The sequence below is a fragment of the Liolophura sinensis genome, chromosome 9 (genome assembly GCF_032854445.1).
Source record: "Liolophura sinensis isolate JHLJ2023 chromosome 9, CUHK_Ljap_v2, whole genome shotgun sequence".
NCBI lineage: Eukaryota > Metazoa > Mollusca > Polyplacophora > Chitonida > Chitonidae > Liolophura > Liolophura sinensis.
Window position 1 is genome coordinate 11,546,462 of NC_088303.1, and position 143,635 is coordinate 11,690,096.

Below are 143,635 nucleotides of genomic sequence, written 5' to 3' on the forward strand. Positions count from 1 at the left end.
CATTTCTTAACATACCATTTAATTGTAGTTGTCTGAAACGCCTTGATTAGAAATTTTATGAGGTTATGTCCTAATGTAAACTATATTTTTCCGTTATCATATTTGTGAACACATCCTGTAGTGTCTTATCTATGCAGAGAAAATGTCGTAATCCATGTGCATATGTACCGGTACGTATATTTTGGTACACTTAAAAACATATATATGTTTTATCTTCATACACACGGAACAAGAACGACAAGTTACATGTTGTAGGCCTATTCTACTCCTATATTTTATTGTAACGGTGAGCCTAGGCATACAGTTCTGTAATTCCTCTAACAATGCTGTTCAGTTCATTTTCTTTTCGGGATCAGTCGATCTTGAATCCGGCTTCTAATTGAGTTCTTGTTACTTTTAGATGAATCTGGAAGATCAGTTTCTTTCCGACATCTGTAGCAGAATTTTAATGAGTTTTTTTCTTGACAAATCTTTGTTTCCGTCCACTCTGTGTATGTACATGCATGTATATAACCCTACCTAAAGTGATATATGTACAGTGTGTTCACTGGTTATGCACCAGAGCCGTCCACGCTGATGAACCCGATATAACGCACAGCAACTTCACTCGATCGGACTGCCTCATTTGCCGCTTGGAAGGAATGTAGAATTAGACTTTTCCTAATAAAATATTTGATTTCTCCTCCCTTCCGGATGCTGAATTCCTGATAAACCCCACACGTGTTGACAATGCGATGATAGTCTTACGAGGGCCGCCCACTCGAGAGGAGACCGTACATCGTATACATAGTCCCGGACACTCTAGAGACTGATGCAGGGCTAAGGCTTAAGGCAAATCCAAAGCATTTCTTCGATTCCAGATTTTCTTTTTCCAATTATTTATTTGCTTGAACACCACGCTGGAAAAAACTCACATTATATTACGTGTTAACCCTCCAGCTCAATTGCTTTTTCGGCATGGAGATCAGGTATGTTCATTTCGTGGTTAATGTCGAATTCAAGAAGATATATCACTTAATTACAGGAGCCCAAGAGTTCGAACTAAATAAAGGCGTTCGGCTTGTAACTGATAGATATGTTACTTGTAGATTTTAAGAGGAAAGTATAGATTATACACAACCTCAAGCAGATTATTATTATTATTATTATTATTATTATTTGTTTAATTGGTGTTTTACGTCGCACTCAAGAATGTTTCACGAAAATATGACGGCATTATGGTGGGAAGATCCAACTAAATCCCTGATTTTCCAGCTCATGTCGACAACTTTAGTATCGTGGGGATTGACTGATATTGAACCAACATGCGATTTCCGAGGTCCAGTATATATTGTGCAAGTATATATAGCCAATTAGACAAAAATTAATTATGGCAATCAGTCAACCAGTACCCATCTCCTATAGGAAACCCACGACGCTCTTGATTAGGGGATGTTTTAAAGGCAAAAGATACCGTGATCATTCGTCACTACACAACACTTTGATAGCTGCTTAATAAGAGGTTTGCAGAGCAATTTTCTTCATAAATATAAGCCTAAATAACCAACGCCATCTGATTAACCACAGATGCTAGTCAGACTCATTACCAAGCCCATGTAATTCACAATAAAGCTAGAATGCGTATACATATCTTAATACTGTTTGGAATATAAAGATATGAGAAACTGTATACGGTATTTTTTTAATGCAATTTTAACCAATTTGACGCCGTATAAGATTTTTCTCCAACTTTAAGTTGTATAGAATCATAAAGCAAAAGCCAAATCGGGTTCACGAAATAGGGTTTTTGTCCACACTGCAGCAATTAACTGATAAACGTGGGAAATCCAAAAAATATTCAGTCTTTGAGATGGACAATTATAGAAACCAAATAAAACTATAGTTATATTAGCTGCAAAGCTATTAAGAACTACGTCAACTACGTTGTAACTTTCGTGAGACAATGTTTAACCTCGTTCAAACGCTGGATAACACAAACCATCACTGCATACGTGAAAACGCCTGCCTGAACTCCAAAATTTACCACCAATTACACGCAATTACACAAACCATTTATTACTTTTAGGTGACCTTACATGAAGTTCGTAGGAAAACACTTACCTCCCACCAATATGATATGTATCCTTGTAGGCCATAAGTGGAAATGTTTGTCAGTTAATTGCCAAACCCTTCTCCACCCATGCAGGGAGCTGATCATCCTCTTAATTATTAGAGAAAACATTTCAAGTATGGTACTAAATCTCAGTCAAATAAATGAAATAAATCATGTCATGCGTTTCTAGATATGGAGTGAAAAATGATGGCAAGGACATCACATTGAGGATTACAGGACAATTTTCCAACCGTTGCGATTTGTTATTTAGCACATCTGACTTAGTTGTTTAATGCAGTTATATATATATATATATATAATTACAATGCATAATTGTTTCGTCTTGTTTGTGTTTAGCGTGTTGAAACGACGCATTCAGTTGGTCTGGCCTCGGCCACCGCCTGTTTACCATCCACGCGGTGTCACATTCCTGTACGTGTATACGTTTGTTAGCTTAGTCTGCGATTTACAGAACGTGACAAACTTCTTAACCACAACACTATAGTCGCTCTTTTAACATTCCCGCGACTGTTATCTTTACCCGCAATGTATCCATCTGTACAGACATTGTTCACTGCATTATATTGTCCTTCCTTATTTTAGGCCTATATATATATATATAGCATCCTTTGCTGAAACAGGAGCAGTATAAGTGCCCGAACATGCACACGTTCATATATACATGCGGGACCCTTTGTGAATCTGTAAGCGTTGAAACAACTAAAGATGTGAAACTCCAAAGCAGAAAACAAAACCCTCTTAATAATAATAATAAGGCCTGCATATGAATTTCTGACCGCTGTAACTTGTAGACGAGGATATCCGAGATAAGCTCATGTACTGATATAAAATTACACAATAATCTGTATTTTCTCTTTGCATTAGGTAAAACTAAATCTGTGAAATTTCCTTATATCGAATGAGTATAGCGTGTATTCGAAAACAGATATGATTACTGGCATCCCGTCTTTTTAATGAAAGTATTGGCATGGCACACCAAATATGGTTCAGCCCTCTCTAAAACATCACTGTAGATGGTTCAATCGTTTATAAGGCATCCAGGTCGATGGTTCAGTCGTCCATAAGACATCACTGGATGGTTCAGTTGTCCATAAGCCATCATGTGGATGGTTCAACCGTTTATAAAGTGTAAATGTGAATGGTTCAGTCATATAAAACGCATCACTGTCGATGGTTCAGTCGCGTAGAAGGCATAAATGTCGACGGTTCAGTCGTCTATAAGGCATCACTGTTGATTGTTCAGTCGTATATAAAGCATCACCCTGGATGTTTCAGTCGTCTATAAGTCGTCACTGTCGATGGTTCAGTCTATAATGCGTCACTCTCGATCCTGCACACATATGTATCATTCTAGATGAATCCGTCATATATAAGGCACCCCTCTCCATGCCACAGTGCATGGGCTAGCTGGCGCGACTGAAAGGATTTGAACGCGCATGGTTTCACTATTATAGATGTTAAAGGGGAAAAAAGGTAAAAATGAACTAAGGCTGATGGACTGGTTAATTGTGTTATTTGCTTATTTGCCTATTTATTTTTATATATGTTTGAATTCTATGACGGGTTTATGAACCAAACAGCCAGTTGTTAGGCATACTCAGTCGTTTTGTAACACAGACTTTAATGATGAAGTAGCTCACAAAGGAGTATACACACAAGTAACAGATTACCGTACTTAAACAATGTTCACAAAAATTTCCCTTGTATAGGTGAATATAAAGTAAAAATGTGATGTTACCACAGATTACCCTTCCACTGGCAGTAAGATCCATACGGTCCGCCTTAGAATTTAGACATTTGAATGCATTTAACTCCATTTTAAAACATCTCAAAAATAATAAGTAAAAATACTCTAAGGTAAAGTTTTCATCAGCCTACATAGTGATTCATACCTCAGTTTTGAGCTGTCTTTTCGTTTGAACGAATTACATCCATCTATACAAATATCCTATGCGTGCAGGTGAACGTTGCGAGAATCAATCGTCACAAGTAGATAGCACGACTTACCTCCTTACCATTCATACGCGCACATTATTCTGATTTCCCTAATCATTTAATACCACTCCATTTTCATATAATTAAGGGTTAATGTCTGTGCTTGCATATATATGTGGGCATCACAAGTTCAATTACGTTAAAGGAAGCACATAATCCTATAGCAGGTTACTGAAACCGGATAATGTATTGGAAAAGAAATTTTTGTGGTGTTGTTACCATGGTAACATATATCCCCAGCATTATCCTGCAACCGACAGTGCATATGGGCTTTATTTATGCATATACATGTATCGGCGTCCAATATTATCAGACTGTGTGAGTTCCTTCACGATGTTAGCTGCTTTATGATGTCTACTGAGTGATACTTAGGAGTAATGACTGACAAAGAACTATACGCACCCAGTAAATTCCTTCTATTTCCTTCATAGAATTGAACAATATAGTTACTTTTAAAACATCTGTTTAAAGAAGACCGTGAATCCCAACGCCTTGATCACGAAGCTTAGGCACAAAAATTCCTTAGAATTCGACAAAGACGCTTGTAGGTGGCTGCCATATTGGCTAGAAAGGCAAATGGTCTGTATTAAGACCTCGAAAAAAAAAATAAATTCGGGGTCTCGATTTCAACCAGATTCGTCACTCTTCATGCTTGCCTGTAGACCCACATATTCCTTTTAATAAAATGTCCTTTTTCATATTTGAGATCAAAAACTCCTTTTAATATAGGCCTATAACAACCGTTTTCACGCTGTGAAATCGACGTTATTTTTTTATGTGAGTGGTGTGCTGAGTAATCGCTAAATTCGTTAGCCGAAACTAAAGTACTGTAGGCTACTGAATCAAAAAGATTTCTTTTCAACATAAAAAATGGTGTACAATACAAGCATAATTAGAGACTCAAACTAGGAACAAATGTTACTAATTTCGTGGAATTCATGCGAAGTATAAGTAAAAATATGCCTAGCTATAGGCCTACACCCACCTGTACTCATGTACATGTAGCCAACGTCAACTTTCCCCTTATATACTGCTTGACTGGTAGTTGTACGTGGAGTCAATAATAATAATAAAGTCAAAGAATCACCAAGTAAATGTAAAAGGTTTCACTATAATCCCGGCATGTTGGTCGAAAGCTTGTGAAACCTTTTACATGTACGTGGTGATGCCTTGACTTCATTATTCGCCACTCACTATTCGCCATCCACTCATACATGTGATGAACAGGTAAATTTTGTCTTTGTTAACTGAGCTAAAACTTTATTCATTGAGAGAAATGTTCCTACATTAAACAGTAAAGTGATGCTTTAAGCTTGGCCTAACCCTAGCGACTGGAGGCGCAAGATCGTCTGGCGTAGGCAACGGGTAACTCGCCAGCTTGACTCACTTTTTGCTTACCTTGGGCTGGGCATGTGGATGTCGTAAACTAAACACTTGCGTGCCGTAAAGTGGACCGTAGTGTTGATGTTTTGAGAAAAGGAATGAGACATTAGTTCAAGGTTTGTAAAATCTGACATTCGTGCATTCAAATGGTGGCATATATCAAGGGGTATTTGTCTCATACATTCTTTCTCACGTGAAATCTGTCATTTTAGCCATAGGCCCTATTGTTCTCAACGGTGTGAGTAGTTATGCCTCGTTTGACTGAGTGCCGTACAACAACAACAACAACACTGTGAAGGAATCACGTATGATTAAGTGGAAATGCATTTTATACGATAGCCAAATTTGTTGTTTATGCTTTCCTTTGCCAAATCCATCAGGACCTCATATTTGACTTCGTATATTAATCAGCTTATTCACCGTTTCGAGGAGGTGATAAATAACATGGAGCTAGTGCTGATTTTTGCCGATTGCTGAAGTTTAAAGTAATACTGTAATAAAGTACAGGAGATTAAAACTACCATATCTGAAGGCTAGAATGCATTCTGATTACTTTTCCAGAAAGAATTTATTACATAAAACTGGTTATATTTGTCACTTTTTAATGCTAAAATTAGTAAATAATGTTGTTACTATGGGTGTCAAGCAGCAGTTTTTTAGTCATTAAGGTGGACCAGGTTATTACTTTTAGGTAGAAGGTGTAGACTGAGGCTTAAATTGTTTTATCGATGTTACACCTGATTCACGTTCATGTTATTTCTTCTTTTCTCATCCTTTTTCATTGTTCAGTCACAGAAATTTTCTGTTGTGGTTACAATGACACTTGGTCAGGGAGAGGAAAGCATGTCCCAGTCAGGCCAACAACAACAACAGGTGCAGCAGCAAGCATCCGGAAATTCATCACAGCCTGCTGAACCCAAGACCGCTGGCGTACCTCTCAGCGACTTTGTGTTACAGCTGGAGGATTATGCACCAACGGTAAGAAAAGAGCAAAGCCTTCGTGGATTAAGACTTATTCTCGAAAACAAGGATATGGAGATTAAAGTATACATGAAACGCTTTGGTTTTATTTGTCAATGTGAAGATTACATGTGTAAAAACATATAACAGTACAAACAAATTTTTCAACTTTGGGGGTGAAAATGGCTTCAAAGTACAGTTTTTTAACGCCCCAGCAGTCAGTCCGGAAATTAAGTAGCTTTCAGCGTTGACGTCAGCGATGATCCCTGTTTAAAAAGAACTCTGTTGGGGACAGACTGAATGGGTCTGGCCAAACGGGAGTGGATGTGTGGGGAACAGACCGAATTGTGTCGGGTGTTGGGGTGCGGAAGGGGTGCTAAGCTGGCCTGAAGGAGCTATGCAGTATCTGTGTACATGTCACCTTACCCACACTGTAGCGAAAACGGTTCACTGGCGCGGCACTTTGTGAGTGTTCACTGAGTTCTGAGCAAGATCAACGATGACATAATTTCTGAAAAAATCTGACGGTACACGGAAAATATGCATAATGTAGAGTGGTAATTAAAAGGTATAAAAATTCCCCCTAGATGGAAGTCATTTATCAAAAATTTCCAGGGCATAATTTTCTTCATTTGGCATAGAAAAATTATCTTTGTTTTTCAGTTCCTTTTCACGAATCCTTTAACATTATGAATTAGGAAGCATATCGATGTGTAGAAGTTTGGTGGTGTTACTTGCCACTAACTAAACAAAATTTGGTAGAGGATGTGAGGAATATCTTCAACTGCTGAATATAGGTGACAAAAGTTAAAAGAAACAAGACCATAGTAGTTTGTATTCAGTGAGGTTTCATGTTGTGATATGCACTTTGGTCGTGATATTGAAAATTTGTCAGTAAAATATCAGCTATTTCATGAAGAATGTTAGGTAGGCATTTTCTGAAATATGTGTTTCTTTTCATTAATTCAAAAATTTTCTTTTCTTTTATTTCTGTCAGATTCCAGATTCTGTAACGGCATTTTATCTGAACAGATCTGGATTTGAAGCAACAGACCCAAGAATGTAAGAATATTATGAATAAATTACTGTGTAGTATTACAAAACTAGAAATAGACATTTATATATTAGCAATTTTTCGTTCATTTTTACATCAAGCAATTCACAGAAGTTCATTGTAAATTTTCAGAGTTGAGCATATATTTATTTGTTTTCCTCATGTGATGGCTACTTGGAAACACTGCGCTACAGTGTTCAACATCATGCAATCAAGAGATAAATTTGTATTTTTCAGCGTCCGCCTTGTGTCACTGGCAGCTCAGAAGTTTGTTTCTGATATTGCTAATGATGCACTCCAGCATTGTAAGATGAAAGCTTCAGGGCAAAGCTCCAAGAAACAAGGAAAGGTAAAGCAATGACTAGGTGTTAACTGATATCATCTTTTGTAATGAAATAATCTTGTGTAAGCATCATACTTATTATTCTTGTACCCCAGCCCTTGGGATACTACAGTGTTTACTCTTGTACCTATATTAGTAGGGAGTGGGCCTTGGCTGAGTGGATATAGGAGCTTTCCTTTCAGTTGCTGGAATTACCCAGGGAATTTGTAGATTGTCTTGCTCTCACTGCTTGTGGAGCCTTGGGGACAGTAGGCGTTGGCCATTTGTGCAGTCTGAAGTTTGTTAAGGACCAATTAGGACCACAGTATGGTGTGCATATCTGTGAGAAAGTTTGTCAGCAGCTTCATGTGAAAAGGTTAACAGTTCCCTCCACCTAAAGTAATTTGGACAAAAACTGTGCAATTTGTTGTTCATTCTTGCCTATGCATTGACAGATGTGTGCATGAACTGGTATCTTTGCACCAGTACACATGTAGTAGTGGTCAATCTGCATGGTTATCTTGAAGGACAGTGGCCTTACAGGATCTATGAAATGCTTGGATTTACTTCTAATTTTGGAGTATAGGATGTGGCCTAGCATAAAAGTAGACAAAACGTTCTCAGGTTTTTCCCTGGAACATAAAATGACTTTAAACTGCAGTTTCCCTGAGGCCCCAGCAGTCATTAAGTAGATTGCTAGGGTGACATCCATGGTGATGTTACGGGAGATCCCGAATTGAGAGAGCTAAGCTTGTCCTGCATCCCAGAATGCTCATTGATGATGTCATTTCTGAATATTCCCGACCAGTGACGGATAAAATATAGGGGTTATTAGGAAATATAACATGAAAAAATAATTCATAGTTTTTTGACATATCTTTCTTTATTTTGCTTAAAACCATACTCTTCATTTTATTGTAACTTTGCATGTAACCTTTGAGAGAAAGTTTTTGAAAGCAATATCTGATGTTATGTTTACAGGACAAGAAGCTCACTCTGACCATGGAGGATCTGTCCCCAGCCTTAGCCGAGTATGGGATTAATGTCAAGAAGCCCTATTACTTCACATAGTCGTCACTCCAGCAAAATTCACTTGTTTCTGTTCCATTCATCTGTGTCTCTATCATCATTATTCATGTAGAATCATATCCCATAGCTCAATATGCCCATAACTTTTTATTAAACGGTGTATATTTACCACTAGTTTCTTTGTCGGTGAAAATGTTTCAAGCTGTTAGTCATGTTCATGCTGGTCATGTGTCTTGTAATAAATTTTGTGAATAAATGAAATGGATAAGGTGGCCTTATGTAATGTCTTTGTATACTCTTTGTTTCTGTTATGCCAATCTTTTCCATTGGTGGTTTAGTTAGGAGCTTTGTTTGATCGCAGTGCTAAGGGGAAATAACTCTGTGTTTTCATGTAAACTATAAGTCTGGCTTGGCTATTCAAGGACATTAAATAAATTTTTGCTGAAGCTTTTGTGTGAAACTTTGAAACAGGTACTTGAAAAAGCTTTTTTCAGTTTTCATCCAGTAATAAACTTGAACTATTCTTGTGTGAACTGTAGAGAGACAACTAAATTCATGGAACCACGGTATGCGTGAAGAAAGAAAATTAATAAATTGATAAATGTACTGACTTCCATGTGTACTGTGATTTTTGTTTGCCAAGGATAGTGGATGATCACATTTATTAGTTATTCCTTATAAATGTTGTAGACATTAGACATACTGGCTTGATGTTATAATTATCATTAAAATGTGGCTGTGGTGCATTAAGTGGGCAAGTGTCAGCACTAAGACTTGGTGTCCTTTCCTTTGTCAAGACATCTGAAGACCTTAAAACAGTAAATCATAGAGGCTATTTCCCTGCCATGATGCCCAGCATGAGAGAATAGGCCAAGCACTGCTCAGTTCAATGTCTGTACACTGTGACTGGGTCTTTGGTGTCTTCAGCAATATGTCACACTGAGGCAGCACTTCAAACATTAGCAGTGGGACTGGCCAGATATAAGGAGATATTGTTCCGTAATCAAAGAAATAATGTTAAAACATGTTAAACCCCTGGCCTGGTGACAAGATCATGTATCTGTAAAGAATATCTCATCCTGCTGTAAGGTTTAAGGATCTCTTGTTTTGGTGTCAGGATTATGTAACTGTTCTGGATATCTTGTGCTGGTGTCAGGATTATCTAACTGTTTTGGATATTTTTTCAGGTGTCAGGATTGTGTAACTACTCTGGTTATCTTGTTCTGGTGGGAGCCTCCCACCAATGTGATTGCTGTGTGTTCAAGTCCAGCTTATGCTGGCTTCATGTCTGGTCTTATGTGGGAAGGTCTGCCAATAACCTGCGGATGGCCCTGCCCGGTTTCCTCCCACCATGATGCCGGTCACCGTCATATAAATGAAATATTCTTGAGTACGGCATAAAACACCAATTAAATAAATAAAGAAATAAATCTTGTTCTAATATCAGGATAATGGAACTGTTCTGGTGGAAGGACTTTGTAGCAATTGTGAATATTTTATGTTGGATATACAAATTTAGCACCATGGTAGGTGTGCTGGGTCTTTGATGCTGGCCTCCTCTGGTCATCACAGTGCCTGGATCACAAAGCAATCAACCAGGTTGGCCTGGTGTCACAACAGCATATTCTGCCTAAGTTCTGTGGCATATGCCTGGTGTCACAACAGTGTACTCTGCCTAGGTTGTGTGGCATATGCCTGGTGTCACAACAGGGTACTCTGCCTAGGTTGTGTGGCATGTGTCTGGTGTCACAACAGCGTGCTCTACTTAGGTTGTGTGGCATGTGCCTGGTGTCACAACAGCATACTCTGCATAGGTTGTTTGGCGTGTGCCTGGTGTCTCAACAGCATGCTCTACTTAGGTTGTGTGGCATGTGCCTGGTGTCTCAACAGCGTGCTCTACTTAGGTTGTGTGGCATGTGCCTGGTGTCACAACAGCATACTCTGCATAGGTTGTTTGGCGTGTGCCTGGTGTCTCAACAGCGTACTCTGCCTAGGTTGTGTGGCGTGTACCTGGTGTCACAACAGCGTACTCTGCCTAGGTTGTGTGGTATGTGCCTGGTGTCACAACAGCATACTCTGCCTAGGTTGTCTGGCATGTGTTTGGTGTCACAACAGTTTACTCTACTTAGGTTGTTTGGCATGTGCCTGGTGTCACAACAGTGTACTCTGCCTTGGTTATGTGGCATGTGCCTGGTGTCACAACAGCATTCTCTGCCTAGGTTGTGTGGCATGTGCCTGGTGTCACAAAAAACATACTCTGCCTAGGTTGTGTGGCATGTGCCTGGTGTCACAACAGCGTACTCTGCCCAGGTTGTGTGCCATGTGTCTGGTGTCAGAACAGCGTACTCTGCCTAGGTTGTGTGGTGTGTGCCTCATGTCACAACAGCGTACTCTGCCTAGGTTGTGTGGCGTGTGCCTGGTGTTACAATAGCATACTCTGCCCAGGTTGTGTGGCATGTGCGTGGTGTCACAACAGCATACTCTGCCTAGGTTGTGTGCCATGTGTCTGGTGTCACAACAGTGTACTCTGCCCAGGTTGTGTGGCGTGTGCCTGGTGTTACAAGAGCGTACTCTGCCTAGGTTGTGTGGTATGTGCCTGGTGTCACAACAGCGTACTCTGCCTAGGTTGTGTGGCATGTGCCTTGTGTTACAAGAGCATGCTCTGCCTAGGTTATGTGGCATGTGCCTGGTGTCACAACAGCATACTCTGCCCAGGTTGTGTGGCCTAGATACCTGGTGTTACAAGAGCGTACTCTGCCTAGGTTGTGTGGTATGTGCCTGGTGTCACAACAGCGTACTCTGCCTAGGTTGTGTGGTATGTGCCTGGTGTCACAACAGTGTACTCTGCCTAGCTTGTGTGGCATGTGCCTTGTGTTACAACAGCGTACTCTGCCTAGGTTGTGTGGTATGTGCCTGGTGTCACAACAGCATACTCTGCCTAGGTTTTGTGACATGTGCCTTGTGTTACAACAGCGTACTCTGCCTAGGTTGTGTGGTATGTGCCTGGTGTCACAACAGCGTGCTCTGCCCAGGTTATGTGGCATGTGCCTGGTGTCATAACAGCGTACTCTGCCCAGGTTGTGTGGCCTAGATACCTGGTGTCAAAGCAGCAAACTCTGCCCAGGTCATGTGGCCTAGATACCTGGTGTCACAACAGTGTACTTTGCCTAGGTTGTGTGGCATAGATACCAGGTGTCACAACAGCATACTCTGCCTAGGTTGTGTGGTATATGCCTGGTGTCACAACATTGTACTCTGCCGAGGTTGTGTGGCGTGTGCCTGGTGTCACAACAGCGTATTCTGCCTAGGTTGTATTTTATGTTTTATGTTATGTAGCACAGTTTGCTGTCAGAAATTCCCACCTATGGGCCGAAGAGGAGCCAGCATGAGATGGACTTGAACTCACAGGGACCACATTGGTGAGAGGTTTCTGCAATGAGTGATTGCGCCGAGTTGGCACGCTAACCACTATGGCCACGGAAGGTCCAAATAGTATCATATATTTTGATCCACTTTTTATAACTTAAAAAAAAAAAAGCATAAAACAAAAACAATCAATTAGGCGTACAATAATTGAAGCAGATTATCTCACTGATCTAGCTCAGAGGCGTAGTTGAAACCCCCAACTTTTGTCCCTTTCTTGACAAAACAATTTTCAGCTCTAATAATGCAATAAGTCAACTACTGATATATAAATGTAAGATAGTCTTGTAGTCTTGTAGTGATAATAATTGAAGGTATTTATAGTCGTGGAGTTTCCGTTGTTTCGTTGCATATTGGTGAAGTATTTTGATAAAACCCACATTCTGGCTCTCCAAGACTCTATTGTGTGATAACATGCCTGTGAGGAGAGTACTGTCAAATGGCGGCAAATGGTGAGAAAGCTGGTAATTCGACGTTCTTACGTGCTTGACAGTCCTCTCTAGCCGATTTCGAAAGAATCGGGAGGCGTGTCTTGACATCTGAATGTCAGTGTGGTAAGACTACTACTTATACTACCCGTAAATCTTTGACATTTCCTCTGCACACGCAGACGCGCCGTTCCTACCAACGCTGTTGTTGTTGTTTGAAAACTATTTATGTGTTCACGTCATGAGTAGAGCAAACCGAACTGGCCCTCGTATCGATCATACAGGCCCGGTCATGTACTAGTATGTGTACTGTATATGTAAAGAAGGACAAGATCGGAAACTATGTTTTACCGATTTTAGAAATAAGGCATTTCTTGGTTAGCTTCACACTGTCTCCTCTCAACCTCGAGGTGTTCAGCGAATTATCCACAGTGTGGAAAGAATCCATCAGCGCGTCAGCATGTAGATTAATGATTTATCTGAACACAGCGCCATTGTCATCTGTCTATTCTATCTATTCTTTCCTATAATAGTACGTGATATTAGCCCCAGGTTGCTACTTCAACTCCTTTCTGTACGTATATTGGACTGGTATCGTAGCCACAGGGGCAGCAAGTATTAAGGCATACACCCATTCATGCCATGTGCAACAAGTCCTTTCTGAACAAGGGCTGTGGTCCATCAGGTATAAAGTTTGGCTCTTACCTTTCAGCTCGCCTACACACGCATCATTCCACACATTTTCCACTTGGTAATGGCACACCAGCCCAGTATTCACGACATGGCAAACCATTTCTAAACAAGGCGTCCATTACAGTTTAATGCACATGCACCATCTAGGAATGATAACTTTTTCAAGACCCATAACTGTGGTGAAGGCAAAATGGCTGCTGCTTTAGCGATTACTGTGAGGTGAATTTGGGTCTCGTGTGTCCTTAACAAATGGAATATGGGATGTTGCGTGTGTGGAAGAGCTGAGAGGCAAGGACCAAAGTCAACACCAGTTTTGAACCGCAGCCGTTATTTAGAAAGGACTCAGCAAACATGGCGTGAATCGATGTATGGTTTACCATAATTGGTTATGGCTATAATACCCCCAGCAGGCTATAAAGAGCGGAGTTGAAGTAGCCAGGGCCTAAACCAGCCCTTCTCAGCGTTCGATTACCGAACGCTGCTGTTCCCTTGAAACAGCCCGAATTCATTATGAGACTCGGAGTGTCTACTTAATCCCTAGGCTTCGGCCAGCCATGCTAGCCATTCCAAATTAGTTTTGGTGAATATAATTTCTATGTGGCGAAAGCTAATTGGCGTCCCTTCGCCACAGTGGCGAAAGCAACGGATGCCTTTCAACTTCAGTTCGGTAGAAAGTTCGTAAATTTACTCAAATTTAATGTTGGATCCAGAATCAAGAAGGAATATTTGACTTCAGTGTGAAAGAACTTGGTTATGAAAAGAACAAAGTTTATAAAGAGCAATTAAAATCGACGATGAATGCCCTGAAGCAGTTGACGAAAATTGGGCCTGCGATAATTCAGTTAGCATTCAGATTATGGGGGCGGGGAATTACTTTCAATTTAATTTCACAAAAAAGAAAAAAAAAATGCCAACCGACAGACCCGACTTCAAAAACAAGGTTTGCTACCTGCAACAAACAACTTTTTAATGATGGCCTGAGGTATTTATGATACAGTGTGATGATCAGATGCACATGTCATCCGGGATGGCAGAGTTCTCCACATACCAGTAAATACAAGCCATCCTTAGACTGAATTTTCAGGGTAGGTGTGCAAGTGGGGTGGAGGTCAACAGTAGGAACTGAGGCCCTTAAAAATATATGAAAATTGAAATATTCAACAATGAGGTGCCCTTGACAGGTGGTTCCACCCCCTGCCCTTCTGAGGCCAGATTAGGCCCTGGTAGCCACCTGGGGCTAATGTGATATATGGGATAGAGTAGAGGGAACAGAATGACCCTGTGTTCAGATAAATCACTAATCTACTGCTGATGCTTTGATGGCTTCTGTCCACATTGTGGATAGTTTCAACAAACTTTGGCTGCATGACAGTCACATGTACATGAGTCTAAAACTAACCCATATATATGAGGAATACTTTATTTCTAAAATCGATAAAAACTTGTTTTCCAACCTTGTCCTTTATATATACAGCACATGCACATAGTCATGACAGTACTAGTATGACTGGGCCTGTGTGCAGACTTCACCTATTACCTTATTGATGCACAACCAAACACTGAATATACACCTAGATTTGACACCTGATCTGAAGTAACTCTCATTTCTTGCAATGCAATTCCTAGGGTTACAGTTAGTCCCAAGATTTCTCTGAGGTTAGATTTGGCAATTTTTGTTTGGCTACGGATGGCCCCAAACCATCGTCAGAGCGCCCTCCACTTGAAAACCTGATGCAGGTACCTGCCTTTGTCAAATATGTCAAGGCTGTCAGTACACCTGTTCGCTTAGGGCATCCTGATGGAATCTCGGACCCACGTGGCCTAGGAAATAACTGATCGACATGGTGCTTGTGATACATTGACAGACAAGAAGATAAGGAACACAAGTGTCTGCAAACTTCAGGTGGTGGATATATATTTAATTTGTAATTGTTTGTCTCAAACACCGTGACAAACTGCAATGGCAACTGCAAATGGAGGGTGCTCTGACGTTGGTTTGGGGTATCCTTGGCCAGACAAAATTTTGCCAAACCTAATGTCAAAGCAGTCTTAGACTAGGTGACAGTGTGAAACAGCCCCAAAAAGCAGAATTATGGTAACATTTCCTGTTTGTTCACACACACATTAAATAGTCTCTAGCATTAATCCACATGTTCTAACCACATGGTTCTATAAATGAACTAACCTGGCCTGATCAGAAATAGTCTTTGGTAATTACACAGGTAATTAGTCTGCTGCAATGTCGATCTGGTTGTCTTACTCAAATGGTCGATGTTGCCACTCAAAATATCATTCAAGGGGGATAATCCCCGGACTTGATCATTCATCTGCCAGCAGTTAGGATGATAAAGGTCATGACCACAAGGTCATCCTCGTAAAAGCCCACCATTGAGCTCATTAAGTGTCTTATTAACTGCCAGGCTAGAAACTTGGAAAATGTTTTCATGAACAAATATGTCATGGACCCTTTTGGTTTCTCTTGGCAACTGTTACAACTGCGTTATTCGAATGAATGTTATCCCACTGCGCAACTTTACGGATTCTCTGCATCCAATAAAATACAGTTTGTGTATTAAGCCTTCCACATAGAATGTCTGTCATACCTTTGAGATTCTCAAAACATTTTTTTTTTTCCCTGCTGCTTGCAGTACTTCTCGGTGGAATAAATATAAAAATGAAATATAAATGGTTAAATATTGCAGTAGATTTTGTTGGGGTTACATTTGAAAACATCTTGCTACTTCTCTAGGTGTTTAAGGTTACACGTTGAGGACGTAGATTTTTGTTACTATCAATGTACATGTACTAAATTTATCAACATCATCCTAAAAATATATATATCCCATAACTTGGACATGGTACAATGCCATACCACCACATGCAGCTTGCACTTTTGTCTACATCATATCAAAAAATTAGTGTAGCATGACGATCATTTTTGAGCTGTGGATACCGGAAGTGAAGTAATAGGGTTCTGTTACCTTGGTTACCTCCACAGGGATAGGAAATAACACTGGCAAAAAAAAATTTCAGTTCTATGCAAAACAGAAAAAAAACTTTTGATATATTTTAATTAGGTGCAAATTAACAGTGCACTAACATAATTAAGTATGCCTCTGATTTTGTTTTAGCATCAACCGTTACAAAAGATGACCAAGCGTGAGCCACTGCGTGGATACAGGAGGAGAATGAAGAATGAGGAGGAGGAGGAGGAGAAATCCTCTTATGAAACCCCTGCGAGAGGAAGAATGAAAGACATTGAGGATCAGGTCAGTTCTACCTATCGGACATGTGCATTATACTTGTTCAGCCTGTTAGAAAGTCAGATCTGTCATTATAAAACAGTTTCAAATTTCTCATTAGGGAACAGTTTTATTATTGGTAATTTAAATCAAGCTGATGACAGAGCAAATTGAATCCTCACAACCTGCCACATGTAATATGGAACAGTATTTAACAGCTGCTTCTTGTAGAAGTTCTGTTTTTGTTATTGAAAATGTATTTTCTGTGGGTAAAATAGAAAGAAATATGATAGGATATTACAGAAGCAGGAGCTGAGGAGCACATCCATGTATGGCTTTGATGAATAAGAAACATAAAACCTGAAAAGTTTATGTGGACTATATGTTGATGGACTGGTAGGTAGTGGCCAAATGAGTGTCACATTGGCCACAGGAGAATACCAGTGGCTTTGTTTCCACATTAGTATGTAACCCACGTGCAGTGTTCTTGTGTCAGCTGATATGAATGTGAAAGTGCAGCAAAAGCACAGAGGGCACTCTATTTCAGTATCACTCTTGTTGCACTTGTTCCAATCCGGAGAAATGGGGAGTAAAAATCTCATTCACAAACGGTGATTTCGTGTTGATTTTTTTTTTTTTTTTTTTTTTTTTTCATTTGAAACTGCGTTCTCATCTTTCATCAACTTGAGAACAGCAATTTAAATACGCCCATTCGTACCACTGCCTTCACAGAGTCTTATGCCAGTGGAGTTGACGGCCTGGGATGTAGATAGCTTTTCAACATGTACACCTCTACTATAAATGTCAGCCACATTTAATCTTCTCTCTTTCAGAAATCAACTGGCTCAAGTCGTTCAGATCGTTTCCGTCGACGCCAGGATGTCAAAGAACAGGATGACAACTACGAACTGGTGTTGAAAGGTGAGTGAAGCATGGCGGCTTGAAATGAAGAGTCATGAAAGAAAAGTGGATTGTGCGAAGAAAGCAACACCAAGCTGCCTTGGTATCATAGATCTCTTGAATAGTTTCACAAATAATTTATGCCTAAGCCATAAGGTATGATATGTGAAATGATGGATTGACAAAGTTTCCATTCAGTGGTTGACATCTTCCTCTTCTGTATGGTACGTGTATTTCTTACCATTATGTTTTGGATACCCTTGTGTAAAATCTTCCAAGCACAAATCACAGGTACATCTATGCTCATCTCTTAAACATCCACTTAACTGTCATGTTGGAAGGGAGACTAATCAGTCATACAGGTAGGATTTAAATAGAAATTAATTGTGTTTCTACGTGTTTGCAGCTAGTGGTATTGATACAGTTGGGATGGATGAAGAGGAGAAAATTGAACTGGCTGTGAGTATCAGGGACTTTCCTGTTGTAACCATGTTTGATGGTGGGGATCCGTGCGAGGATCAATCCTGGTTAATGTGTAGGCATACTCCTCATGAAATGAACACATGTACTTGTAACAACATTATTGGGGCTAAAGTTCAAATTCTTTAAAGGCAGTGTTGAAGAATTGTGATACTTACAGTGAATTTAGTATAAACTTTTACAAAGTAGTTATTTTTTATCATAAATTTAAACTTTGCAGAAAATTCTTGTGCTGTCGAAGTCAGAAGTGGAGCAGACAGGTGACGATATGTGTGTAGAGTGCCCTCTGGCCGGTAGGACCTCCTCTCCAGGAATAGTACTGGAAGTCGCAGGCACCAGCAAAGGGACGCTCAGGAGAAGTCCCACTGGCACCAGGACCCTGAGGAGAAGTCCTGCAATGCCAGCCTCTGACAACTCCAGTGATAGCTCCGTGGTCTGTTTAGATATGCTTGAACAGAAGCCTACAAAGACACCTGACCTGAGACAGATATCTACACAGGACCTGAAAGAACTTGAGGAGGAGGTATTATGATCTGTGTGGATAAGGGCTGGACAATGATGTCATCTTTTTAGGAAATGTATTATTGTTTAAGCTTCTCCATTTTTTTTTTTCAGTCTGTTATGTAAACCATATCATTGAAGTTTTAGGTTTTGAAATGGTATGAAACAAATTGATTTTTAGCTGCATTTCAAATGAAATCTAACTGGATGATTGGTGTCAGTAGTCCAGGTACAGGTGTCAAGATACTTCTGTGTCGGACTTTGAGGATGAAGATGTCAGGAGTCAATCCACCAAGTGCGAAAAACACTGCTGGTAATCAGCAAGTTAAATTTAATCTGTTTCAAATCAAGAGAAATAAACATTAATGCTGGTACACACATGTATGTGCATGTAGCTAATGCGTTATTGATTTGGAAGCCTACACATTCATTACCCCAGTGAATGTAGCAGTGTTAACTTTGTTCTCTTTACCAGTATGATGGAGGAACACAGGCAAGCCCATTGAATGCTTCACTGAGTCAGATATTCTCTCATGATGAGGAAACCCAACCTCCATCCCAAGACCTCTTCAGTAAAGCGGAGGACAGCCGTCAAGGTCACGGCAGCCTGGGCTCAGATCAAGGTCATGGAAGCCAGGCTTCTAGTCATGTTCACTCTAGTCAAGACTCGAGTCAAGGTCAAGTGAGTCAAGGATCCGTTCAAGGTCAAAGATCAGTTCAGGAGTCAAGTCAGGCCCTTAAAGAGGTACACATGCATGTGTGTGTCAAAAATTACATATAATTATGACAAGAAAAATGTGGACGTTACAGCTATATCTAGTTTAGAAGAAAATATATGGATCTGACGTTATCATGTTAACTAATGTTTGTATTTTTTTTACATCTGTGTTCCGTAGATTATTAATTTTGTTATGCTTTTTGGAATGGAGTGATACTCTAGTATGGTAGTTGTTCAAAAGCAACAGTATGAAAGTGGGAAACCTGGGATCAAGCCTGGGTCTGGTCTCACAGAAGATTTCAAAATGGTTTATGTTGGGGCCTGACTTGGCCCTAAACAGTGAAAGGTTAGAGCAAGGAAACAGGATTGATTGGGTGGGTGTCAGTATTATGTGATTGGGTAGGGTGTCATGTCTTGTGTTTTTGGCTAACTTCCGTGGTGGTAGCACTTTGGCGGCATAACTCGCCTTGCCACTAGAAGACACAGTATTTGTACACACACCTAATGACTCCTTGTCGTCATAAAAACTGAAAAATAGAAAAATTCTGAAGTATGATTGTAAAACGCAAGCATACATACATACTAAAGTGACAATATCTGATGACCTGGCTTTGTACAAGCTTTAATATATGTGATCTTTAATATGATTGTTGATGACTGGAATATAGTAAAGCAAAAATTATAATAAATAAAGGAACAAATATAATGATGGAGGGTAGGATTCAAAATAACTGGGCTAATGGTACTGTAAATTTGCGGTGTACATGTAAGAAACTTTTCAGCGTTCTGTATTTCTTAAATTTGAACCCTACAGGGAAAGTTTGCCTATTTTCAGATCCCTGAAGAAATAGAAATAGCAGATTGTCCTACTTTAGCAGAAGACCTGGTAGATGGAGATTTTCCTGTCACATATCATGGAGACGAGAAAAGGACTCGGCAAGTTTTCTGCGAATCACTGAAAGACACAAAATCACATGGGTCCACCTACATTGAGGTAAAAGTTCAAAGCCTGGAAGATGAGGAGTCACCAAGAAGGTTTGTTTGAATTTCTTTCACCTGTCTTACCAGCAATGTAAAAAGTTGGTTTGATGCTCAGAGAAGTTTGTACATCTAGCTTTTGTAATTATTTTATAATTTTTTGTGCAGTTCCCCAAAATGTTACTCGAAATGTGGTGGATACCTTTTGGGAAAGTGTTTTATCTTTACATGTGATATAATTAAGTATTAATGGTTTTTCAAATATTTGAGAACGTGCCTGTGATAGGATTGTAGAGTTAGAATAGTCCAAATTCTGACCAAACAGTATATTGAGGATTATCATTCAACAAATACACTTTTCAGCTTTTCGCCTGTTGAGGAGAGCAGACCCCTGCATGGTGCAGGGCGAAAACGAAAGGCCACACATGTGGTTGATCCAGAACCTAAACAAGGACGTCTGGAGGTGGATACTGAGGAGGTTAGTCAATGTGTCGGTTCCTTTATCTGTTTGTCTTGTCTGTTATAAATATCTGCTTGACACCATGCTAATGATTGTTACGTTTTTGTCACACTTTTCTTTTCAGCCCATCAGTTTCAGTATGGGGACATATCTACTGGATACTGACAAATCCCATCCTCAAGTCTCTAAACCACTGAAGAGGCATTACAGGTATCTTGATAACCAACAAGAAATACAACTTGAATCAGAATATATAATCTGGATTAGAGGTCAAAATTGTTGTAAGTTGGTGGGGGGATGGGGGTAACTGTAACCATGTAGACAGGCTATCTAGTGTCAAGTGCAGCCATACATTGTTGTTAGTTGGTGGGGGGAGGGGGGTAACTGTAACCATGTAGACAGGCTATCTAGTGTCAAGTGCAGCCATACATTGTTGTTAGTTGGTGGGGAGGTAACTGTAACCATGTAGACAGGCTATCTAGTGTCAAGTGCAGCCATACATTGGAAGATCTGCCAGCAATGTGCGAATGGTCTTGGATTCCCCCAGGCTCTAACCGGTTTTCATCCACCATAATGCTGGCCGCCGTCGTATAAGTGAAATATTCTTGATTATGGCATAAAACACCAATCAAATAAATAAATAAATAGTGTCGAGAGAGGACTTAGTGCAGCACATGGTCTGCAGGGAAAATGAGAGTAAATAGCATGTCAGTCTTTAAAAGGTCAGCCAAGATAGAAGCACACTCAAGAAGTCATGATGAGACAATATTGGAGTGGTGGAACAGTTATTTATTTATTTATTTGAGTTTGTGTTTTTTACGCCGTGCTCAAGAATATTTCACCTGTATGATGGCGGACAGCATTATGGTGGAAGGAAACCAGACAGAGCCTGATGGAAACCCACGACCATCCACAGGTTGCTGATAGACCTTCTCGCATGTGAACATTTATTTGTTTTGCTGAGTTTAATCAGTTTAATAATGATTATAGGTGTACTTTATGATCAGTTGTCTAGGAAATCGCTACAATAATTTTTTGTTTTTATTATTTGTTATTTTTATTGTTTATTATTTGTATTTATTTGTTTGATCGGTGTTTCACACCGTACTTAAGAATATTTCAGTTATACAACTGCAGCAAGCATTATAGTGGGAGAAAATCCGGCAGAGCCCATGGGAAACCCACTATCATCTGTAGGTTGCTGGCTTACCAGCTTATTAGTGAACAAGTTAAATTGAATGCTAAATACTTGACTACATTTTTGCACACATGTTGATGTTTTGTTTCTGCTAAATCCACTGCGTTTCCTCCGTGTATAACATTGACTGATTACAATGCACAAACAGTTGAATGAAAAGTAAAAGTAACTAAATACTAATGCATATGTTTCAGGAGACAGCGCCGTACAGTAAGTATATGACATATATTTGTTATATTATCTTTGCAGTTATATGTGAAAAGATAAAGTAGCTGATAGGTGAAAAGACTACTGAGATTCGTGCCGTGGGCTGTATTCAAATTAATAATTCATTAACTGTGTCCACACCGACAAACGATATTGGCCAGATGAGCAATGTTTGACATTATTTCTTAACACATTTAGGGAACATTCCTGATTGCGGGACATGAATGATAACAAAACTGTTAAAAAAACAAATGAACGTTATAAAAACGTCTAATGCTTTTGTCTGCTGTGCCAAGATACTGTAATTTGCTTGAATCATCATATTGTTACCACCCTGAAGTAACAGAGATGTTTGGCCACTAAGATTTAGGATTTTCAGGCTGTGGGCGAGGCCGCATGGCCTAGAGGTTAGCATGCTAGCCCAGCGGGATGATCTCACCAGTACAAATGGTCGTCAGTTTCCTCCCACCATAATGTTGGCCATCGTTCAAGTGGAATATTCTTGATTAAGGCATAAAACTCCAGTCAAATAAATAAATGAATAAAGTTATTGGTGCTCAGTCTTAAGAGGCTGGGCAAAGCAAGGGTTGCATGTTGCCAGCATGTCGTGACTGCAAAAGGTGTCTTGTCATGTCTTGGAAATGTACACACATTGGGACAGGCTTGCCACAAGGACATGATGTTGTGTTGAAATGATGTGCAAAGTGACATACTCCAAGCAAACAAACATACATCATAACTGTTAGTAGAAAAAAATATAACAGACTGTTGTTGGAACAGTTTCAAAGTGCTTTTTCAGCTAATACATACTTTTCTCATAAGTGATTGTTTACCTTGTATGGTGAGGTCTTTTGATGTTGATATTACTAAGCTGATAATTAGCAAAGTTTGATGCTGTATTAACAAATAGGTAAACTGTATTATATATTCTGTATTCTGTCTTTCGTCATTGCAGTTGAAGGAGAAGAAGTACTTCAGCACCTCCAGTGCCAGTGTTGACTGCAACCATTACACAGACGTGATATTCCAATTGTTCGAGGCATACAGGATGAAGTTACGAGATGCTCAATTTGGGAGACTAACACGTGTACCCTGGGGAGAACCAGTTAGAGTTGGGCGACACATGTCCAGAACTATTGATCTAAAAAAGAGAGGTCGAGACTCTTGCTATTTTGAAAGGCTTGATCCTGAAGAGGATGCTTTAGAAGAATTTGCAGCAAGAAAAGCCAGAGAGCTTGCTGAATCTCCAACCGACACTCCAACAATGGGCTCAAAAGTAAGTGTGTTTGAGGATGGGGCCGACAAAGATCCAGATTTCACTCCTATGTTAGACTTGGAAAATGATGATGATGATTTTGTCAGCATTAAGAAGGTGTCCCGCACCAAGAAAAGGAAAAGCCCTGATTCAAGCCCTGAGGTTGAAGAGTTACCAGATGTTGAAGATTGGTTGTGTTCTAGGGGAGGTAACTCTGGAAGATATAGGTCATTGGGTACCAGGGGTAAAGTTAGAGGCAAAGCAGTCAAAAGGCCACAACTTGACTTTGTGCAGGACAAATCTGTTGAAAATCAGTTTGATCGGGAATTGGCCGGAAAAAGAACGAGTCTGTCAGTTAAAGCACCTAGTAAGACATACAGTAAGAGGTCAAAAGCTTACATTAGGCTTGTACGTAGTGACTCGCCAGTGTTCATGGTTGGTGATGATGAAGTGTCGAGCTCAGATGGGGAAGATGAGAGTTCTACTAAAGGTGCTTGTCCTACCCAAAGTGCGGAGAAACGTTCAGTCCGCAAAACTTTCACGTTCAAGTCTAGTGCTTCCGGCAAGGTGGAAGTGTCAACAGAAATTGATGTTTTATCAGGAGATGGAGATGTTGAAGAAGTCAAAGGTCATGAATGGTCAAGTCATAAACCAAAATTGCTGTCTCAAGAAAGATCGCCAACATTTTCACGTTCGAGAACTGGGAATAGACCTAGCCTTGCCATGATGCAGGAGAAAAGTGTGGAATGCTCTGAACTCCAGTCAAAGAAAGATGAGATTTGTTGTATAGAGGAAATTCCCAGTACGTTACCTGAACGGGATGAGGATACTTCAAGAGCTGGAGATAAGACGAGAACTGGTACAGATAGTGACACAGAGATTTGGGACTGTGGGCGTTTCTCTAGCAGAGATAACAAGGGAAGAGGCAGTCAGATGGAGAGTAAAACTAATACTAAGGATGATAACATTGATAATAAGAAATTTGGAACTGGAAAAAAATCAACTGCGGCAAGATGTTTGAAACTAGCAAGTGGTAATAAGAATACCCAACAAAGTAAACAGGATTTGACCATTTTGGATTTGGCAAAGGCAACATCCATATTAGGACCATCCACATTGGAAACAGAGATTGGAAAATTAGATGAGGACAATTTCAATATTCCATCATCTGCTGTTTTCCAATCTCGGAAGAAAAGGCACTCTTCAAATTTGTTCTCTGAAAGTGACGAGAGTTTCAACCTGGGTGTGAGTCCTGTGAAAGCTTTCCCAGTAATATTTGAGGGCACCTCTTCAGACAATTCTCCATCAAGCAGTGGACATGATGCATTGACTCCATCACCTACGTTTGGATCTAAATCAACACTTTTGGCTGCAGAAGATCAGCAAAGTGTAAAAATAATCAACCCAATCTTCCCTGATGATAATGATGATGATGACGATGTGTACAATGCCACTACAGAAGAGGACATCTCTACTGACAAGGAAACCCGACCAATTTCAGATGTGCAGGATGTGCCACAAAAACATGATGAACACCAGTGTTCAGCCGTGGTAGAACAAGATGGGGGTCAAGGTGATGGAAAGCCAGCAGCAGAGGTTGACAACATCAACCAGGACAAACCTGTAAGTGCTCTGTCTCATTGCCCTGTAGCAGCTTTAGCTCAGAGATCAGATTAGATCAACAGTGAGGAAATGTTCAAATAATATACATGTATACTCATTTACTGTACTGTTGTCTGGTTGATGGCATCCTAATGTGGCTAGGCTGCGATGGTGGTCTGGAGGTAACAGGGACTATCAAGCATACAGAATGTCAGGGGTTCAATTCTAAATAAGTTCATAACAAAAGAGTCTGCTGGGAAATGTCACTTCACACAGTGTGTGACCCTCTCGCTACTATTCTACTTGTAGGTATAGGCAAGGTGTCTGGTTTGATGTGAGTCTGGTCTGGTCTAGTCTGATGTATTAGTAGGAATGGTGTCTGGTCTGATGTATGAGTCTGGTTTGATGTATGTCTGATCTGATGTATGAGCCTGGTCTGATGTATGAGTCTGGTCTGATGTATGAGTCTGATCTGATGTATGAGTCTGGTCTGGTCTGATGTATGAGTAGTAATGGTGCTTGGTCTGATGTATGAGTAGCTAGAATGTCTGGTCTGATGTATGAGTCTGGTCTGATGTATGAGTCCAATCTAATGTATGAGTCTGGTGTGGTCTGATGTATGAGTAGTAATGGTGCCTGGTCTGATGTATGAGTAGCTAGAATGTCTGGTCTGATGTATGAGTCTGATCTGATGTATGAGTCTGGTATGGTCTGATGTATGAGTAGTAATGGTGCTTGGTCTGATGTATGAGTAGCTAGAATGTCTGGTCTGATGTATGAGTCTGGTCTGATGTATGAGTCCAATCTAATGTATGAGTCTGGTGTGGTCTGATGTATGAGTAGTAATGGTGCCTGGTCTGATGTATGAGTAGCTAGAATGTCTGGTCTGATGTATGAGTCTGATCTGATGTATGAGTCTGGTCTGGTCTGATGTATGAGTAGTAATGGTGCTTGGTCTGATGTATGAGTAGCTAGAATGTCTGGTCTGATGTATGAGTCTGGTCTGATGTATGAGTCCAATCTAATGTATGAGTCTGGTCTGGTCTGATGTATGAGTAGTAATGGTGCCTGGTCTGATGTATGAGTAGCTAGAATGTCTGGTCTGATGTATGAGCCTGGTCTGATGTATGAGTCTGATCTGATGTATGAGTCTGGTATGGTCTGATGTATGAGTAGTAATGGTGCTTGGTCTGATGTATGAGTAGCTAGAATGTCTGGTCTGATATATGAGTCTGGTCTGATGTATGAGTCCAATCTAATGAATGAGTCTGGTTTGGTCTGATGTATGAGTAGTAATGGTGCCTGGTCTGATGTATGAGTAGCTAGAATGTCTGGTCTGATGTTTGAGTATGATGTGGTCTGATATATGAGTAGCTCGGGTGTCTGGTCTGGTAAATGAGTCTGGTCTGGTCTGATATATGAGTAGCTAGTGGGTCTGGTCTGATGTATGAATCTGGTATAGTTTGGTGTATGAGTCTGGTGTGGTCTGATGTATGAGTAGACCTGGTGCCTGGTCAGATGTATGAGTGTGGTGTGGTCTGATGTGCGAGTAGCTAGTGGGTCTGGTCTGATGTATGAGTCTGGTGTGGTTTGATGTATGAGTCTGGTGTGGTCTGATGTACGAGTAGACATAGTGCTTGGTCTGATGTATGAGTAGCTAGTGGGTCTGATCTGATGTATGAGTCTGGTGTGGTCTGATGTATGAGTAGGTAAAGTGTCTGGTTTGATGTATGATTCTGGTCTGGTCTGATCTGATGTATGAGTAGACATGGTGTCTGGTCTGATGTATGAGTAACTAGAATGTCTGATCTGATGTATGAGTAGACATGGTGTCTGGTCTGATGTACATGAGTCGCTGGGGTGTCTGGTCTGATGAATGAGTATGGTGTGGTCTGATCTGATGTATGAGTAGGCGTGGTGTCTGGTCTGATGTACATGAGTAGCTAGAATGTCTGATCTGATGTATGAGTAGACATGGTGTCTGGTCTGATGTACATGAGTAGCTAGAGTGTTTGGTCTGATGTACAATAGTCGCTGGGGTGTCTGGTCTGATGAATGAGTATGGTGTGGCCTGATCTGATGTATGAGTAGGCGTGGTGTCTGGTCTGATGTACATGAGTAGCTAGAGTGTTTGGTCTGAAGAATGAGCCTGGTCTGGTCAGGTCTGATCTGGTGTATGGGAAGGGCGTGGTGTCTGATCTGATGTATGAGTAGGCATGGTGTCTAGTCTGATGTATGAGTCTGGTCTGGTCTGGTCTGATCTGTTCTGATGTATGAGTAGGCATGGTGTCTGGCTGATCTATGAGTGTGTAGAGGGTCTGGTCTGAGGTATGAGTAGGCATGGTCTCTGGTCTAATGTATGTTAAGCTAGAGTGTCTGGTTTGATATATGAGTGGAAAGGGGTCTGGTCTGATGTAGGAGTAGACAGGGTGTCTGGTTTGATGTATGAGTAGGTATAGTGTCTGGTCTGATGTATATAGCAGCTAGAGTGTCTGGCCTGATGAATGAGTCTGGTCTGGTCTGATCTGGTCTGATGTTTGAGTAGGTATGATGTCTGGTCTAATGTATGTGAAGCTAGAGTGCCTGGTCTGATGTATGAGTAGACCAGGTGTCTGGTCAGAAGTATGAGTAGGCATAGTGTCTGGTTTGATGTATGAGTAGGCATAGTGTCTGGTCTGATGTATATAGCAGCTAGAGTGTCTGGCCTGATGAATGAGTCTGGTCTGGTCTGATCTGGTCTGATGTTTGAGTAGGTATGATGTCTGGTCTGGTGTATGAGAAGCTAGAGTGCCTGGTTAGATATACGAGTAGGAATGGTGCCTGGTCTGATGTATGAGTAGACCAGGTGTCTGGTCAGAAGTATGAGTAGGCATAGTGTCTGGTTTGATGTATGAATAGGCATAGTGTCTGGTCTGATGTATATAGCAGCTAGAGTGTCTGGCCTGATGAATGAGTCTGGTCTGGTCTGATCTGGTCTGATGTTTGAGTAGGTATGATGTCTGGTCTGGTGTATGAGAAGCTAGAGTGCCTGGTTAGATATACGAGTAGGAATGGTGCCTGGTCTGATGTATGAGTGGTCTGATGTATGAGTAGACCAGGTGTCTGGTCAGAAGTATGAGTAGGCATAGTGTCTGGTCTGATGTATGAGAAGCTAGAGTGTCTAGTCTGATGTATGAGTAGCTAGAGTGTCTGATCTGAGGTGTGATTATTCAGGGTGTTTGGTCTGATGCCTCAGTGAGGAAGCACTGTAAACTGGATGCACTTGGGCATATTGCGTCATAACACTGAACTATGTGGAAGGTGGGAAAATGTTGATGCAAACAAGTTGAGCCCAGAGTCAGTGTGTCTTCTTTTAGTTTAAATATACCCTGGTGAGGGCGCACATTGAACTTGAAGTCGCTGTGAGTTATGTGTAGGTTAGAGAAGGATATTATTTCCAAATTCCAAAACAACTTGTTCATGTGTGTGTCATGTTAACCTATACGTGTGTTAAGCTACATGTAAAGATGTATTGTTTGCTGCTGACCACATTACTTGACTTAGAGATAAACCTGTAGCCAGATGAATTAAAATCGTGATGATGTTTAAATGTAGACATGTGTGAAGTACTCACATTTAGAAAGCACATTTCTTTTTCGTTTTCGAAATTAGGAATTCAGCCAGACACTGTTTCAAAGAATTAAATGAATCATTAGATTGCTTGACTGATTTAAACTGAATATTTGTTGACTTGTAGACTGATGGTATGGCTTGTCCCCTGTGTGCTGTGACCTTCAGTATGGAGAATATTGAGGCTCATGCCTCAGCCTGTAACGGAGTACCACCAGGTAAGGCTTCTCACCTATACATAGGACGGTGCTTGTGTCATAGGCTGATGGTATGACTTGTCCCCTGTGTGCTGTGACCTTCAGTATGGAGAATATTGAGGCTCATGCCTCAGCCTGTAACGGAGTACCACCAGGTAAGGCTTCTCACCTATACATAGGACGGTGCTTGTGTCATAGGCTGATGGTATGACTTGTCCTCTGTGTGCTGTGACCTTGAGTATGGAGAGTATTGAGGCTCATGCCTCAGCCTGTAATGGATTACCACCAGGTAAGGCTTCTCACCTATACATAGGACGGTGCTTGTGTCATAGGCTGATGGTATGACTTGTCCCCTGTGTGCTGTGACCTTCAGTATGGAGAGTATTGAGGCTCATGCCTCAGCCTGTAACGGGGTACCACCAGGTAAGGCTTCTCACCTATACATAGGACGGTGCTTGTGTCATAGGCTGATGGTATGACTTGTCCCCTGTGTGCTGTGGCCTTCAGAATGGAGAGTATTGAGGCTCATGCCTCAGCCTGTAACGGGGTACCACCAGGTAAGGCTTCTCACCTATACATAGGACGGTGCTTGTGTCATAGGCTGATGGTATGACTTGTCCCCTGTGTGCTGTGACCTTCAGTATGGAGAATATTGAGGCTCATGCCTCAGCCTGTAACGGGGTACCACCAGGTAAGGCTTCTCACCTATACATAGGACGGTGCTTGTGTCATAGGCTGATGACTTGTCCTCTATGTGCTGTGACCTTCAGTATGGAGAATATTGAGGCTCATGCCTCAGTCTGTAACAGATTACCACCAGGTAAGGCTTCTCACCTATACATAGGACAGTGCTTGTGTCATAGGCTGGTGGTATGACTTGTCCTCTGTGTGCTGTGACCTTGAGTATGGAGAGTATTGAGGCTCATGCCTCAGCCTGTAACGGAGTACCACCAGGTAAGGCTTCTCACCTATACATAGGACGGTGCTTGTGTCATAGGCTGATGGTATGACTTGTCCCCTGTGTGCTGTGACCTTCAGCATGGAGAATATTGAGGCTCATGCCTCAGCCTGTAACGGAGTACCACCAGGTAAGGCTTCTCACCTATACATAGGACGGTGCTTGTGTCATAGGCTGGTGGTATGACTTGTCCTCTGTGTGCTGTGACCTTTAGTATGGGGAATATGGAGGCTCATGCCTCAGTCTGTAACAGATTACCACCAGGTAAGGCTTCTCACCTATACATAGGACGGTGCTTGTGTCATAGGCTGGTGGTATGACTTGTCCCCTGTGTGCTGTGACCTTGAGTATGGGGAATATTGAGGCTCATGCCTCAGCCTGTAATGGATTACCACCAGGTAAGGCTTCTAACCTATACATAGGACGGTGCTTGTGTCATAGGCTGGTGGTATGACTTGTCCCCTGTGTGCTGTGACCTTGAGTATGGGGAATATTGAGGCTCATGCCTCAGCCTGTAACGGATTACCACCAGGTAAGGCTTCTAACCTATACATAGGACGGTGCTTGTGTCATAGGCTGGTGGTATGACTTGTCCCCTGTGTGCTGTGACCTTGAGTATGGGGAATATTGAGGCTCATGCCTCAGCCTGTAACGGATTACCACCAGGTAAGGCTTCTAACCTATACATAGGACGGTGCTTGTGTCATAGGCTGGTGGTATGACTTGTCCACTGTGTGCTGTGACCTTGAGTATGGGGAATATTGAGGCTCATGCCTCAGTTTGTAACAGAGCACCACCAGGTAAGGCTCCTCACTTGTGCATACGACAACGCTTTTGTTGCAAACTGAGGGTATGGCTTGTCCCCTGTGAGCTGTGACCTTCAGTATGGAGAGTATTGAGGCTCGAGGCTCATGCTTCAGTCTGTAAAAGAGTACCACCAGATAAGGCTTCTCATCCATACATAGGACGGTGCTTGTGTCATAGGCTGATGGTATGGCTTGTCCCCTGTGAGCTGTGACCTTCAGTATGGAGAGTATTGAGGCTCGAGGCTCATGCTTCAGTCTGTAAAAGAGTACCACCAGATAAGGCTTCTCATCCATACATAGGACGGTGCTTGTGTCATAGGCTGATGGTATGTCTTATCCCCTGTGAGCTGTAACCTTCAGGGTTGATGGAAGTGGCCCACTATATTACACATTTTACAGCAATTCATGGATTTACATAATTGAAATCTGAAAGTGTTGAAACCCCCCAAAGGTGTGTCTGACAAGAGGACTACCTAAGTTTACTCTAAGTGTTCACACAGGGGCTTGTCTGTAGTGTGTTGGAGGAGAGCTGACTCTGATCTGTTTTTCATACAGGGTGTCCAGGACACATGAGGTGCTGGTTCAAATCCGGCCTGGGACAGGGAATTTTTAGATACAACAGCTTGAACTGCTGTGTATATTGCAATATATAGTGTTCGTATTTGTATGTCGCAGGTGGGAAACTTTGTAAGTAACTTTTCAAGGATTGGTGGTTTTGCACTGGTTTTCCCCACCCATAAGTCAAAGAATGGTGGTTTTGCACTGCTTTTCCTCACCCATAAGTCAAGAATTGGCGGTTTTGCACTGCTTTTCCCCACCCATAAGTCAAGGATTGGTGGTCTGCACTGCTTTTCCCCACCCATAAGTCAAGGATTGGTGGTTTTACACTGGTTTTCCCCACCCATAAGATGGAACCGCCATAAACTTGTATGGTGGGGAAGCCTCCATGCCCGACGGGGTTAGCACGCCTGTGCGGCGCAATGACCCAAGAGCCTCTCACCAATGTGGTTGCTGTGAGTTTAAGTCCACTCATACTGGCTTCCTCTCCACCCATTGGAAGGTCTGTCAGCAATCTGCAGATGGCCTGGTGTTTCACCCGGGCTCTGCCCGGTTTCCTGCCACCATAATGCTGGCCACTGTTAGTGAGTACCGATACGGCATAAAACACCAATCAAATGAACAAAATTGTATGGCTATAGTTTAAACAACAGGTATATAAATAAATAAAGTACTGGTATGGTATGTTTGAAAATCCCAGGTCATTCTACCTAAATCCAGTATATGTAACCTGCCCTGAGCAAGATCAGGACATTACTCTGGTGGCACAGTGTTAGAGACTTGGCACATTATTAAACACTGAGACAGTTGTGTTTATTTCGTACTAGGTGATCAGGGTGAGGGTGGAGAAGAGAGAGCTGAGGACTGGAGGTTTGCGCTAGGCCAACAGGATAACACTGGGGATGGGTAAGACACTGTATGGGGGTTTCAGGTGGCTGTCTCATGACTCTCTGGGGAAAGGTATATGTACATGGCTAAAAGGCTTAAAGTGAAATCCTAAAATCAGGCTGCATTTGGTTCAGTAGCTTATGTGAATAGTACACTGTTTGCATTAAAATAGGCATGGTGTAAAACAGTTATATGAGAAGATCTTTGTGAGGTGTACATGTAAGCCTGTGCTGGGCTACATGTGAAGACTGAGACAAGACAAGATAGGTTTCTTATGGATAACAACTTCTTGTTTATGAAACGACGTTTCGATGCCGATGCTAGCATCATTTTCAAGCATCAGTACTAGCATCAGTAAAAAAGCAGAGTTTATATATGTACAGCCTGAGATACAAGTGTCAAAGAGAGATAACAGAGTTCAAAGGATTAACAAAGTATTAAACAAAAGATTCAGGACTCAGAACACCCTGAAAAACCACGTTCAAGCTAATGGAAGGAACATGTCCACGCCCAAGACTACCCCACATGGCGTCGTATACCAGATACAATGCAGCTGTAACCAGTACCACATTGGTGAGTCCTGTCGACCCTTAGACAAACGTATTAAAGAACACCAGACCTCAGTCAGAAATCAGACTCAAAATCCGTCATTTCAGACCACATCAAAACCCAACTCACTCAATCAACTGGAACAATATCAAGACCCTGAACACCAACTTACATCACTGTAAACAAAGAAAACTACAAGAATCCCTGCAGATTAGACGCCTTAATCCAGCCCTCAATAGAGACACCGGTATCTACCTGCTTATGATCTGTTAATCCTCTAGCAACCCCACAGAGCCTAATCCGATTAGAGAAATTTTATTCTACTATGTTAACTGATTTATTTTAGATAAGCTTTTCCATCCATAAGAAACCTATCTTGTCTTGTTTGAGTCTATTATAAAAATGCGCAGTGCATTCAGTAACCCTATCTACTCGACTCGAACACACAGACCCTCTCTTCAGATCTCTGAATATTTTACTGGTAAAATTCTCTACCCTTCAGTCTTCTTTATTAATCGCTCATAAATATATATATCACCCCTATAAAATACCCTGAAACATGTTTTGAAAACAATCAGATATACACAATTATCCAACAAGAACTCCACTCTTCCAACCTGTCTCTCTACTCATTTCGAAGTATGATCCCCCAGGAATGGAACAGGCTCCCGATTTCTCTAAAATGTATTGACTTTCTCTTTTTAAGTCCAAAATAAAAGATTACTTGATGAAACATTCTTGACTTATTTACAAACATGTAAATGTCTCACAGCAATGCACCATAGCATTTCTTTTGGCACGTGACACTGCTTTGTGTTTTTCTTAAATATGTTATTATTTACTTATAATTCACCTACAACCAACGCCATTTTACGTACTTGTACTTCCTCGGGATAGATCAAGACTTTTGTGACTTTATTCCCGCCATGCTTTATTTTCTGTAAACATGTTTTGTAATTATATTTATGGTGAATAAATACAGTACATTTGTTTATCCTTTGTTTAATACTTTGTTATTCCTTTGAACTCTGTTATCTCTCTTTGACATTTGTATCTCAGGCATGTAATATATAAACTCTGCTTTTCTACTAATGTCAACCACTTAAAAATGATGCTAGTATCGCCATCGAAATGTCGTGTGCTTAATAAACAAGAAATTGTTATCCATAAGAAAATTATCTTGTCTTAGCTCAACTCTCTACTTCTAAATGCCATTGAAAGAAGTCATATAAAGACTGACTCACACAAAAAATGGTGTGATATAGTTGGGCAAGTAGAGCAAGTCTACAATCTGCTCCCATGGGCTGTACACGTATTCAACAATAAGAAGTGGCTTTTTCTGATACGTTCAGAGATAAGAATTTTCTCATTTGTTATGCAGGTCTTTTGAATAGCTGGTTTGGCATGAATGTCCTTTTGTTTAGCCTGCATGTATTCTGAACTCCCATTGGCTATGATACAATGTACCAAACAAATCAGTCATCGATTTGCTAATACAGGTTTTTTGGTGCGTTCTTATGTTATTGTTTAGTGAGGAAGAAAGCTGCTATATCTGTGATGGTGTCTTCACTAAGGGGGAGGAGTACCAAAGACATGTGGATGAGTGCCTGGCAGAGGCACGGAGACAGCAGGAGCAGCTGGAGAAGGGGCCAAAGGCCAGGAGAGGCAGGGCCACCAGGAGTAGACCAGTCAGAGAGGCGAAGGATGGTAAGGAGGCTCTGTGGAAAGGTGACAAGTACAAACCTTGACACCAGCATGAGAATAAGACTAATTCTTTATCACAGACACTGAGTAGAAACCAGTGACGAAAGAAAATTGTTGTCTTTTTTTTGTTTATCTGTATTTAAGTCATTGGAATGCGTCATAAGTTGTTGCTTGGGTGTCATGTTTTCTCTTGAGTTGTTTTCAGATTCAGTTTCCATTGCCAATGAACCAACAGATTACACCCTGTCTCTTCTTGAATTCCATTTTAACCTCATTACAATCTTTGCTTTCTTGTCTACCTGGGGCTAGCTTTTTGACCGCAATGTGTCACAATGTTAATCTTGTATGATAGTTCGTCATGGTTTGCTGTTAGTTTGTTGCACGTCTCCATTTTCGTGTCAAGTGAGATATATTCTCAAGATTTAGAGATCTTTAAGCTTGAGGAATCTTTGAAATATCATGAATTATCATATATTAGTCGTAGTTTGAACCCAAGAGCGTTGTGATGTATTTGTATTTGGATGTGAACAAATTGTCGTCGTGATAGGTGAGATGTTCATACGATTAAAACAACACACTTAAATGTTCATGGTTTAGTTGTTATGCCATTGTGACAAACTCGTGGAATATTCTCTAAATGTAGTGTGTAAATGTTCTTCAATCACTCACAATTCTAACACATATGCCAAATCAGTACTACATGGAGAATAGAGACTTCTATAGTCTGCTTCATATATGTATATCACAGTGCATAAGCAGTGAACTTTCTCACACAATTGAACATTGTTGTCAAGGAGCTTTGTAGTAGTGTTCGGCAGGGTTGTTATATGAAGGTGTCATGTATTAGATACAAATAATGGCTTCATTCAGTTTGTATATGCTGTGATAACTGCCGTAAAATGGGAAGTGTCCACTGTTTTTGGATACCTCCTTTTTTTCATGATATTTCACACATTATGATATATTGCCGTCAACATTCTGAAAGTGGGCAAGTAAGCTTGCTTTGTTCCTGATCTGTTTGCACACACACTAAGCCTGATATGCTGTTGTGTTTTAAGTGCACAGGTGTCTGCTTTATGTTTTGCTTGTTTCGTTATTGTTCACACCTGTTCAACTTCATGTGATTCTTAGAGGTAGACGGTGGTAACCAAGGCAACCAAGATGTCACCCACAAGAAACGCAAGGTCGAGTGAGTGCGTGTTACTTTTGTTCCTCTCTTTTTTCTGTTTTCATGTGCAGGAAATCCTTTAAATTATTGTCATGCTCTGAAGTTAGAAAAACTAATCTAACCAAGAGCATATTGCATGATCATTGTGTATGTAAAGTGTAACAACAAGGATCTAAAAGTTTTTCAAACCATAATTGTTCACTTTGATGCAGCCATACCTAGAGCCATTTTGGCTCCCAAAGGTTTTGGCATTTTATAAACTTTCTTCATGCACAGTCACAATGGAACCTTTAATAAAAGTCTGGGATCAGAATCATCAATTTTTTGTCTAGATATGACCGTGAACCCACTCCAATGAGGTCACTTTTTTAATCTCAGCTGTTGCAAAGTTTGGCTCATGTGAAAGCCTCTGCAGCTGCACATCCACACTTGTTATACATAACATAGTAGATCTGACAGAAAAGCTTTAACAAATGTTGTGGTTACATGTGCATGTATATGCTACTGTCTCTGTGAGTACGACAATCGGTGTACTCTTATTTTTGTGTAGCAATGCTGATGTGTTAAAATGGCTGATGTGTTACAGGACTGGATTAGAAGTGACAGGCCAGGAGGCGACTGCCAGTAGCCAGTGCTTCTCGACCAGTGAGTCTGAGAGAGAGTCTGACACAGACGAGTCCAGGGACAGCAGTGAAAGACCCAGAGTTGTGCCAGCACCTAGACATAAGCCAGGCACAGACATCGACTTCAGCACTGTCAGCAACTCCCCTATCAAAACCTTCCGTAAGATAGGCCAGCTAGAGGACTGTCTTATAGACTTTAACAACCAGTTCAAAAAGTCTGACAAGATTAAAAGAAAACGAGCGAAGACAAGGACAAAAAGGAAGGGACGAACAGGGAGAAGAAAAGGATCGAGGTGCAAGAAAACTGTTAAGACGTAGCTGGAGATTAAACACTAAATTGCTGCCAGTACTGTTGGCATATGCCATTGCTATGTCTTGTACTTCGTTTGGGTTTTTTTTGTCTGATGACTTAGTGTTTCTCTGGTACATAGCATGGCCAGTTGACTTAAATCAGAAAAAAATATCAGTGTTTTTGGCCTTTACACACCTAGCATGCAAGATCAACAGGTATTGTTCCCCTGGGCTTGGCCCGGTTTCCTCCCACCATAATGCTGGGCGCCGTCGTATAAGTGAAATATTCTTGAGTACGGCGTAAAACACCAATCAAATAAATAAATAAATAAATAAACAGGTATTGTCATGGTGATGAAGATCTGTACATTACTAGAGTAACTTTGAAACAAACCAACATAGAACAACCACTTGCGGAAGTATGTCAACATTTGGGGTCTACATATTCATGTAGAATGTGCCTTTGCTGAAGTCCCTTTGCTTCATTTTCCTACTTGCATTAGGTTTAACAGTTTAGGCACATAATGCCTTTAGGTGATGTCCTTCCTGCCATTTACAAAGCTGTCCAAAAAGAACTTTCTTGTTTTTTCTTGTACATGTAGCAGTTCACACTTTTCAGCACTTTAGTGGAACATAAGCACTTTAGTAGAACATAAGCAGTGCAACGTTATAACAGAAAATGTGTTCTTTACTGCTATTTGAACCAGCCTTGTTGCAGATTGCTTGTGAAAGGCATTTCAAAATTTCACAGTTTAATTTAAGAAGATATTCCCCTTTCCAACATCAGCCAGCAGCATAGTATGTTGAAATTGTCCCGGTTCTCACATTGTTTTCTGTGTGTGAAAAGGGCAGTGATGCTGTGAATAGTAGGCCTGCAAGTATTTAGAGCAGTCCATTGTCAACTTTTCACACATTGCTTTAGACACAAACAGAACCTTGTGTAATAAAAACAACATTATGAACCTATGAATGAGCCTAAGTGAGTTTGGAATGACCTTGACCTGTACAACTGAGGTTTATGTATACTTCAGTTGGTATGCATGGTATGTTGTCAGATTATATGATGCAGTTGGCAGATATCTACACCTATGAATTATGTGGACTGCACCCAGAGGGCCCCCATCTCTCTTTGGAAGTGCAAGCACACTCCTTTGACCACTATGTTTTTGTTTTCCCACCTTTTCTTAACACTGAAGGAATGTGTATGATCCTGTATGTACTACTTGTATGTAGTAAGTTCTGATGCTCTGTAACTTCACAAGTACATGATATTTTTACAGGGTTTGTTCTTTTGTTTGTCTTTTTGTATTTCACACTGTCAAAAAGATTGTTCTAATTTCAGTAGGTGCAAGGTGTAGGGGAACGTTCATGAAACCCTCGCTATTCTGATTCTGTGAATGAAGAGACTATCTGTATAGGAAGTGGTTTGTGACATCAGCTTGATTGAAATAGTGCTAAATGGACTTGTTAAGGTCAAAAGGTGAATGATATGCTTGGAATAGATGTATGATAAAATTTTATTTGTACATTGAAAATGTACTGCTTATAGGGAAATTTACCTGGTTGACACATAATTGATCAATACTTTTGGTTACTGTTATTCTGTTAATGATTTCTCTTTATTATTATAAAGTGATCTTGCTGCTATAAGCCCCTGAAGTTATGGTACAAATGGTTACCATGGCAACCTGTAACCATGGGTGTTCTATCACTATTGCATGATAAGCAATGCTACATGTGCGTGTTCCTTGTTAAGCATTCCTTTGGCAATCTTCACTGGTTGAAAACATCTTGTGACCATATGTGATCAGTGGTGTGGAAAAGACTATTGAAAACCTGGTTACGACCAGATTAAGACAGCAGCGTTGGTGTATTTACAGTGTGACATGGGCTAAAATGGAATGCCAATCCTATACTACGTATGCCATAAATATATCCATCAGCAAGCCATTGCTAGGCCATGCTTAACATCAGTGTGTAGAGAATATTATCTGATCACATCTTCTGGATTGCTGAATATTGAGATTGTAAAATCTAGCTAAGCCGTCCTGTACAAACATAAAGTCAAGATCTATATATAGTAACCAGTTATAACCATAATGCTGGCCCGCCGTTGTACAAGTGAAATATTTTTGAGTATGGTGCGAAACAGCAATGAAATAAATGAATACAACCTACCTTGCCTGTACCCTGTGCAGTCGTGTCCTTCAGTACTCGTGCAATAGCTTATGTGATGTGTTCACATGGGATGGTAGAAGTGATCCCACCAATAAAAATAGAAAATTTCCTGGGATTGACTCCTGTGTTTTATTTCCACAGTTTCTTACAGTATGTTACATCTTTCTGTTCTGGCACAAAGCAGCAAAGTCAAGGAAATTTATAGAGGCTAGAGGCCTACTGAAGATTTTGGGCAAAAAATACATGGCGCAAATGCAATTCCATTTTTTGCTGTTCTTTTAGATTAGTAATGAGCCTTGTCTATGCACCGTTGTTACTGTTCAAAATCGGTAATAAAGTTCCTAAAATTGATAAAGCTGGTCAAATAATAATAACTTTTTCAAACTTTAGAATCCTTTTAACACTATAAATAGTACAGTTACGGGACTGATATTTGCTGATAGGCATAATTTGAGCTTTTCTTGGCAAGTCCAGAAAATGTGATTGAAGATGGATTTTTGGCCCAAAATCTCCGGCCAGGTACAGCCTCTTTACAAAATAAGTTATATCTATTTAAATTAATTACGTTTAACGTAATGGTCAAAAAGTTTCACCAAGGCCTTCAAAAATCAGTGAGCACATCAGTCTGCAAATTCTCGGTCCAAAGTCAGAATTGAACCCGCATTTGTGTACCTTGTTTTGATTTACATGTATTTATTTGTTGCTTTAAGCCGTACCGGAGAATTTTCATGTTATTGTCACCAAGGCCCTACATGTAGAGTGGGGAATCCTGAAGATAGAAGGCTGGTGGTCTGGGATGAATGTTAAGACTGTGCAGATGGACATACAAACATCATTGTCACCTCACAAGCAGTATTGAAGGGCAGGGTAAATAATTCCCTCTCCAAAGACAGGCAGTAACCTGCATTTGTGTGATCCAGCACCTCTGACTAAAAGGCAAGCACCTCTAACCACTAGGCCACGGCCCATCCTCACATGTTTGAAGTTGCGTATCTTGCTCTCTCAGCTAAATGTGGGCTCTCATTTCTTAATGTGGGTAATTTCTGTTGGCCGGCAGAGATGTACTGCAGTTAGTCTGTCCATGTCACTCTGGCAAAGGCTGAAAACTTAATTTGAGTGCCTGGCTTGTAAGCTGGAGACACATGATTGATTTCTGACATATAACTTTCATGTGCACACTTGACTGAGGCTTCTAACAAGAACCAACACGAGACTAGTTCAAGTTTTACCAATTTTATTAAATTCATGGAATCTTTCTACAAATAATAATTCTATTAAACCAGGTAAATGTTGATGTATGCTTACAGAAAGGGTTTTCTAGATAATTTTGATCTGCAATTCTGCAACATTTGACAAGGGCAGATAACTGCATAAGTTTGATGGATAATTTTTGTTTCAACCCTCGTGACAAACTGCCACAGCAACGGCATCATGTTACATGGAGCACCTTCTGACAATGGCTTGGGGCCATCCTTGGTCAAACTGTGTTTTCACCAAACCTAGCTATTTCTGGCCAGAAATTTAGCCTATAGACCCAAACAAGATCCTTGCTATGTGACAGTCATGGCTTGTTAAACTTGAAAACACAATACAGCCATAAACACCAGGAAATCTGCAATACCAACAATTTAATATCACCTGGACTAGCCTGGAAGAAGGCTGAACAAACTTAACTCAGAGCGGAATGAAACCATGAGGTTTTAAATCTAACAGTGATTCCTTTTATTGCTTACCTTAAACTCATACATTACACATGTACAAATAACAGACATGATTGTGGTGAACCAAGAAAATAGCTGAAATTTACTATCATAGCCCAAAAAGGCTGGGGTCCAGGGGCCGCCTGGGCCCCGGAAGCTGGAAAAATCTGCGGAAAACAGGTAAATTAATCGAAACTGAACAAAGAAAAAGCGGAAAAAAATCATGTCTGAAATAAGTAAATGTGCTGAACAGTGTGAACCCAGGGGTCACGTCAGCTAGACTGAGCTACATGACTGAGCAGTAAACTACAAATGGTACATGTACTGCAGTTCTCTGTTGGAAGGATTAATTATTTCTCAACAGATGATTTTTTAACCTTATGTTTCTTTTTCTTGTGCTTTTTACATTTAGTCATTACATGTACAACACTTTCAGGTTCAGGCTCCTCACTACAGTTCTTGGTGCTAAAGTTCTCAAAATGATTTTCATTTTCATGTTTGTGTTTCTTTGATTTCTTTTTTTTCCTTTTTGGCAATTCCTGTTCTGTGATCACTGTTGAGTCACTGTAATCTTCAGCTGAAGTAACTTTTTCCAAATCTTTGAACTTTTTTTTCCTCTTCTTTGGCTTTTGGTCAAAGCTCTTCGACTCAGAGTCTGTTGTTGTTGTTGTACTTCTAGTTTCACAAAGAGATCTTTCAAAACAAGCAACAAAGAAACCATTGGTCAAATCCAGATCAGGTGACATTCGAATGCACTCCTTCCAGCAGGGGTTACCTTTAACCCCTCGATTTGTCCAATCAGGATACACTTCCTTTAGAAAGAACTTTCCCTTAAACTGAGACATAACTTCATCCACAACCATTTCATTTTCCTCTTGGTGTATGGAACAAGTTGAGTAGACCACACGCTGTATACCAGGAAAGCTCAAAGCGTGTTTTAAAATGGAAATCTGGAAATGTGACAGACTGGTCAAACGTTCCTGAGAATCTTCTATCTTTTCATTCAGACGATTTACCATCCCTGTCAAAAAACACAATCATTTGTATCTAACAATTTTCTTTCAATATGTTACATCATTTATGACATATCCATATATATTTCACTTGTGTTTAATGCCAGAAATATTTCACTTACATGACAGTGGTAAATATTATGGTTTGGACAAAATCTTATTTTTAGATACACATGAAAACATCTGAACATACCTAGATACACACACCTTTTGGAAGCAGGTTTACCAGATGTGCCAAAACATACCTTGAAACACAAAACAGCCCACTGGATGAAAGATCTACCAAACATACCTTGATACACAAGCCAACCCACTAGATGAAAGATGTGCCAAACATACCTTGATACACAAAACAGCCCACTGGATGAAAGATTTACCAAACTTACCTTGAAACACAAAACAGCCCACTGGATGAAAGATCTACCAAACTTACCTTGATACATAAGCCAACCCACTAGATGAAAGATCTGACAAACATACCTTGATACATAAGCCAACCCACTAGATTAAAGATCTTCCAAATACACTTTGATACACAAGACAGCCCACTGAATGAAAGATCTGCCAAACATACCTTGATACATAAGCCATCCCACCAGGTGAAAGATGTGCCAAACATACCTTGATACACAAGACAGCCCACTGGATGAAAGATGTGTTTAACTTACCTTGATACACTGGATGAAAGATGTGCCAAACATACCTTGATACAAAAGACAGCCCATGAACTAAAACTGCAAATAAGTTGCACCAAACTTACCCGATCCACTACATGATGGGTCTACCAAAATGTAGCCTACGTCCTTATAAACTGGGTCATTAGCTTTGACTTGTAAGAAATCCTGGTGTTGTATGGTTGCACAGGTTACCCCAGCTTTTGAAAGCAGCCTCTCCATCGTCGACAATCGTGCTTTCTTCTTGTCAAAGGCAAAGATTCTTCTGGTGGAGAAAATCAAGCCCATGAATGGCATAGCACAACAACACTGTTGTAGATTTACATTCAGTTGCAGGGATGTATATTACACATTTAACATTACAATCCATTACTATATGTGTATATGCTTCACAAACCTTGGTGTTATGAGCTGTTGTGAATGAGTTATTGGGCATAGTTTATAAAACTATCCATAAAATAGCATGTGGTATTAACGCACTTCGCATACCCAATGCAGTTTTATCTTTCCCAGCTTTGTTTTTCTGCACAAAACAAAGAAATTCTGAAGAAAAACTTCATGAAACCTGAAAATTGTCCAAATCTCTTACCCGTTGTTTTGAATCAAGCTTGCAATGTGGCTTGTCTTGTTACCAGGTGCTGCACAACAGTCAATGACAGCAGCGCCCTCTGGTGGAGACAAAATATGGGCCGGGAAACAACTGGCCTAAAAACAAACAAAATTTCTGAATGAATTACTCTCTCAATGAGTGAATATGAAACTGTTAAGACATTAAGACATGCTATTTGGTCTATCAAAAATGTTCAATATAACATACTATCACTTGAAAATATTCTGTAACACACTATCACTTGGAAACATTCCCTAAAACACTTTCACTTAGAAACATTCTGTAACACCCCATTATTTAGACACATTCTGTAACACCCCGTCACCTGGAAACATTCTGCAACACACTATCACCTTGAAACACTCTCTAAAACACTTTCACTTGGAAACATTATGTAACACACTATCACTTGGAAACATTCTGTAACACTATCACTTGGAAACACTCTCTAAAACACTTTCACTTGGAAACATTCTGCAACACACTATCACTTGGAAACATTCTGCAATACACTATCACTTGGGAACATTCTGCAATACACTATCACATGGGAATATTCTGTAACACACCATCACTTGGAAACATTCTGAAACACTATCACTTGGAAACATTCTGTAACACTATCACTTGGAAACATTCTGAAACACTATCACTTGGAAACATTCTGTAACACACTATCACATAAACATTCTGTAACATGCTCTTGCTTGGAACCATTCTGTAACATGATATCACCTGGAAACATTCTGAAACACACTATCACCTGAAAACATTCTGTCAAAATAGCGTAGAAACATTCTGTAACATGCTATCACCTGGAAACATTCTGTAACACACTGTCACTTGGAAACATTCTCTAACACAAATTCACTTGGACACATTCTCTAACACACTTTCACTTGGAAGCATTCTATTATTGTCAATAATCTGGTCAGGCTCACCTTGTCCTGCAGGATTATCTCCCCAGACACAAATAGTCGGTGGTCATGAAGGTCAGTGTGTGGTGGGAACACAACTAAGTCAGGGATATCAGGGTCCAGCATGAACTCACCTTCTGATAACTTGGACACCACATCTGCAAATCTGACAAAAAAAAACAAAAAAACATGTCAATACACATTTAAATGATAAACTTGGTTTTACACATTTCTGATCAAATTTCCATCTTGACAACCACCACAATAATTTCCCCTGTTTTACCTTTTATCATAGAATGGTGTTATCTGTTATTTTGAACATGGGGCACATATTAAAATGTAATATCTAAAAACAATCAAGACACTAATCTATCTTATTTCTTTTATTAGTATGCCTCAAAATATAAGATCAAAAATTTCTGATTCCTTTCCAAAAATCTGAAACGATCTGAACATATGACAAGACCTCAAAGAGTCTGACTTTGTCTGCACTGCTTCTGTCCTCCTGTCAACCAGCAATCTCCAACCATCTTCCTCTAATGCTGCAGTCACCTCAGTAACTGTTGTTTTTAACAGATTCACACGGGCATAGCGAGGAAGATCGTCTGGAATTAAACCATAGATGTTCTATTACATACAGTGGTATAAACTTAATACACGTTGATGCTATACTATAATAAAACGTAGCTGTCTTACCATCCAATGCAAAACTTACCCGCACATGTATGAAGCAGGGGCCTCCGTGGCTCAGTTGGTTAGCGCACTAGCGCAGTGTAATGACCCAAGAGCCTCTCACCAATGCGCTTGCTGTGAGTTTAAGTCCAGCTCATGCTGGCTTCCTCTCCGGCTGTAAGCGGGAAGGTCTACCAGCAACCTGCAGATGGTCGTGGGTTTCCTCCCACCATAATGCTGGCCGCTGTCGTATAAGTGAAATATTCTTACGATTACAGCGTAAAACACAAACCAAAAAAAAACAAAACAAAACAAAACAAATAGAACATGGCAGGAGGTAAAATGTTTACAGAAATGGACAATGCTAGTCCCCATATTTTTTTTTACCTATTTTCCAAGCCTTTAGCTTACCAATATTTTGTATTACTGTAGAATATTTCTTTTAGTGAGTCGCCTATATTCAGCTGTCTGTAAAATCAGTCATACTCACTGCCAAAATTGCCTTTAGTCAGTGACACGCAACAACACAAGCTCTACATGTGGACATGTTGAAAGTTCATATTCTTGTAAGGAAAATGAAGATAAAACACTTTTTTATAAGCTCGGTCTTGACTGCAAGAACCCACTGCCTCCGGTGACGTGATAATAAAAGAAAACAGTGGCATGCTGAAGAATGGGAGGAGTTCAGCATGTTTTGGCGACTCCAGTTACCTACACTGCCATCGACCTAGCTGTAAACACTATTAATGACACTGTCATATTTGATATTGTTTACACGTTTTAGTATAATAAAACCTTAATAAATATAAATCATTTTATCTCTGGTAGTCTCACAAAAGTATAGATTTATAGACTGATGACAGGAAATTAACGCGATGTATTCTATTTGCAGAGAAAGTGGTGTAGTGTGTTACTGCACTGCGTTTCTTCTAACAGTTTGTCCGTGAAGCCATTCTAAAACAAATTACTCCCCTCACCCACTGTCCAGCATGAAACTTGCTTTTGAATAATTATGACGCCACCCGAAGCAATGGGTTCTTACCATCGAAACCGAGCTTACGGACTTTAACATAATGATTTAGTAACAGTGTTCTAACAAACTCCTTACTAGAATATGAACTTCAACATGTCCCCGTTTAGAGCTTGTGTTGTTATGTGTCATTATTACGTGTTTATTAAAGTAAAAATCACATAAAAATGAAGACAGTTTCAGGAGAAATACATGTGAAAAACTAGAGAGTCTCTGGAAATATATTTACGTCAAATGTCTGAACTGCACAGTGGGGTATATGGCCGATATGCAAGGTTTTCTGGCATCACATCGCCTTTCCAGCTCACCTTACAAAGTACAGAGAGGTATTGTGAGACGGGGATCAAATGCTGTCAGTGACAGCATTGGTGTCCAGTTTGGTTAAAGTTTTTGGCCAATTGTAGGGTTGCAGTGGCCACTCATAGTACACAGATAGCCAATCATCAGTAGCGATATGCATATCAAAGACCACTGAAGTCTTTTACCTCATAGCTCAACATTTTGTTCAGCTATTCACAGGGTTGCAATTGCCTCTCATAGTACATGGACTGCAAAGTGCAGTACACAATCTGGATAAAGGCCTCTGTGGTAAATTTATGCACTAACTCCCCACAGTATCTTTTACCAACACAATGATTTACAACTCTATAAGATATGAAGTCACTGCTCTGCAATCCTTACACATATAATAAGCAGTCATAGTTGTGACAGTAAAATAACTTTGGTCTTTCTTGTTGATTTAATGGCAAGATCTTAGATATAATTAGAGGATAATATCTGCATATGACAGTGTTGATGATTCTACTTTTTTTTGGTGGGGGGCAGGGGGGCGGGGAGTGTAATGATCAATACTGGAATGTACCACATGACTTGAACATTATGCAGTTTTCCCAGCAACTTAATCAGGTCAGTTATCAGCATTCTCTGAAAGCCTTGTTTTCCTTTACATTCATGCACAAGCCAATTTTTTGGGAAATATATGAAATTTCTTTTATGCATAGTTTTTGAGATGAGTGTAGAGAAACAGAGACAACTGGATACTCTGTGGTATAGACAAAGACAGTTAGGCTCACCATTATTCAAGTATTTGATTGCCTTTAACTCAATTTACAACAATCTAATCGAAAAAACAAAGAAAAGTTCTTTTACACGTGGTTTTCAGTTGTCCATCCTTATATTTTTTTTAGCTTTCTTTAAATTTAAAAACACTAAAATCACGACCTTGGACAGGTAATTTGGGGTTTCTGCTGGACTTGGTGACAATTTAAATACACTGGTGTAATCAAGTGACAATCTAACGTTCAGAGAAATCTGTCTTCATATGAGTAAAGTTAACAATATCTTGTAAAACAGCTCCCCCTTTAGTTACCACAATGAATGTCAATTTACCATGCTGACAGTAAAGACAATTGTCTCTTCAGATCAGAGTATATGTTATTAAATGAATTGGGGTTTCAACCAAATCAATGCTGTTTCTTAGAAAAACATGTAAACTTTGCTTTCAGCATTTCATACTAAACTAAACTAACAAAATTTTATGGAAAAATTTAAAAATCAAAAAAAAAAAAACAATGTCTTTACCGTTATTTATACATTTTCCTCAAAATGGCCCATAAATGTTTTACGCTGGTCATGAAATTGAGGCAGATCATTTGTGTACGAAATGAACACAGATAGAGTTTATCTACAAACAAATAAATATTAATTAACACAGTGAAAACCAGAATGCTCACTTGTTCTGACTGTCTTCAGTTCAGCCTGATCTTCAGCCTGAAGTTTCTTGAATTCAGCTTTCAACACTGAGCGGTAACGCTGTATAGCAATCTGCATTTAAATAAAGCAAAAAATACAACATTATCTCACTTAAGTGTAGAGGGAGCTTCAGAAGATTGTGTAATGCCCAGGAAAGGCACCAGCTAAAATACAACATTATCTCACATAAGTGTATAGGGAGCTTCAGAAGATTGTGTAATCCACAGGAAAGGCACCAACTAAAATACAACATTATCTAACATAAGTGTAGAGGGAGCTTCAGAAGACTGTGTAATCCCCAGGAAAGGCACCTGTTAAAATACAACATTATCTCACTTAAGTGTAGAGGGAACTTCAGAAGATTGTGTAATCCACAGGAAAGGCACCAGCTAAAATACAACATTATCTCACATAAGTGCAGAGGGAGCTTCAGAAGATTGTGTAATCCCCAGGAAAGGCACCAGCTAAAATACAACATTATATCACATAAGTGTATAGGGAGCTTCAGAAGATTGTGTAATCCACAGGAAAGGCACCAGCTAAAATACAACATTATCTAACATAAGTGTAGAGGGAGCTTCAGAAGATTGTGTAATCCCCAGGAAAGGCACCTGTTAAAATACAACATTATCTCACTTAAATGTAGAGCGAACTTCAGAAGATTGTGTAATCCCCAGGAAAGGCACCAGCTAAAATACAACATTATCTCACATAAGTGTATAGGGAGCTTCAGAAGATTGTGTAATCCACAGGAAAGGCACCAGCTAAAATACAACATTATCTAACATAAGTGTAGGGGGAGCTTCAGAAGACTGTGTAATCCCCAGGAAAGGCACCTGTTAAAATACAACATTATCTCACTTAAGTGTAGAGGGAACTTCAGAAGATTGTGTAATCCCCAGGAAAGGCACCTGCTAAAGCCTGTATCGTGCCAGTGCGGACTTATTTTACCTTTATAATTCTTCATCCCTGATATTACTGGGTATTGTCTTCACTCATAAAAGTGTACTTACTTATCTTAAAACTCCTTATTAGTTGCTAAAATTACAGCTCTCCACTTTTACCAGAAAATGTGGTGCTGCCTGATGGTCCCTCACCCTTCACCCTGTAAGAGTGTATGTTCTCACCATGATATGGCTTCAATATTGACAAAGTGGGATTAAACGATAATCATTCAGTCCTTCATTTGTTCTTACCCTGTAACTGTGTGCTCCCTTGATACCCCGGCCAATGAGCTGATCATACAGCAAGACATGTAGTAAGTCCTCATTTCCATCAAGAATATCTTCCTTCTTTAGCAGATCTAATTTATCTTCAATCCTCTTCAATAACTCTGTGTTCTTTAAAGTCTCACAGACCAGTGCATACAACTGTTTCTTGTTCTGAAATGTACATTGTATTCATGCAGAAGATAACATGTAGTTTCACCTATTACCTGTCTGACTGAGATTAAACTTTCAGTCTCAGTGTGTTTGATGGTACAGCCTAATAAACCTGTGACTCAGACCTGTTTTTTTTTTGTTTTCAGTAAAAGCTAAATGACTGTATTAATATTCTTTACATTATGAATTCTCTGACATTTACATGCAATCATGATTCAGGTTTTAAAGAAGCTCATTGTGATGCATGATACAGGACAACTGGTTTATTCATTTCATTGGTGTTTAAAGTGGTATCGGTACAGAAAACTTACACATATATGCTGGCAGTTGGGCTTACGGATGGATGAAACCGAAGTGTCTGAGATAAGTCACCTTTGCACATGGGAGATTTTAAGCTCAGGGTACTATCACAAAGTAGAGTAATGTCCATTCATTCAGGAATCTGCTTTCTGGAATGACCTACTAAGAAGGGGCTCATTCACTAACAAAAGTATTAACCTATAGTTTATACAACTGCCACAGATTTTCAATGAACTGATGACATATTTTCTACCAAACAGAATTCTGTGACCAAACAGAAGTGTTTTTCTACCTTTATTAACACTATGGTATAGCTATACAACACTCTATTTAATTTTCTTGGAATAGTGCCAGAGTTCTGCCACCTCACACCTGAAGGCCCTTATTTTGTGCCTCATGTGAAAGTGCAAAAATGCAGAAAAATGCGTGCTACCACTTCGGCTGCCTCACCTTTATGCCTTAACAACCTACAGGTCTTGAAGATCATTGCCCGACATTCAAATGAAACCAACCTGTAATGGCCATACATACTTGGCCCTTGGTCCCGTTCAAATTTTTCAGAACCGAATTAGTCACTTTTAACAACTCAGGTATACCAGTTTTTGGCTAGTAGTTTTCATCTTTGTCAGTGAAATATTGTAGCAGTTGCAGGCTTCAAAATAAACACTGCTAAGGCGGCTACAGTGGGAACTCTCCACACACGCGAAGCAACATTGTTTACGCTCACCTCGGCCGTCATAACGGAAAGGTTTCATTTTAATGTGGGGCGATGATCTTCCGAGACCTGCAGGCTGCTAAAGAATAAAGGTGAGGCACAGAAGATTATTTCAGTACAAAAAATGAAAAAAAAATAGCTTTTAGGCAAGAAATTATTTCTGGAAAAGTAATCAATATGTATCTAGTTTTCAGATATATTACTTTCAATGTCCTGTTGTACTTTAAACTTAAGCAATCGGCAAAAATCGGCATTTCTTGTGGCTGGGTCCGTGCCGCCAAGGTGCAGCCGCCACTAAAGTATCATGCCAAAGACACCAGACATGACACCCCAGCCTGTCACACTACACTGGCACTGGACCAAACAGACCTGTTTCCTTCCTCTAACCTCTCAGTGCTGCGCGCCAAGCGAGGCAGCAACAAGTACCATTTTTTAAAGTTTTTGATAGGACTCGACTCGGATTTGACCCCGGGTCTCCGAACTTCGAGGCGGACGCTCAATCTATTAGGCCACCGAAACGGTCACTGCTCCAAAAAAGTTGAATAGAACGCTGTATAGCTCTATGGTAGTGTTAGCAAAGGTAAAGCCTAGAGGTATGCAGAGCTACAAATCCCCTGAGGTGTCACACTCACAGCCTTCCAATGGCAGGTATCACAACCAGTACCAATCAGTTTTCCTAACAACAACAACAATAACAAGAACATCACCGAACTGTGAACGATCAAGGCGTTGGGTGTACGCTTACCGGGTATGTGCTCTTAGAAAGGACAAGCGTTTTTACTGAAGATTCCTTAGCCTTCACTTTTCTGATAATGTCAGCTGCCTCATTATACAAACCCATGGTGCAAATCGTACGAAGTGAAACACGTTTGTTTCAGGGAGCTGCCATATTGGATTCTCAGAGAACATAAAAATTTACTCTGAGTACTCCGAATACGGACTAAATATATGGAAATTTCTACCTCTCAAATTTCACCAATTTGACCATGTTATCACACATATCGTGTTTACTTTATTCATTTTCATCTATAGACCTTACTTCTGTCTTATCATGTGTTAAATAAAAGATATAATTTCAGGGCTTCACGAGCACCTCACGGATGTTATCGGAGATTCCCGGAAGCCAGCGTGGCGATAACCAGGGTAAAGGTTGTGACGTGGTAATGACAGGCAAGCCGGATCTCCGTCATCACAACAGTGACCGTGAAATCCAATCAGTGGCTTTGGATTGTTACAGTTTTAACAAGGATCAATGTAGGACTGAAAGTCAATGTGTTATTCGACTCGAGCTCCTGAACAGTGTATAGCGTATAGTGGCAGAGGTTGTAGGCCTATTGGAAAACAATGGGAACCTTGTGGTCCCGTTTGTGGAACTCTCAGCACCAATACAGAATTCTTATACATGGTAAGTCATACACAGGCTATATAGTTAGAAGCAGATTTTGAGTCAAATTAAAAAATATGTTTATCTGTGAAATTACTTTATACTTGCTATTCAGTGTGCATAGAGCGAGAAGAGTGAGACCTGTAATAACACATTTATAACCTAGGTAATGTAGGCCTACTGTACATTGGACATAAAGGCTACTGACCGGCATATAGGCCCCCTATTCGGCACATTCTCTTCCTACATATATAAAGACTACCTATACTCCACATATAGCCTGCCTGCGGGCGCACATACAGTACACTATACGTGTGTGTACCCTTTAAAATTTACTAAACTTGCTTATGTGAGGGCACCTGTTGCACATGAAGCTGCAGGCCTAGTTATAGTAGACTCACACAGGCCTCCACCTGACTACCGAACAAAAGCACGCGTAAAATTTTTAATTTGCAACAATAAAAGGCTAAGTGTCCAGATTTAGCTACCTGTCCAAAGTATAAAGAGTATAACCTGTTTAACATTGTGTTATCAGGAAGGCCTCTGGAAACGTAATTATAAATTTAAATCCACCAAAAACAAAAGATTTACTGCCCTAGCCGATCTCCATCCAGCTGCGCGATAAAGCTCAGCGAGTGATGTCTTAGAAGGCCAACCCAAGTCTAGCTGGCCTTGGAATTCGTATCAAAACGATGTCATTGTCGAGATGAATTCTAGCTACACAGAAGCAAATATACAGCCGTATCAATTTGAACTCACAGTATACGACGCTGAAGTACCGATTTATGACACTGACATCTCTGTAAGAAAAAATTCTTACAACTGTCAAATTTTCCCAGTTATATTATGGCCGGAATCACTCGAGCACGTCAAGCAGGTATTATGAAGGGTGGTTTCAGTTCTCTTTTGTTTCCTGCGGTGTCACTTGTAATCTGCTTCAGACGGGGATTAACACAATGGGGAATGGATTATCACTAATTAAGATTGCTTTCCAACCCAAAGCAGTATTTAAAGAGATGTCACTTGTTTTCGCACCTTAGATGAGTAATTTTAATAAGCAACTTGATTTTCACAGTCAAGCAACACCGTTAGTTTTGGATTGTTTTCAGTTTTAATCTTCCTCTGTAGTCGGTCAGAAACCGTTAGCATTGCCGTAGCGGTTAAACGGCCATTGTCTTCTTGTACACAGTTCACAATTTGTTAGAAGCTCACTCATTGGTCCACAAGAGAAACACAGCCAGTGGGGTAACGTGTATCAAAGCGACATTCATTGGAAACAATCACGAGGTTCTATCTACTTTTCTTTCACTTTACCGGTATACAGAAGATTGATCAAACCAGTGACGAATGAGTTCCCGCTTTGTTTTACACCCAACAAGCCCTATCACTTAAGTTTATAGGTATATATTTAATGCCCAATTTTCCCTCCATGCTGTTGAGATTTAGCTGCCTGCCCGGATTTCTTATCCCAACTCCCATCGGCCTGTCAAAGATTTTACTGTGTCTGGTGGGTATAAAACCCTTCGGCTTTCTGCCGTGAATCCACGTTTTTCTGAGGAACAAATCGTCTGGCAACTTGAAAAAACTTCAGGGTTCCTCAACGACCTATTTTTACAACCGTATGCAGAACAGTAAACCATTTCGTGGAGAAATTCGATATGCTTGTTTTCACTTTTATGGCTTTTTAACACTGATCTAAGTGGCGAAGCTCTGACACCCAGTAAAGGTTGGATTTGCATGACGTCAATCGGCGGGAACTAAAGAGTGTTGGCGGAAACAGTGCATAAACCCAGCCTCATTATCTAGACATTTTAACGCCAAATTACTCAGATTAATGTACTTTTTTCCAATATTTTTTTGTTATACTCAATTTAACAATATATATATACAGGAGTAGCTAATTATGAATAAATGAACATTTTGGACACTGATCCTTTAAGTTATCTGGTTTGTTACAGGTCTGGATTGCGCTGGCAAGACTACTGTCCTCTACAGGCTAAAACTCGGTGAAGTCGTCACCACCATTCCAACCATTGGTGAGACAAATGATACCATAGCTAAGTCTGTACATAGTTTTTAGTTTATTCACTCACGGTTAACCCATGTACGTGTCAGTGGAACAGCTTAATCGTCCGTTCGTCTAATAGTTACAGCGTTCATTTCGAAATCCATGGACCGTCGATCAAGCCTGGGTAAGGTTTTACACAGACGTTTAAATTGGTACTTGTTACTGCCTCACTTGGCACCCAGCATTGAGAGGTTAGAGCAAGGAAACACGACTGGTTGGCCCGGTGTCAGTATATAATGTGACTGGGTTGGGTGTCATGTCTGGTGTCTTAATTCGGCATAATACTTCAGTGGCGGCATCGACTCGCCCTGCCACAAGAAGACACAAGATATGTACACACGCCTAATGATTCCTCCTCGTCACATGACCAAAAAATACGACGAAAAAAACCCCAAGCGTACATACTTGTGTCTGTGTATACATATAAATATACATACTTTATAATTGTTCGGTTTCTTTATAGTTATTTGACACATTTTAATTGCGTAAAATAACTTTATTTATGTGAACCGGCCCGGATAGCACAGTTGGTAGAGCGTCCGCTTCGGGACCGGTAGATCCAGGATCAATCCTTGATCGAGTCACACCTAAGACTTTAAAAGAAGAAGTGGTAACTTCCTCGCTTGGCGTTCAGCATGAAGGGGATAGTGCAACGACTGGTTGACGCGTATCAGTATAATGGCTCGGGCGGAGCGTCTTACTTGCCTTCGGTAAGTCGTCTCAGTGAAGCAGCACCAAATAAAAGAGCGGTGGAAATCCGTCCTGCAACAAGGAGGCACATTACACGTACATGCACCCTAATGATTCCTTCGTCGTCATATGACTGAAAAATTGTAACGTACGACGTTAAACCCCAAGCACTCACTCACTCACTCACTTTTTTATGTGTATGCATATGACTCTTCAATTTTTAGACGAAACCATTTATTTCTCTTTTCGTAGGATTCAATGTGGAAACACTAACATACAAAAACGTCAGCTTAATAGCGTGGGATCTTGGAGGACGCGACAAAGCGGTAAGCTTCTTGAATGGATTTATTTACTTATTTGAAATCTCTAAGGTCAGGTTTATAGTGCTGGCGGTGATGTACAGCGAGCGCTGGGAGGGGGCATGTGCTGTAAAGAGTAATAGTTGTTAAAGGCAGAAGAAACACCAACGTGAAGTATATGTCAGACGAAAGGTCATTAAACACCCTTCACAAAAATAGTTGGATTTATTTTTTGAGAATTTTTTTGAACCCAGTGAAATGCATTGAGAATTTTGGATTCTACAGTAGCGTTTTCTGACAACTTTTCCGACTGCAAGATTTCCTCATTCTAAATGCATATACATATAGATCTGTGAATGCATTTGTCGAATGGACATTGAAATGCAGTTTTAAGTCAAACATACAGATACGACGTCACTGATACACCCTCTCTCTGGGACGCTACAAACCACCGTAGACTCTTATATTTTAAAACCACTTTGCTCGGTTGGAAAAATTCTAAAACAATAAAATCAAACTATTTTCATGGACATTGTTTAATAATCTTTCTTCCGATATATATTGCATTTTAATGGGGATTTTTTTTTTTGCCTAACACCTACTGCAACCCATCGTCCGTCATCCCGTATAATGCGTGATACCATGGGGTTCCTCAGGATCCAGTCAGTTTCCTTCGGGTTATGTACCATTTACCATCCTAGAACCTGAAGGACTCCCGTAATGATATATGCAATAGAGCATTATACAAAGTGCAATCGATGCGAAACACAAATCAAACAAAAAGGCATATATGTACACTGTACTGCTCTACATCGTGGCATCGCACTGAAGGTTTATTTGGCCATAGGACCTATATTAGGTTTTTGTGTTCATCTCTTGCCGGAAAACACTCATAAATTTTATAACATTTAATTCATTGTGTATTTTCCATTACACAATATTTCTAAACTTTTAAGACACACAAAAAATTTGGAGTTTCTGGTCTAAGCTTGATATGTGGATCATTTGGGAAATTGCCATTGAAGATTCTCGTGTGTATAATTTGCCCTCTTTGCGTGCGTTATTGATTGTCGCTAAATGTTTTTCTGGAGTTTCTTTCAACAGTAAGACCCACAAGTAATCTACGTACCCCGACTCTCAGTCAGTGGGGCCATTGCATGTGAGCGTAAGCGGCCAACGACGCCCATGTTGGCCTTAGCGAGGCCTTACATTCCTGGAAGACCACTATATTTTTGTCTTTCACCAGTATGGTGTGTATGTCACATGGGGAAAAGTTCGTCACAGACTTGCTTAAGTCCGGAGTTTTCCCTAGGTACTATGGCTTCCTCTACCTATTATTCTGACAGGAGTTGAATAAGTAAAGTAAATTAATTAACCAGAAGTACCTATATGTAACTGTTGCATCTTGTCGTTAAATGGCACGTAGTAACATTAAATAAATAAATAAATAATTCAATTTAATGTCAGAGGGCACTCCATCGCCATTACTACGCGAACACCCAGGCGATCATTCTAGTAGTGGACAGCACGGATAGGGAACGCCTGGACCAGGCCAAAGACGAGCTACACCAGGCGTTGTGGGAGGACGAATTGCGGGATGTCAGTTTGCTGGTCATGGCGAATAAGCAAGACTTATCATCGGCGATGTCGACAGATGAAGTCAAAGAGGGATTGAAGCTGGACTCCCTTAGGCAGAGGGATTGGGGTAAGCTATACTTCCATTTTTTTACCTCAACCGAAGATACATCCATTAATGACAGTTATACAAAACATATTCTTAACATCAGAAAATTAACCGCAATAATATCACATTTACATGTAGCTTAAGATAGAATTGGATTAGAAGATTTGTACCAGAGAGGATTTGGGGCGCAGGGCAGGTGAAATATACTTCCCTAAATATCCACTGTCAGCATGAGCTATAATTTACAAGATTTTGTCTGAGCTCCTTCAAATGACTCCAATTATCGCGTCTTCTTTTCGCAGCTATATTTCCCACGAGTGCCACCAAGGGCGAAGGTCTTGCGGAGGCACTTGATTGGCTCACATCTCACCTGGGACACCCTGATGTTAAGTCAGCGTTGGTTAACCCCATAGCGGAAACTGCCATGGACCTTAAAGAAACTGTAACATACACAACAATGTGTCTTGAGAAACCTTACGAACTTATCAAGAAATGGTTTTCGCCCAGTTGAGTTGGCCACATATATCTGTGGTACCATCAGTATCACACGTTTGCTTCTTAAGATTGTCTGCCAAACGTATTCAAGGGGTTTAACTTACTATTCTTGACCATTACATCCACAACGGAAATCCATGGTTGGGATGCATTGTATCATGAAAGCAAAACTGATTCCAGGTATCAACTGGAATCATAAACGGTATTTTTTAAACTTACTGAATTTGCTCGCTGCCATCATAACTATCTGATATGTCATGCATCCGTGACGTTACTGGCTAAACACAACATTTAACACAAGAAATATCGAGCTTTAGAGCGTGGGAAGGTCTGGCAGCTATTGGCGAATGGTCGTGGGTTTCGCTGGGTTTCCTGACAGTATAAATGTCGGCCGCCGTCGTATAAGTAAAACATTCTCGAGTACGGCGTAAAACACCATTCAAATAAATAAATAATATCGAGCTTTACTCGTGACACTACTTTAGGTGTATTTATACGTGGTTTCGAAATCTTTACACTTCATAAAAAGTATTTACTTAGATGATATGAAATCTTCTTAATAAAAGCCACCTGTGATTGCTGTGTTTATGGCTTTGTCTTTGTACTGATTCATCTGTAATATACCGATTATATGACGTGTCAGAAATCCCAAGTCTGTGATATATAGGAGATTTAATTGCATGAGAGAAAAATCTTTCATAAGCAGTTTATTTTGTTCGTGTCCCGTTGTCATATACGCTTCGTTTGTGATTTATTTTGTATATAAGCTTACAAAAGTTTTGTTCAGTGATATATGGACTACATTGTATCAAGATGCCTTTATCCATGGAGTATAACATTGTAAGTTTTTCAACATAAATTTATCATCAGCTTTACTTGGACTCCGCATATATGATAAGAGAGTCAGTTTCTGTAGTTTTGAATGCATGTTTTGGTTTTATTATCACACCTGTGTAAACTGTAGACGCGTGTACAAGTATTTGCGCGGAATTATTCTTCACGAAAGCTTTTCACATGTACTTTTCTCATTTGTATATGTTATTGTAAGTGAAATATTGCGACGGAACAGTTACATAGCTATATATGTATTTCACACATTTTATACATTGTTTTGTGTATGTTTCAATATAATGATAATAAATTTTAATCAATACCGTTTGTCTAATTTTAGCATTCTGTTCCACTGTCAGTCAGTCGTTATATATCTTTTGAAATCGCAATTATAACTATAACTACCTGTAGTTTCAGGGCTTCCAAAACAGTCTTCATCAATGGTTTTCAGCTCCTTCTTCAGAACAGAGCAGTTTGCGGCATGGCAATGCTGTAACAGTCAATTAGCAAGACAGTGATGCTCCTGTATTAAGATAAACGGCCCGTTTTGGGAAATCATTGACCGTGAACTAAGACAGTTAAAGATCATGTAATTGTCCAGTTACCGTATAAATCTGTTAAATAAATGCGCTTAAACTTACATTTCTGATATCCTGGGGCTTCCTTTAAACAGTTGCAGCGAGAAAAATGTTGATGGAACATACGCACGAAAAGGGCAGCAATTTGGTGCAAATCACGAATTTCTAGCTCTCACAGTTTAGTATTTACAGGCCGTTGATTTCTAATCCTAAAATTAGATTTTATGAACATATCTCAAAAATTACAAACACAGACAAAAAACATAAGCAGATTCGGAATCACCGGCCCGAAATACATCAAAATTCAAAACAATGACGTCATCTATTTTACCAATGGCGAACTTTTAAAGTTTTTAATGGATTTAAATGTTTTCTTCAAACTTTATGTAATTAGTATCTCTTCACATGCATATACAGTTTTAGAAGGATACATCCATTGGTTCTTGAGAAAAAGAAACCTGATGATAATAGCGCTGTCAACAACAGACAACAAAGCCTCATACTGGTAAGTTTCCCTACCTATACGGTACTCAATCACATTTTCAAAGAGTTTTAAAAATTTCATAACTGGAGTAAGTTTGTAAGTATTCGCAAAAGTTTTGTAAATATTCGCGAAGCTGTCGGTTGCAATCGTAAAGGTAACGTAATAATTCCAGAAACATCGCTATGTCATACAGGTTCTCAAAATAAGCCTACCAAGGCAGAATAGATACGAAATACCTGTGAATGAACACGAACTTAAGATAGTGTCGTGACTCATTCGTAAGTCAGTCGTAAACGGAGTGTGGAGTTCATCATCATTCTTTTAAAGTTCTTCAAAAATTCAAAGAATGTCGTAAACATGACGTCATCGATCGTAACACTTTCGCAACTTGTCCGTGACTGTTGTAAGCCTGTTGTGAAATTCATGCCAAATTAACGTTTGCTACACGATACAGTACGAATCTTATGTTCTCACGGTTCGGCACAACATTCGGCTAGGTAGGGAACAGGACTTCAGTGACAATGGGTGGCCCTATGCCCTATATATATATATATATATATATACGATGTTTCAGGTCGTTTTGCCAGTATGACATGGAAACAAAAATGAGATCTCATCCACGTGTCAAAATCTCGGAGTCATAGTTAGCTGAAAGTGAATGTTAGTCATTCACATGCCAAAGATCAATGATGATATATTTCGGTCAATTTGGTTTGGTGGAAGTGATTGCTGTAGTGTAGGCCTAAGTGAAAAATTCGTGAGCACGGCGCTAAACACTAATTATTCAATCCAACGACATAAATTGTAAGATATTAACTCACATACCATCTAATTTTCATATTATGGTGCCTAGTTGTAATTTCTGCGAGGCATTGTTGGGAAATCGAAACCGAGAGAGAAACCATGCTGCATTTGTTCGGTTCCCCATAAAGTGCTAACCCGTCTACTTCCGGTGATACATGAATCTAACTACTGGTTGACCTCTGGTTTTGACGCACAGGGATGAGATTGTCTCCAGGGCAGTTGGGAAGGTCTGGTGATTTCTGCTGACACCTGTGCCTTTTTCCTCACTTCAGTATTTGTGAAGTTGTCTGATATGCGCAGAAAGACCCTGACATAATAATGATCTAACGGAAGACTATACAACACGGCTATTCAGGCACCTGTATGCAAAGGGCAATAGTTTACCTTGGTTTCTGGGCGATAGCCCAAATACCCCGAATCCATAACCCCAGCTGTTGTCGTGTTCGTGGAGTATCCGTGATCACATCCACTTTAATAACTACAATGGTGACATTATGTAATCACTAATGTTCGGTTTGGTAGTTACGGTCACTTTAATAACTACGATGGTGAGGTCATGTCTTCACTAATGCTCAGAATATAGTTGGGTGCACTTAAATAACTACGGCGGTGACTTTATGTCTTCACTAATGCTCGTACAATAATACAGGCACGTCTACGAGTGTCTAAGAATTTAGCAATTTGTAATCTTTACCTTAACATCGCATATTACAGGTATCTCCGATCGCAAGGTGTTTTTTTCGCACTATGTATCGCTGTCCATTTACTTACATGTTAACGTTTGGCCTCCCAGAACTGTCTCTAAAGCCCTCAGCCCCAAACGCTCTGCGCCTTGTATTCCTCATTCCTTGAAACAAATCCAGTCAAATTTGATAGGGGATGACTGATGAAATTTTCAGAAATTTACAAACAGCTGATAGGCTGGCCGGTGAAACACAACTTTTCTCAAGTTTGGCCTAGAGTGTACCCCCCTGCATTTTCTGAAAAGCACACAAATTTCTAACTACAGAATGAAATTGAAGCTTGCCCTATAAAATCGCACCATCCAAAATGTAGAAAAAGCGGAAAAAGGCCACTCAAAGGAGCATAAGAACATATATTTAAAATAGCAGAGGATTACTAGATTCCCGATCCCGAAGCATTAATTGTGTACATGTAGCATATCTGTAGATATGAGCTCAACAACAACTGTGCCAATGTCGTGAAATGTGACAAGCAATGCGCAAGCAAGAATGATTCCCGAAACTCAGTCTTTACTCCGACTGAATGTAGTGTGTGTCAATTTGATGATAACCATTTCTTCATTTGTGAAAACTGCAGAAGTTTTGATACAGTTCCTCTGGTTCCAGTGACCTATGAGTGTACACGTCATCAGCAGTTTCGACCACGGGCTTCACAACGATCTGCTTCAAATCACGGGATTCCAAAGCATCGCTCAACCACTCGAAAGCATTCAGTATTCCCTTCAATGATTCCATGGCTGAAGATGGGAAAATGGCTGAAAGAGGGCATATTATACGGTTGGAATAATAATCATGTAGAGACAAAACACAACATGTCTTTTGCCATGACTGTTCATCCGATCAACTTCCTGGATGTATTATACCGAGGTTAAAAGGAAGGGCAGTGTCAAGTATTGAAATATTGCATATGTACATTGGACAATGACAGCGTCACAAATATTTTCAACTGGCTCTGTATTCCAGATTTTTGATTTGTACATAAGGCCCAGATTCCTCAGATTTCCAAAGGGTTCAGTGACCGTTCCGCAGCTGTGACTCGTTTATCATACAAAGTAAAAACGATTCTTTTGCACTGTCCATGTGGAAGATATGAACTATTTTCCACAGGCACTGCACCACTTTGAAATTTCGAATTTTCTAAGCACCTGCTGGGTCCATTTTCAAAAGAATTGTGAAACCGGTCCTTGCATGGAAAAAGTATATACCCAGAACGTACTTACCCCATTTCTGCTTAATGTAACCAAGGCCCAGCTCCTTTGTAAGTTTGTCAGGCTTCATTGCCATAGTCAGATCTTGCTTGTGAGCTAATATAAGCACAGGGCACTCTGTCAGACGTTCATCCTTCAAGGTTTCCAATAACTCGTGCTTTGCCTCTTCAAGTCGGTATCTGTTGATACTGTCCAGCACAAAGATGACACGATGCGTCTGCTTGTAGAAGTACTCGTACAAAGGTCTCTGACCACGGAATAAAAAAGTTAAATTGTGCAGGCTATTTACTTTCCAGCCGTCGGCCCATATATCGGAATACCTTTGCTTACTTATTTGATTTACCGCATTTTAATGTTTAAAGTCCTGAAAAAAATGTTAAGTGTTTAAAGAGGCATTACCACAAATTGTGAGGAACAAATCGGTAAGCACTAACTACTTCCATTTTAATACTATTATTATTCTCATATAGTCGAAATTAGCTCTTTCAAACACAACAACCTCGTCATTGTCCGATATATAATATTAGAGGAGACAACAAAGACTTGATCATTGAGGTATCTTGTTTCTATATGCCCTGTGTTTAAGGCATGAATTATGTCGCTCGTTTCGAAAACAGTGCCCTCTGGCTCAGTGTTTAAGGCGTCCTTATATGATATCATTGCACTGCCTCGGTGTTTGTATGTAACGCCACATTACATATAAGATCACAAACCCTTAATCAATGAGGTCGCTTGTTTGAATGCAGCTCCCTCTGGCCCAGTGTTTAAGGCTTCGTTACATAATATCACAAACCCTTAATTGATCAATAGAGTCGCTTGTTTGAATGCAGCTTCCCCTGGCCCAGTGTTTAAGGCTTTCTTACCTAATATCACAAACCCTTAATTGATAAATAGGGTCGCTTGTCTGAATGCAGCTCCCTCTGGCCCAGTGTTTAAAGCTTCCTTACATGAAATCACAAACCCTTAACTGATCAATAGGGTCGCTTGTTTGAATGCAGCTCCCCCTAGCCCAGTGTTTAAGGCTTCCTTACATAATATCACAAACCCTTAATTGGTCAATAAGGTTGCTTGTTTGAATGCAGCTCCCTCTGGCCCAGTGTTTAAAGCTTCCTTACATGAAATCACAAACCCTTAACTGATCAATAGGGTCGCTTGTTTGAATGCAGCTCCCCCTAGCCCAGTGTTTAAGGCTTCCTTACATAATATTACAAACCCTTAATTGATCAATAAGGTTGCTTGTTTGAATGCAAAACCCGCATGCTCAGTGTTTAAGGCGACCTAAGACCACAAATTCTTGATCCTTGGGATACTTTGTTCGAATGTTGCTCCCCGTTTGTTGCTCTGAATGAACAGCTTTGTTAGTGATCATGGTAAGCACCAATTAATTCCAAAACCTGAACATCGTCATGTGAGAAAGTTATTTAAGTGAGTATGGCTTAAACACTCATCAAACTGAAAAGTAATCAACTACACAACTACCAGGCTGAACTGAATAAGTACGTAGAATACCGTACATTCAGGTCGAATTAATTGATTTAACATACCATTTTACATCGTCCACCCACATCCAATGTTGTTAAGACAACATTTTTGCTCGTTACACTGTCAGCCCCTGTTTCAAACAAACACTGATGTAAAAATTTCTGCTCTATATATTTATTCATTTATTTGCTTGATTGGTGTTAACGTCGTACTCAAGAGCAGTTCACTCACACGGCGTCGGCCAGCATTATGGTGGGAGGAAACGGGACACAATCTGGAGGAAACCAATCTCAAGCAGGAATAATGCCAAAAAAAATTCATACTTTTTCTATTACAATTGACAAGTTGACAATCTTACTAACGGAATAATATATGCTTAATCTTAAAAATACACTAAAACGAAAATGGAAAACATAGAAAACAAACAATCAAAAAAGCTGGTGCGCCTTTTTCACATTTTCACTTCTTCCATGGTTTTTAACGTGTTCTTCACTTCGTTTGGCGTTATTTATGAGCTTATCGATTGTTTTCCATTTTATTTGTGTTTTATTCCATAATTTGTCTACATCAGAAAAATCCTATCGTGGTTCACTCGTTTTGTGTTTTAATTCTATCTTATCTCCATATCAGAAAATTCATCTTCAAGGCTCTCTCGTCTTTTTTAAATTTTATCATTAATCTCCGCATCGAAAATATCTTGAAGGCTGATTCGTTTTTTTGTTTTAATTTACTCTGCTATATCTCTAGATGAAAATCCTACTTTTACACCAATATTTATATGTGTATAGGGGTATGTTGGTTATAAACCGTGTTAAGAACATGTAGGTCACGATCCTATAAGGCATTCTCGGACAACACTCTTTTCACCCCTTTTACTGTTATCTGAACCAAAAAACTAGATGGAATTATTCCTGTAAATACTGAGAGGCCTATGTACTCACCCAGCCGAGCCAAATTTTTTTCCGGATCACCCAGTTTTAGCTGGTTCAGAATCGTTGTTTTGTCGGCATCGCCAAGGCCTAAATAAATCAATCAATCAGAGTGAAAACCCCAATGCACTGAACTCCTCACATATCACAGAAATTCCTTGTGGCATGTCCCTTATTGTTCAAAACGTTTCCTACTGCTAACACATGTACCACACTATTTGTGACATGACTATGTACCCATAATATGTTACGTGTTATATACCGTACTCTTTATATCCTGTTATACAGTACTCTGTGTTGCCTATAGCCCCCTATTATGTGTCTTCCATTATACAGTACTTACTCTATGCCGCCAATTATACCGTGCCGCTCACTGTAGGCCCACAGGGTTCTGTACAACTCAATATAGTGAGAGCGACAGAAGTAACAGATTGCCTTTCCGGGGCCGGGGTTGAACCCACAACGCGATCCTGTGTCCTGTAGCTGTTAACATACAAGCGGCTTAACCATTTTGTGACGATCGATGACATCCCTCCCCACCCTCACCTCCAACCATCATATTTTTTCTCTATATAACATATCAACAATGTAGGACTACACTGTATATACAGCATGGCCAGCATATAGACCTATGTATACCTCAATGCACATATAGGCTTAAAATGCCCATTATGACCACAGAAATACCAGCCTATTATAGACTCGGTTCGCGGAGAGCAGTAAAATGACCACGTGCACAATATAATATGCAGGTTTTTGTGTTGCGCACTTTCACCAATGGTGTCAACGACTCACTTCCTGTCTCTAGTAGATAATTTGGCTTATATATTGTTATGTGACTTTCAACCACTCCACATCTGGGATATGAAGTGATAGTTTGTAGCCTTGCACAATGTTAATAACGTCAAAAAGACCTACATTTCTGTATACACAACTATACCTATGTGCTGGCTGGTATCGCATTGTACCTGCTTATGTCTGACATCTTGCACGCGGGATTTGTTTTCGTTAGGTTTTGCCACGCTGGCCTTCGGAGCAAGTCTTCAGTTTTCGGCAGTCGGATACACTGATTAGTCTTGTATAAGTTGTCTCCCCTATTGCGCCAGCTGAATGCTTGGTGTGCTGATATATACTGCAAAACAAATCTCTTATTTATTTATTTAATCATTTTATTAATCTTCAAAACACCGTGTTCAAGAATATTTTTAACATATATAAGACGCCATTCACGTTCAAGAGTGGAGGAAAAACTGGAGTGCCAAAGCCCTTGACTTCAAATCGCAGCGGAACCTGGAGTTGAACACCTGCGAGATCTTATTGGTACATGAATAGGGTCTGATAGTTGCACTGAGCCAGTGCAGAATCGTCTGGTCCAGTGGATCGCTGTATCCATTATTGTGAAGTGTGTACAGGTAAGCATGAACAACGTGGCTTGGGCATGGTCGTAAATCCCCTGGTCGTACAGGGACCAAACTGATCAAAAACATATGCATCGTCGTTTTTTAAAAGTGTGTCTGCTGATACTGTTTTTGTGCGGCTTCACTGCAATGTGGCGTAGAGGCCTACTTCGCGGAGTAAGTGCTGAAACTCCCAGTAGAGGGCAGCCTAGACTCACGTGCTCATGTTTATTCATACAGATAACGGGATGATCGCGTGCATGAGTATGCTGTGTAGGTGCGGAGAAAGTGTGGCTCATGGGTGAAGTTAATTAATCATCCATTCGCAACTAAAAGTTGACTTTACTAAAACATGTTTTTGTGATGATTTTTTGTGTATAACAAATTATAATAAAACCTTTACATGTAGTTCGCTCCTTTTGAGTATGACTAAGAGGCAAGCAGATGAACACGCAATGTTTAGTTGTATTTCTTAAGTGCTGATGTTCTGAACAGAAGACGAGATCGTTTGAATCTGAAAAAAATCTGCGTACATCTTACAGAAAATTCCTTTTATTCAGTTGGGCGTAGTGAAAGGTTTCTGGACTTGCAATGGACGAGTGGTACAGCTGGCGAAATGAGTTTCTCATTCTTATTACGTCTGCTTAGTTCACGAGTATGAGCAATCTATAGATCATCCCATGTTACATGCATGCATGTGGTTCAACTCGTTTGTGATTCATAACTCTAATTTCTTTCTTATTCTCATGATCACAGATATACAGATTTTCTAATTTCTCATTCCACCCAGCTTGTGAAACCATGCTCCATGTACTAGACTTCCTTGTTACGTGGGCATTCCTTGCACGAGGAAAGAAGAACAAAGGCTTTTTTCATTCACTTTATTCGCCTCAACAGGGATGACATCATGGGATAAATTCCCTCTTCCCGTCGATTTTTCGTTAGGTTTACGTGACAAGTGCCACAAGTGTAAATGTTTCTCACACCGTCCGTGCTGTTCTGACCACACGTATTGTTCAAATAGATCATACAGGTTTAAAAAACTGAACAAGCTAAAAAGTATACACTTTTCGGTTGAGGTATTTAATTCATTATAATATTAGTTCGGTGGTATAATCGTTATAGAGAGCGTCCGTCTCAAAGCTGAGAGGTCGGCTATCAAACCCAGATCGGGTCATACAAAAGACAGTATAAGTGGTACTTGTGCCCTGCTTCGCTCGATGCCCAGCATTGAGAGGTGAGGGCATGGAAACAGAACTGGTTGCTCCAGTACGTGTCAATACAATGTTACAGGGTGGTATGTCATATCTGGTGTCTTCAACACGATGGTTCAGTTGCGGCAGCAGTTTGACGGCATGGACTCGCCCTGCCACGAGAGACACAATATACACACACCTAATGACTTCTCGTCGTTATATGAAATAACAATTGATATATTTCGATGTGAAACCCCAGGTAGTCATCCTTGTGTCTGCATCGCATTAATAAATAAATGGGTCAGTTAAGCACAGAGAAGCTAGCTGATATCAGTGTTAGAAGCTTTTAAAGCTATACAGTTCTACAATTAGCTATAAATCAGGCACTCTGCACCCATGTAGACCGGACGCACCATCATGTAAGTGGAAAATTCTGGAGCTGACGGTGTTAACATCAGTCAATCAGTCAATTTTTGTAAATACGTTAAACTTTTAGAGAAAATGAGGGTGAAGCTACTGTCTTCCCTGAATAAGCAAGGCAGTTAATTAAGTCTTAATTAAGTGTTTCTTCTAGCACAACATACCGCTAGATTAGCATAATGACATTCCAATGCTGTAAATTTCACATGACATACCACCCTATCTACATGTACGTGTAGTTCAATTAAATTAAACACTGAAGCATATTTCCAACAATTTCTGATATTACAGCTGAGGCAGTGAGACTGGTAAGTATCAGAAATTGTTGAAAGTAGACCTTAACGTTTAAATCATTTGAACTACATGTGTATGTGGCTCTGTCTGTATATGCCTATGATATATTTTCCCACATAACCAGACAATTCAGTGCTGTAAAGCACAGGTTCGAGACAAAGGACCCAAAACACCTCGCTCGTTATCGGCTACGATTTATGTGACAACATTTACCACGTATATTGAGTGCAGTAAGCTTGTTAATACCTGTGTACACAGGTTCAAATCTTCAGGAGAACAGGCCTATGTGTATTTGTTGTGAAGTGGACTCCTTTACTCACTTTTGAAAGTGGGGTTAAACAACAACAATGGAAATCAATCAATCAATCTTTATAGCATGGATTCTACCCTCCATGTCTATGTGTTTTCCAATTCAAGAATAACACGATTTTCCTCCAGATACTAGGCCTAACTCTGTTTTGAGATTAGAGTCTCCCTTTCAAAATTATTTCGCCCCCATGCACTGCTTTCATATTAATAAATCGACCAGAAACCTACGGTCACCTCTCGTGCCATTATATTGACCTTAGGTTTATACGTCTTATACATCGCGCTTGTACTTTTCAATCCTTCAACTGACCACTATCGCAGCAGCTTCATGTGGAACGCTCACAAACAAATGTTACCCCATAAAGTAACGCAAAGTGGGCCAAGCCCCAACTTTCATTAAAATTACTCTATTTACCAACTAGTTTGCCCACAATATTAAAGGATAGTACAAAGAAACGGGGAAACATAAAGCAACCACAAACATAAAGAGCTGTGTAGGGCTGTTCACTTGTTTTGAAGGGTGCGATGCCCCACAGGCAAAATGAAGCTGTTCTCAACATTGACTCAGAGGATGTCTTTTTTTCCCTGTAAACCGCAATATTCAGGACACTACGTATTGCCTGGAGCTTTATTCACTGTTGTTCAGCGCTTTGTTTATTGCCTGCTTTACTCTGTATTATCTAGCTCATATGTTGCGTACAGACCTCTGCTCCGTATTGCCGGGCTTTACACCGCACACGGCCTCCACTCTTACTCCGTACTGACTAGTGCTTTATTCCATAATGACTAGAGCTTTACTCCGTACTGAGTAGAGCTTTACTCCGTACTGACTAGAGCTTTACTCCATATTCTGCCTTCATTATTAGGCCTATTCCTGACTGACTAGAGCTTTATTTCGTACATGCATTCACTTTTACTCCTTACTGACTAGACCTTTACTCTGCATACTGCCTTTTCTTTTACTCCTTACTGACTAGACCTTTACTCCGTATACTACCTTCACTTTTACTCCGGACTTACTAGAGTTTTACTCCGTATACTGCTTTCATTTTTACTCCGGACTGACTAGAGTAATAATCCAGATTGACTAGAGCTTTACTCTGCATACTGCCTTCACATTTACTCCTTACTGACAAGTCCTATACTCGTATACTGCCTTCACTTTTACTCCGTACTGACTAGAGCTTTACTCCGTATACTGCCTTTACTTATACTCCTTACTGACTAGAGCTTTACTTCGTGTACTGCCTTCACTTTTACTCCATAGTGACTAAAGCTTTACTCCGTATACTGCTTTCATTTTTACCCCGGATTGACTAGAGCTTTACTCCGTATATTGTCTTCAATTATACTCCTTATACTGCCTAGAGCTTTACTCCGTGTACTGCCTTCACTTTTACTCCGTATTGAGTAAAGCTTTACTTCGTCTTTTGCTTCACCTTTACTCCGTTCTCACCAGAACTTTACCCCCTACTCTGCTCTACTTTTACCCGGTACTATTTGGAGTTTTATTCCATATTTCTTCATGCTTTACTTCGTATTGCGTAGAGCTTCATTTAATCATCAACGTCATACTTTATTCCATAGTGCTTTACTCTGTATTTATCAGATCTCGATTGTATCAGAGCAAAATGTAGCTTTGTATCTTTTCTAGGACAAGCCATGCATGTACATCATGTGAATAACATTGCACTAAAAGTTAAAATTTATGGGCACGTGTTTGCAAATGAAGTATTACGCTCATATTTCCATATTTAGTCCATATACATGACTAATTATTTGGTTGATTATCTAACAGATAGATCAAGTTATTATTTTATTGATTAACTTATTGCTGATAAATAGGTTTATCCAAATACTGAAGCTATCCTTTAATATGGCAACTGGGCTAGCCTATCTCTGATTGGTTCACGAGAAAAGATCGCTAAACGGCGAGTAACCTCAGATCACGTGACCCAACACGACAATAACAATGCTTACTGGCCATAATCAAAGCTCACTGAATCATTCGACAACTTCATGACAATAAAAAAAAACCTTTCAAAGCCGTAGTGTATTTTACTAATATTAGTATTACTATTTTACTTTCATATTTCTAACACGGAATGTATGCAAACCCAACCAACATAACTAACACATGTACTTTTTAACAATCTCGCCATATTAGAACATGTGGAGTACATGGTTTGTCGGTTTAATTAAACCACTCCCGGCAGAAATATATTTACATAAAAAAAATTACGGCGTTACTCTGCCCCTGGCTTTTCTTCAGTTCTTGTTTTCACAGCTCGTGTGATAAACCGTGTCATAGGGGAAAGAAAAGTTGAGTGTTAAGTGAAGGGTTTTGAGTCAGGTGACCTAGAGTTCCAGGCTATATACACCCATTCACCTTAATGTAACACCATCCTTATAAGGCAGATTAGAGTGCCGAGCTGTGGCTGTTCTAAAAAACTAAACTCATGATATCATTTAACGCAGCTAAAAATAGAAAAATGGAAACAAATTTAAATAAAACAAAGGTAGAACTGGATACTGTTTTACGACTTCCAATCGGTCTGTACACAAGGTTATTAGCGTCTGTTTCAGATTGCTACAAATCTGTTTCATAACACGACAATGTAACCATCATTAAGCAGTACTGGGTTGTTGGTACATGTGTGATAAGACACAGCCGTCATGCTGTCTGCGTGATGGACTACCGCACACTAAACGGCCTGTATACCGACTATATATAGCTACACTACTGCAGCTGCAGTGATGTAAGGGCGTTATCCGTACAGACTACAGACACATCTGTGTAAAACGGGCCGTATTTGGGTTGAGAATATAATCAAACCGAATTATAACTCTTTCGTATATGGAATTTCGACAATACAACTACAGAATTTCTATGTCTATTTGGTCAGGGTTTTTGTAGTTATGAGCGATTTGCTCTGTTTTTTGGGGTTTTTTTTACCTCTGGCTATGTATCAGTCTGCACTGTTAAGGGAACAAAATGTTTACACTGATAAGGCCTTTTGACGCGCTTCCTGACTGCGTAAAGATTATTCGGGAGGCGTAGCCGTTGATCGGTCAGTTATTCCAAAAAAGATGGGATGCGTGGTGCTATGTGACTGAAAGGATTAACACGGCGCAATGACCCTGGAGCCTCCCACCAATGCGGCTGCTGTGAGTTCAAATCCAGCTCTGGTCTGCGAGCAACCTGCGCATGGTCATGGGTTTAGCAGGCCAAACCATATGTAACGGTATGCTTAAAATTCAAAAATAGGCCGTGACGTCTCGTGATCCCATGACGGATTTTTCATTGGAACCCAATGCCAAATTTGAGCTTGATTCATCCGGCGGTTCTGGAAAAGAAGACTGTTAAAAGACTTGGTCACCCAACCGTGTGGCAGAAAAAGTAGATCACACGAGGATATCATGTAACACTCAGGGAGCTTAATCCTCTATTTTCTTAATTTTTTTTTACCACGGACAAGCCCCGTGGATTAAAGAGTCCCATCATACTTGTATTGCCTGAAATTATAATTCGGTGGATGTCCAATACTTGTCCGACAAACCAGACGGAAGCGCATTTGTGTCATCTACGTGGCCGATATGTGAACGAAAATCGGTCATCATATCGCCCAGTTATAAACTTTTTTCTCGGTTCTGACGGGTCTACAACTCCGGTAGCCTATCTTTCAAAATATTTGTTGCAAAACTGTTTTATTTATATTACTTTTCAGAGTGCTGGTTAAGACGTGTACATTGTTACGGTATTGAAAACGGCAACAGAAAACAGACTCAGTGACTCAATATTACAATGTAAACAATGCTTTATATATATATAAAAATGAGACGTACAGTTTTACAGACAGTTCAACAACAACAACAACATAAAAAACATACACATCAGTATTACCGGTCTTTAAAAGTTTCCAGTTCACCTTTTCATCCATGGGATAAACACACAATTCGCACAAGTCACAAATTGTCCCAGACAGGTACTTCGCTAGGTTAGCGAACACGAACACAGTACGCAGGTTACACAGAACTGGAACGGTCAAACCTTTGAATGACGTCACACCCGCAGAGCACAACACAGGGTAAATACAGCCATGGAGGTATAATCCACTTCAGATCAGTCACAGCTCCCGCAGAAGCTCACAAACGAGCCGTTCAGAGACGTAGAGTAATGTCACCTTGTGGCAGAACGAACGTCCTTTGCAAAACTGAAAACTTCAGTTTAGAGTCCTTGACGACCTTGTCGGTCAGGTGAGGTCAGCGTGTTAAACAAATTACACAGTCCACACTGTATAATCATAATAAAGATCCGAACACCAATAAACGTGACTTCCGCAGAAATTCACATAAACCAGACATCAGTACTACTGTGGTACACAAACGGTGCCGGCATAAAAAACTGTCCTCCCAAATGAAACTGGCATCACCAGCTCATATCAAAATAATGGACTCGATACGAGAGCGTCTCACACTCTCCTGGCTCCCAGTGGATGCAGCAAAAATACCTCCACTCTGCACAGAAAACACGGCTTATATACGTGCCAGGTGGATTCAACTATTCTTAGACACAGAATTAACAGCCAATGAACATCCAGTTAAATAAACAGAGCATTGAACAAGGTGCTTTCGGCCAGGTCCGCACTGTACATATATAACAGGGCCTGTTATGCTTATAACATATAACACAAAGGTCCGCAGACTAACAGTACATGAAGACGTTAAATAATCATACATAACACCCTCACCCTTCAGGGAAAGAAAGTTTTTGCATAAAACTTTCTTTAACATATTCATAATTATGAATAATAATAACGTTTACCATAGTCTATAAAAACAAAGCTGCAGAAAACGAACTAGACACGTGACAAACAATCAGCAATCACATTATCTTTCCCTTTTATGTGTCTAATCTCTAGATTAAATTCTTGCAAAAGCAAACTCCACCGTAACAATCTTCGGTTTTTACCTTTTAGTTTGTGCAAGAAGGTTAAGGGATTGTGATCTGTATACACAACAATGGGGTAACTTGACGAAGTCACATATACTTCAAAATGCTGTAATGCTAGAATCAAGGACAGACATTCCTTTTCTATTGTCGAATAATTTCTCTGGCACTTGTCAAATTTGCGAGAGAAAAAACATACAGGGTGATCAACGTGATCTGTTTCATTTTCTTGTAACAAAACTGCCCCAGCAGATATATCACTAGCATCAACAGCTAGCTTAAATGGTAAATTAAAATCAGGTGCTACAAGTATGGGGCCACTGCTTAGCATGGCCTTTAATCTATCAAAAGATCTCTGACACTCAATGGACCACAAGAATTTAGCACCTTTCTTTAACAGCTGAGTTAGTGGCTCACTAACAAATGAAAAGTTCCTACAGAACTTACGATAATAACCTGCCATGCCCAAAAAACGCTTTAACTCTCTCTTACAACTTGGCACTGGAAAACAAGAGATAGCAACTCCACTAGGATGTACAACATTGAGATCAGTGCTATCTCTGTCTACATATGGCTTTAACCTGTTAATGTGACAAAGTTGTCACTTAGCCTCTTGTCTACTACATAAGGTCCAAAATAACGAGCTTCAAGTGGCTTACCACTAACTGGAAGTAAGGCCAATACCTTCTGACCAACTTCAAATCTGCGTCTTACTGTCTCTTTGTCATACTTAGTTTTCATACTCTTCTGAGAAGCTGTAAGATTCTCTCTGGCTAACTCACATACTCTGTTGAGCTTAGTACGAAAACTTGACACATACTGTAATAGGTTAACATTGTCACTATCACCAGACACAAACTTTTCCTTGAACAACTGTAGTGGACCACGCACAGTATGGCCAAACACAAGCTCAAATGGACTAAATCCAAGTGACTCTTGTACAGACTCTCTTACAGCAAACATTAACAAAGGTACACCCTCGTCCCAATCTTTCCCTGTCTCAAAGCAGTAAGTTCTTATCATACTTTTCAGTGTCTGATGGAATCTCTCTAGTGCTCCTTGACTTTGTGGGTGATAAGCTGAGGATTTATACTGGCTAATACCTAGCTCATGCATAACTTGTTGGAACACACCAGACATGAAATTTGAACCCTGGTCTGACTGTACTGACTTAGGCAGACCAAACATGGTGAAGAACTTAACTAAAGCCTTAATTACAGTCTTGGCAGTAATATTCCTTAGTGGAATTGCCTCAGGGAAACGAGTTGAAGTACACATTATGGTTAACATATACTGATTTCCAGACTTTGTCTTAGGTAGCGGACCAACACAATCTATTAAGATTCTACTGAATGGCTCACCAATTGCAGGAATAGGCCTCAAGGCTGCCTTGGGGATTGTCTGGTTAGGTTTCCCCACTAACTGACATGCATGACAAGACCTGCAAAATTCAGTAACATCTTTCCTTATTCCTGGCCAATAAAAATGACTGAGAATCTTATGATAGGTCTTATTAACACCTAAATGACCTGCTAACGGCGTTTCATGCGCTATGGTCAGTATGTCTTTACGATAAGACTTGGGCACAACTACCTGATGCTTAACTGCCCATTCATCCTCCAAAGAAACATCGGGAGGCCTCCACTGCCGCATCAATATGCCAGACTTGACATAGTAGTAGCATGGGTCAGGTAAAGATTCACCATCTTTAGCTGCATCATTAAACAAGCAAGAAATACTTGGATCACTGTGTTGTTCAGCAATCAACTCAGTCCTACAAAATGGCTGATCACCACTAACAAAATTAGTATCTACTTCCTGCTGGCTGTCTAATTTGGAAGAATCTCCATCCAACATGTTGTTGAGAAAAGTCTCGCTCAAATCAACAGTACTACCCTGGTCTGTACTGACTTTTCTAGACATAGCTCTTGTAACAACACAGGACGGATATAAACCCGCTATCTCGCTTTCAACTGGCTCTGTGACTGAATTCAGAGAAGGCTTATCAACCATTAAGGGATCAACAGTAACCTTATCATGTGCTAAGTCATTTCCCAACAACAAATGAATACCCTCAAAAGGTAATGAAGGCTTAATGCCTACCCTGACAGGTCCAGATATCAAATCTGATGACAAATAAATATCATGAAGGGGAACACTGACAAAGTCATTAGACTCTACTCCTCTAATAAGGGCACGAACCCCAGAGTACGACTCTTCAGAAAAGGGCAGAGTATTCATCAACAACAGAGACTGAGATGCCCCAGTATCCCTCAATATCTTTATAGGGGTAGCACAAGACATGTCGCTTCTAAGCGACACTGAACCAGAATTGATAAACGGAGAGAAGCTATCCATAGAGCATTTGGGAATCTTATCCAATCCCGTATCAGCTAACTCAGATCTGCTTTTATCTGCTGATGTAACTTCCGGCAATGTTTTGTGCATTGCAACACAAAGACCTGTGGGCTTAGACTCATTCTGAGCTTCCCGTCTCCTTTTCAACTTGTAACATTCACTCATCACGTGACCTACCCGCTTGCAAAAATTACAAGTGACCCTATTTCGAGGACTACCATTCCAATCTGAACTACGTGAACCATGAGCTGTAGAACCATTGGAGCCTGGTGTGGAACTCTTCTGTGTAGAGCTACCTCTACCTGTTGCATGTGACTGGGTATTTCTACGTGTAAATGAATTAAATGGCTTACCCGTGTATGTAACCTTATGTGTCAAGGAATAATCATCAGCTAAACTGGCTGCCTCTTCAAGTGTACTCGCCTTCTGCTCATCAACGAACACCTTTACATCATTATGAATACAACGCTTGAACTCTTCTACCAGCACAAGCTGACGCAAACTTTCAAAATCCTTGCCTATTTTCTTGGCTATACACCAGCGATCAAACAACTGCTCCTTAGCTCGACCAAACTCAACGTATGTCTGATCTCTACCTTTTTCACAGTTACGAAATTTCTGGCGGTAAGCTTCAGGCACCAATTCATAACCCTTCAAAATTACCTCTTTCACATAGTCATAATTGGAAGCATTCTCTACACTTAACTGAGTGTAAATTTCCCTGGCCTTTCCAATTAGCACACTCTGTAATAACATAGTCCAGAACTCTTTAGGCCACTTTAAACTATTTGCAATTGTCTCAAAATGCAGAAAATATTTATCCACCTCTTTTTCCTGAAAGGATGGAACTAACCGAATGTATTTGGTCACATCAAATCCTGAATCCTGTCTACCGGAAGGACCCGGTTTCTCATCTCTCTCTAATTCTAACTTTTTCATTTGAAACTCCAATTCTCTTTCCCTCTCTCTTTCTTGCATTTCTCTCTCCTCTCTCTGCACTTCCCTCTCTCTTTCCTCTCTCTGCATTTCCCTCTCTCTTTCCTCTCTCTGCACTTCCCTCTCTCTTTCCTCTCTCTGCATTTTCAACTTTTCTAACTGTATCTCATGTTCCCTCTCTTTCTCTTTTTCCTCATATTCCCTCTCTTTCTCTCTCTCTCTTTCCTCTTTCTCCAATCTCAACTTTAACTCAAACTGCTTAAACTTAAGCTCGGCATCAGACTGACCCTCGAACTCATAATCAGATAATGCAGAACTATCAAACTTCCCTATCTCCACTAAATGTTTCGACAAAGTATACTGCATATCTCTTTTCCTCCATGAAGACTTTATGGACAAACCTAAAAATGTCCCTAACTTAACCAAGTCTTCCTTCTTTAAACTCTCAAAAACATCCTGATCGGGCGCATTAACAAACTGTTTAGGATCAAAATCTCCCATTGTAGATATTTAGCCACTGAATCATTCACCGTTAAAATTAAGCAATCGCTTCTCACTTGTGTTTAACTTCAAAGAGCAAAACAAAAAGGAAACAATAAGTTCCCGGACAAGCCCCCAATTTCTGTTACGGTATTGAAAACGGCAACAGAAAACAGACTCAGTGACTCAATATTACAATGTAAACAATGCTTTATATATATATAAAAATGAGACGTACAGTTTTACAGACAGTTCAACAACAACAACAACATAAAAAACATACACATCAGTATTACCGGTCTTTAAAAGTTTCCAGTTCACCTTTTCATCCATGGGATAAACACACAATTCGCACAAGTCACAAATTGTCCCAGACAGGTACTTCGCTAGGTTAGCGAACACGAACACAGTACGCAGGTTACACAGAACTGGAACGGTCAAACCTTTGAATGACGTCACACCCGCAGAGCACAACACAGGGTAAATACAGCCATGGAGGTATAATCCACTTCAGATCAGTCACAGCTCCCGCAGAAGCTCACAAACGAGCCGTTCAGAGACGTAGAGTAATGTCACCTTATGGCAGAACGAACGTCCTTTGCAAAACTGAAAACTTCAGTTTAGAGTCCTTGACGACCTTGTCGGTCAGGTGAGGTCAGCGTGTTAAACAAATTACACAGTCCACACTGTATAATCATAATAAAGATCCGAACACCAATAAACGTGACTTCCGCAGAAATTCACATAAACCAGACATCAGTACTACTGTGGTACACAAACGGTGCCGGCATAAAAAACTGTCCTCCCAAATGAAACTGGCATCACCAGCTCATATCAAAATAATGGACTCGATACGAGAGCGTCTCACACTCTCCTGGCTCCCAGTGGATGCAGCAAAAATACCTCCACTCTGCACAGAAAACACGGCTTATATACGTGCCAGGTGGATTCAACTATTCTTAGACACAGAATTAACAGCCAATGAACATCCAGTTAAATAAACAGAGCATTGAACAAGGTGCTTTCGGCCAGGTCCGCACTGTACATATATAACAGGGCCTGTTATGCTTATAACATATAACACAAAGGTCCGCAGACTAACAGTACATGAAGACGTTAAATAATCATACATAACAACATGCTGGGGTAATTATAGGTTAAGACACATTCTGAAAAACTACCCAGTTGGTAGATCTAATGCATGGATTCGAGTATGCTTTGCAGGGCTTTTCAATACATAATCCCAGCAGGTATTCACGGCATGACGTCAACCGGCCAGGGCTCCGCGGTCGACAAAATAAAGGCAGAACTAGTTTTTTTTTAAAATGGAACTAGTTAACATAATAAATTTTAAACGCAGTTTACAGACTAACATAGCACAAATATTGTGTTTAATGAACATTTAGTGTGAAATTAAAGTTGTTGGGGTTCTCCTTTAAAGCTAATTATTCAGTTATAGGCATCTCCGGATATATCAGTGAAAAGAACATCTGGATATACTCTTGCTTAATTATACCTGTATACTTTTAGTTTTATAGAATTAAATGAATTTGAATGCTTCATTTCTGAGAAAGACTACATGTATGTAACCCATATCGACCTTACGGAAGCATCGGATTCCGCCTGTGACACGTTTGAATCTACCTCTATAATTAAAAACTGAGAATTAATGCCGTTTGACAGGGATATAAATATGCTTTTCTACCTATATGCTACTTGACAGCCCACCAAAGACACATTAATGGATACAGATCACAACAGTAGCTGTCTTTACGAAAATGAAGGAGACGTAATTCTGGGTACATATGACTCATTGAACTTTCCTGGTAGAAAATTCTAGAATAGCTGCGCAAAAACACTTAATAATGCGACTATGGGACTACTATACAGTGGTATCTGAAGACAAAATTTAAGTGGATAAGTATTTAATTTGCTATCATTTTCAAAATTTGTCCACTTACACCGGGGATGTGGGGAAAATTAGGTGACTGTATTTTGCATTGGCCACTTGACAAATTTTCTCAAGCAAAGGAGCAAACGTCGATTATGACAATTAAGCAGATTCCGTTGAGAAACGCAACCTTGGATGTCCATCAGCAGTCTTCAATATAAACAAGGGCCAGGGTGCCATTTATATACACAATATATATAAAGGCTGTGGGTTGATTAATGCCCCTTAGACAACATGTACAATTAGAAGTAAGCCTTAATGAGTTCATGATGACATCGGGTAACTTGAACGCAGACAGACAGGTTTGTAGGTTAGAGTGGTGTAATGTGAATGGCTACAGCTGGGTCAGAGTCAATGAGTTCAAGAGCGCGGACCTGGCTTTTTTCACGATGGTAGACTTGTGCATTTCCCGAAGAATTCTGGTCAAGTCACTTCAAATGTAGGTCAGCCATGAATCATGCCCTGTCAGTCAAACCAGCTGGCCGACGAAACACTGTAAGGTTACTGGCAGATGTTCTAGCTTTATGCCGGTTTGATATCAACACCAACAGGACGGTATCCTTGGTCCAGGCTTATCTCGAAGTGGGTGAAGAGATAGGCCGGCTGTACTCCCCAAAACCGTGCATTAAGTTGTTTTAGTTTGGAGGTACTAGAGACGGTAATTAAGCAATGACATTACTTTTAAAGCACGAGAAGCATATTTGATAAAAACTACACCAAAATGTACAACAATAAAAAATAATTCGACTAAACCAATGGCTAGAGCACACGCGGTGCGGGTTCAAAGCCGACCTTGGACACGAAATGTCTGAAATTCCCCTGTTTTCATTGCTTGTTGGGCCTTGGTTGCAATAAGCGCTTGGCGACAGCATTTTGCGCAGCGTAATCTTCGTTGAAGACCATTTGTCTTCCACGCAAATGTGTGCATTATCTGCATGTCACACGGGGGAAATTCGTCAGTAACTTGCCAAAGGTCGGTGGTTTAGGTCAGGCACTTTGTTTTCCTCAATCCATAAGACTGACTACTATCGTGTAAGTGAAAAACCCACAGACCTTCACAAACTGACTGGAATTTGCGTAAAATATAAACTGTTTGTTTGTATGCACAATTTTCGATTGTCGACATTTATATCTTCATTATCACCGCTATGACTAGTTCAGTGTAATAGGGCCACCAACAACTTCATCCATACAACAGACCATCTGTTATAAGCTATATATATATATATATATATATATATATATATATATATATATATATATATATATATATATATATATATATATATATATATATATATATATATATTGGGTATAGTTTGGTCAGCTGAAGTCGGATTTGGTAAAATGGTACATGCGCCATTGGTATTTTATTTATCTTGAGATAAAATGAGATAAATTTAATTATGTTAACTATGATATATGCAAGAAAAAAAGTACACAGAAGGCTCTGTCCACATAAAATTAATATCACGATCCCTTGCGTTTTGTGAACAGCAGTTTAAAGGACATTTTAAGGCGTTACCCGATGGGCACACCGTAACATTCCTGCAGCATTTCGCCCTACCCCAGCTATACTTACGCACGGTTACATCGAGGCCATGCAAATACAAGGGAAATAATACGAATGGGGATATAAAATACTTCCTTGTCTGATACCATCATATAATGTCTAACCGTTAGTTAGACATTAGGAAAACGGGGACAATAGCAATTCCCATTCCATGGTGAACCTTTGAGTGCAGGACTACACATATCAGACAATACAAAGCACAATGAGCTTCTTTAACGCACATGTAGCGTACTGTGCATGGCTAACGTTAACGAGCTCATAACATACAGCTTACGTCGGAAGGTCTCCCAGAAACCAGTCAATGGTGGTGGGTTTCTTCCGGGCTCTGTCCGGTTTCCTCGTGCCATTATGCAGCCATTAACACAGCAGAGTTGAAGAGTTGACAATTTGTCTTCCGCCAAATGGATAAGGCGTGCACGTGTGGACCTAGGGCAGTTCGTCCACCTGTAACTTTCCACGGGTGGTTTATTCCAGGATTTCTGGTTTGCTAGTTCTCCCCATAAAAATAACCACCATGGTAGAAGTGTAAAACTCTTATGCTATATTACCTAATATCAATCACAGGTCGCTTCGGTGGCCTAATAGTTTGAGCGTCCGCCTCAAAGTCGGGCGGCCGGGTATTAAACCAGGGTCGGGTCATACAAAAGACGTTGAAATTGTGCTCAGCACTGAGAGGTTAGAGTACGGAAAAATAGCTGGTTGGCTTGGTGTCAGTATAATGTGACTGTATGGGGTGTCATGTCTGGTGTCTTCGGAATGATACTTCAGTGGAAGCAGCATGCACTGCATAAGTACACACCATTAATGACTCCTCATCGTCATATGTCTGAAAATGGTTGATTACAACGTAAAACCACAAGCAGTCATACCTACCTACCTACCTACATACATACATACATACATACATATATACGTACCTACTTACATAGGCCTACATACATACGTACCTACTTACATACATACTTACTTATCAATAACGTTTACAGTCTGACGAGCTTACATGCTGATACTGCATGGCATATAGTTACACTAGTATGAGTCACCAAATCAGTAAATTACGACCTTCGATATAAACAGCCAGAATATTCTGATAGCAATTGCTGATTTGGGAAAAAGTATACTGACTAGTTTCTACATATGTGTACCTTTTAATTTACATACCCATACAGAAAACATAACCAAACAAGGGTATTTTAAAAGATTAAAAGTCTTAAACCATTGGTCGGTTGTTAATTATTTATTTATTTTAATATTTGATTGGTGTTTTACGCCGTACTCAAGAGTATTTCACCATTATGATGAGAGGAAACCAGAAGGAACCCGGGGGAAACCCATGACCATCCGCAGGCTGTTGGCAGGCCTTCCCACTTACGGCCGGAGGGGAAGCCAGCATGAAGTGCACTTGAACTCACAGCGACCGCATTGGTCGGTTGTTCAAAAGTACTCATAATATTAATCTAATCACTATCTGATCGATAAAAAACTCTAACAGGTCTGACTTGACTTTACAATAACGTAAATACCAGTCCTAAGTCTCACTGTGTACCTTGCCTGAATTTTATACACAAATTTATAATACCATTTTGAGTAGGCATATGTATATTTTTAAAAAAAACACACACATATAGTACATCCATTGTCGATATTGTTTTGAATGGTTGAATTGATTTCTCACCAGCCAGAAAAATATAACTGGAAGAAATAAATGCATTATTTTGTCAAGTTTAAGTCATCGTGACTCATACATACATGGATAATTAACGTCATCCAAGCTCTGCTGCATTTATATCACCTCAGGGTAATGTGTGTAAGTAGAGATGGCGTCTTTTTCAACACTATCCTACTCTGAAAGAACTATGAATGCATGTGTCTGTTTTGCGATAGTGCGCGATATGGTAAGCTTGTAGCGGCTAGCTTATCAACAAAGGATGACCTTATATGGTAAAAAGGCGTGCAACATTTGTATTATAATCTGTGATTGATGATATGTCTGTCAGCAGCGCAGGTGAACTGACAACAGCGTGCTATACATTCTCCTTGACCTACTTCGAGTACTACAGAATAACTCTTATTAAAAGGAGCAATTCCTTATCAGGAAAGTTGTATTATTTATGAACTGTATTCAAAAGAGTGACCAAACATACACGAAAACGGATTTATACGGCACTTACATATTATTAAATGTTATACAAAAATATTTCATCCGATTTAGAGTGTGAGTGGGACAGGCTGTAGTTATTCACTTGGGTCGAGTAAGCAGCTGGAGAAAAGTTACTGAGATGGGGGTGGAGGTGGCTTCTGGGGGAGGAGGTGTTGGGGCGGCCGGCGCATTTACCCCAATCATAGCTTAACGCTTCACTGGAAATGTTGACTGAAGACAATAATATTTCCATATAACCTAATATACATATAATGATTTGAAGTAACAAAGCTAAAATATTCCAACAGTCAAACTGAACTAGGGATGCCCCCAGCATTGGAACTAAGTTATCGCTCTTCAGCAGTTTTACATTTGTCAATAGACATTCATTATTTGCATACATACTGTTTACAAGCATCAGCTTTATTATTATCACTTTATCAAACCCGAGTCAAAGTCAAAGTCGAGTCATTCCAAAGCTTGGCAACATGACTGGTTGGTCCGGTGTCAGTATAATGTTACAGGGTGGGTGTCATGTCTGCTGTCTTCGGCATGATACGTCACCATGAACTGGTAAGAGATGGATGAACTCCTTACTTGGCGTATTGGCCATGCGTACTGAGTTACACGAGAAGTTGGTTTATCAGAAGAGAGTACATAAAACGAGGGTGGATTTCCTTCAAGGCGTCACGCCCATTCAGATCGCTTATTGCCACACACCATGTCTGACACTGGCTCGACAACTTCTCAATTTCCAGACATATGACAAATTTCATTCTGTGTTACGGTTATTGGGCGTTAATGTGCGATGGAATTATACATGCTGAAAACCGAAGAAATGTTTAAAGGTTAATATACTATATACAATGTATCATCACTACAGGAATGGTTGCCGTAGGGATGTGGGGAAGTGCATTTGGTGCGGGGAAGTCGGGTGCATGTATGATGTAGATTTCTATGAAATGCATGATTCTCATCATAGAGAAACAAAAGAATGTCAAAGCTTACAGTACACCACGTACATTACAACACATGTAAAGGCCTAAAGTAAATTTTCGCATACAGTACACCACGCACATTGCAGCACATATATAGGCGTACAGTAAATTATCGCATACAATACACCAAGTAAATTGCAGCTCATATATAGGCGTACAGTAAATTATCGCATACAATACACCAAGTAAATTGCCGCTCATATATAGGCGTACAGTGAATTATCGCATACAGTACACCACGTACATTGCTGCACATTATAGGCGTACAGTAAATTATCGCATACAGTACACCACGCACATTGCTGCACATATATAGGCGTACAGTAAATTATCGCATACAGTACACCACGTACATTGCTGCACATATATAGGCGTACAGTAAATTATTGCATACAATACACCACGCACATTGCAGCACATATATAGGCGTACAGTAAATTATCGCATACAATACACCAAGTATATTGCAGCTCATATATAGGCGTACAGTAAATTATCGCATACAATACACCACGCACAATGCAGCACATATATAGGCGTACAGTAAATTATCGCATACAATACACCAAGTAAATTGCAGCTCATATATAGGCGTACAGTAAATTATCGCATACAGTACACCACGTACATTGCTGCACATATATAGGCGTACAGTAAATTATCGCATACAGTACAACCCGTACATTGCAGCACATGTACATCATACGGGTTCATACGGGTTTACCTTAGCAGGCCTTTGAAACGAAAGGCCCACAGTACTTTGAGTGAGTGAGTGAGTGATTGCTTGGGGTTTAACGTCGTACTCAACAATTTTTCAGTCATATGACGACGAATCAATCATTAGGGTGCATGTACGTGTAATGTGCCTCCTTGTTGCAGGACGGATTTCCACCGCTCTTTTATTTAGTGCTGCTTCACTGAGACGACTTACCGAAGGCAAGTAAGACGCCCCGCCCGAGCCATTATACTGATACGGGTCAACCAGTCGTTGCACTATCCCCTTCATGCTGAACGCCAAGCGAGGAAGTTACAACTTCCTCTTTTAAAGTCTTAGGTGTGACTCGATCAAGGATTGATCCTGGATCTACCGGTCCCGAAGCGGACCCACAGTACTTTGAGGCGTACCGTACAACCCATACAGTACAACGCACATATAGCCCTGTAGTACATTAACGCATACAGCATATACCTCACCTTAAAACAATATATAGACACCCCAAACGCTGCAACGCCTATGTAGGTACTATACAGGTACTACATAGGTACATCGATTTCGACCAACTAAAACCGACGATTAATGTGCACCTGCACACAGGTATTCATTAATTTGAGATGACAAACCTAAGAGACTGTCCATAATTCAGAGTTTAAAAACGTTTGTGGCATCCGGTAACCTGTCATGTAGAAGCCACCATACAAGCATGGAACGTGAGGACAAAGACACCAGACGTGGATCGCCAAGGCGAAGACACCAAGTATGGAACGCCAAGGGGAAGGCACTAGGCATGGATCGTCAAGGGGAAGACACCAGGCATGAATAGCCAAGGATAAGACACCAAGTATGAAATGCCAAGACGAAGACACCAGGCATGGCGATCCAACCCGGCAACAGTTTAATGACACTGGGCCCCGCAGTAAATGTCCTTCCTTAGCCTGAGCCCTAGGGATTCCTTCGTCGTCATATGACTGAAAAATTGTTGAGTACGACGTTAAACCCAAAGTACTCACTCACTCCTTAGCCTGAGCCTGAGCCTGAGCTCCAAACGAGGAAATGCCATTTTACAGTATAATATATGACTATATACTGAGTAAAACCAAGGAGTATCACAAATATATTTAATCATGTCAAGGTTTGGCATTCTATTAAATTTTATCACGTCGCTTATTAGGGAAACCTAATTAAAAAGAAAGTTTTTTCGTCATTCCATTATTATAACATAGTCGTTTGGATAGTTCTATATTTTTACTAGTGTACACGCATTATTGTTATGTCTGTAGCCTGATAGGTTCATGGAGCCATGAAATCCCTAACATATCCTCTCATTTCCTATACCTCTCTTGATCCAATACCAGACGATAACGTTTAACATTGAATGTCAACCATTACGGGAGTTAACCACTTCAGCATGTGACAAATACCACCAGCTGTACGGAACAGCATTGCTGCCAAGCTAACTCCGCACCATCAGCTTTATAACCTAAGCATGCCCCGTCTTAGTAGGAATGGACACTGGTAGAATTGTAGGATCAGCATGACCGTGTTTTAAAGCGAGGGTGGTTTCTGCCGGGTCATTTGTGGGAGTCATTCATGAATTTACTGCCGTTCCGATCTTGATTTGAGCTTTGGATAACACATGGCTACACATAGGAGATTAGGTAGTATATAGGCCTAGTGATATAACGCGAACATAGCGTACAGGGAGCAGACTATAGTTTTACAACTTACGAACTGTTGGCATGACTTATGCGATGTAATGAAGGATTGTTTTACGTTTGAGTCAGAAATATACTCGTATGGCCTAGTCTGTCGTGCAGACATATATCGCTGACAACTCCGCGCTAGAAATTTATCAGCTGCATTTTGCTACATGTGTGAGGATGACTTCTGAAATGCCAAATCAGTCGCTTGAGCTCAAGTCCAGCTCCTGCTGGCTTCCTCCACAGCAGGATGTGGGAAGGTCTACCAGAGAGACCAGACGGCGGATGGTTGTGGGTTTGCCCCGGGCTCTGTACGGTTTCCTCCCACCATAATGCTTGCCGCCGTCGTATAAGTGAAATACTCTTGAGTATTTATAATACACCATTCAAATAAATAAATAAATAAATAAATAAGTAAATAAATAAATAAACTCTGAAATGAAACAAAAACTGACTTGTTGCTACTTGGTTTTCCCACGTGCAACCTATTGGGGCATTCTCAATGTAGATTTTTGCTTACGCTGCGTTCCACGCCATACTGAGCAGCCAACCGACACTACAACGTTCATGTGGGTCCACAGGGAATCCCCACAAATCATTACACGTGTTTCCTTTCACTATACGCACAAGCCATAAATGATAATCCAAGTGTTAGATTCCTCATACATGAACCACACATTGTAGATCTTCACTCATAACATTCTGTTGGACATAAAGAGGACTTTTAATGATTGATTCATATGTGGAATACTTCACTTGATATCATTATACAGCCGTTGTCTAAGATCTGAGGTGGCGTGCTCGAATCCGGCTCTTGTCTGAAAGGTTGTGAGCAAAGCCTTCATCAACTTCGAAATCTTTCAGACGATTGGCGAAATAAATGCTTTCTTTCTTGGTTTACTTCACGGATAGACTAGAGAATTACTGGGAACGGCGTAAAACTCAGTCCAATTGATAAATTAATATACCATATCAAGTATTTAGGTTGTTAGTGTTTGTCGGCCTCTAAATAATCCCTATAATGATTAAATATGTGAATTAGGACTAACTCTACAAGGGCCATAAACTGAATCTAAGGCCTATATGAATAAGACAACATATAGCTACAAGACCGTCCTTAGACCGCCTCCCCCTATTCCGTCACCTTATCCCCTCTCAAACATTTATGAACCACCAAGTGATTGCTCATATATAACGCCTGTATGGGCTCAAACTGAATCATCGCGTTAAAGTACACCTGAGTGAATTGTGATAATATGGGTGAGAAAACTAGGGGACTGACTTTACCACCTTGTCAGTGGCATCGAGTACAGCGGGAAGTTAACACAAACCACAGCTAGGTGCATAACAGTATATGGTATACCAAGCGAATCTGAAATGCAATCTCTCCGCGCTTACTGCCAACATCAAACATGAAACCAACTAATGAATGGTTTTTGTATTTTTTATTTGTCTGATTCGCTGTACGCAAGAATATTTCACTCCTACAACGGCGGCCAGCATTATGGTGGGAGAAAACCGGGTAGAGACCAGGGGAAATTCACGACCATCCGCAGGTTGCTGGCAGACCTTCCCACGTACGGCCGAATGAATGAAGGAAGAAATCAATCAAAGGACTAATTAGTCAGTCAGTCAAGCAATTAATTGATCGACCAGTTGATCAGTATGTCATATTCACGCGCATAAGGACTAACCAATTTAAAACAGGATTCTCTCGTCCAAGTAAAGAATTTGTCTTGCACATGCGTTATACTTTCTTCTTGATGCGGTGACTTTATTAATGGGGTAATTGAAGTAATATTACATAGGCGAGAGTGTCACTTACAGGAAACAAATCGTGTGTGACCTTATTACATAAACCATAGGTATATACATATATATATATATACGATTATACTGCGAAGTTAATTAAATCTCATGGCGACCTACATACTTTTTACGCCCAAACAAAGAGGAAGGTCACAAGAGAGATAGATAGATGCACAGATATCGAAAAACAGATGAACCAGATGAGAATGAGTCAGAATGACTCTTTTGACAGTCCATCACGATGAAAACTCTAGGCCTCCAATTCTTCAACTAACGCATGAGACAAAACGTCTAACGCTTCACTGATCAGCTGAAATGTTACAAAGAAGGCGCTGTGGTTTCCGTATATAAATATATATGTATAGACTTACTCGGCCTACATATCCTTACTTTTGTTTTCTTTTTACGCAGTATACATATCTGACCCGGCATTCACTGGAGCGATTGAGTTACATCGGCCTACGCGTTTTGAGGGAGCAGATTGTAAATTAACTTGACTATATGTTGTTAAAAGTACATCGGCTTACACATGTATATGAGAAACCTACGTTCCCTAGTTAATGCCGTATGACAAACTTTTTAAGGGGAGGAAATCTGCCGTAAACAGATTCTGTATGACTCATTTTCACATGGTCTTCGACTACAACAGATAACATTTGTCGTTTTTTAAGTTGGGGACTACTGCAGTCTTACGTGTACTTCGCTGCACCGGCGTCAGTCAACATCAGCGTCAGTCAGCACCAGCGTCAGTCAGCGCCAGCGTAAGTCAACATCAGCCACACTTTTCTAATCAAGATAAAATTTAACTTGAAGACTCCCGATGTGTCAGCAATTGCAACAATTACTCAGAACAGGGTGACAAAAATGACCAGTGAAAAGAAGCCTAGTAATTTCTATTGAAATATAAAAGATAAACACTAATGAATAACTTAACTCCATACCGGCTACAGGAGATTTTATGGTCGGATGTTTTGGCGAAGGTTAACTGTATTTATTTATTCGACTAGGATTTTCAAGAATATTTCACTTATACAATGGCGGCAAACATTATTGTGGGAAGAAACAGGACAGAGCCTGGGGGGAAAGCACAAGCGCAGGGTGCTTGCAGACCTTCCCATTCCGACCGAAAAGGAAGAGAGCATAAGCTGAACTTGAACAAACTTTGCCCGCTTTGGTGAGAGACTCCTGGGTCAATCTCCCGCACTAGCACAGTAACCACTTGGCCACAGTTGGAGGTTGTAAACTTCTTGATGTTTCATTTGTGTTTCGTTGGCCTTGGAGATGTTTCTGTGTGAATGTTTTTGTTGGCATTTGTAAAAGCTTTGGGGGTTTACTTAAAGGAAAAGACCTCTACAATCGAAGTAGTCATCACTAAGTAGACCACATACAACTATACAAAAACATACTTTCATTCGTTTTTTTTTTCCCCACATTTTTGTGAAAATTGTTAAAAGCGCTCAAACATTTGACTTCTAAGGTGGGCTTTATGGACCATACTATCAGAGGTTAGGAACTCTTACGTCACAGGAAGTTGGAATAACTGTTGGAATAACTCTTTGTACCAATGAGTGCATGATTAATGAATTATTGAAAATAAAATTTATTTCTTACAAACAAAAACTAAAATCATTTTACGTGCCATAATTACATTGTTAATGAAAGTTTACATATGATATAACTTAGGTCTATAGAGAAAAGCATAAAACGTTGACTTCGTCTTCTCGTCTTGTGTAAAATACCAAAATTATTCCCAACGGAAATATCTGTGAAAACTCCGCTTAAAAGACATCAACTATTATGACACTGTATAGTATTTAAGTAGGCCATTAAAAAGTGATTACCACCATTACAACACCGTGGGCAAAAATGGGAGAAAAAATATCTGTATCGATATTTAGATGTGGTATAAAACAGTCTAATTTACTAATGATTTTGTCCCTCGAATGTGTATTGCCGAATATGAAGCTGTAGTCACGTCAGTTGGAATATCCACCAGCCCGAGGCTGGGAGATACTATATTCCACAAATCACAGATTTAGCACAATGCTGTGCGACCCCCTTGTCCTACTGTGACTATACTCCACAAATCACGGAATTTGCACAATGCTGGGCGACCCCCTTGTCCTACTGTGGCTATACTCCACAAATCACAGATTTAGCACAATGTTATGCGACCCCCTTGTCCTACTGTGGCTATACTCCACAAATCACGGAATTTGGACAATGTTATGCGACCCCCTTGTCCTAGTGTGACTATACTTCACAAATCACGGAATTTGCACAATGCTGGGCGACCCCCTTGTCCTAGTGTGACTATACTTCACAAAACACGGAATTTGCACAATGCTGTGCGACGCCCTTGTCCTAGTGTGACTATACTCCACAAATCACGGAATTTGCACAATGCTGGGCGACCCCCTTGTCCTAGTGTGACTATACTCCACAAATCACGGAATTTGCACAATGCTGTGCGACCCCCTTGTCCTACTGTGGCTACACTCCACGAATCACAGACTTGTCTGCCCCCCCCCCTCCCCCTTACCCTGTAATGCCCCTTCTTTTATGCACACTGGAAGAATGGATTCCAGGCCGATACAGCGGTTACAACACTACATATGTCTTTGTCATTACAAAATGCATACACTCCAGAATGTATGTTTCAATCAATACACTGTTATATCTGTTGGTGCTACACAACCATTCCTGCTTCTCCAACATGGAGGAAAACTGTTCCGTGAACCCATCTACTTTTGGGTTAATATTTCCTGTTGGTGTTCCTGTTTTCTATGTTCTTGATAAGAGATTGTTGAAATTTCTTCAGCAATATTGTTGAGAGTAACAGATACATTGTCCGTATATAAGCAAAAGTTGCAATGAAAACGGAAACACCCGGCAATTTGTTCCATGAGGTGGGAAAACACTTCGTCGACGTCTTTTTCTTTGAGTTTCAGTTAAGGGCCGTTAGATGTAGCCAGTAACTATTTTATGTAATTTTATGTATATTACACAATAATGTAATCTTTCTAGACATTTACAATTACAAATTTGGTGGTTAATTGTCTCATACATGTATATCTAACTGAGATACTAATTTTGTAAGTGGGTAGCAGAGTAAACATAGATTTGGCAGTTTGATTCTTAGCAGGCTATGTGTTTACTGTACCTAATCAACTGACTAGTTAAAGATAATCATGATTGAGCAACAAGTCTACTGGATTGATTGGTCTAGCAGCCAGACTACTAGACTGATTGGTCCAGCAAGAGTGATCGAGAAACCAGTCTACTGGATTGATTGGTCTAACAGCCAGTCTACTGGTTTGATTGGTCTAACAGCCAGTCTACTGGATTGATTGGTCTGCCAACCAGCATACTAGACTGATTGGTCCAGCAAGAGTGATTGAGCAGCCAGTCTACTGGATTGATTGGTCTAACAGCCAGTCTTCTGGATTGATTGATCTAACAGCCAGTCTGCTGGATTGATTGGTCTAACAGCCAGTCTACTGGATTGATTGGTCTAACAGCCAGTCTGCTGGATTGATTGATCTAACAGCCAGTCTACTGGATTGGTTGGTCTAACAGCCAGTCTACTGGATTGATTGGTCTAACAGCCAGTCTGCTGGATTGATTGGTCTAACAGCCAGTCTACTGGATTGATTGGTCTAACAGCCAGTCTGCTGGATTGATTGGTCTAACAGCCAGTCTACTGGATTGGTTGGTCTCCCATCTTGTCTACCGGACTGATTAGTCTTCCAGCCAGTCTAATGGACTAATAGGTCTACCACCAGCCTACTGAAATCTACCAATCAGTTTACTGGTTTCAGATTTTCGGATTAAAGCTCCAGTTTTAATGTATTTATTGATTTATTTGATTGGCGTTTACGCCGTTCTCAAGAATATTTCTGTTACACGACGGCGAGCACCATTAGAGTGGGAAAAAAACGGGCAGGTCCCAAAGGAAACCCACGACCATCCGCAGGTAGCTTACAGACTTAACTACTTACTACTCATTTATCACATTTTGATGACCTTTTGAAAGTATTTTTAGCTTTTAATGATAACATAATGATTATTTTCTTCATATGTATGCAACTGGCTTCAGGGTAATACATGTGTGTTCCCGGTTTGTACCAATTTTCAGCTCAGACAGTGACGGTCATAAGGAATTTACGATTAAATTAGCTATTTTCGGTGTTTTAATTGATCGACTCGTTCAATTAATCTCAACACGTCATCTCACAGTCGTTATAATTATAGTGTTTGGGTTCACGACAAAATGTTATCATTTTTGTGATCTCGCTAACCCCTATAGTAGGCCTAAGCATTAAAGCAACTTGCGTGGGATTTCAATCAACAGTGTTGTAGAATGAATTTCCCTGGTGGGACACACAAGGCTTACAACCTGTTGGCTATTTATTTATAGTTCACCTCAGATTTACCTGAGTTTTTTTCGCTCTAACATAATTGCATTACATATTGAGTAAAGGACAGAGCCGAACAAGCTCCGCCTCCTTGGGTTTATATAAAACTTATCCAAACGTTCATCCACTGGCTTCTCTTTTCCCACACTCGGCAGGTCGGCTGACGTAGGCCTAATTCTAACGGTAGTTTAGCCCAGGGCAGGCGACACAGCAGCTAGCCTGTGTTGATCACCACGTCATACAGAGTCCAGGTGACAGTCAACTAAGCGGCGCGCTAAGTTCTCCTGGGTCGTGTCCAGTAGGTCAACCGAGACCGATTAAGACGGGGTCACGAATCTGCCCTTTCACCTCTTAGTCTATTTACTGTGTCCAGCCCAGATAAAGCCAGGCCGACCAGAACACGGACTTGTGGTAAACGTGTAAAACGGAGTTGGGAAAAGAACATAGGAGAGACTGAGAGAAACGCGACGGCTGTTTGCATCTGGAACAGGTTGATTCTGCTCTCCGCAGCCGTATCTGGTTTTCTAGGTCGGAATTTCTCCGTCGTCTGTGGTTTATCCCGGACCAGTGCTCCGGCCATTATAGCTGTGCGGAAAGTCTGTGCAGGGAAATTTCGGGAGGAATACCCTGGGATACACACTCACTAGGCTTGTGCTGACTTGTCACTTTGAGGGGCAACGCAGATAGCTTTTTACAAGTTGATCATAAAGGGTGAAAAGTTTTCAGAGCTAAAAATGTCGACGTTGACACTTGTAATAGGCGTGATGTGGACATGCCTGTTTTCAGCTCACGGGCAGAAAGGTACGTTTGTTTTTTCATGTCAGTTATGTATACATATTTATTCATTAGGTACTGTTATGTGATCGTCATGTAGGCATGTAATATCGTGCCTACAGCTCTCACTGCATAAAGCCTGCAAGTAGTGATTAACAGGTTCTGTGTACTTTCACATATATGCCCACATGTTTAATTCCATGTATAACACTTAGTGAAAGTCTATTACGCTTCTGTATCTTAGAGACACGTCAAACCTTCCATACATATAATGTTACTGTCTACGGAGCATACGTTTGTGTCAGATGTACAAAATTTTATGGATTAGTAGATAACGATACTAATAATTACACGCCGTGTTGTAAAGCTTAACCTTTCATAGAAACAATTACACATGCCCAGCGGATTTACAAAGTAGGCTAATTATTACATGGGGAAATCAGACAAATCAATGCGTGCCAAAACCTGCACCGAAGTAACTGGCAACATGGCCTTGATTGATTTGTATTTAGCGATACGTGTAAATCATCTGTAAAGTACTGCCACTGTGAACTTTAGTTAAGTTAGACCCAAATTTTGTTCATGCATGAAAGTGCGTCTTTAAGTCATGATTTTTTTCGCGTACGGGGCAAAGTGCGTTGTTTTCTCTATAGTTTCCTCCACCCACTAATTTGCCTGATGTCAAAATAAGTAAAATATTCTTGAATACAGCGTAGAACACGAAAGAATAAGTGAACAGATTTAAAAATGTCCGCCTATATCTAGCCGGGGCGTCTTTCGGTAAATACCGTTTTCGACAGTTTTAAACAACGCTGCATGGTGTTGAGTCAAGTAATCACTCCAGTGTTAACGCTAATTCGAATTGACATTCCCACAGTTGGTAGAGCGTCCGCTTCGGGACCGGTAGATCCAGGATCAATCCTTGGTCGAGTCACACCTAAGACTTTAAAAGAGGAAGTTGTAACTTCCTCGCTTGGCGTTCAGCATGAAGGGGATAGTGCAACGACTGGTTGACCCGTATCAGTAAATGGCTCGGGCGGGGCGGCTTACTTGCCTTCGGTAAGTCGTCTCAGTGATGCAGCACTAAATAAAAGAGCGGTGGAAATCCGTCCTGCAACAAGGAGGCACATTACACGTGCATGCACCCTAATGATTCCTTCGTCGTCATATGACTGAAAAATTGTTGAGTACGACGTTAAACCCCAAGCACACACTCACTCACTCGAATTGACATTCCGCATTATATTAGGTTGATATTTTGATGTGTCTGAAGTGACCTTCAGGCTCTTTAACAATTGGCTGCTGTTATAGTTAAATAACTTAAATGCGGATATAACATGCCAGTGAATATGAAGAGAGAGAGAGAGAGAGAGAGAGAGAGAGAGAGAGAGAGAGAGAGAGAGAGAGATTTGCATAGTTTAGTATTTTCCCGGTGTAACAGTTTTCATATGTGGGTAACGCCGACATGCCCCAAGGCGGAGGACAGGCGGTTGTCATAGACTGGGTCTATTTCTGTGACACGATGTCTTGTGAAGTAACCTCAGAAAAATGTGGGCTGTCCTTTGTCAACTGAAAACTTAAGACAGTAATGTCATTTACACCCTATTTTTTGGGGGGCTCACGCAGACTAACAGGTATTCATTGTGGAAAAGAGATGCACGAACACGCGGTTGTAGAGAAGTGAGAGAACATGTATGTCTCTTCTCTTGACAGGCCTGCAATCAAATCAGGCGGTCTGTGTGTTACATATACGCACAGCATAGAGCTTTACGCAATCTTGTTGGCTAAGAATAAAGCTCTTTAAGATTTCCTTGGAAGGCTTTGACCAGTCGATGTTGCTCATTCGGTGTCAGCTTGTTACGTGTTTACAATATTTTTTCAGGATTTCGTTGATTTACCAAGTTGTTTGTGTTGGGTTATCATAGTGGTTGATAGTGTCGTTTAGTCTATCGAGAATACATAGAGTTTTTGTGCACGGTATTTCTTGGACTAGTAAAGCTTATTATTCCACCTATTCATGCACTTGACCGCCATTGAAAGAAAACATTGACACAATTTTGAACGACGTTACCGAACCACTCATCATCGAGGCAGCTCATGTAACGGGAAGTATAGGACATGTATGTAATCTCCATACATGCCTGTATATGGCTTTACGTCAGACAGCACAGCGTATTGATTGCTCACTACAGGATAGCTGTTGAAAATTACATGTATAAGCTTTAATTCTAAGCTTCTTTTTTGGACATGGTTTAATATGTTTATGCCAAAAAACTGATCTAGATTAATTAATTTCCAGAGAATTAATACAAACAAACCTTAAGAGATATGGCTCAAGCACAACCTGAGAAGTTGTCATTATAGACTTATCGCTTAGACCTTGTTTCCTATGTTTTGTCAGTTATGACAAGCCTGATTTGGGCGAGTGATACATTGTTTTGCATTTATGCTATAACTCTACTGATAACCGTGACTCATTTAACAAACAAAACATCAGCTTTCAAGGTAAACACATGCCAACCTTGGTTATGTAATTAAATATATAACAAAAAAATGACTTGCTTAACAGTTGCGTTAATCCTCAGAATGTGTTCTGAATACTAAATATAAAATACTGGACTGCCTTCTCGATATGTAAGTCGCAGTTTCAGGCTTCTCAGCCAAACCTGTACAAAGTGAAATGTTGTATTTGCGTTCGGAATAATATGTACGGATATGACCTTATTAACAGAATGAACGAATAGACCCCCTCCGAGTTGACGTTGTCGGCCATGGACAAAGGTTAAAGGTTACTAGCTATCCAACATGGCTGCTGCATTTAGAGGCTGAAGTTTTCCTAAGTTCGGAACAGGGACTAGTTGTATTAAATGTTTGTTGTCATACACAGACACGACATTTAACGCATTAAAGGTAAAGAGATACATAAAGAACTAAACGTCAGAGTACAAAAGACATTAATTATTTAAAAAGTGTCAGCTTTTCAACTCTTGTGTGTATGTTTGCATGAACTTCAAGAATAGTTATTTGTTACTTTGACGCCATGCATGTTGCATTATTCTTATTGATCAAGGGGATAAGCATTTTCAGCGAAAAATTTCTTCTGAACTTTAAATTTATTACAGAAGCTTGGTAAGCTAATATCGACCTTGGTATACCACTCGTGAACCATCAAAGGGCGTTCCAGTACATATACATATGCAGTTAGATGTGTCAACTTTGTATACATTACTTTAACAACAATGTAATGCGTATGCATTGCTAGAACTAATTAACATTGCGTCGGTTTGGGCGCGTCTCCATTGCAGTCATGCTTTTTTCACGAAATAAAATGCTTACAAATACGTATATGGGATAATTTACAGTAATCCGTTTGTGTTCTCTTTCCTTAGCAGACTTGAGTTATAGGTAATGTAACTAAGAGTTCACAGTAATATGTCTACCATAACTGCAAAGGAATCCAGCTCTCTCTTTCACTGTGTTGACTGAATGTGTTAGTATAATGAAACGGTAGATAAAGAGAGGGACGGGAACACCTTATCAAAATTCATATACCCCGAGATGCAAGGAGAATGCAAAGAATTAAATTTCTTTATATTGAATATTTTTTGTAGGCCTACTGAATATTCTTTGTATTAAAAGCTCTCGTACATCCATTAGCTTTACGCACCACTCACAACCTCTGTCACTCCATCACACAACCAGTGGCAGGTTTATCCGGTAAAGACCTCTTCATCCTTTTTGTACGATATGATATACACGCATGCGTAGTCTTTTAATTTGAGCAAAAACATATGTATACACGAATAAATAGAACAGGACATAAAGGCGCATCAGGCCGTGGGAGAGTCCCCAAGAGGCTTCGGGATTTGAGGATACACTTACATTTTGAATGGGGCGACTGTGCTCGAGTATTTCGGCAATTTAAAATTTCGTCATAATAAAGTTACGGTATTATCTTTACTTCGGATTTACATTTTCTGAGTGTATAGCACAGATTTTTTTGCTGAAAATTGTCTGAAGTTATTCCTGGTTCCGAATGAGCGATCTCTAAAGTCAGTGATATACATGTCAACCGTTTAGGCAATCCGGCCAATAGGTAGACTTTACTGCGAACATACATTAGCCTTCTGATGATCAGAAACAACACAGCTCCCATAGCTGTACATAATATATCCGTAGGTGTCATTTGGAAAATGCATGCCTATTAAGTAAGTAACAGTGGTGTTGGTATTTGGAGTTTACACTTTCTGAGTAGAGCTGTACAAACAAAATGTATATCCATAATAACGATAATACTATCAGACACTTCAATGTTTAATAGTCTTCCAACAACCTGCGAATGGCCGTGGGTTTCCCCCAGGCTCTGCCCGGTTTCTTCCCACCATAATGCTGGCCGCCGTCGTATAAGTAAAATATTCTTGAGTAGGGCCCAAACGATCAATTAAATAAATAAATCAATAAATATAACACAGAGCCCATTTAATACTCTCTTCACAAGTGATTGAATTCTAACTAGCGTGTAATCTTTTTTCGTGTATATCACAAAGAGGCACTCGAGTCAGGTGTTGTAGCGCTCATTAAAAGGTCAGTTGTTCGCTGGTTAATTGCCAGCTTAACTAAGCTTACTCATCAGTTGTCTCTTTCGTCACCCCTAGCTCTGATCTAAAGTCGACGCGTCTTTAGTGCGTCACATATTCAAGCCTTGCGTGGAAGTCAGTATACATGTACTCACCATTCTTAGCATTTGTTTCTGTTTTACACTGGCAAGGCATAAGCTGCAAGGTACTGTTTGTTTCTTAAATAGTATCGATATATGCCATAAATATCGGTATTAAACCATGATGTCTTGTGAGCATTCAGTGTCGATTGAATGTTCAAATCGAATCTGATAAATACGGACCACATAGGCCTGCCAAACTTTATCAGTGGTATATATGCCCACCTGCGTTCTCCGTTGTTTTTAATTTTTTTCATTCTGTTTGTAAGTTGTCTATCGCGTATTTGACTCTCCGACAATGCAGCTTAAAAGCATATATAGCTTATCGTGTTTATCCACATTATGAAGATGTAGGGTGTAAATGTGATGTTTTATCCACATTGTGAAAATGTAAGGTGTACGGGTGATGTTTTCTTCACATTGTGATGTAGGTTGTAAGGGTGATGTTTTATTCACATTGTGGAGATGTAGGGTGTAAGGATGATGTTTTATTCACATTGTGGAGATGTAGGGTGTAAGGATGCACCCGTGGAGGTATTAATTTTAATTGTAGTAGACTTCTCAGGCTGTGTCCTAGCTTGCCCAGATTAGGTGCGGATTTGGCGTGTGTTTTTGTTCGGATTAGGCGCGGATCATGGGTGTTGATGTTCAGATTAAGCGCAGCTTATGTGTTACCCGGACTGGGCTAGGACCATGGGTTCTACTTAGAATGAGATATTTTTCTGCTCAGAGGGTGTTTTACTTATTAAACACCCTTGCTGTTTTACTCTTTTTGACGGACAGTTAATGCACAAACCATGATTATTCAACCTGATTAGAAGTTAAATATTGTATGAAATGAACATTGAAAATAAATTTACAAGAAGTTGATCCATTCCGAAAAATAAAAAGCAAATCAATTTCTTTCCACATGCACTTTGGAACTGCCGGGTCCTTGTTTGTCGAGGTCCTATAGATTTCGAGTGTCAAACATGTTGATATATGTCACATGTTACTGTTGATTCAACTCCAAATGCGATATAAATGTGCTAATGCCAGGTCATTAAACTGTGAAATTTGTTTGTGGGTGATAACGAGCGCAAGTCGTTGCAGGTCGTTAATCTCTTTTTGACATTTATGAAACTAGTTAACATTGAAAAGCAAACTTGACAAATGATTCCCTTTGGAAATTGCAACTCACTTGTCTCATGAAAACACTGTGGACGTATATACTTTATCTTGAAATTACTCTAATAATGACTAAAATAATTACAAAACCAGGAATATACGTCCTGTTGGCCTATAAGTTTACGCGCTACTTGAAAAATATGTAAATTATAGTTTCATTTCCTTCTGATGAGTTGCTATATTAAGGACTTATTTATGCCTTTTCTCCCACAATAAGGCTGGCCGCCGTCGTATAAGTGAAATAATCTTGAGTACGGCGTAAAACACCGATCAAATAAATAAATAAATATTTATGCGCCTGAGGGAATCTGCAGTACTTCAGCTATGGTGATAATATTTTCGAAAATTAGGTACAGGTACATATATTGGCCTACTCTTGCATTATATGTCATGCAGAAGAAGAGAGAGAGAGGAACAAGAAATAATACTCACACGCACATGAAAGCAATGAACATAAACACGTAAACAGATAAACACACAAGACAGGCCATGATAGTGGAACCTCGACAGAACCGGAAGTTATGGTCAGGACCGGAAGTTAGGCGCTATGGCCAGAATCTGACGCTAGGCGCAGTGGGCAGGATCGGAAGCTCTAGAGGCGCAGTGATCCCAGGTCTACCACAGACGAAGCCTGAATCGACCACTCAAGTGACGGCGAATGCCTGTGGTTAAAGACGTCGTGATGCAGTCCCCAGCAAGCTATTCTAAGTTGAGATTTGGGCTTACATAACTTGATCTCAACCACGGGACGGATTTAAAAATCGGAAGGCTATCTTTACGATTCGTGATGCAGATTCTTTTTTCAGCTTTTTTTCGATCGTGCTGAAATCACGTTACAACGTGAGGGATCTAAACTTCTGTTAAACTCTGACTGAAGTTGAATTACACCATGCTGGTTCTAATACCTTTCGAAAACTAGAAGGCCTAGGCCCCAAGATCAAAATCAGCTCAAACCTCTTTTCAATAAAAAAGGCGAATATAGTGTTGCGTACTGGTACGTCATAATTTCCCTTAGCGTAGACCTGTGTTGTTTAGAAATGACATTTATATTGTCTAGTGCTGAGTAACACCCCAGTTAGAGAAATGAATAAATAAATTACTGTGTAACACATTAATATGGCTGTTGGATATATTTTCTTAAGAGCACAGTGTTACTCAAACACAGCCTTTCTGCTTTATGTCAGTTTTACATGTGATATTGTGTATAAAACCCTTGTGAACTGTATAATAAACATAACGATTGTCATACATTATGTTTGGGAATGACACATCTCTTGTATGCGTGACTGCTGTGTGCAGTATGTGTGCCAAAGCTAGCATAGGGAACAGGCGTTTGTAATCAGAGAATGTTGGCCTATATGTATATTATATATGCCAGTTTTACATTTCGCAGGGAAGGTCGACGGAGAGTGAATACAGAAAATTACAGTTTGCCTATATCCGGTTTGGTTCAGTTGATCTGAGAAATACAGGAAACAGTATCACATGACATTAATTACGAGGAAATTACTGAGAATTTCCCCAGATATACGTGTAGCAGTCAGACGGTTTTCTCTTTTACATTTTACGTCGGGGAAATGTGGACCTGTCATGAAGCTATGGCCTATATATCTGTCTGAAAGTGGTGAAGACCCCATATAGACGTAGTTAAATTCACGAACCAGGAGATAACACAAGTTACACGGATCAGTCATCTGTATGTCGACTGCCCTATACACTAGTCCAGGTCGGTTCTGCCATCAACGTGCTCTGTTGACGCCAGAGTTTGTTCAATCACATGCTGTATCCTGTCAGAGTTTAGCGAACTTTGTGTGTTTACGGAATTACAGAGCAAACTAGGACAGGCAGGCAGCTGCTTTGGATCAATGTTAGAATTCTGGCAAACATAGGGCCTGTGGCTAATTTAACTGATTTGGAGGATAAATTAGACCAACTTCATCATCAGCCTATCGTTATTAGTCAGAGCTAATGCTTTTCGCCCATAAAAGTCATCTGTAAGTCATCACAGATATCCACAGACAGCCCAAACGTGGAAAACTCTATGACGGGTATACCAGAGCTCACTTGTTCGAAGATGTATTTGTTAATATTGGTATTTAGTCATACTTCATATTAAAAATTTAAGCCAAACTCAGCAGCCCATACAGTTGTTCAAAGTCAAAGTATAACAGCAGCAGATCTGATTCATGTTTACTACACTGTTACACAATTTTACTGGAGCTAAGTACAAAACTGAAGACTCGATCTAAAGCTGAAATCTGGTATTAAGTCCTAAAACAGTTTTGAACTACTGAGCCCAGATGATTTTAAAGCATCGACGGAGCAGACGACAGCCAAAGCGTATTACATTGTGCACGACCTGCCATCTCTCGTGCACTCAGTGAAAGGACCTCTGGCTCTACGAGTCCGGCAACTAGAGCTTATTTTCGCGTGTCCACCAAAATTACAAGTGTTTCATAACCAAAACGGCTTAGTGTTTGGTATATTTTCCTTCAGGCCGTCACTTCGACGAAGAGTTATTACACAGTTTTTTTTCCAGACAAACGGATGGACATTGTTCTTGTAACCTCTCGGAGGCACACACACAATACATCGGCACAGGACACTTACTCTTCGCGATTTTATCGTGATCACTAGAGGTCTCAACATGTCTTTTTCAATACCAATAAAGCTATATTAAGGTATTGTTATAGTTGCTTGACAATACAGCTGACAATGTTATTGTCATGGAGCACATAGATTGAATATTTGAGCGATCTGTTAGATATGAACTCTACTTTGACCTGTCTGGAAATATCTCTGAATGCATCGAGCAAATCATGATCAGTTTGTTCAGGTAATGGAGCGTGGTTGCTTGTAGCCAGCTGCAGGTTAAACCTTATCAGTCACGTGACGTTAACCGGTTGACGTCAGAGATTGTGATAGGGAGAAATTCTCGCGCAATGACAAAAATGCTTTGATAAAGAAAACATTATCACTTTATTTAGGCATGTTCTGTGCAGAAATGTGAAGTCCTCTTTTGTGTTTATGAACTCGATTACTAAGTGACGTACTTTATGACTACATTGAAACTTATCTTGCAAAACTTTATATACGAACCTTAAGTTCAACCCGCGTTTTTGTTTTGTTTTGTGGTGGATGAACGCTTTTATCTGTTTACTGCAAATGTATTGCTAGGCAGCAAATTTAACATGTGCAAAACTGCAGGCGAAATCAGACGAGCAGAACACTGGTGAATGATCCGACAAGTTTATGTTATACTGCCACATCAGAAAACTTCTGCTTTCATACCTGTCTGTTTTGTTATATCAATGATTTTGGACGTGCTGATCACTGACATGCTTAGTAAGATGAATTCTTCTAACGATCTACTTATTAACCAATCAAATGTTCGATAAGTCAGTTCATGGGTCAGTGGGTCAATGCTCTTGACTTTGTTGGTACCTATATGGACGTTCACCCGTGCCCTGATGTATTTATAGGAACATGTGGAGTGTATCTTCTCTAACGAAACCTACAACAGCAGCTTTGATGACCAGGTCTGGGCTCATCCTTTAACACATGTATTCCGGCTACAAAAGTATCAGTTATGTGTTCTTTTTTGTATTACACGAATCGTGCAGGTTATTAATATGAATTTTAATTTATAGGTATGGACATTGTAACAGTTTGTAGTCACCATACACTACAACACTTAAATAGATCAGTATAGAAGCCTTTTGTGCATATTTACATATATTACATTTGTACCATTCATCTTTGACTCCTCATAACTTATTTACTCTCGCATATATCTATTTACCTACATCTAAACAGAGGTCTAAGTCTTGTAACTAAAGACTAAGACTAAATTTAGCTACCGAAATCAATGTAATCAATGAATAGTTTCTGTTTGTTCCGTACCATAGCGTTTATTTTAAACTCTTTCATGGCCATGCTTTACATATATATAGCCATTAGCCACACCGACCTTAGGTAAATTTGCTTGGCATGTACCGAATTATGGAATTAGGCTACGCTCGTGTAAAACATGGAACCTTGCATCTATATAAAGGTCTATGTAAAGGCGCAAAATAATTGTGCCTATTATTACATTACACTGTTGGCTTCAGCACAGTTCTTCTGACCGGGAATTATTTGTTCAACACTAGAACAAACTGTTTGGTTGAGCTCCACCTCCTCTACATATAGACTTCAGAACATTAGCTACTACAGTGGAGCCACCGTTGTGTAAGTGAAATATTCTTGAGGACAGCGTAAAACTCTAATCAAGTAAATAAATAAATAACTAGGTGGATTATTTGAAACTAGAAACAAGTAGAACGACATCATGAAACATGAACACTGAAATTAACTGAACTTCTTTACACTACAAACCTTGCTACTGTGGAGGAGGAGATCGGGAGGGAGGAGGGGGGGGGGGAATGGAGTGAATGGAGGGAGGGACGCGGTGGGGTTGAAGAGAGGTGAGTTGTGGGCTACCACACTCCACCGCCTGTAAAACACTTCATTTTTTAAACTTCAGCTACTTTGTGCAACGAACAACTGCATTGGTAAATTTTATCTCACATAGGTGCATGGTCACTGAATGATTTTTTTTAAATTAGTGACATTATTCTAAGATAGCGCACATCTTCAATGAAGAGAGTACTCTAAAATCATAGTTGCCTCCATTTCTATCTGCGAATCGGTGATATCATAAAGACAGCCATGCATTAGATTCACACTTTTTTCGTCAATATCTTGTGTTTGTTTTGACTTTTCATAACAACACGGTATGATATTATTGAGACAGCTTTCATGAACCTATGTACATATACAGTTGAGACGGAGTAAGTGGGCCGTAACTAGCGGGCCAGGCAAACAACCCCAAGATTTCACGAGCTGCCATTGACTGACCTTTTTGACGAGAGTTTGTAATATCTATCCACTTTCAGATATGGTCTTTCTGCATAAAAGCCCATATACATGAGAAGTTCACGGCCCCACAGCCACCAAATTGTGCACTTCGGATACCTTTTGTGCTCTTTTCTTTCACTGGCCGGGATAAACATGTAGTTTTCAGAGCACTAATTTTCAGTTTCTGAAGTTGGCTTCCATCCAGTGGGGTGACGTATTCAGATGAGGTCTGTCAAGTTTATGGCAAGGGTTTTTAAAACTGGCGACGTGGCCCTCGCTTTGTCAGACGCTTAAAGCGCTGGCTAGCTGTCAGGCTATTGACCAATGAGGTCCAGCGTTCGAATCCAGCTCTGGCTGGTTGTGCTGCGGCTTTGTCAGGCGGTTTGGTGAAGGGCAGTAGTTGTCTCCGGACACTCGGGTTTCATCCACCCATGATCCCAAGTTAAACAACAATCAATCAGTTAAACTGGTGACCTTCCCCCTTAGCAAGCAAAAAAGTAATGGATTCAAATCAGTGGTTAAAGCAAATGTTTAAATGCCCGCGTCAATTTACTCTTGAACATTTTCATGAAAGCCTATAGTGTAGTGATTTTAAACGTATGTTAACCGAGAAAGCAGACCTAGACCATTTACACGAGCTGTGAGTAGCTCCGACTTCAAGAGATGGACTATCTGACTGTGTGACCTGGAATATACGGGACTATCTGTGTGGCCGTGGCAACGCCCCAAACATTCCAGATCACAATGAAGGCTGTGCAGAACCTTCTAACATGCGTGCGACTCTTTGACTCGGTAAAGGTCCGCCTGGAGCCAGACTGAGACATAGACTGTCACCTTCCACCACAACTGATGATGTCTCAGTCGCCTAATTTCCACCGTGAAAGACTTTGAGGGCCGTGTTAGAAACAGATGGCCAAGGTTTCTTGCTTACAGAACTAAACGCGACACGACCTCAGGCTGAATAGAAGAACCATGCAATTGTTAAAACATAAATGGTTCCGTTATGAGCTATAGGTATCTTGTGTACACAATCAAGCCATCTTTGCACTTTTAGTGAAATGCCGTAAACATATAGTTCGCATGCCATGGCGAAAGAGTGTCATTTGCTATGCTCACACGCCTTATAGCGTTGTGACGGTGACGATGTAGAGTTCGCTTAAACCTGTAGCTGTTCGTACGCGGTAGTGAAATTTAAACAAAAAATCTTAGGCCTACACGATTTTGTTGCTCTGATTTATAGTGTATGTTGGATAGTTGGATTTATTTGCCAACATTTTCTGCCTACAGCTAGTACTACCATATCAATAGATTGGCGTTATTTTCACTTTGTTACAAGTAATTTACCGACGGGCAACCATCTTTTTCATTCTTGACCTCACTTACACAGCAGTAGAGCATTGTATAAGCACGCAAATGCTATCGGTAAAACTTTGCCTTTTTATACAAGTGCACTTTTGCCACGTGCACCTTTTCCCCAGGATATACATGGGTTGGAGGAAGTTCACCGGAAGTTACCTTCAGTGCACAGTTAACTGCTACCAGAACATGTCTTTGTATCGGTACTGTATAAGAATGTGTGCATGGCGTGTTCTGAATACCGGTAGCCGGTTGTACTTCATGATTGCGATATCAAAAGCTCCAGTTACCATCTAAAACTGTTGTGATTTTTGCAAAACGTCTGATTAAAGGTTGAATAAAGTGAACAAGGTTATTCCAAGTTGCCGAGTAAAAGAAATCTGGAAATGGGTTAATCGCCATCAGTCAATAAGAAGTGTTACTACCTGTACATAATAAATGAGTTTTATTGTGCAGAACACCTATTTCCGGTTGTTATTTGTGAACACATGCAGGATATGATTATATAAAAATACACACAGTGGTATCATGAATCCACATATTGTTATCCAAAAATAGCACTAAATAGAAGTCACTATTCAGGGGACTGACAAAACATGTAGGCCTATAGGCACATATAAGGTACAACTCAAGCACGCTATATTTAACGTCCGCATGGACGCAATGTAAATATTAACATATATTAACATCACATTTTAACATCATCTTTTCTACCTAATTCTGCTTTAGCCATGGTTCTATGGAACGTATAAGTGGCTGCAGTAAAAACAGTAGGAATAAAACCCTAAGTGAGGAAACTGACATGAGGCCGTATTTCACCGTTTGCATGTGATAATTACCAAGTTCCAACTGTTACACTGTCGTCTTTGCTCTCGAGTTTTACTCTTCATGCTGTTGTCTTTCATATTTACTGCAAATCTAGAGAACACTTTCTATAACCAAAAAGTTGTACATATAAATTATTGGAATGAATATCTGTTGGTCAAATTGGTGAATTTGCTAAGGGCGAAAAATGCGTGCGTTAAAAAGGGCGTCTTTAAAGCGTCTGTTGGCATATTTCAGCAAACTTTATGTGTGCCCCATGCATCTTACTGATAAACCATCTTACTGATAAACTTCAAATGCTTATAAGAACTTTGACAAGCGAATAAATAAACAAGTGGTAAATTGTATTTCATTTATTATATCTTTCATGTGAAAATGTTCACACAGCGTCAGGCACAGTTTGGGATCTATTTCCTATTCCAAAGATGTCTTAGCATTATTAACTATTGCCGAGCACTGATTAATTATATTAATTTAGCGGTAATTAGTGGCTCACACTTTTACCAGATGACCCTTTATATGTTTATAACAAATGTCGCTTTGTTTGAGAACATCGATCTCACTGTTGAGATTAATTACCATGGCTGTTAATAATTCCATTCATTCATTACTATTGATCACGATTCCATAATTTATTGCAGATATATCCGAAATTATATGAATAAAATAATACACCTGTAGAAACACAGAAACGTACGAATGTACCACTAAATTGGTGCATTGTATGATGACTTGTCATGTGTAACATGTCTGGGCAAACCCGAACTTATGGGCATTTGTCTGGGCACACCCGAGGGTAAATGTATGGCCTTTTCGATAAAAGCATTAATTCCACGGGCGAGTCAAGTGTCACTTTCATGTTCATGTTGCGAAATGAATGACGTAACAGTATAATTGTATAGGAAACAGAGAGTGTTCAACGCCCGGTTGTTCAAAAATATCTAGTGACTTAATACTAGGTTTTACTTAAAACCAAGTCTTCGGTTTTGTATATAGCCGGCCAAACATTATAGTGTAACAGTAGAGCCTATATTAAATATTAACTAAATCTGCAGCTGTACCATTTGGTCTTTCTGTACAAATGTTTTGGTTACTGTGTGTTGTTAAAATCGTAGCTCTACACTATGACTGACTTAATATCGGTATTAACAAATACACTTTTAAACAACAGAACACAGTTGCGTAGAAAAATGTTAACATGACGTTTTATGAATATGCTCTTAAATACGTGTAGTAGTTTGTAACTCAAAACGCCGAGTCAGACATTCGTATATCACTCTGAAACAATGCTAAGGGCCATCCCAAGTCGATAATCGCTGAACCCATTTGCAAAACCACTTAAAGTTAGCATAACACCACTTTCCAAAGGAATATGTGCAAAATAATATGTAAGTAGTATGTAAAGCTGGGAAAATGTAATCTAATCACGAGAGAGGTAGTTTTCGCCGTTTTGCTAAGGTACCCTTTCCTATTTCAGCTGAACTGTACCGATGTCCAAAGGGTTTGAGCGGCAATATGGTGGCCTATCGAGATAAGTGTTACAGATTTGTGTCTACTGCGAAACACTGGGACCAGGCGCAGAATGACTGCCAAGTCAAGGGAGGTAACCTCGTACAGATACACGACCAATCCACACAGAACTTCATCTACACGACGGCCAAATCCACTTTAGGATGGAGAGTCAATGGCATGTGGATTGGTGCCCACGACCAGCGGATCACCGAGAAATGGGAGTGGGTCATGGGTAAGGTCATTTTCATGTAGGTCACAATGTCCCCTCGCCGGCCCTCACCTGTCACAGTCGCTCAGGTTATTCTAGATTTAGGGGGTGGCCACTCTTCACATCACGAATCATTGTTGTTTGAGGGTAAAATTTAGATGTGTAAGCCTCAAAATTAACCTCATATTAATTCGTCCCATGAATTCTGTAATAGCGCAATATTATTTTTGTAGGGCTGAAACAAGTTATTTTGTGTTTAGGCTTAGGCCTACGTCAAAACACGCGCCTAGTGAGATACAATGCCAGTGCGCTGAAAGTCTGTGAAAGGTTATGATAAGGTTGATAGCACTCTGAAGATATGTCCATGATGGCCAAGTGTTGTGTCCAAATTACAGCAGGGTAGATATCAGCTATACAATTCAAAGCCACGCATTCCACATTTTACCCCGAAATGTTTTGTTACAATTTATAGATAATGGGTGCCAAAAACCACAAAATTCGTGATAAAATTTATTAATTTGACTTGTGTTTTACGACACACTCAAGAATATTTCACTTATACGATTTCGGCCAGCATTATGGTGGGTGGAAAGGTCAGAGCACCACAACTATACGCTGGTTGCTGCAAGACCTCCCCAGGGGCGACGAGAGAGGAAGCCAACATTAGCTGGACTTGAGCTCTTAACAACCGCATTGGTTACCATGGTGAATATCAATTTGAAAAGTTATACTGATATCCACTTGTTTTATCATGGATATTGTTAGTTTTGCCATCCTGTGTAATGAAACAAAATCTGAACAAAATGGCTACTAAACATGCTGAGTAAGGTGGGAAAGTCTGCGAGCAACCTGTGAATGGTTGTGGGTTTCCTCCGGGCTCTTCCCAGATTTCCTCCCACCATAATGCCGTCGTATAAGCGAAATATTCTTGAGTGCGGCGAAAAACACCATGCAAATAAATCAATAAATAAACACGCGGAAGATTGGAACAGGATGGATGTTAAAAAGCACAATGAATCGCAGCTTATTGAACTAAGACTTCGACACGGAGCCAGCCATCGTACCACGGTCCGTTGGCGGGTTAGGACACGTAGTTCATGGTATAAAGGTGTCTTTTCCCTTTCTTCAGGCAACCCGTCTACCACTGGTAGATCAATCACATGGTCTAATTGGGCGCCGGGTCAGCCGAGTTGTGGTTTGATCTGTGTGGAGCATTGTGGGCAGATGCGTTTTGACGACTATGGACGCTGGCATGACGTCCAGTGCCACGCTCGATTCCTCTTTAGCGAAGAGAAGTATCGCTTCTGTTGTATGTACGGTAAGTGCAGCAGATAAATTCTGATGAGATTATAAGTCAGTCTTATAATCTCAGACAGAGATGTCTTCTACAGATTCACCAATGTTTTGACAGTATTAGCCAAACATTCGATGTAAAGATGGCAGAAAGTGTTGATAACTCCTGTAAGGAAAAGGCTTGAAATCGATACAAGATGTATAACTTCAAAGCGGTATGACTAACTCTTGACTGACCCAGATCACCATCTTCTCATGAACAGAACAACCTTATACTTAAACCCTGGCTTGTTGTCCAATTAATGATCCCACATTCAAGAAGAAAACAGTAATCTTGTTTGATAGAAAGGTGTGTGCTAAAGAAAGAAGTTTGCTAAAGCTATTATACGCACACCAAGAAACCTAACCTTACAGACTTTATTGTCGCATTACGTCTAGCATCTAATAACAGATCAAGGTGCACACCTTACCAGCAAATCGCCGAACTCTGATTTGTTTCCCTATAGTCTTGGGCTTTTGCATCAATGGAAGTTAAGGTTTCAACACGTGATTTTCGCGAATATTTAGGGGTTTTGTATAAATGTGTAAAGATATTTACATATGTAGGTTTTAAATATGCATGGACTGGGTAGTTGTTAATCTGAAGAAAATAAGAATAATAATTTGCTGTATTCAAGAGCAGTCTACTTTCTGTTTGATGCTAGAATGTATTGTGTTACTGCAGCCGATTATTGTGTCACTGGAACAGGCTATTCTGTTGAATATAGAACACATTACTTCCAAGACGACATTATGTTGAATATGACACCGTATCATGTTATAATAACAAGATACAAATCAAGATCAGTCAGACAGAAGATTAGAATATGTCCTATACCATGAAAGTCTACTTCTAACAACTGCAATAAGGTTGTAGCCAAATGGTATTGAGTATCTTGCTGAGATGGTGTTAATACTAGAAGAAATCAGTTTGCTTACTCAATTATTTCTTCACAGTTCACATGCTTATTATGACTTTCCGAACTAAACCAGTCAGTGTCATGTTATCTTTATTACAGATATGGGACCAAGAACCACAACGACCACAACGACAACGACAACAACTCCAACCACAGTGACAACCGTAGCGGCATCCGATTCCAGAACAAACGCGACCACAGAGAGTAGTTCATTAATGGAAAGTTCCACTCCTTCGTCTTCCACAGGACAAAACAACAATGTTGCTGTGGACAGTGGCTACTCCACACCTATCGCGGCTGTCGTCGGCGCTCAAGGTCAGTGATTCATGTACAAAATGGAGGTAATTATACTCTCTTACGTTGTTATTCGATGATGTCTGATGGACTTCACTTGGTTTCATCGCCTGTCCACATAAAATGCCTCCTCGCGTGCTCAGTTGTATGGTTAATCCCTCACAAGTCACATGGTGGATTATGTTCCAACGTACAATCTAGTTAGGCAGCATGAGAGATGAATATATATGTAAGGACTGCATCACATGTTTCCAGTATATTATACTTGTGAATATTATAAAAAGGGAACAGTCCAGTTTAAGGATTTACTGCCATTTAGTTTTGAAAATAGCGTAATCATTTGCCGTGGTTTATATTGCTGCAGGAGCAGAGAGGAGGGAGTCACGAGATGGATCCATTGAGGGTAAGTCATGGGTTTTGGGGGGAATTATTTTTCCGAGGAAATTTCAAACTAATGCTTCACTGATATAACTGATATTGAGTACGCGGTATGATGAAGGATTACAGCTTTAAGACATGGTACTGTTTCTTTGCAAATATTTTCTAAAAGACCTCGTCAGATTGTTTTAGGACAAGGTTTGAATTAATTTCCTTAACCTTGACGTTTGATCTTGACTTGTAAGCCATATGGTATAACAAGTCACAAAATGTGACGTCATAAAAATGTAACATAGTAAGTTGTCAGGCGTATGTTGAATAACATCATAGGTTGTGCTTGTGACGTAATCAATCCATATTGGCTATTTTAGGTGGTACGGTAGCTGGAATTGCTATTGGATGTCTTGTGGCACTTTGCCTGTTGTTACTACTGCTTCTGGTGTTTATGAGAAGGTGAGTCAGCAACGCAAAACTAACTAATTCAGTCAAGTAAGAGATGATGTGCCCTTGTCTAGTTTTGGAAGCTCCAGATATGCATATGTGTTTTCTTCATATTATTGTACTTCGACGTCTATCCCGATTTTTGACGGTCATGAGAACATAATTTTACGTCTGCATCAATCTTAGTATTTCTTTATTGTATAATACATCAGTCTTATACGGCAAGGGTTCGAATGCCTGTTTCAAAGAATAGATTAGTATTTATTTATTTACTTAAACCACAACAGCCAGAAAATTGGGCTCGCACTTTAAGTCTTAAGTCATGAATTGCAAGTGCTTAAAAAGACTAAGAACAGGATAGAACTCAAATTCTGGTCGGTACATTTTCCGCTTGAACAAATCAGTAAACGAAGTTTAAACTTCCTAGAGCAAAACATTTTAACTGTAAATGTGTTTGAATTTTTGACTTACGCCTGAAGACGCTTGATAAACCTGGGTCCAGGGTAGAATCTGGCGGAAACACGGCATTTTATAATCTACCTGATAACCCTAAAACCGCCCCCCTACCCCTCCCCCCTCCGACGTAGCCAAGACAACAGAAGGTAGATTTAACCGTTGTTCAAAGGCTAATCTTGCGAGACTGAAGCAGTCAGAACTTCTGGATTGGGACGATAATCCAGGATAATGCATGTGATGATAATTGTGAACGTATAGCAGCTGTTGTTTGAGGTTATCAAGTGGGTAAATATTGCGATATTTGGTAATTATCATGCCTTACAATCTGGAATTCTCAAACACCGACTTGAAGAAATGTTTTTACTGTCTGAATGACTAACTATGTTTTATTTCCTTTCTCTGTAAGCAGAAGAAAGCAGAAGAAAGAGGCAGAGAGCCCGTCGGACAACGCTCAGAACATGACCTATACGGGAGTCCTGAATGCCGCCGGGCCGAGTCTGGCCTACGTGAACCCTCAAGCCGAAAGGACCGCTTACCTGAACCCGGTCCTCTCCGTCAGAATGCCAGAAAAGTTCGAAGAAAAGTCAGAAAACCCTTACAGCGAGTGTCTTGACAACGAGCACAACGCATGCGCAGCAGCAGCGGAAATGAGCGACGACGACCTGGCCTATTCGAAAGGCGTGTACGAGGACATCAAGCTGGATATGAAGTCGGAGTTGTCCGATGATTCCGATGACGATTTTGATCAGTTGAAAACAAAGACCCCGTCTGTGGAATACCTTCATGCAAGAAACCCTCCAACCACCAGAAACCCTCCAACCACCGGAAACCCCGAGGAGCCCATTGCCGTGCCGCCACGAAATTTGTTCACAGAAGAGCGCGAGCATGCCGACAACATTTATGTTCCCATGGACACCAGTAACGAAGCTACCTCTCACTACCAATGAGTGAGGATTGCTTTGAACCCGGTGGATTGTCTAACTCTGAAGAAGTTGTACGTCCGTCATTTTTAAAGATGCCGGATTTTCGTGGACCGGAAGTATTTAGATTGGAACGGTGAAGAAAGAATCTCAACACATCTATACGATGCTGTGCAAAATATTACCGCATTTCTGACATTTGAAATATCTTTATAAATGGTGGGTAATCCAGTAGCGAGAAGACTTACATTACTTTAGTGCTGTGATGATATGTAGGGCAAAACATATTACTGTACCCAAGAGTAGCATTGGAGTGATTACGGATGCCTTGAAAGGTTCATTGACCACTTACGTCACATGTGGTTACACATCAATGACAAAGTACATATTTATCGCAAATCGCTCTGACACATGGACAAAGAACTTCGCCCTCAGACGCTAGGTTCGCGCTTCCTCGCGTTTCCGTTCAGCCAGAATCTCTGCTACTATCTGTTGTTTGGTTAACCTTCGCTCTCCACTATTCATGGCCACTGGAAAAGCACTGACAGAGGACCACAGCCTCTAGTATAGAAGCTTAGTAAAGTGAGATCTTAGCGACAAAACGCAGAAATGCAAGCCCAGTAAACTTCAGTGGTACATATAACTGTTACTTTGAGGCTTTTTTGGTCATAACCAAATACAGGTGTGTGATTTTGTGAGAGATTGGAGAATTTAGTTATTTTTTTGTGCTCAACTTAAAACGCTCATATTACCTGGTGCTAAATGTTTTTAAAAGTTGCACTACATCAATACACTAAGATCTGATTGCTTAAGCACACATAGCATGTGGCGAAAAATTGTCACAATGGAGCGGGAGGAAACACAGCAGACAACGACGCTTTTTTTTAAACTCCATTTGTATGCCATACCGACATTATACTGTTCATGGCGATCGACGATTACCAGAAACGTAGCCAAATGTTATGGTTGAAATGGAGTTCAGTATTGGAGAACGGTTTAAGCATTAAGCCTGGTTCTCCTGCCCGCCGGGCGTATGAGAACCTGGCTTAGGCTGGATCCTTTGAATTGGTGGCTGCTTCAGGCTGGGATATTTGTACTCAATGAACTACTTAAGGTCTTTTTCAGAATAGAAATATTTTTATCTTGTGAAGAATATCAATTTTGTACTTCGATCATTGCCTGTGCTGCATCATGGACCAACCCCACATTTCACCGCCTTTTTATAACCTGGGTACCCTAGAGGGGAGATAACTGTGTATATTCCGGCCATTGCCGTCTTAAGTGCTTTTTCAATTATTTGCAAAATGTATTTTGATGAATTTTTTGTAAATAGTGTATATCAAAATCAGATTACTTGAATATATGTGTTTTGCCGTTTTCAAATGTTTATTTTCCTGCTAAGACTTTAAATATTAAATGAACGTGGAAGTAATTGTTTCGTTATGTTTCGAAAGCTTCGTTATGTTTGAATTTGTGAAACGTATATGAATATGTTAACTGCTATACAACGGTACGGTACAAAAGTACGGTACAGCGGAATGCGGTACAACTGCTCGGTACAACATTACAGTACTGCGGTACGATATTACGGTACAGCAGTACGGTGGAACGATTATGTGTACTCGACAAAAAAAAAAGACATAGAATGTCAAACTGTGGAATAGTACTACTAAGATGTTTTAGATGTTTTCTGAAACATTTTGTTAAATGTATTTTTATATTCATTTGGTTGTAATTTCCGAGCTTTACGGCAATGTATATATGGTATCACGACAAGCCAAGGGCTGAGCGCTCCAGTCTATCGCTTTTGGTCTACTTTAAAGAGGGGAATAATAGCACGCTATTGTATTTGAGGCGTATTTTAAACAGACCATCATATGTTATGGGAAGGCGTGGCTATAGCAATATACCTTCTTATCATCAACGCCATAAACGTTACGTTTGAGTATCTGTCAGCACAGCCATGGCTTCATTCGGATTACTTAGTAAAGAATGGTCAGATTCATATTTTAATGGATAATAGTTGTTGGCCGAGTATTTCTATGCACGACACTCACACGTAAATAAATCCACAATCATTCTTTCTTTATTTTTCTAAATAAATACATTTGTAATAAACTATTGAAACTGAAAATGTTGTATCTGTTGTCTTTTCAGTGTTATCCGTTCACCTGTGAGTGACTGCCAGGCATTGTTGTCGCCAAGACAATGTAAGATACAGAAATGTAGATGTCCCTTGTGGTCGCACAAAGTCATTATTAGGACAGGGTGAACATGGATAATTAAACTAAATGTCTTTAATTAAAGACGTTTAATATAAACATTGGTTTGATGAAATTTGGTTATATTCTGGCAGCGTTGATAGGAAAATTTCCTGACACGTTTTTAAAGATGTCCTCAAGCTGAAATTAAAATCTTGGATTTAGTTTTGCAACACTGGTTCGACAACAAAGCATTGGTGGTATAATAATAATACAAAGTCTGTTGGGGGAAATCATGGGAAGTTCAAGAACATGCTATTGTCCAGTTACCCTCTCATTGTGGGTTAAATGCAAAGGCTTAAACTGTCTTGTGAAATAAGGTGAGATCAGCGAGAAAATTATTAGTCGTAGCTCAAATACGATGCTGCGGATAACATACAATCTGGTGCAAATTACACATTGCTATAGCTCTCACTGTTTTCGATTTGCAGGTCACATAAATAAAGTAACTTCAAAGCCTTAAAATTAGTTTCGTCTTAAAAAGGTACAAACACAGACACATAACAAAAGCAGATTCGGAACGACAGGTCTAAATACGCGGAATATATTAAATTTTTATAAATGAAACAGATATCCGTGCAGCAATCGTCAACTAAAGTGGATGTTCCGGATCAATAATTGCAAGAACAACGTTCAATACAAACAACCAAAGAACTATAAGAAAGTACCCATATATATATTAAGAAATTATAGCCGAGGTATATGAAGAGAATCCGTCAACAAACGTGATGCTTGTCAACTTAAAACCTAATACAATCATCCGTATGAACAGAATCCGTCAACAAACGTGATGCTTGCCATCTTATAACCTAATAGTCATCCGTATGAAGAGAATCCGTCAACAAACGTGATGCTTGCCACCTTATAACCTAATACAGTCATCCGTATGGAGAGAATCCGTCAACAAACGTGATGCTTGCCATCTTATAACCTAATACAGTCCTGCGTATGAAGAGAATCCGTCAACAAACGTGATGCTTGCCACCTTATAACCTAATACAGTCATCCGTATGAAGAGAATCCGTCAACAAACGTGATGCTTGCCATCTTATAACCTAATACAGTCATCCGTATGAAGAGAATCCGTCAACAAACGTGATGCTTGCCATCTTATAACCTAATACAGTCATCCGTATGAAGAGAATCCGTCAACAAACGTGATGCTTGCCATCTTATAACGTAATACAATCATCCGTATGAAGAGAATCCGTCAACAAACATGATGCTTGCCACCTTATAACGTAATACAGTCATCCGTATGAAGAGAATCCGTCAACAAACGTGATGCTTGTCAACTTATAACCTAATACAGTCATGCGTATGAAGAGAATCCGTCAACAAACGTGATGCTTGCCATCTTATAACCTAATACAGTCATCCGTATGAAGAGAATCCGTCAACAAACGTGATGCTTTCCATATTATAACCTAATACAGTCATCCGTATGAAGAGAATCCGTCAACAAACGTGATGCTTGTCAACTTATAATCTAATACAGTCATCCTGGATCAAATTTTAAACTTAAAGGCGTATAGATGGCCTTGGGTGATCCCCGGTTTTCTTTAACCATAACGCTTGCAGTCCTCGTGTAAGTGAAATATCCTTGAGTTTAGCGTAAAACCCCAATGTAACAGAAAAACAGGCAACATGGTATGACGAAGAATCAACTTGTCTGCACCAAATGAGCCCAAAATGTATCTGAAGGTAACCGATGGTCGGGATCTTACTCTGGTCAATCCGGCTTCCTCCTCAACCATGAAAGTAAATAAAACTTACGAAGTCCAAATACCAATCTTGTCCAGATATCAGTCTTGTCCAAATACAAACTTATGACGGTTAATACAGCTTTGAACAATTGGATCCAGCGGTTCTACATGCGTATGCTTCATTGTATGTGTTTAATGCCTTACTGACGAATGTTTTACTGATAACACAGAGCTAATTTTCGTGGGTGGAAGAAACCGGGAAAAACTACCCGCCTCTGGAAAGTATCTATAATTGAAATTTTCCACACGTGACGCAAACATTTTCACCCAACACAAAAGTAAGCCAGTATGTGTGCTATAATGCTGAAATCAAAAATATTTCACAGATATGACGGCTGTCAGATTTATGGGTGGTTCAGAAATAAACCACCTCCACCTCCAGGTCCTGATGAACCTCGTGACTTATACATGCTCGGACGATGCCTTTGAGGCAATGAAACGTACTAGCGTAAGCATAAAACCAAGTCGTCATAGAGTTGTGTTGTCGCCCGTACATTCCTGCATGTAACAGTAAGGATAAATACTTAGGTAGCCTTTCTCAATTGGTAGATGCCCCATTAGGTGGGCCGTTTGAGAAGATGGTAGATGATACTAGATATTCTCGACTAAACGAACCTCTAACTTGTTGGCCATCAGAGTAGTTAGAGCGATTTAATTCTAATCAACACAACTGGTGGAAATGACGATGAAAACTGGTTAAATAAGATGGTCAGATTGGCGGATTGGAAATGAAAAGCTATAACCCAGTACGGTTGTCTGAAACTGCCACAGACAGAGCGTAAAGTCGATGTCAGGAGTGTTTAATTCGATATTACATCAGGAAATATTCAAATGTAAAATTAAATATAAATGTAAAAAGCAAGTGTCTATACAGCAGTGAATATAGTCTACGTTACGATCCTCCTCAACCACTGTCTTCCAAGGCATGGACGTTAAATACCGCCCACTTTTGTACAGGTGCATATGACGGGCCAACCATCGACAACCTTGGTGACAAATCTCATTCCCTTTGCATCCCTGATCCAAAACGGTTTTCTGTTGAGCGCAATAGTTAATAAAAGGAAAGATCGTAGCTGATATGTCCACTGCTCGACGGTTAAAACCTAGCTCTACTGATGTAAAATTATCTTTATAGGAACTTCCCTAGCCTGACCATGCGCGATGTATCGTTTTCATAACGATGCATATTTTCATAATTCCCAAAGGTTGCAGAGAGAATTTTTCTGATCCATTGAAATGACAACACCTCTTATGTAACACAGCAACCAATCCATGGCACTAAAGTCGGATTTGAATAAGCTAGGCCAATCTTCCTTATGACATGACCCAAAAGTCCCGAGTGCATCATGTGTTGGCCAAAAAAACATACAAAGAAAATACATTATAAGCGTTGGGAGTAAAGTAGACCGACTGACAACAAACGATCAATGCTGGTGATCAGGTTGTTCGTCTGACCGTTTGTCTGGTCGTGAAGTAGTAGCCCGTCTGTTACGTAACGTCGGGGAGATGCATTGTTGTATGACGTCCTTCGCGTAGATTTATAACAAAAGCGCGCGTGACGTCGTGACGTGACCAAGTGACGAGTGTTGACCCTGGTAACGTCACATTGTTTATCCAACGTCAGCGTAGATACATAGTTTATGGTCAATGCCGGCGCTATGCTTCAGCCGCGCTATGTCGCTGAGCACTGGAAAAAGTCTCTTTTAAGAAGGTATCTGGGTCAAGAAAAGCAGGAAACACAAGGACATTCAGGGGTAAGCATGGGGTTTATCACCAATTGATATTTCTTTCAAAATCTATATTTGTGGGGATCTAAGAAACTTCTACCTACCCATCAACATATATTAAGATTCTGAGTTAATAGAAAATGTAGGTCTACACATCAAAAGTACGGTGTCTGGCACAAAGTAATGATTTTTCAGCAAAAGATGTTTCGGTAACTCACAAATTCCACTTCAATGGCAAGTAGAACAACGATTACCTAAACGCCAGTTGTTGCACAGGATACCAACCACACATCCTTCCTTTTTATTCTTTTGTTTCTGTATTTGAAAGTATGTATCAATGTATATATGACGTCAAATTGATCAGTTTGAATGAGCATTAAACTTAATGTTACGAAAAGCTCTGTTGGGTGACACCCTCAAGCTGCTTAAACACAAACTATCTGCTGTGCTAGAGCTCATTTGGTAATGTAGGCCTACAGCGCTGCTTAGGGGGACATAACAATGCTATACTAAAGAAGCAAACAAAAATACCGCGCATAGCATTATTAAAGCACCTCTCAGGGATGGACAATCGTGCTTCTATCTGAAATATATCAAATGCTATATGCTTGATTCATATTTTATTTCTTATCAGATACATCTAAAAATAGGTGCCAGCAAACAAATAATTACAGGTTACAGTCATCCAGTTCGGTTAAGCTCTCCCCGAAAGTCCTGAAATTTTAAATGCTCCTTGTCGTCCAAATGGTGTACCAGAAATGGTTGACCTGGTTGAAACCATTCGGGAAATATCTGGTTTACAAGAAATATGAACGGTCAGGTGGACGGCACAGGCGACGGCAATAGTTTTCGAGTAAATATGCTCGAGAGTTAAAAGCTAGCTCTACTGGTGTAAAATTATGTTTGTAGGAAATGCCTTTATTTTCTCTTGCAGAAAGTCAGTGAAGCAACAAAAAGACGAGCCAGAAAGCGATCAAAGACACAACGGTAAACCTTTTCAAATCATTAAATCTAATACAAAGTATGAAAATAAATGGGCTGTAATGGAAATTTCATTATGTTTTTACCATGCATTTTAGCATCTACAATTAATAGGGGAGTTTTTGAGATAGAACCCTGTTCATGTTAAAAGTTGAAAAATGTCCTACTGTACTATAGGACATGTCAAAAATGTCAATGGTTGACTTTGTTGACCAAGTCACTTGGTACAGCAGAAGTTTTTGTACCGGTTCCCTTAGAGATGAAAGAGTTTGAACTCGAAACTCCCGTATTGGACTTCACTGTAGAACTCCGTTTTATTTGGTCACTTCTGATGTTTTAATCTTATATTAACCTTTAGCCAAAAGGCACAACATAATAACTGTTGTGTGTTCAATAGAGAACAAAATGATTTGACTAATAGCGGTCATCCTGATTTGTGTAATAGAGTCATCCTTCTTTGTCACCCTTCTTTGTCTAACAGAGGACATCCTGGTTTGTCTTATAGAGGTCATTGTGGTCTGTCTAACAGAGGTCATCTTGATTTGTCTAACAGAGGTCATCCGGGTTTGTCTAACAGAGGTCATCCTGGTTTATCTAATAGAGATAATCCTGATTGCCTAACAGAGGTCATCCTGGTTTGTCTACCAGAGGACACCCTGACTTGTCATATAGAGGACATCCTGGTTTGTCTAACAGAGGTCAGAAAATATTAGAGGTTGTCGCTGCAATGCAGGTTGAACAATTTCTGTTTCTGACCTGGAAAGTATTTCGACGGCCAAAAATGTAGAATGTACGGCATGAGCCGGTGATAAAAAATAGAAAGAAACGAGCAAACCCTTCAACTCAGACCCCTCTAAAACACGATGTACCTTGCAAAGAACCAAACAGATTTGTATTATTCTAATAAAATAGTGTCTAGTATGGCCAGACACTATAGGGACGGATACGCTTGGGGCTTTGGAAATGTAGAATTGAATCTTTCTCATTGTGTTGGATACTGCGTGTCCATTATGTACCGTCAAATAATGATTTGGGTGGTAGAAGTGGTCAGTCAAGATTAACATTTGTTACATTAAATCTTCACAGAAACAGTCTAAAGACAACGCCGCCGTTCCACAGTTCAGTAAGAAGCAAAGGCGAAAGTTACAACAACAACGCCCTTCCATCAGAGGGAAAGCACCACGGGAACGCCAGACTCGCTAAAAAGCGAAGAAAGATTTCGTCTCCAGAAGGTATGATTTAGCTAAGGGTATTTATATGTGCAGGAATACCTGCGGCACACCTGGTTCAGAAGTGAAAAATCCAGCATCGATTCCTATGTCTCTAGAAAACAAACAGCATGATGGCAGTTTAATAATCCCGCAATAAAACTCTTTTTTAATAAAATGCGCCACAAACAAACGTAATACATGTCTGCTGCGGCAGTAAAACTAGGGCAATGGTGTTTCTCCTTTCATGACTTCAACCCTATGAAGTTCGACGGTTTTGCTTTCAAGCTGACAGTTTAAATAAGAAATCCAACATTAGGGTCTATACCACACCAGAATGAAATACATCTAAGCACAGCAACGATAATTCACTTCTCGTGAAACAGTATAAATGACTAAAGTTATTTAGCATTTTCCTCTCCGGCCGTACGCGGGAAGGTCTGCATCATCCTGCGGATGGTCGTGGGTTTCTCCCGGGCTCTGCCCGGTTTTCTACCACCTTAATGCTGGCCACAGTCGTATAAGTGAAATATTCGTGAGTACTGCGTAAAACACCAATGCAATGAATAAATTAACAAGCAACACATTATCGACCTGTCTGCACGGAATGTGTCCAATAAATAAATAAATAAATAAATGAATAAAGAAATCAACCAACCAATCAATCAATTAAATATTTAACGTGTTTACTCGTACAATATTCACATAAATGAGACAAGATGACGGGAGTGGGCGTTTGAGCACTTTTACAAGAGTCACGTTTGCAGTAAGAAAATACACATGGGCGACAGCCTCTGCAGATGATCCTGAAGTCTTAAGAGTGAGAAACTCTCTTGTTCCAGAATGCTTAACCTTTAGTACATGATCCACAACAGCGATAAATATAATCGAACGGTCGTCTTTTTTTTAGGAAAATCAATAGAACACTATAGATTTAGATACTGGGGATGTCAGATGTTAATGTGTGCAATACACGGTCTTTGACAATGTATAGGCTGTCCTTCAGTGCATAGTAATATACCAAAGGGTATAAAAACTAGTGTGTAAAAGATATTAGCCTGAACGCCTTCACTCTAACTTTCTTAAATTTGACCATCAGTTCTCTATTAAGAAAGTATGGACGAAATGTTCAGGATCTCTGGCGCTCTGATTCGTAAGGGTGTCTAATTCCTCCAAACTCAGAGCTGGGGTGTGTATATTCATCGTGTTGGGTCGACACGGTGGATATATCGTTTAATTATGTAAAACTTTTATAATTCTCCCAGAACGTTCATGCGTCTTTACATCATCACTGAAAATTGTTGATTGCTTCCCTATGCATAAATCAGTTCTAATTCCATACTTGATACAATTTCTTAGTTCTTTGGTGGTTTGTCTTGAACTTTGCTTTGAAAATTGACCTTACTATTAATTAACCGTACTGTTCACTTCGGTACCAATGTCTGTTTCGACGGGTGGATTTAATTTTTGCGGTTACATACACATGCAGTTTTAAATGTCCCCTAGGGAATACAAAATAATTCCGTGAAAAACAGCGAATAAACAATATTGTTCTTGCAGATGATGATGATGGAGTGTACTCATTAGCACCTGTATCTCTTCCGCCGTCTCGCCCGTCACCTCGGCCGTCACACACCGTAGTCGCCACTTTCCACCAGCGGTCCGGACGACGTGGTCTGTCAGTCAAGTACCGCGGTTATCAGTGCACCTCCATGGCACTGGCCGCCATTATTGTATCCAAAACTTTGCCCCTTCAAAACTGGAGAACTCCTGACTTGGATGCCATATTACGCTACGGTGATCTGCTCCACGCGGATCTGCTAGACTTGAGAGGAAAGCGACAGAACGACCCCCGCCTGGCTCTTCATGAGATTCCAACGGGCGAAAATAACAAATACACAGTTCCAGTGCCTGACCGGAATGAGAAATGGTTCACACGGGACTACCCTATCCGACAATTCCTTACGCTGTCCAAGTCTGAGGACTATTACGGCCTAGTTCATCCTGCGAATACATCTCATCAACAACATCACAAGGATTTGGGCTACACAATTATAGAAGACGCCATTGATATCGTCCTTCAACAGGATTTTGACGGCGTTCTCATAACAGTTGGAGATGTCAGCGGATCTGTGTTTAAGGACAGCGCGGGTAAAATTAAATACTTTGATTCCCACAGCAACAACAAATGGGGTCGGCTTAGCATTGATGGAACAGCAGTTCTGTTAACCTTTGACACCATCCGCGACTTTGTCCGCTTGGTACGAAAACGAGAACCGAGAATTAGCTATCGCTACGAGCTGATTGGTCTAAAAGTCCACGTCATCAAAGCCCAGAAAAATATCGCTAACCTCAACGGCAACAGTGAAGAGGAGGTACATATTAGTGGCGCTAGCACATATGGCTTACCGAAACACGCAGATCACTTAGCCCGCGCTCGTGATAATTACCCAAAAGAGGATGAGGAAAAAACAGATGTTGTCTTTCGGATAACGCTAGCAACTTCAGGTATATCGAATGTTAGCCAAAATATAACAGATGGTACTGGTGATATTAGAGCTAGCATTGAGCATATAACAGATCATACAGAGGATAAAACAGATGGTACTGAGGATATTATGGCAAATACAGGTGATAAAACAGATGGCAGAGTGCGTTTAACAGATGGCACCGAAGATACAGTGGATTGCAATGGGGATATTGCAGACGGAACCGAGAACACGGCTTATGGTATTGAGCATATTGCTGGCGAAACTGAGGATATCGCAGACCGTACGGATGATAAAACAGATGATATTGTGGACATAGCTGGTGAAACTGAGGATTTCGCAGACCGTACAGATACAGCAGATGATATTTTGGATATTGCTGGCGAAATTGAGGATATCGCAGACCGTATAGATGATAAAACAGATGATATTGTGGACATTGCTGGTGAAACTGAGGATATCACAGACCGTACAGATACAGCAGATGATATTTTGGATATTGCTGGCGAAACTGAGCATTTCGCAGACCGTGTAGATACAGCAGATGATAGTGTGAATATTGCTGGCGAAACTGAGGATTTCACAGACCGTACAGATACAGCAGATGATGCAGTGGATATTGCTGGCGAAACTGAGGATTTCGCAGACCGTACAGATACAGCAGATGATATTGTGGATATTGCTGGCGAAACTGAGGATATCGCAGACCGTGCAGATACAGCAGATGCTATTGTGGATATTGCTGGCGAAACTAAGGATATCGCAGACCGTGCAGATACAACAGATGATACTGAAGACACTGTTAGCGAAACTGAGAATATTGCTGACCGTACAGATGATGTTGAATTTATTGCGTACTGCACAGATGATATTAGTGATGTTTTGGAGAATAGTGCAGACATAACCGAGCATAAAGAGGATAAAGCGGACTATACTGAAAGCATTACAGATAGTAGAGAAATTATAGCAGAACATAACAAGGATAAAACAGATGGTATTAAGTACAATACATGCACTACAGAGGATATAGTTGATCATACTGGGTATATTACAGATGGTATTGAACATGTAACAACTGGTACAAAGGGTAAAACTGATGGCACTGGGGGACATTTCATATGGTACAAACGGGATTTCACATCAAAGGCCTGCAGATGATGCAACAGATGATCCGAACGACACAGCAAGCGAAATTATAGCAAAAGTAAATGCTCCTACAGATATACCAAATAACACGGCAAACAAAGAGCATTTTGGTCATGATGTACCAAATGATGGCAATGATGACGCAGATATCAGTATTGATATCACAGAGCACAGTGACATTACAATAAATATCAACGAACAAATATCAGATGGCACTGAAAACGTAACAAACGTCAACAACTTAGATAACGAAAGTGTCCAATTACAAGGAAGAGCTTTTTCGAAATAACAAAATGATGGTATTGACGTAACAGAAGTCATAGATTTATCCGATTGATCAGAATAACGCCACATCATCACACATCTTTCACACAGAGTATTACAGGGAGAAAGGGAAATTGTTACCTGAGTGCTTCTTAAATTTATTTATGCATTTGTATCGGTTGTAAAATGGTGCTCCCTGTTGTTCCCGAACAAACCAGCTTGTTGAGATCTACCTCTTTCTCGTTAGTTTTTCTATCTAAGAAACCAGACCCCGGTCCACGTAGTGTGCATGTTCTTATGGCGGTCAGTAATAGGTCACTTATGGGCAAATGTGCCGAATTTGAAACACAGTTCAGTAGAAATCTCAAGCGAATACATCACACATTGTTTGGCATTAAGCAGTATAGAAGAAACTAGCACTGGTATTGCTTGGCGAGGTTCGCAGCTTAGCTTCCAGTAACCGCTGAATCGTTACCGCAGAATCGTTGCATTCACTAACCTGGAACTTGATCCTATCGCTTGCGTTGTCCTCGCAGTCACAACGTTGTACGCCACAAAAAAAGGCGTTACATTAGGCCTATCTTCAAAGTAATTCCGAATTCATATGACCTCACGTAAAGCGCGGAGCTCCAGGTTAGTAAATGGAACAGAACAGATCTGTATTTCTCAAAGCTAAGTTGGGAAGGACAAAACTGACCTCAGATCTAAAAAGAAACTAGCTCAATACAAAAATCACACAACAGTAATCCCAGACAAAAAGGTGTCAGGATATCCTCAGCCGCGTGTAAAGTGTTGGTATTAGTTATCACTCCAGTATGGACTATACGGAGATATCAAGTTCATGACAGCTCTTAACGCATAACGAGATGCATTCGAATCCAGTCTCTGATGACAGCTACTAACTTCTTAAGCTGTGTCATTTGGTACTAGATGCGACAAGGTTTCCTCCATCCTTAAACATGCCCGCCATTTAAATTAAATTGTCTTGAGTATATTCTGTAAATCACTGATTAAATCTTCATTAATTTACAAAATGTTGGATGTCATCAGCTATTAGTAACAGAATCTTGCGCGGATGGAATACAACGTATATCAATGCATATACATTGGCTGTACAAATAAAATGACGAGTACATTTTCGTATCGAGCATGCAAGCCTTGGGTATAAAATTTTGAAATTAGCGAGCCAGGACTCAGCATAAAACAAATCGGGCCAAGTACTTGCTAACTTAGTGTCAGTATGCATGATAAACCCCAAGAAGCAAACACACTCCCAGACCTGCAAACTTTTTGTGATACATTCCATACTTTTAACGAAAGCAAATTCTATTCTTAACACATCACAAAAAGCAGAGGGAAAATCTGATTCCCACAAGTTTTCAATGTCACGTTGTGTCAAAATTAAATGTTTGTCACAATGGCAGTGTTTTTCATGAACTTTTGATAACTAGTGTTAAGGCCATACAATACCATTACAGCGCCGTGTCAGAATACCAGTACACAACACAGAATGATTCTGGCTTAACGCAACATCGGCAATATTTCAGCCATGAATGATTATGGCTTAACGCAACGTCGGCAATATTTCAGCCATGAATGATTATGGCTTAACGCAACGTCGGCAATATTTCAGCCATGAATGATTATGGCTTAACGCAACGTCGGCAATATTTCAGCCATATCGTCGCTAAACTATCGACGAAATTGCAGTTGGAACACAACAATGCAGAAAACTGCAAGAAGTTTCTTGTTTCTGCTTTTACCTATTCTCAACAACAGAAATTTCCCCTTTTTACCTCTTGCCATATCTATAACAGAAGATAATGACATAATAAACACGCATGGAAAACGTTTGATAATTAAATAAAATCATAAAAATAACAAAACGGACTTTATTTCCAAATATTTCAGCATTGTAAAAAATCATTTACAAAAAAAAAAACTCCATATATCTTGTTGGTTTGTAACCACACGAACATTACTTATCCTTTAGATCACCTAGACATCTGTATAATGATTAGAGGTAAACAATACAAGCTACACTGACATTTTTCTGTCGTCGTCATTTTGAATGACAGGGTCGAGAAGGGCGAACAAATTACGAGAACACATACGGGAAAATACTGTAACTGCACGTTAAATGTTGCTAGCTACATATTTAAGGTAACTTTTGTTTTGTTAAGTAACAAAGGATTAAATAAAACCTGTTTTTATATTTTTGCTGAGTGAAAGTGGAATATGGTCTTCCTGGGCCTGGGCCTGTAATCGGAAGGTGATAGTCCTGCAACGTATATGTACTTCTCGTCATATGCAAATGCTTGTATTATATGAAAATATGACTATTTTCACAATGTAGTTTTCAGTACGCACAAGAAATCAAAAAGTAAAACATATGTATACCTGTGCTAGTAATTCTACAATGTAGAGATATTTTGACCCTAAAAGAAAATCTCGATGTCATTAGGCCTAAAAAATAATTTCTAACTTTACCAGGTAGGAAATGTTGTAATAGGACTGTAATGCACGAGAAATCAAGCTAATACGAATTAACATTCCACAAGGTATACTTTTATTCCGCGTGTGTAAGCTATTGGACGTCATTACAGAATGTCTCCACGTGTGTATGATGCACACTCTGCATGTCTAGCTTAAGGTAAGTATTTTCAGTCTCAAAACTACACTACCATATTTCTGGATGAGAGTTTCATACAAACAGATCCACTATGCAGCCACATTGTCATGTTTTAGCCAGGTGTAAGGAACTTTACACCTCACAGAAACATGTATACCACCCTGGATGACATATCATGGCGGAACGATGGGGAAAATCTACAGGAATGCTTAAATTCCGCTACATTTGTTTGATTTTATTCTACTGCAATGGACATTGGTTTCTCCATATGGAGAAAGATAAAGGTGTTGTCAACATGTACAAATCCCGCGTATCATTCAACTTCTGTTGCGTTTTTTTCACAAATGATCATGTATTTATGCGTCTAACAATGGGAGGCCCCAGGATAACCTCAATGTATAACTTTCAATACACGTGTCAAAAACAAGCCCCTGAAAATGGTCCTAAAGTGTAAAACGTTGCTTTCTGAGGTCACTCAGCTTTTAACCTCACATGGTATACATTCACAAACCTGGAACTCGGCCATGACATGTATGATACATAACAGGCTAGACGGTCAGCCATAAAAAACCTCACAGATAATACAACTTCAAATTCCCGTCGTTGTGGTCAGTTGTGGGGACGCAGATGCTGACCCTTCTTACATACACTAATGATTTAGTACAAGTACCGAAAACTTTTCCAACAATATCTGTTACGATTAGAAAATTCAGAAAAGTTTTATCTCTTAAAGACACGTTAATCTTTATGCGAACTTAGATAATGATCCTGAAAATGTAGACCTTTCTGCGAGTTTAGCTCCTGGCTTAATTTGAGAAGAAATTAAGGCCTTTCTGCGAGTCCATATTACGACTCCGAGAATGTAGAGCTTATGTGAGCCCACATGTAGGACATGGGAACGTAGAGCTTTATGGGATACCACATGTAGACTTTGATAACCTAGATCAAAAGAATGACATTCATACGTGTAACTTTTACGCCATTCCACACGCTGACTATGATAACGTAAACAAGTTATCCAGTCCACAAAGGTGGAGCTTTACGCCAATCCAGATAATGACCACGAGCGCTTTACGCCAGTCCACATACTGAGTATGAGAACGCAGAACTTCATGCCAGTCCACATACTGACCATGAGAACGCAGAACTTTACACCAGTGAGTCCACATACTGACCATGAGAACGCAGAACTTTACACCAGTGAGTCCACATACTGACGATGAAAACGCAGAACTTTACACCAGTGAGTCCACATACTGACGATGAAAACGCAGAGCTTTACATCAGTGAGTCCACATACTGACGATGAAAACGCAGAACTTTACATCAGTGAGTCCACATACTGACGATGAAAACGCAGAGCTTTACATCAGTGAGTCCACATACTGACGATGAAAACGCAGAGCTTTACATCAGTGAGTCCACATACTGACGATGAAAACGCAGAACTTTACACCAGTGAGTCCACATACTGACGATGAAAACGCAGAACTTTACACCAGTGAGTCCACATACTGACGATGAAAACGCAGAGCTTTACATCAGTGAGTCCACATACTGACGATGAAAACGCAGAGCTTTACATCAGTGAGTCCACATACTGACGATGAAAACGCAGAGCTTTACACCAGTGAGTCCACATACTGACGATGAAAACGCAGAGCTATACATCAGTGAGTCCACATACTGACGATGAAAACGCAGAGCTTTATCTTCGTACACACACAGAGCCTGGGGACGTAGAGCTTTATGACAGTCCACATGCTGACCATGAGAACGTAGAACTTCATGCCAGTACACATACTGACCATGAGAACGTAGAGCTTTATGCCAGTCCACATGCTGACCATGAGAACGTAGAGCTTTATGCCAGTCCACATGCTGACCATGAGAACGTAGAGCTTTATGCCAGTCCACATGCTGACCATGAGAACGTAGAGCTTTACACCAGTGAGCCCACATACTGACTGAGCACACAGAGCTTTATGTTTGTACACATACAGAGCCTGTGGGCGTAGAGCTTTATGCCAGCCCATATACCGAGCATGAGAACGTAGAGCTTTATGCCAGTCCACATGCTGACCATGAGAACGTAGAGCTTTATGCCAGTCCACATGCTGACCATGAGAACATAGAGCTTTATGCCAGTCCACATGCTGACCACAAGAACGTAGAGCTTTACGCCAGTCCACATGCTGACCACGAGAACGTAGAGCTTTATGCCAGTCCACATGCTGACCATGAGAACGTAGAGCTTTATGCCAGTCCACATGTTGACCATGAGAACGTAGAGTTTACTTGTTCTACTAACCACAAGGACGTAGACCATTATGCCAGATCACGCATGGACTGACCATGAGAACGTAGAGTTCTACACCAGTCCACATGACGACAAAGAAGATTTACATTTAAAGGTCACATACTGGCCTTCAAAGAATATGACCACATTTTCTGACCCTGAGAACTTAGACGTATAAATACGTGCACCTGCTAACCATAAGAGATTCCTGGGCGTACAAATGAGTATTACATGTGTCTTCATGAGTCTGGCTTTGTTGTGCTGTTAAGGCATGCTATCCACACATCTGTAGAACATTTCCTCCATCGCCCGGAACCTTGGATCGTCTCCCAAACTGAAAACGGAGAAATGGTTGGTGATGTACGCCAAGCCGACCTTGTTCTTCCGGTCAACGTATGACATCTGACCTCCGAAACCAGGGTGACCGAACACATCATCTCCCTGAAACGGCAAAATATATTCTATATAACCATAAACAGCCTACATGGATGATAATCACGCTGCAATTAAAATCAACTCACATAATCCATGTACATGTATCTCTGACACAAGAATATTTAGCTTAGAGAAAATGTAGGACAACACCAAAAATATAATGTCCTGATAGAGGACTATCTTAGAAAACAATAAAATGTATAAAAAGCGAAAAATGTACCAATCCCTTATGTTTTGTCTGGAATTTTTGAAGACAAATATTTATAATAATATTACTAGGTTTTGTTCGTCAAGTAACTCTGTAGCCTCTGTAAGATTCCTACAGGTATACATGTCAGGCAGGGATTGGCTTAATGAATCTCAAGTACGCGCTCCTACCAGGACTAATGAAAAGGAAATATGTGCTCGCCATGGTGTGGTTAAAATACCCACAACCTGACACTATACTCTAATTATTCACGCATAAGTACAGTCACGGGATACATTTAGCAGTCAGGACAGGCGACTCCATTTTGTTTGCCTTTGCATATCAGTTACTGTGTGAGCGTTTTTTTTATTGGGGGGTGGGGGTGGGGTAGGGGGGGGGATTACATTACTCCCTGCGTAAATACCGCAACACCCCACACACCTTCGTTAGGAGGTAAACCAGAGACTACTCAGAGTAGTCATTGCGTTCACCTGCATGCAGCATGCTGAGGAGCATGCCGAACAGTGAAAACCTTTAAGACATATAACAGGTTGAGGTTCAAATAGATGACATACGGTAATTCTTATTAGTTAATCCATGCTATAGAGGTTGATATTGACAGTATTCACCCACGCCATCGCCGTTTGCGGATGAAGGTTAAAGGTCCCCCTCCCCCCCCCCCCCAAAAAAAAAACAAACAAACAAAAAAACAAAAACAAAAAACAAAAAAAAAACATTTCATTTTGTTGAAATGCATTGAGATTCTTGTCAGTAGAACCTACCCACGGGTTTTTGACAATCCAGACACCTGATCCTCTCCTGACCGGCCTTTTCAGCGCCATGTCGTAACCTGAAACAGCCACACTGCTTAAGTCGTCCATGACGTCAGCACTCAGCAGTTGTCTTCCTTGATATGTTCCGCCATTGGCTAAAATTCCGGTCAGCTTAGCCAATGATCTGGCTGTGCCAAAGCCTTGTCCTGAACAATAAGGAATTTCTTTGCTGTCTGGATCGTCCCATTTGCCAGGCTGGAAATAACAACAAATGACAATATTCAATCAGATTTTATATGAGAAATGGATGCTCGAGCTGCCAAATACAGGCCCATGTATTCTGATGAAAACAAGTTTGTCTAAAAGCGATACACTCAAATTTGAGTTTTTGCTGCCAATTAATTGTAGACTTGACATCGTCTTCTAGAAAACAGAGTATGTACTGTGATACTGAAGAACAAGATAGGTCTAAAACACATGTAAATTAATCGCTGAATGCCCATATAGAAACATTTGCAAGCAGAAAGTTATTTGTATCATTCTTTTAATAGTATCTACTACAATTATAATTTGCTTCCAAACTTTTGATTTTTGTAAACCTGTGTAAACAAGATTCGTGCCGAATTTATTAACTAAAAACACACTTTTGGAGACATGCATATATACATATCGGGTTTTTATTTATTTATTTGATTGATACTTCACTTATACGACGGCGGCCAGCATTGTGGTGGGAGGAAAGCGGGCAGAGCCCGAAGGAAACCCACGAACATCCGCAGATTGCAGACAGACCTTTTCACTTACAGCCGGAGAGGAAGCCAGCATGATCTGGACTTGAACTCACAGCAACCGCATATCGTGTTTTGTCTCATTGACAAGACTAAGTATACTCACTTTATCGGCATCTTTAATGCTCAGATTATTGGCTTCAAATAGCGGGTTTTGTCGAAAAATAACAGATAGGACCAAGCGGTGGTAGTCTGGCGCCGACAGCGCGTCCCAAAGCTGTCTAAAAAGGCTCTGACGACTCTCACGGGCCACTCGATATTGCTCAGGCTTCCGTAACCCGATGGAGAAATCGATATCTATACAACAACAACGTCATCCTCAAAAGTCTGGGAATCATAAAATACTGGTTAGTTATTCCGCGATGCTGGTCACCCTCTAATATCAAATAGGTGAGATTTCTTTCTTTTTTTCATTTTCTTATCTTTCCTATCTTGCATGCCTTTGAAATCTAGTGTATGCCCACATTTGTAAGCATTGAACAAATAAATTTCAGGTTTGAAGTGAAGAACTCAGAATGTCGAGGTTACTGGTAACTTCCAAACCGTATATTAGCAATGACCTGATGAAAGATCACGCATGTAACATATGCCATACCTTTTATTCATGAATGAATAATGTGAAAACTCTTCCAGCAAAACGGTATGCGGGATCAGTAGCTATCAGTGACATCACACTTGAGTATTGTCTTGCTTTTGTCCGAGTACACCGGCTTTTGGTTGAGAAATATTTGGATACGTCATATTCATGGCTCCTCACCCACAGTCAAAAACACCTATGTTCGCCAAATGGTAGGGAACGGTGGCGACCTGAATTCGCGCTCCACGTACCTCAAGATAGTCGAATCAAAGTTGTAACATCTCTGCTTCTGATCGTCACTAATAATTTTGTAATCATAATCCAATACAGTATCGTTTAACTATGGCGTATCCAAATATTCCTCAAACAACAGTCAATGTACTCGGACCAGTCTTGTTTGGGCATTATAGTATTAAAACTGGATAGTGGAGAATGCTTCTAATTATGTAGTTCTAAGATCGGTTTGCCATTAGCATGCTTAGCATTTCTGAATGAAACAGATCTCAGATCAAGTTATTATGGAACGCTGCTTTATTGGGATCCAAGGAAATGTACAAGGCCGGTTATTGTGGGATGTTGGTTATTGTGGAATGGCGGTTTATGTGGGATGCCATTTTAAATGAAAATACAACACCAATATATAACCTTAGTTATTTCGGAAGAGGCATGATAGGTGAAAGCAAAACAGGGTTTGCTTGAGTCGACGTAAGCGTAAACAGTTTCCTTCTCAGGTTATGAAAAATTGCGCCCGAATGCTTAAATTTGATAATATGGTGGCGTTTCCGATTTTCTCAATGTGCTGAATTCTGATACTCTATCGATGCATTTATACATTTGGTCACTTTTCGCTCAATCGCTAAAAACTGGTCTTTTTCTTTTAGCATACGTACTTGGATTTACTTAGTGTAAATAAAACTATGTCTGTGCACACTCAACAGCGCACTCACCAAATGGTTTCAAATAACGCCTGGTATGTTAAAAAATTGCAGTACACTCACCAAATGGTTCCGAATAAAGTCATGTTTCTGAAAAAAATAGCAGTACACTCACCAAATGGTTTCAAATAACGCCATGTCTGTGACGCAAACATAACAGTACACTCACCAAATGGTTCCGCTATGTCCTCCGCAAAAATTTGATACAGTCGACGATGTTTGGGATCAACTTTCCTGGCAAGAGCGTCAATGTACAACCCAAACGTGTAGGCATGATAGGCAGTGCCTGCACCTGGAACACACACCGAAAACCGATTAAAAAACCGGCCGCTGCCTAATAAGTAAATGTACGACTTAAAACACCAATCAAATAAATAAATGCACATTGATTCCACGAGTGATAACAAAACGAGCGAATTGCTTTGCAACAACGTCGTGTAATCCGTGGCGGCCAAATGTATTGATAATAACGCATTTTGATATGCCGTTTCCTTGTGTACACAAACGCAATAAAAAAACTTACTACTCTTACAACAGAGGATGAACGCCTTGGATATGTCGCATATAAAATCTTTGCTAGACACGTGACGATTGACAAATTACTCCCGCCCACTAAATCTGACCACCGTCGTAATACGATAAACAAAATGTTAAGCAGCAAAGTTGAGACTTTGTCGGTATGGATTACAATCCGAGACACACAGCACCCATTATTCTCAAGCAGAATAGTTAGGATTTCAGTGAGTACATTATAAATAAAGCCTATCTTTACGGTACAGTCTCTTGAGTAGGCTTACAACACCCATCAAGTAAATAACTGTACAGTCTTTTCTACAAACCTGGTTCAAAAAGCGGCTTTTGTTCCGCCAGAATTTCTTCCACTCTTTCCCAGTCATCGCGAATCATCTCCGGGGTCAGGGGCACACTAAGTCCAATTACACCTGCCTGGGGGAAGAGGAACTTATCAGTTGGTCTGTTTCCTCTTGTATCGTGACTTTATACAGTAAAACACAGGGATACTATCTATCAAAATGCCAATCCTCAAGCATGTATCGAGACTTTATACAGTAAAACACAGGGATACTATCCATCAAAATGCCAATCCTCAAGCATGTATCGTGACTTTATACAGTAAAACACAGGGATACATTCCATCAAAATGCCAATCCTCAAGCATGCATGTGATACATCAAGCATATATCCTGACTTTATACAATAAAACACAGGGATACTATCTATCAAAATGCCAATCCTCAAGCATGTATCGTGACTTTATACAGTAAAACACAGGGATACTATTCATGAAAATACCAATTCTCAAGCATATATCGTGACTTTATACAGTAAAACACAAGGATACTATCCATCAAAATACCAATTCTCAAGCATGTATGTGACACATCAAGCATATATCGTGACTTTATACAGTAAAACACAGGCAATCTACCCATCAAAATACCAATTCTCAAGCATGTATGTGACACATCAAGCATATATCGTGACTTTATACAGCAAAACACAGGCAATCTACCCATCAAAATACCAATTCTCAAGCATGTATGTGGCACATCAAGCATATATCGTGACTTTATTCAGTAAACACAGGCATACTATCCATCAAAATACCAATTTCTCAAGCATGTACGTATGCTTGCGGTTATACGTCATACGTAACAAGTTTTCAGTCATGAAACGAGAGGGAGTAATTAGGTGTGTGTACTTATACTGTCTCTTTTTGTAGTAGGGCAAGTCCATGCACCCAAAGTGCTACCGTCACCGAAGTATCATGCTGAAGACACTAGACATGGCAACCCACTCAGTCACATTATACTGACACCGGACCATCCTGTCCTGTTTCCTTACTCTAACCTCGCAAGCAACAAGTACCATTCTTTAAATTCTTTGGTATGTTCCGACCCGGGTTTCATCCAGAGTCTCCCGAAAGTACGTATGTATGTATGTATGTATGTATTTATTTATTTCACTTTACGGCTCAAGGTTTATGAATTGAGTGAACACAGTGAACCATCGCCTGGCAAAGAGACAAAGGTTGAGACAGTAGGCGTTGTACAAAAGTTTGCTAGTGACGGCAGTGATGTAAAGCGAACGTAGGGATCGACGCAGGCACTGTAATGAGTATGCTTATATTGTGGTCTTCGAGGATACAACAGGTATTGGTCTGGAGACTTCCGGTCTCTGCACGGCAAGTACAACAAGAAGCAGAATGCCGGGCACGTGACCTAGTGTTCTAGCCACATGGCGCGCACTTACCTGATGGCTCAGCAACATCCTGACCGTCACCTGACTTTTCCCGTTCTGCGCAAACTCGGGCCAGTAGTCACTGACTGGCTTGTCATAACTGACGTGACCGCTGGAGGAATACAACATACTCTCTGAATAGTACACCTACGGCAGTTAGCAAAGTACAAGTACAACAACGGGGTAACTTTTCCGTCGCATAGTTGAATTAACAATTGTCTTACAATGCATGGGTAATGCATTTTGAATACCTGTTTGTCCATAAAACATTACCGCGAAAACATTACCTGTGGACTACAGAGTCTGGGTCCGGATTACTTCACGCAGGAAAGGTTCCTCATCATATCCATTATATATAATAATATATATAATAATTATATGTAATATATATATATATATATATATATATATATATATATATATATATATATATATATATATATATGTGACACATCAAGCATATATCGTGACATTATACAGTAAAACACAGGCAATCTATATATATATATATATATATATATATATATATATATATATATATATATATATATACATACATTGGTGCTTACATTCCAGAAAGTACTACCTATACCCATGAAACATGGGAAAAAAAATTAGACCTTCGGAGAAATTTGCCAGGTGTATATACTCAAACAATTAATCTGTCAATTTTAAATGAAAGTCTGATTTTTGAGTGATGCTAGAATACATTCTGTTATCATAACATAACACTGTGCCATATTCACGATAATATCCTGTGTAATATAATATGTTTAGTTAATAGGTTATATGTGTGTTATATTTATGTTCTGCTATTGCAACAGAATAATCTGCTGCAATAGCAGAACATATTCTAGCATCATTTAGACAAAAGACCTTCTGTTAAAATTGACACGTTAATTTTCTGAGTGTAGGTCTTTGGCAGATCACCAAAACACCATAAGGCACCCAATCCAGAACTGAGTTTAAGTCTCACACCTAACATGGCACAAATAACCACCATCGTCTGTATAGAGAGTACACCTAAGGCTGGTGATTTATTTTGGCCACCCCATTTCATCCATCTGTGAAAATCACCGTTATCACCGAAATCCAGGAGAATGCCATTTCGAGTAACTTCCGTTGAGTCACATATCATTAAACGCAGAGATTTCGTATACACTTTTTACGGCCGAAATGGCGACATGTAAAGACAGTTACAAAAAGGATAGGGCTGAAATCTGAACTTTCAACACAAGGTGGTCGAATACACCTGCATACATCTTGAGCAGATGTACGTTCCTGAATTCAACTCTGCTAGTTCGACCGTGGTTTTACATCAAACATATTGCAGATATCTGGTTGAAGGCTGTAGATCCTGTCATTTTTCCCTTCCCATCATCCCCACCCCCTTCCCACCACACCAAACCCCACCAATCAACAGAAAACTTCCAATCACCTCTCAATTCTGATCCGTTGTCTGTACTCACCGGCAAGGCGCAAAAGGTAAAGGCAGAGCCACTCTAAAATAAAGCATATATCAGATGAAAGACCATTAAAAACTGTCCAGGAAATTTTAGAATTTTACCGAGTAAAATTGTATTAAAAGATAGAATTCTACGGTGCTCTGTTGTGACCCAGAAGGTATCAATTACGTGACATCTATAGTTTTTGCCTGAAATGATTCGTTTCAAGGTCAAATCAACGAATGCCTTCACAGATCTATATGTATATGCACTTTGTATGATGCAATATGGCAGTCTAATGTGCGTTACGTGGCAAAAACTGTTTGTGACGTCACTGGTCCCATTATGACCAGATAGGGCCACCGTAGAGTAAGATATTCAAATACATTTTACAAGGTTAAACAATTGTAAAAAAATAAATAAATCCAACTGTTTTCCTGGACAGTTTTAATGGTCGTTCATCTGATACATACTTCGCTTGAGAGTGGACTTTTCCTTTAAACCATAATTGTTACACGACTTTGCGCATGCAGAATCGTTATTTCTCTTAGTCACTTACTTAATCATACTCACTTATCGACCAACTTTGCAAATGTTATTGATGCCACAAGTTTGGTCACGGACGCCACATTGCCGACTGTGTAGTTTTTCCAGTAGTGATGAAGCTCATAGTCCGTGAAGCCTCCCCACATATCCACAACAAGCTCACCATTGACATAAGCTGCGAATGTCCCACCGCTTTCCAAACCCGACTCCATATTTTTCCTGCAAACGTTTTGTTTATTTATTTAATTAATTACTTGGTTGCTGTTTTACGCTATATTCAAGAATATCCTGAAAAACATGAACCACAGATTCCTTCAATAATCGATATCTTCTCAGCTGGGCAAGACCTCCTCCGAAAAATGTACAGTATAAGCTTATATCGGTACTGTGTGAAATATTTACGAAACAGCTGACCACGTAAACTGCAAGAAGACTTTGGTTGAACTTCAGGCCTAGGGCTGCTTTTCAAGTTAAGCATGACTCTTTCTAAGAAAATGGTCATTTAAAACATTATTCACGCTTGTCTGATTTGCAATATTTTGAAAGCAAACGCCGTATTTATTTTAAATGTCTCATAATAATGGAAAACAAATGAGGCAAATTCCACAAAGCCATTTCTGACTAAAGTCAAAACAAAAAACCATATCACAATGGACAGTTTTTAGTACTGGAAGTTGAAATTTTGATACATTTGACTTCTTAAGTTCAAATTCATGACATGGTCAAAATTTAAATTTTCAAGGGCCAAAAAATAAGCTCCAAAATTGCATTTCAAATTTTAACTTAAGTCAGAAATGGCTCTGTGGAATTGGTCCATGAATCTTAGAGCGGTTCAGACTAAAGAAAATACGATGTCAAAATAATAAATTTATACCTCGCATTAGCCAATGACTGTTCCTAAAGGTCCCTTAAAAAACGTTAGGGATTTGACTTAACCTGCCATATGATGCAGATGGCAGTGGACGAGAAAAAACAGACAACTGGTCACGTGTCTCAAATTGCTCTACAATAGCGGAGTACCACTATAAATTCAGGTTAAATACAGCCCACTGAGAGTGAGAAACAAAACTAACACTCACCGAAATCTTTCGGCTACAGGTCTAAACTCTGGCCTGAAAAACCCTTCCACTCGTGGTGGTTTCCGGAAAAACTTCATCCAGTAACTGGAGGTGAAGTACCCCATGACCGCCGCCAGGATGGCAACCAAGACCGTCGTGTTGAACTCCATCGTCTTGAGCCACAGAGAAAAAAAACGACCAAGAGGTACAAAATAAGCCAGAGTAATATTTTTCTACTGAGAGAACATAAGGTATGACTATCCCTACCCTGGGCTCAACCGGTGGTCCTGCTTAAAATGCCACGCAAAGGACCCGTAACCTCCCCCCCCCCCCCCCAACTCAAATCCACTCCAATAAAATCCTTGGTACATACAACTAAAACGAATTAATCTTTGTACATCAACAATGAGTTGAGGATTATTCAACAGTTCAGTCCGTGGCAGGGTAAAACAAGGCATTCAGAGAATACCGGTATCTCGCCTGATTGAGCAGTTCCTAAAACTGCATTATGTTCAAGTCATGTTCATGTTCAAATACTGACCTCTAAATCAAAATGAAGCACAATTAATGACACTGTCATTCACAGCGATTATTCTTTAATTAGATAGTACTAAAACCAATAAAACAACAAGAAAGGCCAGAATTATTAAACTATCACAACTATGACTGTTTATGGTATGCGTAAGGATTGTAGAGCAATGAATTTGTATGTTATGGAGTTGTCTTCGATATCCAAATGGCTACCGACGATTGGCTATCTGAGTACTATGGGTGGCCACTGCAACCCATGAATGGCCAAAACTTAAACCAAACTGGACACCGTCACCGACAGCATCTCAACCCACTCTCTCAATACCCCTCCTTACTTCTTACAAGGGATCTAAAAGACATTCAGTTAAACTTAATGTTGTTATATCAGAGGTGGATTGGGCTAAGCTAGAGGTGTACAATGAGCTCTGAGTAAGCATGCCATCGTTAAACACCAAATGAAATTTTAGCCTCTAGACTAGTAGTCAAAACATGTATTTAAATTACCTATTTATTTATTTATTTATTTAACTGCTGTTTTCCGCGGTAAAGAATGTCTCACTTATGCGATGGCGGCGAACATTACAGTGGGGAAAAACCGCGACATAACCCGAGACTACAAGCGTCTAAAGCCTCGATCGTAAAATACTGTACAGATAAATCATACAATCATAACATTTTTGCAAGCTTAAATGTAATATCCCTTTTGGTAGTTATATTGATCTAGCACCTTATACATTCATAAAATGTTTCAACAACAAAAGTTTATTCCAAAAATGTATATAATTTGTTAATTTTGTACAAAGATGTGTTAAAATTCACTTGTTATTTTAACGACTGTATAAAAGTGTATGCTTGGTTGTGTGTTACAGAATCTGTAAATGGGACAATTGCCCCTTGATCACCCTGGAAATGAATAAAAATAGTTCAAATGTTCGCTCCATCAAAATGTGCAAATTTCCGCGATCCCTGCAGACGGAAGGAATTATGCGTTTCTGTCCTACGTCTAATGTTGAAGAATCGTGTCCAAAACAGAGTTCTGATGACGATCAAATCCAAATCCAAATCCGTGAGCAGCTTTTTCCCGTGAACTTGCTGACAGATATACAGAAAGCGGCGAAAAGAGATCTCCACTGGCGATGAAAAGAAATTTATTTGTTTGGTGTTTTACGCGGTACTCAAGAATATTTCACTTACACGGCGGCGGCCAGCATTATGGTGGGAGGAAACCGGTCAGAGCCCGGGGGAAACCCACGACCATGGATGAAAAGAAAACTTATAACTTTACGGAAAAGCTATGGGTGGACTACGGTTAAAATTTGTGAATCTGACCCTGCATGGGCAAAGCACCAGTCCATTAAATTTTGGTCTTGTCAGATCTGGACCATGTTCCACAGCCACGTGTACTGTACGTTCAGCTGTCTCTAACTACCGTGGTAATACATGTTAAAGACATATGTAACGATGACATCTACACAACCAGTTTAGACACCGATTCATACCCTCTCGTGAATCATCCAAATCACAAACAAATCCTTATGAATGAGTTTAAATGCTCGAATATATATCAACACTAGAGTTACTTGGTATAAACCGAGAGCCTCAGCAAGGGAGATAACTTTGCATGAGAAATCGCAAGCGCGTGAGAACGTTACCTGTGACTCATAAAGTTTCTTTCAACGGTAACTTAAAATATTCTGACTCTCTTCCTTGCTGTCTTTTCACATCAGAGTCAAGCTGTTACATTTCCTGCATACATGTGCTCTGCAAACACTGAGAATCAGTGGTAATACATATTGTTGTGGAGACATCCCTTTACCTGGCTTCCGAGTTTACATTCGCGCCACAACAGACTGCTACAATCAATCTAAAATCGTAACTGTGTCAGGCATCGGAAAGTCAGGAGGCATCGTTTACCAAATCTGTCTTGAACGAAATGGACAGCTTTAGCTTCAGTCAGTTGTCTCCAACCTGAAGGGTGTCAGCTGATCACAGATCTTAACACAGCTTGGTGATTCAATTTAATCAGGGGCATACGAAGCAAATGAAAGTCGTCAGCTAATCAGTCAGAGATAACCAGCCGCACAACTGTGTTTTATTACGCCATGCTTGTTTTGAAACACATTTAGTCACTGGGTCGCCCCCTCGGTGTACTAGTACTTGCTTTCGTTATTATATTATTTATTATACGTATACATCTAATAGACCTACCTGTGCAGAATATAGCCGATTCTGCATGTATACTCGTACGTAAATTGGAAACCTTAGACGAGACGCTGATTTATTGTGAAGAATGCCTTTTAAAAGATTCTTAGTAACTACCCTTCTTGTTATCCCATGCATATCTTAATGCTCTGGTATAGCAAGTTGCAGTGTAGGTGTGTAGGCCTATATGTGGTAAACCTATTCAACTGATACCGGTACATCACACAAAGTAGGCCTAACTCCTTTCTTGTTATCCCATGCATATCTTAATGCTCTGGTATAGCAAGTTGCAGTGTAGGTGTGTATATGTGGTAAACCTATTCAACTGATACCGGTACATCACACAAAGTAACTCCTTTCCAGCAAAATAATACAATGTGGCAGTTTAGAGTTCGAACCTGTTAAGGTTTAAAAAAGTTCTTTTTGGCAAGGATAATTACGATTACATCTGCTATGGCATGAGCGTCTGAAAAAAAGTCTCATAAATAGTTATTTGGAACGGACGAACCACGGCAAAAATTGAAAACCTGAAAGTGTGAACTTTCTGAAGGCAAAGGGTGAGATTTGTGTCTCTGGAATACGGCGAGGCAGGTAATCAGTATTTAATTGTCACATGACACAGTAATACATTTTTTCCTTTAGCAAGAAAAGATCAAAAAACTCCCTTATTTATCCACTAACCGGTATGGTACTTGATTGGGACCTATTGCATAACGCCAGGCACACTCAAATGTTTGACTGATAAAATGGAGGTCACTTTTATGGGTGGAGGAAACCAGAGTGTCCACGCTAAAAAACCGACATTGGCAAGTTATACTGAAGAGCTTTCCCACGTGGAGATGAGTTGTACGGTTACATACGTACACCATAATGTTAGGAAAGTGGTCTTCAAGTTAGACTGCGCGCATGTGCAAACAGGCCCACGAGCGTTGTTGAACGTTTACTGTCACAAAGCCCCACAAAAAATGACTGGAAAATTCACGAATACTCTGTCCATCTCCGGGTTTGAACCCCTGGGACATTACATGGCCCGCCTCTCAGCCAGGTAAACTCTGTCCATCTCCGGGTTTGAACCCCTGGGACATTACATGGCCCGCCTCTCAGCCAGGTAAACTCTGTCCATCTCCGGGTTTGAACCCCTGGGACATTACATGGCCCGCCTCTCAGCCAGGTAAATTCGATTGTGGCGTTGTTTGTGCTAGAAGACATGAGAGTATGGATTCATAAAACACAAAAAAGATCATTTGATGGCCAACACTGTCAACTGTATGTAATTCTCTCATACATATCTTAGGGCCGGTTTAATTATAAACTTGAAAACTTGGTAGTGACATCACTCGTATAATACGCATATGGGTACACTGTGTGTACCGGACACGGTTGGAGTCAAACCAGCAACATCAGGCCTACATCCGGGTAGGTTTCAGTGTGTCACTCCCATTTTAGGGTTTCACACATATTGCGGATGTACAGTACATGAACTACCATCCCTGTTGTTTGCCATTGGTTGGATTTTTTTCCCGCAGTGAAAATTAGGCACCCACGATTGTACACCTATTTGTGATATAAATTTGTAAGCTCATAGGGATACGGTATACCCTACATACTTATACACAAAGTCTACATAAAACCGAAATCTGCAGGCGTAAAATCGGAGTGAATCTGATAAATCAGTATTTGGGGGACACCGGACATCGGAAGGACGCCTTGACTCGACGACAGTTAAATTTATAACCAGGTATGTGGAGTAATAACTAAGGTTAAAACGACGGGAAATTAACACATCCGATAATCCGTTGTAACGAGCCTGTATGAGTTTTAACATTAGTGGCTAATATAGCAGTCGCTGTATTCAATAAAGTTAAATGTGAACAGTTGTTCTTGTATTCTCTTAGACGGATCGGAATCTAGAGACCACGTGATCTCCTTAGTAACAAACGACGTGGGTGAAAACTGTTCTCCCAACGTTATTGCATAGGAAAATGCCTATTTTTGAATCGCTGTCAGCGATCTTGTATCCTTTGGATTTGTATAATTGTCAGCTTTCCAGATAGTCTGAGTATTTCTTCAGAGCTTTCTCGATGTTATTGTATGACTCGATGACTTTTAGTACTGATATATTTTTATACTTAACTTACTTATACTTTGCGTATGAATTTCTTACTGTATGCATTCATTAGTGTATATATTTATAAAAGTTTAAGAGAGATATATATTCAGATCTAAACTGATTAAATAATGTTATGACTGAACAGAGTCGGTATGGATATATTTAGCTTTACTGACAATCTTTTTTCTTACTGAGAACCTTTTTGTTAAATAACTACTTCAGTTCAGCCGAATTTTGGACTTCTTTCTTTTATGAAAGTGAAAGAAAAATAATTTACAAGACAGCAGCAAATTTATTACTTCGGTGAAAATTTGTTCACAAGAAATATGAAAAATGATACATGCATGATCACAAAATAAAATACATGTGTTCCAGCGTTGCAGCTGTTGCAGATATGAACGGGTGCTATGGCCATTTCCATGGAGACATTGTTGTAGTGTCTTCATAATGCGATGCCTGCGGCTGCAACATCTAAACAATACATTTATAACCGTATATTTTTCCCTTTTGAGGGAAATTACAACGCTTTTCAGCTTGTTATTTTACTTACATTTATAAATTTGTAACTTATTATTTGGCAACAGATTTTCTTATTATTGTTCTTGTCTATACAAGAGTAACAAAAATACACGGCCAAATAAACTGAATTCGTTAAAATATAACGGCCTCTTTTATAAATGATTGAATGATATCTACTCTGTTCACTCATTAATTTATTTAACAAGTTTAGATTTCATCATATACCTCCTTAAAACAATTTTTTGGGTTGAGTTCTTTATGATTTGTGGGTGTTTTGCATGTTCTTGATGGAAGGGATGGGCTTTTTGTCCTAGGGTAGTTGTGAGACTGTGAGACCTTGTTGTCCAGTGGACCTTTTGTCCGTATCCCGAATGCTTCATACAAACTATGAAATTCACACCATGTTATGCATTTTAAGTTATGCTTTTTAGCAAGGGGCCTCCGTGGCTCAGTTGGTTAGCGCCCTAGCGCAGCGCAATGACCCAGGAGTCTCTCACCAATGCGGCCGCTGTGAGTTCAAGTCCAGCTCATGCTGGCTTCCTCTCCGGCCGTAGGTGGGAAGGTGTGCCAGCAACCTGCGGATGGTCGTGGGTTTCCCCCGGGCCCTGCCCGGTTTCCACCCACCATAATGCTGGCCGCCGTCGTATAAGTGAAATATTCTTGAGTACTGCGTAAAACACCAATCAAATAAATAAATAAATATTCTTTTTAGGCATGAATTTTAAGTTATTGTGCCAAAAAGTTATGCATGGCAGTCACAGGCTTTAATAAATGATATCAAATTAGAATTAAAATACAGCTTATTCATGGTTTTGCAGAGATGTCAAAGCTTCTCTGAGCCAATCATCAGCACACTCTGTAGTCACATGACTAGAGTAATGGAGGTAAAACAAATCAAATTTAACCCAGGTGAGATACGCATAGAATAAGATTTTAGCATGAATGATAAAAAATATAGATTTTAGGTAAGAAATTTTTCTGGAAAACTAATCAGAATGTGTGTAACCTTCAAATATGATAGTTTCATTGTCCTGTAGTACTTTAAAGTTTGGAAATCGACAAAAATTAGCATTTGACGAATTTAGCTTCATGTTATTTATCACCTCCTGCTGGTCCTTGCAAGGAACCTGGATGCCCAAAGCTATCAATACATGTATATATTAGGGGGGAATTCTTCATAGGGGAAAATGTCCGTAGGGGGGATTTTTCATAGGGGAAAATGTCCGTAGGGGGACTTGTTCATAGGGGAAAATGTCCGCAGGGGGGAATTGTTCATAGGGGGAAATGTCTGTAGGAGGAATTGTTCATAGGGGAAAATGTCCATAGGGGGAATTGTTCATAGGGGAAAATATCCGTAGGGAAAAATGTTCATGCTCCTTTCTGGATATGCAGGCATAGTAATGTTTGATACTGTCCAAGGTAACATTCTACAAAAAAAACTTTTTAATCTCTGATGAAAACAAAAGGTAAAACAAAACAATGACATTTCCAGATTACTTGACTGAGGGTCATTTTCTTGTAATTGAAGATGACGGCTGCTATAGAATACCATATTAAAGGATAAATGAAAAGCAAAAATGATTTTATTATGATTTTTGATTGTTTCTCTGTGTACTTCACAAAGGTTTAGGTTTTCAGTGTTAATGGCCTCCTGCTATACCTTTGTCAACTGTACTGCACTGTCCCTTCAGGCTTCGTGGACCTTATGCACATGTTAACAAAAACAACAGCCTTAA

At 40.0% G+C, this 143,635-nt stretch overlaps 7 protein-coding genes across 13 annotated transcripts; 4 read left to right on the plus strand and 3 right to left on the minus strand.

Annotated features, from left to right (window-relative positions):
* The first annotated feature begins 5,550 nt into the window (after positions 1 to 5,550).
* Positions 5,551 to 9,467, plus strand: LOC135475411 (transcription initiation factor TFIID subunit 10-like). Of its 2 annotated transcripts, none has more exons than XM_064755296.1 (5): positions 5,551 to 5,607; positions 6,281 to 6,469; positions 7,449 to 7,513; positions 7,743 to 7,854; positions 8,809 to 9,467. In XM_064755296.1, the coding sequence occupies exons 2-5, from the start codon at positions 6,308 to 6,310 to the stop codon at positions 8,896 to 8,898; spliced, it is 429 nt and encodes a 142-aa protein (XP_064611366.1). In that variant the 5' UTR covers positions 5,551 to 5,607; positions 6,281 to 6,307; the 3' UTR covers positions 8,899 to 9,467. The 2 variants fall into 2 exon arrangements, with proteins under 2 accessions (XP_064611366.1, XP_064611369.1); XM_064755299.1 differs by having other exon boundaries at positions 6,287 to 6,469.
* A 3,236-nt stretch (positions 9,468 to 12,703) lies between these two features.
* Positions 12,704 to 31,975, plus strand: LOC135475132 (uncharacterized). Its single transcript, XM_064754893.1, has 13 exons — positions 12,704 to 12,833; positions 16,532 to 16,669; positions 17,476 to 17,563; positions 17,949 to 18,001; positions 18,243 to 18,545; positions 18,999 to 19,268; positions 20,077 to 20,276; positions 20,583 to 20,697; positions 20,804 to 20,889; positions 22,072 to 22,087; positions 23,040 to 24,962; positions 28,678 to 28,902; positions 31,897 to 31,975. Exons 2-12 carry the CDS (start codon positions 16,550 to 16,552, stop codon positions 28,822 to 28,824), a joined length of 3,321 nt encoding a protein of 1,106 aa, XP_064610963.1. The 5' UTR covers positions 12,704 to 12,833; positions 16,532 to 16,549; the 3' UTR covers positions 28,825 to 28,902; positions 31,897 to 31,975.
* Positions 31,976 to 39,732: 7,757 nt separating this feature from the next.
* On the minus strand, positions 39,733 to 50,200 carry LOC135475034 (28S rRNA (cytosine-C(5))-methyltransferase-like). Of its 3 annotated transcripts, none has more exons than XM_064754767.1 (8): positions 49,981 to 50,200; positions 48,035 to 48,220; positions 46,820 to 46,910; positions 43,866 to 43,989; positions 43,409 to 43,550; positions 42,447 to 42,562; positions 41,944 to 42,122; positions 39,733 to 41,191 (listed from the first exon to the last, which is right to left on the minus strand). In XM_064754767.1, the coding sequence occupies exons 1-8, from the start codon at positions 50,074 to 50,076 to the stop codon at positions 40,521 to 40,523; spliced, it is 1,605 nt and encodes a 534-aa protein (XP_064610837.1). In that variant the 5' UTR covers positions 50,077 to 50,200; the 3' UTR covers positions 39,733 to 40,520. The 3 variants fall into 3 exon arrangements, with proteins under 3 accessions (XP_064610837.1, XP_064610835.1, XP_064610838.1); XM_064754765.1 differs by having other exon boundaries at positions 43,851 to 43,989; XM_064754768.1 differs by lacking the exon at positions 49,981 to 50,200 and adding an exon at positions 49,248 to 49,297 and having other exon boundaries at positions 43,851 to 43,989.
* Positions 50,201 to 50,433: 233 nt separating this feature from the next.
* Positions 50,434 to 57,020, plus strand: LOC135475036 (uncharacterized). Its single transcript, XM_064754770.1, has 5 exons — positions 50,434 to 50,640; positions 52,578 to 52,655; positions 53,630 to 53,703; positions 55,144 to 55,381; positions 55,663 to 57,020. Exons 1-5 carry the CDS (start codon positions 50,580 to 50,582, stop codon positions 55,869 to 55,871), a joined length of 660 nt encoding a protein of 219 aa, XP_064610840.1. The 5' UTR covers positions 50,434 to 50,579; the 3' UTR covers positions 55,872 to 57,020.
* Positions 57,021 to 59,356: 2,336 nt separating this feature from the next.
* LOC135475037 (ADP-ribosylation factor H-like) lies at positions 59,357 to 97,689 on the minus strand. Of its 3 annotated transcripts, none has more exons than XM_064754772.1 (5): positions 63,258 to 63,637; positions 62,927 to 63,004; positions 62,048 to 62,115; positions 60,516 to 60,691; positions 59,357 to 60,050 (listed from the first exon to the last, which is right to left on the minus strand). In XM_064754772.1, exons 3-5 carry the CDS (start codon positions 62,068 to 62,070, stop codon positions 59,854 to 59,856), a joined length of 396 nt encoding a protein of 131 aa, XP_064610842.1. In that variant the 5' UTR covers positions 62,071 to 62,115; positions 62,927 to 63,004; positions 63,258 to 63,637; the 3' UTR covers positions 59,357 to 59,853. The 3 variants fall into 3 exon arrangements, with proteins under 3 accessions (XP_064610842.1, XP_064610841.1, XP_064610843.1); XM_064754771.1 differs by having other exon boundaries at positions 60,516 to 60,750; XM_064754773.1 differs by lacking the exons at positions 62,048 to 62,115; positions 62,927 to 63,004; positions 63,258 to 63,637 and adding an exon at positions 97,653 to 97,689.
* On the plus strand, positions 86,806 to 112,889 carry LOC135475035 (uncharacterized). The gene is made up of 8 exons (XM_064754769.1): positions 86,806 to 86,905; positions 90,718 to 91,363; positions 105,778 to 106,044; positions 107,150 to 107,338; positions 108,372 to 108,587; positions 108,931 to 108,969; positions 109,316 to 109,397; positions 110,251 to 112,889. The coding sequence occupies exons 2-8, from the start codon at positions 91,297 to 91,299 to the stop codon at positions 110,786 to 110,788; spliced, it is 1,398 nt and encodes a 465-aa protein (XP_064610839.1). The 5' UTR covers positions 86,806 to 86,905; positions 90,718 to 91,296; the 3' UTR covers positions 110,789 to 112,889.
* A 14,521-nt stretch (positions 112,890 to 127,410) lies between these two features.
* On the minus strand, positions 127,411 to 138,881 carry LOC135475502 (beta-lactamase domain-containing protein 2-like). 2 transcript variants are annotated; one of them, XM_064755429.1, is made up of 9 exons: positions 138,721 to 138,881; positions 136,559 to 136,710; positions 135,507 to 135,698; positions 133,501 to 133,600; positions 132,069 to 132,174; positions 131,399 to 131,521; positions 129,824 to 130,014; positions 128,939 to 129,184; positions 127,411 to 127,975 (listed from the first exon to the last, which is right to left on the minus strand). In XM_064755429.1, exons 2-9 carry the CDS (start codon positions 136,705 to 136,707, stop codon positions 127,799 to 127,801), a joined length of 1,284 nt encoding a protein of 427 aa, XP_064611499.1. In that variant the 5' UTR covers positions 136,708 to 136,710; positions 138,721 to 138,881; the 3' UTR covers positions 127,411 to 127,798. The 2 variants fall into 2 exon arrangements, with proteins under 2 accessions (XP_064611499.1, XP_064611500.1); XM_064755430.1 differs by lacking the exon at positions 138,721 to 138,881 and having other exon boundaries at positions 136,559 to 136,829.
* Positions 138,882 to 143,635: the final 4,754 nt, after the last annotated feature.

Bases quoted from the DNA above. Each gene is read 5' to 3' on its own strand.
- LOC135475411 (XM_064755296.1), top strand. From the start codon at position 6,308: ATGACACTTGGTCAGGGAGAGGAAAGCATGTCCCAGTCAGGCCAACAA. The intron at 6,470-7,448 runs GTAAGAAAAGAG...TATTTCTGTCAG, and splicing joins TGGAGGATTATGCACCAACG to ATTCCAGATTCTGTAACGGC. The intron at 7,855-8,808 runs GTAAAGCAATGA...TTATGTTTACAG, and splicing joins GCTCCAAGAAACAAGGAAAG to GACAAGAAGCTCACTCTGAC.
- LOC135475132 (XM_064754893.1), top strand. From the start codon at position 16,550: ATGACCAAGCGTGAGCCACTGCGTGGATACAGGAGGAGAATGAAGAAT. The intron at 19,269-20,076 runs GTACACATGCAT...GCCTATTTTCAG, and splicing joins CAAGTCAGGCCCTTAAAGAG to ATCCCTGAAGAAATAGAAAT. The intron at 20,698-20,803 runs GTTAGTCAATGT...TTTTCTTTTCAG, and splicing joins TGGAGGTGGATACTGAGGAG to CCCATCAGTTTCAGTATGGG.
- LOC135475034 (XM_064754765.1), bottom strand. From the start codon at position 50,076: ATGGGTTTGTATAATGAGGCAGCTGACATTATCAGAAAAGTGAAGGCT. The intron at 42,563-43,408 runs GTGAGCCTGACC...GTTTGTTTTTAG, and splicing joins AGATAATCCTGCAGGACAAG to GCCAGTTGTTTCCCGGCCCA. The intron at 42,123-42,446 runs GTAAGAGATTTG...TTTCTCCACCAG, and splicing joins AGCTTGATTCAAAACAACGG to AAGAATCTTTGCCTTTGACA.
- LOC135475036 (XM_064754770.1), top strand. From the start codon at position 50,580: ATGGGAACCTTGTGGTCCCGTTTGTGGAACTCTCAGCACCAATACAGA. The intron at 50,641-52,577 runs GTAAGTCATACA...GGTTTGTTACAG, and splicing joins ATACAGAATTCTTATACATG to GTCTGGATTGCGCTGGCAAG. The intron at 53,704-55,143 runs GTAAGCTTCTTG...ATTTAATGTCAG, and splicing joins TTGGAGGACGCGACAAAGCG to AGGGCACTCCATCGCCATTA.
- LOC135475037 (XM_064754771.1), bottom strand. The intron at 60,051-60,515 runs GTAAGTACGTTC...GCCCTCTTTCAG, and splicing joins TTACATTAAGCAGAAATGGG to CCATTTTCCCATCTTCAGCC.
- LOC135475035 (XM_064754769.1), top strand. From the start codon at position 91,297: ATGTCGACGTTGACACTTGTAATAGGCGTGATGTGGACATGCCTGTTT. The intron at 108,588-108,930 runs GTCAGTGATTCA...ATATTGCTGCAG, and splicing joins GGCTGTCGTCGGCGCTCAAG to GAGCAGAGAGGAGGGAGTCA. The intron at 108,970-109,315 runs GTAAGTCATGGG...TGGCTATTTTAG, and splicing joins ACGAGATGGATCCATTGAGG to GTGGTACGGTAGCTGGAATT.
- LOC135475502 (XM_064755429.1), bottom strand. From the start codon at position 136,707: ATGGAGTTCAACACGACGGTCTTGGTTGCCATCCTGGCGGCGGTCATG. The intron at 132,175-133,500 runs GTAAGTGCGCGC...CTCTTCCCCCAG, and splicing joins GGATGTTGCTGAGCCATCAG to GCAGGTGTAATTGGACTTAG. The intron at 129,185-129,823 runs GTGAGTATACTT...TGTTATTTCCAG, and splicing joins GCATTAAAGATGCCGATAAA to CCTGGCAAATGGGACGATCC.